The sequence below is a fragment of the Lemur catta genome, chromosome X, assembly GCF_020740605.2.
Source record: "Lemur catta isolate mLemCat1 chromosome X, mLemCat1.pri, whole genome shotgun sequence".
In the NCBI taxonomy this organism is placed as follows: domain Eukaryota; kingdom Metazoa; phylum Chordata; class Mammalia; order Primates; family Lemuridae; genus Lemur; species Lemur catta.
In genome coordinates this window covers 20,403,135-20,506,757 of record NC_059155.1, presented here as the reverse complement: position 1 = coordinate 20,506,757, position 103,623 = coordinate 20,403,135, and the positions used below count along the sequence as shown (strand labels likewise).

At 43.3% G+C, this 103,623-nt stretch overlaps 2 protein-coding genes across 4 annotated transcripts; one reads left to right on the top strand and one right to left on the bottom strand.

Moving 5' to 3' along the window:
* Window positions 1–38,321: 38,321 nt before the first annotated feature.
* Window positions 38,322–77,193, bottom strand: LONRF3 (LON peptidase N-terminal domain and ring finger 3). 3 transcript variants are annotated; one of them, XM_045538723.1, is made up of 12 exons: window positions 76,202–77,178; window positions 73,340–73,458; window positions 69,576–69,698; window positions 65,386–65,541; window positions 62,870–63,134; window positions 61,994–62,084; window positions 53,367–53,481; window positions 50,646–50,767; window positions 48,568–48,726; window positions 47,356–47,518; window positions 46,269–46,418; window positions 38,322–43,347 (listed from the first exon to the last, which is right to left on the bottom strand). In XM_045538723.1, exons 1-12 carry the CDS (start codon window positions 77,028–77,030, stop codon window positions 43,192–43,194), a joined length of 2,448 nt encoding a protein of 815 aa, XP_045394679.1. In that variant the 5' UTR covers window positions 77,031–77,178; the 3' UTR covers window positions 38,322–43,191. The 3 variants fall into 3 exon arrangements, with proteins under 3 accessions (XP_045394679.1, XP_045394680.1, XP_045394681.1); XM_045538724.1 differs by lacking the exon at window positions 65,386–65,541 and having other exon boundaries at window positions 76,202–77,193; XM_045538725.1 differs by lacking the exons at window positions 38,322–43,347; window positions 46,269–46,418; window positions 47,356–47,518; ... (1 more) ...; window positions 50,646–50,767; window positions 53,367–53,481 and adding an exon at window positions 59,790–60,982.
* A 97-nt stretch (window positions 77,194–77,290) lies between these two features.
* Window positions 77,291–84,125, top strand: LOC123628775 (teratocarcinoma-derived growth factor 1-like). The gene is made up of 2 exons (XM_045538726.1): window positions 77,291–77,746; window positions 83,064–84,125. Exon 2 carries the CDS (start codon window positions 83,083–83,085, stop codon window positions 83,632–83,634), a length of 552 nt encoding a protein of 183 aa, XP_045394682.1. The 5' UTR covers window positions 77,291–77,746; window positions 83,064–83,082; the 3' UTR covers window positions 83,635–84,125.
* Window positions 84,126–103,623: the final 19,498 nt, after the last annotated feature.

The following is a 103,623-nucleotide window of genomic DNA, read 5'->3' as shown; positions in this document are numbered from 1 at the left end:
GGTGAGACCCTTCCCTCCCCAACAGCAAGTGGCCTGGCTCCTTGCTGGCCTCCTAGTTCACTGTGCCACAGCCAGACTGGGCTGTAGGTGCTCATGGAAGAGAAACATCCACGCGGAAGTGCTATCTCCCTATAGGCAGGGTACAGAGCCCACGTCCTCAAGCCCAGCACTTCCTGCTGCTTCTGTAAGCCCCGGGAGGGGTGGGGGATCTGCAGAGGCTCTGGTCTCTTTTGGGACTTGACCTTGACTCCCACATCCCAAGGGGGTCACTGCACAGGCTCTGTGACCTTGAGCTCAGCCCTTGGGAGTGGAGTTGCATGTCAGGGCTCCATCCTCCCTGCTGAGCAGGAACTGCAGCCCTGCTAGGCCCTGGTCCTGGGTGAGTTTGTACCACGGAAGGCCGCTTTTTACATATGCGCTCGCCTAGCTTGTGGGGTTTATGCCTTTCCTTGCATGCTCAGTTGTCCTCCCTGCTTTGAAGTTTATTCATCATTCTTGGTGACTTTAACATCTACAGAGATGACCCATTCCTCGCCTTGCAATCCCACTTCCATGACCTCCTCATCTGATCTTCTTTTATGCAAACTTACATCCAATACTCACTCCCATGGTCCTATACTAGCCTTTGCATCATCAGAAATGACACCATTTTAGAAATTTCTTCTCTATTGTTACAACTTTTCAATCCCATCAGATTACTTCTCTAATCTACTGACCCCACCACTTTTTCACTTTTTATCTGCCCACTGTTTTCTTCATTTGCCTCCTGACCCAGTTTAGATTCCATTCATTATGTTTTATAATAACTCTGTGGTAGGCAGAATAATGACCTCCCCAAAGATGTCCATGTCCTAATTCCCAGAACCCCATGAATATGTTAGATTACATGGCAAAGGGGAATTAAGGTTGCAGATGGAATTAGAGTTGCTAATCAGTTGACCTTAGGATAGGGAGATTATCCTAGATTATCCAGATAGGCCCAATGCAATCACAAGTATCCTTAAAGTGGAAGAGGGAATCAGATGAGAGAACCAGAGAGATGGTGACATGAGATAGACTTGGCCTGATGTTGCTGGCTTTGAAAATAGAGAGGAGGGGGCCCATGAGCCAAGGAATATGAGTGGCCTCTAGAAGCTGGAAAAGGCAAGGAAACTGATTCTCCCCCAGAGCTTTCAGAAAAGAATGCAGTCCTGCTGACACCTTGATTTTAGCCCAGTCAGACCCATTTTGGACTTCTGCCCTCCAGAAATGTAATATAAAAGAATGTGTTGTTTTAAGCCACTAAGTTTGTGGTCATTTGTTATAGCAGCAGTAGTAAGCCAACATACACTCACTGTTAAAGTCACTCCAATCCCTTTTTCCTCTTAGCTGTCTATCATATTCACTAGGCAAAACCCCAACCATAGTTCAACCAAGTGGCATTCCTTTTCCCTGCCTTTAACTGAAGGAGCTAAATTGAAAATTGGCTGACTGGGTTCACTACAAATTGATGATCACAAGTACACTGAAGACTGCCTAGCAGGCCGGGTGTGGTGGCTCATGCCTGTAATCCTAGCACTCTGGGAGGCCAAGGCGGGAACATCACTCGAGGTCAGGAGTTCGAGACCAGCCTGAGCAAGAGTGAGACCCCGTCTCTACTAAAACTAGAAAGAAATGATCTGGACAGCTAAAAATATATATATATAGAAAAAAAATAGCCGGGCATGGTGGCTCATGCCTGTAGTCCCAGCTACTCAGATGGCTGAGGCAGAAGGATTGCTTAAGCCCAGGAGTTTGAGGTTGCTATGAGCTTGACACCCTTGCACTCTAGCCTGGGCAACAGAGCGAGACTCTGTCTCAAAAAAAAAAAAAAAAAAAAAAAAGACTGCTTGGCAACCTCACTATACTGTCTCTCCACCCCAAATCTTTGACAATTTTGCCATCGAACACCCACGCCTCTTTGTTTCTTAGCTTCTTCATTTAGTATGATTTGTTATCTACCTGACCCCAGCCACTTACTCCCAGGGCCATGCCAACGATCCCAGACATTTCTTAACGAAAATCTACATCAGTTCCAAAATCTCAATTTCAAGCATTCTACTCTCTGACCACTACCTATTATCTTTCTAGTTCGGCCTTCTTGCTCTTATTATGGTCCCCAATGACCACCATGTGGTCAAAGCCATTGGTCACTTTTCTATTCTCATTTTCCTTGATCTTTCAGCAGCAGCTGTACACATTATTCTTCCTGAAACAATCCCCTTTCAGGATTTCAGTGGCACTACAATTTTCTGGTTTTTCTCTTTGGCCACTGTCTACCTGATTCCCCTAAATTGGAGTTTCTCTGGGCTCTTTTCTGGGGCCTCACCTCTCTATTTTCCCTTTCCCTCAGTGATCTAATCCTTTTCTCATGGCCTTAAAAATAACCCAGTGATTATAATTTCCACATTGATATCTCTGTCTCAAACCCCTATTATGAGTTTACAATAAATTCTACTTGACATCTCCACTTGACTATCTCATGCATTTCTCCAACCTGGAGAAGCTAAAACATAATTCTTGATTTACTCCTCCTCCCTCACTTGCTCTTCCATCCTAGGAAATAGCATTTCTACTCACCCGGTTGCTGTAATCAGAAACCTGGTAGCCTTCTTTAATTCCTCCCTACGTCTATTCTGTCAACTTTTCTCCTAAACGATCCTCAAATCTGTCCATTTCTCACTTTTTCAACTACTACTATCCTAATATTAGGTTGGTGCAAAAGTAATTTCAGTTTTGGACTGTGCATTTTAAATCATTATAACTAGGTTCAAATACATCTTTATTAATCAAAATAGGAACCATCACAATCAGCACAGTTTTGCCAATGAGAAATAAGTTTGTTTATTCCTGTAGCATAAAAATCCATGCTTCGGGATTCGACAAACTCTTTGAAAGCATTTTCTGCATCCTGGTGGTTGTGGAAGTGTTTTCCCTGTAGAAAGTTGTCAGGATGCTTGAAGAAGTGGTAGTCAGTTGGCGAGAGGTCAGATGAATATGGTGGATGAGGCAAAACCTCGTAGCCAAATTCGTTCAACTTTTGAAGCATTGGTTGTGCAACGTGAGGTCAGGCGTTGTCATGGAGAAGAATTGGGCCCTTTATGTTGACCAATGCCGGCTGCAGGTGTTAAACTTTTCAGTGCATCTCACTGATTTGCTGAGCATACTTCTCAGATGTAATGGTTTCACCAGGATTCAGAAAGCTGTAGTGGATCAGATCGGCAGCAGACCACCAAACAGTGACCATGACCTCTTTTTGGTGCAAGTTTGGCTTTGGGAAGTGCTTTGGAGCTTCTTCTTGGTCGAACCACTGAGCTGGTCATTGCGATTATCATATAAAATCCACTTTTCATCGCATGTCACAATCTGATTAAGAAATGGTTCGTTGTTGCATACAATAAGAGAAGATGACATTTCAAAACGACGGTTGTTTTTCATTTTCAGTCAGCTCATGAGGCACCCACTTGTTGAGCTTTTTCACCTTTCCAATTTGCTTCAAATGCCGAACGACCATAGAATGATCGACCTTGAGTTCTTTGGCAGCTTCTTGTGTAGTTGTAAGAGGATCAGCTTTGATGATGGCTCTCAATTGGTCATTGTCAACTTCTGATGGCTGGCCACTGCACTCCTCAACTTCGAGGCTCTCATCTCCTTTGCAAAACTTCTTGAACCACCACTGCACTATACATTCATTAGCAGTTCCTGGGCCAAATGCGTTGTTGATGTTGCGAGGTGTCTCCGCTGCTTTACAACTCATTTTGAGCTTGAATAAGGAAATCGCTCGAATTTGCTTTTTGTCTAACATCATTTCCATAGTCTAAATTAAACATAAAATAAACAGCAAGTAATAAGTCATTAGCAAAAAAACAAAGTGAGAAATGAGCATTAAAATGATGTATAACATAACCACATTTATTTAAGAATGTATTCCAATATCAAACGGCAAATGTCAGCAATGCTAAAACCACCATTACTTTTGCACTAAAGCATTTGTGATTTTTTTCTTGTTTCTTTCTTTCTTTCCTTCTTTCTTTCTTTCTTTCTTTCTTTCTTTCTTTCTTTCTTTCTTTCTTTCTTTCTTTCCTTCCTTCCTTCCTTCCTTCCTTCCTTCCTTCCTTCCTTCCTTCCTTCCTTCCTTCCTTCTTTCTTTCTTTCTTTCTTTCTTTCTTTCTTTCTTTCTTTCTTTCTTTCTTTCTTTCTTTCTTTCCTCTCTCTCTCTCTCTCTGTCTCTCTCTCTCTCTCTCTCTCTCTCTCTCTCTGTCTCTCTTTCTTTTTACCAGCAGTTTCAAAAGCGTTTTTGAGACAGAGTCTTGCTCTGTTGCCCGGGCTAGAGTGCCATGGTGTCAGCCTAGCTCACAGCAACCTCAAACTCCTGGACTTAAGCAATCCTTCTGCCTCAACCTCCTGAGTAGCTGGGACTACAGGCATGCGCCACCATGCCTGGATAATTTTTTTCTACATATATTTTTAGCTGTCCAGATCATTTCTGTCTATTTTTAGTAGAGATGGGGTCTCGCTCTTGCTCAGACTGGTCTCAAACTCCTGACCTCGAGCGATCCTCCTGCCTCAGCCTCCCAGAGTGCTAGGATTACAACTGTGAGCCACCGAGCCCGGCCTCAAAAAGCGTTTTTGATTTGACTACTCAAGAGTGTTCGAACTGGTCTTGCCCCCTCCAATAGATTCTCTGCACAGCCATCAGAGAGATATTATTAAAATATGCTCTTTCAGTCCTGGTATAAAAACTTTCACTGGCTTCTCATGAATTAAATAAGATACAAACTTCTAATTCTACCCTATGAAACCCTGTGTAATCTAGTCTCTGTTTGTTACACTGGTCTCATAGTTTCTGGAACACATGAAGGTTTTTTCTGCACATGCAATTCCATCTGATGGACCAATCCCTTCACCCCCTACTCTCATGGAAGGTTGTACAGATTGTTCTCTAATCAAAGGTATCCAGCTGAGGTGCAGGGTGGGCTGAAATCTAGCCTACAGTCTGCTCGTTAAACTGTCCTTTCTGGTGCACAAAACCCTCATTCTACTCTTCCCATGGCTGACTTCTTCTCATTCTTCAAGTCTCAGCTTCAATATCACCTCCTCAAAGAGGCTTTCTCTGACCTCAGTCATTTTTTATCTCAACATCATGTCTTCTTCCTTCATGGAACTTATCACCATCTGTAAGTATAGATTTGCCTCACTGTGGACTCCATGAGAACAGACACCTTGCTCGTTGTGTGCAATGCTGTATCCCCAGCACATAATACACAGTCACCCACTGAGAAGTGGTAGCTAGTGAGAAAGAATAAAACTCCTGAGGAGAGTACGCAGAAAGCAAAGAGAGGGTCTAGGTTACTGCCTTGCTCCGGTGCCTCCTGTTGTACTGATTGACATCAGGAAAAAGTCTCTATGTCATAGGGAAAGCACAAGTTTGGCCAGAAATTCTAGCACATTAGAATCCCATGGGCTTAAAAAAAATAATAAATACAAGCACTTCTCCCCTCCATTTCAATGTTCTGATTCAGTGGGTCTGGGTGGCTGCTGCAGATACCCTCAGTGCACTATTGAGAGACTGCCACTGGGTGGAGCAGTGAGACTGTTTTAGAGTAGAGGTCGGGCTTTGCTGCAAGAGAAGAAAAGACAAAAATTAAGAGCATTTTTTTCCCCAATTACTCTGACCTCAGATCTTCTCATTCCAGGAGGGTGGCCCAGCCAGTGCCTCCAAGAAGATTCTAGTCCTGGTTTCTTTTTCAATTCCTTCCAGGTTCACAATAAAAGGACTTCTACCTAAAAGCTTCCCTCACATCTCCCAACCCACTGCTACAAAGCTCCACCACCATCCTCTTACGTCCTGCCCAACACTTCCTGTACTTTCCTTCTCTTATCTTTTACCTCTCTATAACTGTCTTCCTCTTCTTTTTCTGGGAATCATTCTTCCTCAGTTTGCTTACCTGTAACACGAGGATAATTGTAGCATCGTCTAAGGAAATACTGCATACCAAAATTGCATTGATCTAATGTGGCATATAATATCTTCATAGATCCTCAAAACAATGCTATTCTAATCCACACAGTAATGGTAGCTGCTGTATTCAAGAAAACAGAGTTTTATTAATACGTATTTTCAAGAATATGTATTATGTAAAGGGAATTATGCCCAAATAGTATTGGGAGAGAAGATCCACGTGTACTATCACCTTGCCTTTTGCTATCCATCACTAACCAGCCTATGAGTGGACTGGAGGGGAAGGCACAGAAGAGGTAGCAGAAAGGACTAAGAAAAAGATTCCTCCAGGGCCTTAATCAGCCTGAAATTCTTTGGAACCAGCTGACCTAATAATTCTTCAGAGGCTGTCATTTTACTGGTGCCCCAAGGATCCCTTCAGGGCAAAGCTGCAGTCCCATTATCTATGGCAGTCCAGGACTGGGAAAGAACCAGAAAAGGTTGTACCTGAGAAGACCCCAGTTCAAAGAAATGAGAAAAAAATCAGTTTGTATATATATATTTCCCCTTTTTCTATTTTCCAAGTGGTTAGTAGAAGAGCTTCTTGGATGTCATGGCAGGACGGTCAATGGAGCCATTGAAGGAGCTATTATAAATGACTCTAACCAAAAAAAAATTTAGAGACAGCTCCAGGGGCTGTTTGACAGGTCTAGTTCAGGAAGCCCCATGCCAACAACGGAACAACTCCCTCTGCAGTGCAGCCTATAGGTTCATCCTTTGGGCTGCTTCAGCTTCAAATAACCACTTGGCACTGTTTGGCAGCAGATTACCTCACCAGGCCACTGACCTACGGAGCCTTCTGGGAATGAAAAGGACACACACCCACTGCCATAAGTTCTAAAACTCTACAGTGGTTCCCACTTGAGCCACTACAGTGGCTGGAGTTGGATGGAGATGGGGAGAGATGGGCGAGGGCTGAAAGGGAAATGTCGTAGATGATAGACTATTTGAAATGCATTAAGGGCACTTTTTCTTTGAAAGTAGTGTTTTGTAAAGGGAAAAATGCTTTTGGTATGTGAGTAATATGCAGTCATTTGTCTTTGTGGTAAGCTTAGATTTTAGCCATCACATTTTTCTACCTTTGAGTCCACATCTATTAGGGAGCTCCTGATTTCTCCACCTCCTTGGGAGACACCTCACCTCCAGAGAAAAAAGACTAGGGGACACGTTCTCTAGAGTACAGTACTTTTTAATTCCAGATATTCTTGCTATGACTACAAAGAAGAATTTGTCAAACTCGGGGGCAAAAGTGCCTGGATTTGAACCTTGGCACTTCCACTTAGTACCTGTGTAATCTTGGGCAGTTATTAAGTTTCCCTGTGCTTCAGTGGGTTTTTTTAAATCTGAAAAATGGAGATAATTATAGCACTTACTACATAGGTTTGTTGTGAGTTTTCAATGAGTTAAGATATGTAAAAACTTAGAACAGAGCCTGGCACATAAGTAACATATGAGTTCTCAGCACGTAATTTCTGCCCTCAAGTAGCTTAGAGTTCATTTGGGGAGGTAAGAGTCATGCATTAAAAAGTAAATAACAGTACATGCTACCACTTATCACTAGATAGTAGTGATAGGCCTTAGGATATGGTAGTGTTAGGATATGGTAGTGAACCAGACAGTCTTGATATAACCATAAAGTGCCAAAGAAGCAGAGTAAACAATAAAAAGCACTGAAATCAGAGCAGTGCAAAAGTCCTTTGGGGTGGACCAATTAGAGATGGCTTCATGGAAGAGGTAAGACTTGGAGTAGACCCAGAAATACACCAGGGGTTGGGTACATGGAGACAGAGCAAAGTAGTAGGGGCAAGAGAACAAGGGCTTGGATGCAGAAACACTTGTAGGATGGAGGGGACTATTTGAAATGCACTTAAGGAAACCCCCTGCACATGCCCTTCTAGTAAACCACTGATATGAGAAAGAGAAAAGCATCTCTTAACATCCAGGAGCTGCACTGGTTCTATCAACTAAAACTTGGTGTTGCTAGGAGCTGGCCCCACACTAGTAACAACACCAAACTAGGTCTTTGGTATTCTAATGAACATAAACAATTCCACAGGACACCAATATCAGACAAGACAATTCTGTGACTATGATGGATCAGGACAAAAGAAAGACCATTCTGTAATGCCTGAACCCAGACAAAATACGAACATTTTCCAAACCACAGAAATGATCCAACATTCCTCTTCCAGCCAAATTGAGTGACTGCTTCTTCTTTCTTAACTAGAGCTTCGCTTCACTCTACTCTGTCCTCCCTCTAGATAAGATTTATTGAAATATCCGGTCACAGAATTGCTCCACCTTCTGACAGCACTCAACTTAGAGCGAACCATACCTTCCTTTGACCCTGCCCCAAGTCACCCAGCCAAAGCCCAATCCTATAGTAAGTCTTTTCTAACATGTTATTCTGTTTTTCTTTTCTTTTCTTTTTTTGAGACAGGGTCTCACTCTGTTGCCCGGGCTAGAGTGAGTGCCATGGCGTCAGCCTAGCTCACAGCAACCTCAAACTCCTGGGCTTAAGCGATCCTACTGCCTCAGCCTCCCGAGTAGCTGGGACTACAGGCATGCGCCACCATGCCCGGCTAATTTTTTCTACATATATTTTTAGTTGTCTAGATAATTTCTTTCTATTTTTTTTTAATAGAGACTGGGTCTCTCTCTTGCTCAGGCTGGTCTCGAACTCCTGACCTCGAGCAATCCACCCGCCTCAGCCTCCCAGAGTGCTAGGATTACAGGCGTGAGCCACCGCGCCCGGCCCTAACATGTTATTCTTGAGATGCCTCTCAATTCTCCATGGTGTGCTTGCTCCCTCACTGTAACAGATGATAAACTCAGCTTGATCAACATGTGTATGCCTGGTGGTCTTTGGCCAAAGTACATTGACCATATCACTAAAATGATTGAGGGGTACGGAGACAGCCCTCTAACTCGGGTTCATTTCAGAAATTCCCAGAAACACTTAAAGAAATGTCTGAAACAAAACAACAACAAAAAAGAAATGTCTGAAACAAAAGTAGCCCCACCTCATACAACACAGTGTGGTAAGTAAAACAACAGAGGCAATCACAGGGTACTGTAGCGACAGGAGAGAGACTTCTCTCAGCAACTTTTCTGTAACAACCATTGTCTGTCAGGAACCGGGGATACAGCAGTGAATGGGAGAGATAGACAGATGGATAGATATAGAGATATTGCCCTGTTCTTATGGATGGAGAGAAGTCCTGCAAATACGTGAAAGGTGGAAACAGCGCATATGTTCATTAACAGAGGACCCTCCTGAGAGGCAGTGTAACCTTGTGGTTGAGCTCACAGCTTGTGGAGCCAGCCTGCTTGGGTTTCTTTTCCAGCTCTGCCACTGACCAACTGCCAACAAAGCATAATCCCACAATTCACTGTGCATAGTAATTTCCTTTTTTCCTGATCACACCCCCTCCCCCAGTCAGGGAGATGACTCAGCTCCTGTCTGCTGCTGTTCCTACATCAACACTTGGACAGTGTCTTTCCATTTCCAAACAAGACATTCACCCAAGGCTGGTTTTTCCTCTGTGATCTCTGGCTAAAGGCCCAGGGAAGATAGATCCAGACTTTAGGCTGGTTAAATACAGAGCCCAACATAATTTACTTATGGGCTTAGCCTCAGGAGAATATTGCAGTTGGTGTGCGTACAAGGAGCTCTCTTGCAGCTATTTTTTAAATACTTTACAAGGACATAGACTTTACATCACCCCTTGGCCACCACCCTCCACCCATTCTCAATTTCATGTTTTTGAACATTGATTTGGTTCTAAACTGTGCTAGTCCACTGAGGGGGGTAAAGGAAACAGTATCACTAAGGCATCTGACACTGACCTTATTCTCAAGGAGTAGACAGCCCAATTGGGGAGACAACCAATCATTGACAAACAGAGCAAGAACATGGGCTCAGAAGAATGTGCTAAATTACATGGCCCTTAGAAAGGCCACTTGAACTTGTATCATAAATGCAGGAGTTTCACAGGAAGAGCTCACTGTGGGCCAAGTGAGTCTAGGAAGGTTTTGTCGAGGAAGAAGGAGAGATAAAATAAAATTTAGATCAAAGGGTTTTGGGGGGTGCATTTCATGCCTTAATTTACCTTTGGTATAATTAGATAATTTTGAGGAAATTGTGCAATATTCCTTTGAGACCACTGGAGCCAATCTAGGGTGTTTCAAACACAGTGCCAGAAATGGTCACTTTTTACTGCAGTCCCAGCTCTCATGGGAAATGGTGCCAAGTAGCTGACTGCACATTTCACCAAGTCTAAATTTTCCCACACATGGAAAAATCACAGAATCACAAGTGCATAAAGTCCTGCTACTTCTGATCTGAAGGGTCTCCAGGGAGAATTTCTGTACCACTGCTGTCCGCAAACCCCCACCTGTTACAAGTGCCAAATATTTATCTCATCAGCATGTGGTTTTGTTATTATTTTTTATTTTAGATATTCTGATATCTAATAGGTGCATAGCCATATACTTATTTATTCCCCAGCTTTATTAAAGTATAACTGACAAATAAAAATTGTATCTATAGTGTACAATGTGATGTTTCAATATATGCATATATTGTGAAATGATTAAATCAAGCTAACATATCTATCACCTCACATACTTATTATTTTGTTGTGATGAGAACATTTAAGATGTACTGTCCTAGCAATTTCAAGTATACAATACATTTACTGTATTCACTATGTTATACAATAAATCTCCAAAATTTAGTCATCTTGCATAACTGAAACTTTGTACCATTTAACCAACCTCTCCCTACTACCCCTGGCCCCAGCCCCAGCCCCAGCCCCTGGCAACCACCATTCTACTCTCTGCCTCTATGAGTTCAACTTTTTTAGATTTCGCATATGAGTGAGATCATGCAGCATATGTCTTTCTGTGGCTGGCTTATTTCACTTAACATAATGTCCTCCAGGTTCATCTATGTTGTCACAAATGACAGGATTTCCTTCTTTTTTATGGCTGAATAGTATTCTGTTGTGTGTGTGTGTATCACATTTTCTTTATCCATTTATCATTGATGGACACGTAGGTTGATTTCATATATTGGCTATTGTGAATAGTGCTGCAATGAACATGGGAGTGCAAGTATCTCTTCAACATACTGATTTCATTTCCTTTGGATATATATCCAAATGTAGGATTGCTGGATCATATATTAGTCCTATTTTTAATTTTTTTGAGGGACCTCCATACTGTTTTCCACAACGGCTATACCAATTTACATTCCCACCAACAGTGTACAAGGGTTCCCTTTTCTCCATATCTTCCTAACACTTGTTTTCTTTGATCTTTTTGATAATAGTCATTCTAAGAAATGTGAAGTGATATCTCATTGTGGTTTTATTAATAATTTGCATTTCTCTGATGATTTTGATATTGAGCATTTTTCATATACCTGTTGGCCATATTTATATCTTTTGAGATGTCTATTCAAGTTCTTTGCCCATTTTTAATTGGGTTATTTGTTTTCTTTCTATTGAGTTGTCTGGATTCCTTATATATTTTGGAGATTAACCCCTTATCAGATATATGGTTTGCATATATTTTCTCCCATCCTATAGGTTGTCCCTTCACTCTCTTAATTGTTTCCTTGGCTATACAAAAGCTTTTTAGCTTTATGCAATCCCGATTATCTATTTTTGCTTTTGTTGCCTGTGCTTTTTGGGTCATACTCCCAAAATCATTGCCCTGACCTATGTCAAGAAGATATTTGCCTATGTTTCTTCTAGTAGTTTTATAGTTTCAGGTCTTACATTTAAGTCTTTAATTCATTTTGAGTTTATTTTTGTATATGGTATGAGATAAGGGTTCAGTTTCACTCTTCTTCAAAGAAGACATGTGGATATCCAGTTTTCCCAATGCCCTTTATTGAAGAGATGGTCCTTTCTTCATTGTGTATTCTTGGCACCTTTTTCAAAGATCATTTGACTATTAATGCATGAATTTATTTCTGGGCTATCTCTTCTATTCCATTGGTCTATATGTCTGTTTTTATGCCAGTACCATGCTGTTTTGATTACTATAGATTGTAGTATATTTTGAAATCAGGTAGTGTGCTGCCTCCAGCTTTGTTCCTTTTGCTCAAGATTGCCTTGGCTATTCGGGGTCTTTTGTGGTTCCATATGAATTATTGGATTGTTTTTGTATTGCTGTGAAAAGTCATTTGAAATTTGACAAAGATTGAATTAAATCTGTAGATTGCTTTTGGTAGTGTGGACATTTTTTAACAATATTAATTCTTCCAATCCATGAAGGTCAGATATCTTTCCATTAATTTGTGTCTCCTTCAACTTTTATCAATATTTTATATTTTTCAGTGTGTTATATTCTTATTTTTGTATGTAATATCTCATATGCTTTTTTCTGTGGCTTCATTTTTAAAATATTATATGTAGGGCTCTATACAGTATAATTTTTCATGTTGTGTTTCTGATTACAGTATAATTTTCTTTAGGTATACTAATGATACATCTTTAGTGAAACAAAAATGAAATATTTTATTTGCATCATGGTTGTGGGATCAGTCTCAATCCATGTTTTTATTTTTAGTTTCTTGGCTTATGATCCTGATGAGAGAGAAAGAGAAGAGATGTGTGTTTGTCACCTTAATTATATATGTCCCATTTTTTTTCAGAATATTTCATCTGCTTTACATGTCCACCAGTTGTGAAAATAAATTCCTATTTGGCCAAAGAGTTAACAAGACTTGAGTTTTTAAATTTATTACTGAAAGGCACATTAATTTCTATTGTTAACTTTTTGCTTTTCCTGTAAGTATAGTATGTTTAAATTACTTTGTATATACAGTATGATTCTCACTTTATTTTTGAAATGGTTATGAATATATATGCATCAAAAAAAAGCTAGAAGAGAAAAGACAGTGGTGATTTCTAGGTGGTAGGATTGTGGGTAACTTTAAGTTTCTTCTTTATAACTTTGGAAATTTAATTTTCTACGAGTATATATTGCTTTTTCTTAATAGACTTTATGTTTTAGAGAAGATTTAGATTCACAGCAAAATTGAACAGAAAGTACAGAGAGTTCCCATGTACACCTTGCCCCCACACATGCACATATATAACTTTTTAAAATCAGTGAAAGCATTATCAAAGGAAATCCAATATAATGTATGTGGAAAGACATATCATATAGCAAGTATAAATAAATGTTTCTTGAATCTGAAAGATAAAACCACTTGCATATTTTATAGATTATCTTTTCTTTTGTTGTAAAAATAGCATTAATTAATTTCTCTTTTTATGCATGTAGATCCTAAGTTTGGCTATTTTATTTTATTTTATTGCATGTGATTGATTCATTTCCAATATAATCTTAGTAGTGTTTTGGTTTGGTTTTCAGTTTTTAATATTGCCCCATTTGGTTTTTTCTTCTTGTTTGTCACAGTCACATCTCATCATTGTCACTAGCATCAAAATAATGCATGAAGCAGAAAATCGAAAGTGGGTATGAAATGACTATTTGTTGATAAGGTGTTCCCACATAGAAACATTTTAGTTTAATTTTATGTGCCTAATCTACATTGAAGGAGAACGCTTTCATACTAAATGTTCAAGTCTTTTTCTTAAATCTAATTATTAAAATATCCCTTGTAGAAAGAATAGCTAAAACTTTTACTCAATCTATAAAAAGTAACAATTTCAAATATTTCAACTATAATTTCAGTAATAATTAAACTGAAACTGAAAGAACATTTCTCTATGTGAATTGGCATTTCTGTCTTTTACAATTAAAAATGCTCAATTTGAGTTGTGATACATTTAAAATTTTTGAAGCAAGTTGACTCTGAATACAACTATTAAACATAGCTTTTTCGAAAATGTTCTTTCACTTTTTGATACATCATCATCTTTTCAATTAAAAACATGCCAGCATCTTTTTAAAAAAATTGAATATCATATTTCCTTAGTTATTAATAAATCACAGACCCACATAACAAACTCAGAGTCATACTCCTGTACCAAGAATCTCAGAAACTTTAAATTGAAATTTGTACTTGCATAGGAGCAACCCACTCTAACATACAGAATAACTACGTAGAAACTGTCTATGTGCCATGATTTTTAAAACGTTTGAAATATGTGAAGTGTTGTTAGTAAAATGTTCAGTTCCATTATCTTTGTCTCATTGAATGAGTTACTAATGGAAACCAGTTCTGAAGGACCTCAGTCTCTCACTATGCATCCTTTTCAGTTGCTTAAAATTGTTTCCCATGTTTTTTTCTCCCATAGACTTGTCCCTTGATAAGTCTCTCTGGGTGACACAATCTAGGTGGGAAGTTTTCCTTGGCAATTTGCATCTATTCCTACTCCATCAAAACCAAACTTTCGGGCCGGGCGTGGTGGCTCATGCCTATAATCCTAGCACTCTGGGAGGCCGAGGCGGGTGGATTGCTCGAGGTCAGGAGTTCGAGACCAGCCTGAGCAAGAGTGAGACCCCCATCTCTACTAAAAATAGAAATAAATTATCTGGCCAACTAAAATATATATAGAAAAAAAATTAGCCGGGCATGGTGGCGCATGCCTGTAGTCCCAGCTACTCGGGAGGCTGAGGCAGGAGGATCACTCGAGCCCAGGAGTTTGAGGTTGCTGTGAGCTAGGCTGACGCCATGGCACTCACTCTAGCCCGGGCAACAAAGCGAGACTCTGTCTCAAAAAAAAACCAAAAACAAACAAACAAAAAAAAAAACAAACTTTCATTCTAACTAAAGTGCCAAGTAGTAGAGAACTAATAGCTATAGAAGTACTGAAAACCTGTTAGCATTACTAACACTGAAAGGTTACACAGCAGGTGTTCCTGCCTTTCGCTGGCTAAATTTGAGATGGTAACAAAGACAGTATTACATTTAAGCTACTTAAAGTTCATTACTGTATAGGTGCTGCAGTTTCATTTGAAGAAAACTCAAGCCTTTTGAAAAATAAAAGCCCTCCAGGGTTGTTCTCTTCTTCATAGTGGACAAAATGAATTTTTCTCACCAAGAAAGTTTTAAAAAAAGAAGTAAGGGCTATGGGGTAAATTATTACACTCTATCTCTTTGTGTCCATAGTGCAGTGAGTGGTATTTCTGGGGGAGCTTTTGTACCTTTTTTTGTTACAGAAACAAAGCTAGTTAGTTACACAATTTAACAAATCCAATTGGCATTTTGCCTCAGTGAATCATGTCATGGAATAGAGAGCTGCAATGTTTCCATTTGCCTGCCTCTAACAAAGCTTATTTGAGTAATGGATTTAGAATCTTTTTCTCCATTGTCCTCCCTATTCGACTACTGTGGGGGGGGGGCTTACCCTTAGAAGCAACTTCTACACGTGAGAGAAAAAGCTGTGGCAAACCCCTGATTCAAGCCAGGCAAGAGAGAGTCTTCTCTATAACTTTGCCTCATTTCCTAACCTTCCATAAAGTCCCTTCACTTTTTCCACGACTTCCTCTGACTTCCATCCTCTGAAGGGGATTAGAAATGGGGATCCTGTAGAAAGGCAAATTGAAACCAGAGCTGAGGTCCTCTGACTTTTCTGGAATTTGACACTTGCTTCTCCTGGCTTGTTCACCAGCTTTGCTTAGTCTAAATATTCCAGGGTCACCTGTAACCAGTGAGCAGGCCATGTTCCTTCCTCCGTGAACAGAGAGTAGATTATCTTAGAATAAGAGCTATGCCTGAACAGGGGGGCCTTGAACTTTTCTCCTGTTACACTCCTCTTTTTCTCAGTATGTTAACAAAATGATGGTTTCTTAGTTATTCATCTTTTGACAGAGTAAATTAGGCAAGGTAGTATTTCATGGGCATGAATGCTCAAAGGAAGGGGGATTTTCTTTAATTATATAATCAATCCATGTTCAAGGTAGAAAATTAGAAAATGTACATATTTAAACAATACAAAGAAAAATAGCTTATGGCCCCATCATCCAGAGATTGTCATTGTTAACCCTCTTGTGTGTTTTCTTTCAGGTTTATTTTTAGATGTATATAAACATATAAACACACACAACACATCTATTTACTTTTAAAAGGTATTCATACTCAGAAATTTTTCACATGGATCTGAAAAGTGCATCTGAAGTCTCCATTCCCTTTCCCATGGTTGTGTCATATTAGAGCATGCTAAATATGAGCTAACCACAGAAACGAGTGCTGTTAGGCCTTTCTTATCATTTGAGTGTCCATCATAGGCTGAATATTTATATAGAAAAGAGCACCAAGTTCTAATATCTGCCTCTGTGGAGCTATTAACTGGCCTATGGAGCACTGTTTGAGGAGCCAGACCTTTGGCCTTGGCATCCTAAGGGTAAGAGCCTAAAGGGCTTTTAAAGCATCACATTGAAAACTGTCATTTAAGTTTTAAAATTATCTTATTTTTAAAATATTAACACATGGACAAAAAGGCAATTACTGAGAAGTAAGACTTCCTCCTCCGTCTCCTTTAAACCATCCTCCTGAGACAAACAGGAGGTTTCTTATGTCTATGCCAAGAGATGTTCCACACTTACACAGTTCATAATATATTTTTATTAGAAATGTTGCATACTAGACATTCTGTTCTGCACTTTTCTTTTTGCTTAACGCTACATCTGGGAAATCCTTCCCTGTCAGACCACAGAAAGCTGTCTCATTTTTAAAGGCTCCATAGTATTATATTTTGCATATATATCATATTTTATATAACCACTCTCTATTAATGGACATGATTTCCAATTTTTTGCTATTACAAACAATGATACAATGAATATCGAGGGATGTGTGGGTGTAAGAAGGAATAAATTCATTATTAGTTTTAATAGATATTGCTAAATCACTCTCCAGTTTGATAGTATTGTCAATTTACACTCTCTCCAGCAATGCATGAGAGTACTTACTTTCTCACACCCTGGATCACACAATGTGTAATTAAGCTTTTTGTCTTTGCCAACATAACAGGTCAAAATTCTGAATGTTGTTTTATTTTGCATTTCATTTCTTTGGTTACTACTATTGATGAGCAGTTTCTCATGAGTTGAAGTGTCTTTTGTATTTAATATTTCCTGTGAACTTTTGATTTATTCCTTTGCAAACTCTTCTATCGAACTGATGGCTTTTTGTTGTTGCTGTATCAATTTGTAGAAATTCTTCATGTTTAATAAGAAAAGTAGCTTTTTGTCTGGGTACAAGTAACAAATATTGTTCCCAGTCTATCATTTTTATTTTTTATTTCAAGATATTAAGGGGATACAAATGTTTTTGTTACATGAATACCTTGTATAATGCTAAAGTCAGGGCTTTTAGTGTGCCCGTCACCAGAATAGTGTCCATTGTACCCGATGGGTAACTTTTTATCCATCACCCCTCTCCACCCTCCCCTCTTCTTGGTTTCCAACGTCCTTTATATCTGTTTGTGCCCATATCATTTTTATTTTCTACTTTGTCTTGGTTTATAGTGTATTTTGACATGCAGAAATTGTTTTATTTATATGAGATCAAATTAATATTTTCTTATATGACATCTAGATTTTTGTCATACTTAAAAGGTCTTCTCCATTGCAAAATAACATATAAAATTTTCTCCTGTGTTTTCTTCTAGTTCTCTGTGATTTTGGTTTTAAAATCTCTGATCCATTTGGAATTCATTGTGGTATAAAGTATGAGGCAGGGACACTTGGTTTCTTAAAGTATATGATATTTCCTGGATTGACACAAGCTACAAAAGTCTTCCAATCACTAGGCTTTAAATTCTTCTTAAAATTTCACCTAATTTTCTCTTGTTTATTCAGAAGCAAGATGAACATTCAATAGATATAAATATAATATATAATCTATAAATATCAATATTTATATTTCCAGAGGTTTTTATGGATCATAATGTATGGCTAGTCATCCAAGAAACCCACTGAGACCAGCTTGCAATGAGTAAGAACTTCCACATTTTTTTCCAACCCATGTGAAGGAAATAGGAACACAATTTATAACCAAGACTCGCAATTTCAAAATTAACCCACTCATTTTATAAAAATTAATTGGATATTTTAATAAATGGTGCTGGAACAATTGGGTATCCATATGCAAAAAAGAAGAAGAAGAAGAAGAATCTCAACACATACCTCATACCCTACACAGAAATTAACTCAAAATGAATCATAGAGCTAAATGTAAAATGCAAAAATATAAAATGTGTAGAAGAAAACAGAAGAAAACATTATGACTTTGGGTTTGGCAATGTGTTTTTAGATATAACATTAAAAGCCTAATCTGTGAAAGAAAAAATTGATATGTTTGGCTTTATTAATATTAAAAATTGCTTTGTAAAATACATTATTAAAGAAATGAAAAGACAAGCCACAGACTGGGAGAATATCAAGAGGTTAATGGGATGTTTTTAAAGCTATTTTAGAGCTATTTGGACTCAGGAGACAGTAAGTCCAATCTCAGGAGCCATTTTCAGTTCTGGATGGTAATGTCTGATGTTCAGAATGATGTTTCTGAGGACCTGCTCTTCTCAGAGCATCACAGAGCATAAGTATTAGAACTCAGGCAGGAAAGCAGGTTCGTACATTTTTAAGGGTCAGAAAATAATAAGCTATACACTGTATCAAACCCTCCATTAATCAGAAGGCTGATCCCTCAGGCATTTCAATGGTTGGTTTTGTACACTGCACAAAGATGGGGTGTATGCCTTTTGACTGAGGTTCCTCATTTTGGTCCCTTTCCCAGACACTCGTGTTGTCACCAAGTAAAGCAAGAAAGAATTTCAGGAAAATAAGGAAAGTAGGAAAGTTATAGTTACCTCAAACCATTTTAGTATTTTCTTAATTGTTATTTGTGGTAGCCTTAGGAAAGTAATTAAATGTGACTATTAGAAGCAAGTGTTGGATAACTCTTGAGTTAGAAAATCTGTGTTTTTGTCCCCTCTATTCCCAAGAACATCTGTGGCCTATATTCCATTATAACCTTCACTCTTGGTTGGTGAAAGCATTTTTAAGCCTGATCAGATGAAGCCAGTGATAAGAAAATGGGCATTTTCTATTTCTGTAACTTATTGATGAAATGTGGTGTAACTTGATTAAATGGCTAAAGATCATGTCTTCTAAATTAAGAAATCACAAGCTTCAACATATTAGCTTTCAAATTTTAGAAAAGGGACAACAGAAAGCCTAAAATAGTTCAATAAACAAGATTAATTTGCTTAAGGGCAAGTTAATACATAATCAAGAAAAAAATAACTGAAACCCATATATTTGATGAGAACAGGACACTTGAAAAGCAATATGGTTGAAAATGAAGCAAGGCAGTCTGTAAATCAGATATGGCCTCAAAGCACACTGTGCCAGTTAAAAAGACTTACATCCTGTGTAGGGGTGGAAGGAGTGGGTTGAGGAGAGCAAGGCTGGCACTTCTCGATCTCTCATTGCAGGGTACTGCTACTTCCTCCGTGCACTTCTAAATCTATGGTATATTGTATCTGTATACAACCACCTTCATCTACACCTGCAAAGGCCATGAACTCTCAAATCTTTATGCTTGTTATGTCTTGATATCCTCCCAGTATCTGGCACATAATAGATTGTCTCTCTTTCTAAATATGTATTTCTTTTTAGATATTTATGTATATGTACATGAAATATATGTATATATACACATATTTAATTTCATACATACCTTGATTAAACAGTAGTGAAAGATCAGAAATCTCAGCATTCCATGACCATATGGCTAACAAAAGGCTAAAAACTCAGCAGGAGTTCAGAGATGAATGGCTATAAAAACTATTGAGGCTGAAGGACTAAGATTAAGAACTGAAGTTTGGAAGTTTATAATAACTGAAAATCATAGCATTTCAAAGTTTGAAAGGGCTAGAGGAAAATCATATTGTGGGGCCCCTTAGTTGAAGGTGAATTCATTTCAGCTCCTAATTGTTGACCAACTAGGTGCTGCAGAAATGTAGCAAAATAGACATGAACTGTGCAAGCTCAGAGGATTCCAGCCTAATAATGGGCATAAGACAAGGACCAATAACTACAATACAAGTTAGTTTTGTATTTGACAATACAGTCATTAACAAATGAATGGAAATTAGTCTTGGAGGATGGGTGAGATTTCCACAGGAATAAATAGGAGGGAATAAGTTGAGACTGACCAAATATACAGAGGCAGGAAAGTCTGGATGATAATTGGGGAATGGAGATTACTGGCATTTGGCTGAAGCCTAGAATATATGAAGAACATCAGTAAGAGACAAGGCAAGCAGGAGGAGGCATGGAAGGCTTTTTACATTTTTTGATGTATTTATTGACATAATTCCATATAATACAGTTCACCAATTTAAAGTGCACAATTAGGCCAGGCATGGTGGCTCACACCTGTAATCCTAGCACTCTGGAAGGCCAAGGTGGGAGGATTGCTCGAGGTCAGGAGTTCGAGACCAGCCTCAGCAAGAGCGAGACCCCATCTCTACTAAAAAATAGAAAGAAATTATCTGGCCAACTAAAAAATATATATAGAAAAAAATTAGCCGGGCATGGTGGTGCATGCCTGTAGTCCCAGCTACTAGGGAGGCTGAGGCAGGAGGATCGCTTGAGCCCAGGAGTTTGAGGTTGCTGTGAGCTAGGCTGACACCACAGCACTCTAGTCTGGGCAACAGAGTGAGACTCTGCCTCAAAAAAATAAAAATAACATTAAGTACACAACTAAATGTTTTGTAGTACACTAGGGAATTTGCGCATCCTCTATAAAACATTGCTGAAAGAAATTAGAGAAGACCTAAGTAAAACATTTTTAACAAGTGTAGAATCTAATTTTACATTTTTGTCCCCCTTGAAAGAAACACGTAGGCATTAACCATCAATACCCATTTTCCTTTACCCACCCACCCCCAACCACTCCACCTCCAGGCCTAGGAAACTACTAATCTACTTCTTGTCTCTAAGGACTTACCTATTCTGGACGTTTAATATAAATGGAATCATACAATATATGGCATTTTGTGACGTAGAATTAGCCATCACAAATGATAACTTGCATTTATGTAACTTGTAACTTTTCAAAGAACACTCACATATTTTCCTGTGCTGTCTTATTTTCACTGTGTATGTTGGAAAGGTAGGTACTAAGCTTTGAGGAAACTGAACTTCTGAGATGATTACTATGACTAAAATCCAGCTCTCCAGATTACCAACTCTGTCCTTTAGTCCAAACTCTACTTCCAAGGAATAATGGCATGGTTGGACAGTGCTATGGTTTGAATGGGTCCCCCAGTGGTTCGTGTGTTGGAAACTTAATCCCTCTGAGCTCATGAATGGATTAATGGGTTAATGAGGGTTCTGCCCTCATGAATTGATCAATGTCACTATCAAGGGAATGGGTTCATTATCATGGGAGTGGCTTTATTATAAAAGCAAGCTCTCTTTGGCTCTTCTGTCATGTGCTGATGCAGCAAGAAGTCCCTCACCAGATGCCAGTGCCTTGTTCTTGGACTTCCCAGCCTCCAGAATTATGAGCTAAATAAACATCTTTTCCTTATAAATAACCCAATCTGTAGTATTTTGCTATAGCAATAGAAAACAGACTAAGACAGTCTCATGGAAGTCAAAGAGACCCAAGTAATTTGAATGGAAACTGAAGAAGGTATTTGCTAAATAACCACATAGGTCCTCATAACCTGTACATGCTTTCTCTTGTGTTTTTCTGTCCATTTGTGGCATTAAATGAGTTGCTTCAAAGCGTTACTTTATGGCTACTTGGCTTCTTAATTACAGAGGAGAAGAGTGGGAAATGCATATGAAGAAATTTTGTGGGGGGGGGGGAGAGATAGGAAAAAAATAGAAGATAGATCCATTACTCAAGTGGCTTTTATTCAAGAGGATTTATTCTGCCAAAAAATGGGAGGAGATTTATGAATAGCTGGAATTGACAAGTGGAATAAATAGATGCATCCTTTCCAAACAGCCCAGGATACCCTATCTATTCAATCAGTATGTTAATTTTTCAGTCTCTACCCACCCACTTTTACTTCCAACCTGTGCACATTTGTAAAGGCTCATCCTGTTATTATTCCTAAACATAGTGGTGAATGTTAGTGAGAGAATTCAGAAGGGAGAAAGAATCTCCCAGATATAGACTCACAAGTGTCAATGCAGGAAATTGTCTTCTCCAGATTAAAATAAACAAATGTACACAGAACTCTCACATTCTGCCTTATGGATTCTGGTTAATGTAAATATCTCCTCTAGTCTGAGTACTCTTCTTCTTGGATTGGATTGGTTAGCTTAGTAAATTAAACATTCAAAGAGCTGGATGGTGTGATGTGTAAGCTTGGATCAGGCACTTGACCTCTCCAAGCCTCCATCTCTTCATCTATCAAGTGGAGAAAATAAAAGTTCCTACCTCTTAGCATTGTTTTGTAGATTAAATACAGCAATGAACTTAAGTGTTTAGCACAGTTCCTGGCACATAGGGAGTGGTCAATGAGCATTAGCTGTTATTACTTAAGATAAAACAAATGCCATTACAGCGGAAAGTAGCTGTGCTGTCCTGGAAAGAGCACTGAAATGGGTGTCAGGAGTCCTGGATTCTAGTTCTGATTATGCCACTAAATAAACATAATGGCCTTGGGTAAATGACAAAATCTCTCTGGACCTTAGTTTATTCACTTGTTAAAAATGAGGACATTGGATTAGATAGTTTCTAAGGGCCCTTTCAATGTTAAATATCATTCCACAACAATTCTGTAGCTCCCTTATTACAGAAAAGCCCACCCTGTTTGCCTCCGACTGCCCCAAAGGTGAGGAAACTGAGATGTGTTCTCACAAGTTATTGGATTAAAAGAAAATGTCCATGACGTTACCAAACGAAAATACAGGCCCCTCACCAGTACTGCAGCGCATTTCTCCCCATAGCTGTAGTCTGTCGTGAGGGGTAGAGTAGAGCAGGAGCCCTGTAATAATCTGTTGGAAGAGGTTGGCATAGCCAGTGAGTGCATCATTAGTGTGCCCAATGAGGCTGACAAGTCCACACCTTATTATAGATGTCAAAGTGCCTCTACTCTTTGCATTTGGAACACACAGGGGTTCTTCAAAGGTGCCCACATAATAGTTATTTGATGACTGTGTCTGGAAAAAAACATCTGCACTGATCTTGCCTTAGCTTTGTTTGTATGAAAAAAAAAAAAAAAAGCTTTGTTCCTGGAAAAAAGAAAAAGCTGCCTCTGGAGCCTGGAAGCCTGTTGATTTCCTATAATAACAATCTAGGATTGAAAAGCTGTGTAGCAAATTGGTCCTTATTGATTTGGGGGGATATTAAAAGCACACCTTGCCCAGAAATTGGCTTTCCGAATCTGTCGTGAAAAAGACTTAGTCACACTTCATAGAAACTCACTTGCAGACTTTCCTTTCTCTGGAGAAAAAAAATGAATTAAAAATAAAATAAGCATAAAGAAATAAAGACATTTGCTAGGAAACATTTTGAGCCTTCAGTTTGAGGGCTGGTCAGTTCCACTGGTTGAGTATGCTGTCAGGACATCCAAAGGATGCCTATAAGGTCAAATGTGCAGGAAACCCAGGGGGCACCCCGGTGGCCAAAGGATAGGTTCTACTGACAGTGAGGAACAACATCATCTTTCTATATGGGTTGGACAAACCACTCCATTAGCATAAATACCGAGAACCCTGGGATACTGCCGCCCCCTAGCAGAAGTCTAACAAGCAGAAGGTAGTTAATGCATTCACCCACTCCTTACCAAGCACTAAGGAGGCTCAGAGAGAAGCCCGTGTGTTGTTTCATGTATAGCTTTTTGGGATATGTGCCCTTTGATGGGGTCAATGTGTGCTTAGGGTTGGTCCTTAGCTTTTAGGATGCAGAAATTAGATTGGATCACTACCTCTTCCAGGGTGATGAGGTTCTGGGGAAATGATTCTCACTAATCAAACTCATAATAAGTAGATTTTAAAACCAAAAGGCCAATTTAGTAATTTACAGTGGGAGATAACCTTCTATTTATTGACCTCTAAGCAGCAGTGATTCCCAGATGTTGGGATTTCATCAACCAGTTACATTTCCAAAATCATTTGGGGGAATAATTTAATAATGATTCATACTCTTTGAGCACTTACTATGTGACAGGGGCTTTGAGACATTCTTTACATGATTTATCTAATTTAAACTTCACAATAATCCTGTGATGCACTGTGAAGTACTATTTTATTCCCCCATTGTAGATGAAGAAATTAAGCCTCAGACAGAGGAAGTAATCTACTGATGGTAAATGGCAGATCTATATGACTCTAAAGCCATAGAAGTCATAATAATAGAAGACACAGCTCCTTCCTCAATTAACTTGGAAGAATAAGGGGAGGGAATGAGGAAGGAGGCCTATAAGCAGAAAACATAGCTTCTCTCCTCCTGCCTATGACTCAGCTGCAGCTGTGACTCATAGAGGACTGAAGGTCACTCAGCAAGCTGGAAATGACCATGGACTTTAGTATTCAAGCCAACACATGAGTGCTGTAGCTCTGGTTATTATCCCCGACTGACCTCTCTCACCACCACTCCCCCAGAGTTATGCATTCTTCAGTCCTCCGCTCCTACTTTCAGACAAATGTGATCAAAGGTGACGAATAAGGTGCCTGGGTGTGCTGTTTGGGGAATGGGGAGGGCAGAGGGGGATTCTGAGACACTAGGAAGATTGACAAAGAAGCGATTTCCAGGGTCCAGGAATTGGGCAGCATCCCAGACTGGTCTCTTGGCATTTGCATGATTACTGAGAATGGGGACTCTGGACCCTGTGATGGCATTGATGTTGCTCAGGCGACAGGCTTTCCTCCCACAGGATGCTGAGAAAATAGAATGCATCTCTTTCTTTCTCTCTCTCTCCTTCATTGGAAACAATTTTTTTTCTAAGTTAACCCCATTCTCATCAGCAGGTCCAAAATAAAGTAGTTGCCTTATATAACGCTGTGCAGTTCCCACATTAAATGAAACTGGGTTGATTAATCTATTTACATCTGGTTTGCAGAGGTGTCGCTGAGATAATGGTGAATATTCATTTCCAGCAGTCACTGTATTCATCACCAATTTTCCACCTGCCACTTGTAGGCATAATAGGGATTTACAGTGGTTGTCATAAGTTGTGGGGTAGCGGGGAATGAGGACTGGAAAGACTGTGTCTCCTGGGCAGCTTATCCCTCTTAACCTTGGTAAACCTTTAGAATCCCAAGCCAAGGATTTTTTGTACCTGCCAGCACGCCCATCCTGGTCTTCCTATGTTTTCTTGTCTACATCTTGCTTTGATCCCAAGTACAGCTGGCTATAAGGGAATAACAATGGGCCTCTTCCCACCCCCAACTCTCCCCCCAAAAGAGACCAGGGTGTCAGAGCAGCAGGGATCACCTAATCTGGATAGCACCAGACTTTTCTAACTCAAGCCTTAGGCTTTCTGTTTTATCAGGTTTTGTTCTTTCTTTATTGCGCCCCGCCCCCATCCTGAAGACTTGGGCACACCATAAACACTCTCCGCCCCTCACCCCCAGGGGGAGGCCCCCCTGACAGTAGGGCAGTGTGACACAGCCTCAGGCCTTTTCAAATACTTCCTTGCCTCTTCCTGGATGAGTGGGCTGTGACCTTCACTTATCCCAATTATATAACCATTGGTCAGCCAATTCCCACAAAGCTCTTCTCTGACCTAGTTGCACCTCTCAAGTTAATGATTTCATAGGTTACAAGAGGTGCGGCTGCCAGGTTGCTATAGAAACCTTTGCTCTACTGACCGCTTTTCCCCCTAATAAAAAGTTAAATAAAGAAAAAGTTGAATCAACTATTCAATGAGGAATTGGGGGTATATTTTAAGTATAATGTGCTCTTTCACACTGGGGAATGCTTGAAATCCTTCCAGCTCAGACAAATTCAATGTCTCCTGAGTTTTTTGTATTGTTTTGTACTTTCACATTTCCAATTAAATAATCCTACTGAGGTCTGGAAAACGAGAAAAGATAATCTGGGAATCATCCCTTAGTTGTATATGCTGTTATTAAAGGACTAACTTCATTGTCATGCCTGGACTCTACAGGCTGGAATGGAGTGGGGGAGGCCAGAGAGTTGACAAGGTATGGCAGAGGAGAGGTAGAGGCACCAGAAGTTGGGCAAGTCTGAAGTTATATTTTAAAAAGATCAGCTAAGGCCAGCCATGGTGGCTCATGCCTGTAATCCCAGCTACTGGGGAAGCTGAAGGTGGAGGGTTGCTGGAGCCCAGGAGTTCCAGACCAGCCTGGGCAACATATCAAGACCCCATCTCTAAAAAATAAGAAAAGTTAGGCAGACATGATGGCATGCTCCTGTAGTCCCTGCTACTCAGGAGGCTGAGGCAGGAGGATCTCTTGAGCCCAGGAATTTGAGGCTACAGTGAGCTGTGATCATGCCACTGCACTTTAGTCTGGGCAACAGAGCAAGACCCTGTCTCAAAAGAAAGAAAAAATTGTCTGACTACTGAGAACCCCAAAGCCATAGTCCATCCAACTCTGAATGCCCCTGACACCCAGTAATGTTTGCAGTTGAGTTACTCACAAGATACAGATGTAGACCTGCACCACAGTAGTGAGAGCAGTCAGGATTCTTAATTATAAGCCACAGAAGCCATCTCTAATGGATTTAGGGAGAAAATGAGTTTATTTACAGGTCCTATTAGCACTGTGAGCACTGAACCAGGAACTCCATCTTGAGGTAACCATTGTTGCTGCTATAGAGGCTCCGCCTCCCACCAACACTCATCAAAGGAGACTTCCCCAACTATAGGAAGTGGGCTTAGAGTCTGGAAAGCCAGAAAGAGGAAACGTATTCATTTGCTGGGGCTGCCATAACAAAATACCACAGACTAGATAGCTTAAACAGCAGAAATTTATCTTCTCACAGTACTAGAAACTAGAAGTCCAAGATGTCAAAGGTGTCCAAGGTGTCAGCAGGCCGGGTTTCTCCTGAGGCAAGAAGGATGACCACCTTCTTACCATGTCCTCACATGGCCCTTGCTCTTCTTATAAGGACGCTATTCAAATTGGATTAGGGCCCAATCTAATGGCCTCATTTTAACTTAGCCTCTTTAAAGGATCTATATCCAAATACAGTCTCATTCATTCTAAGGTACCGAGGGTTAGGGATTTAACATATGAATTTGGAGGGAACACAATTCAGTCTATAACAATGACAAATGTTTATTTCCCTGAGCTTGCCACCCTGCCTTGGGCACTGCTGGTCTCAGATGGCCAATCCCTCCACCCACCAGGCTATCCTCCCTCCCACAGTCTTATCTAACACCAGCTAGTTTTCTTCCCTGCCGGTTCTCTATTACTATCCTAGCATGCCTTGTGGCTGCACTTACCTAAATTAAAACATCTGGAGTTCTTAAACCTCCTGATCTGATATTCTTGTAGGTGACCTACTGGACCCCAAATTGGTCCATCTAATGGCAGCTAGTTCCTGCATCAGTATCAATTCATGACCTGAGAACCAGATAGGAACATTTGACTATCATGTTCCTCAAGATAAGCTCAGGAGAAAATGATTCAGAATGTGGTCCCACTGTCCTTAAAAAGATCACAGTGTATATGTTCCACCGTTAATCTAAAAAATGCTAGGTACAAATGTCATGTTTTCATTATCAGAAATACACTATTTTGTTTTTCCAATGTACTTCTAGGTCACTGAGGAGTGTAAACCCAAGACTTTCTCTCTCTAGCTCTCATTTTTCAAATTTCCATAATCCTGTTTTGTAAATTGATAGCCATTAATTTTTCCCTGATAGATGGCTGTTAGAAGTATCCTAGGTAAAATTCTGCTTGAAAAGAGTGAAATGAGGTTGTTTTGTTTATGAGCCCCTACATATACATCTCCAGGCCCAATCTGGTCACCTCTTTTCTTTAGCCAGATAGACAGAATGTTCTAGCCTTTAGCTGCACAGCTAAGGGAAGAGAGAGGTGGGGAGAGGTATAAGGCTACTCCTGGCAAGGGAGGGGTTTTGAATGGTAAAAGCCAATGGAGGATAGAAGGATAGCCAGGACCAGGCTTTTAAAAAATATATCAACGTGGCTTCCTGAGCTGTGGGGGATTTGTTTGTTTTTGTTATTTGCAAAGCAGAAATCTGTAAGAACTGTAATCAAAATGCACTGTATCTTGGGAAGCCATAAGAAACTCATTAGGTGACTAAGACAAAGCCCATTGATGGGAGATTCTGGGAGCCATCAGCTGGGCCAGGCAGAGAATGACCAGGCACATAATGTTCAAAGCTTACTGCAGCAGCAGAGCGTGGGAGAGGGAGCTGAGACCAAAAGAACACAATAGTGTAACACAAGGCTCAAGAAAATAAGAGCAGAGAGGGCAAAGGAGAAAATGAATTTATTTAAAGGCCCCGTTAGCACTGTGAGCACTGAACCAGGAATTCCATCTTGATGCAACCATCATTGCATGATAGAAATATGATTATGGATCCACAATGGGAAAGCTCAACCATGAGGAGGCCAGGACAGAAACTACCAGATGAATAAAACAGGGGTAAGAAAAGACAGAAAGTGAATGTCCAATTGGTTTCAGTCTAGATTCTAGAGTTAGGGAAAGACTATTCCCAAGGAGGGCCTGGATCAGAAGCCAGAGAGCAAATAGGATAGGATGATCTATGGATGTCTGTTACGTGGTCTAAAAGCCCTCCCAATATAGCTTCCCATATACATGACTTTTAGCAGTTTCTCAAAGGCAGAACGACATACACACACATACACATGTTTATGGATAGAGAGAGAGAGATTTTACATAGACTGTCACTGGCCCAAGAAAGATTAAATGAGTATTTATATTTGCTTGATAGCTGGGTCAATTCTAAGCTGCAGTCAAATAGCCAGCATGCCTGGGAGACCAATTCAGAAGAGGGGGGGAGTCCCAAAACTTATCAGATTGGGAAAGCTGGGCGTCTGGGACAAGTCCAAATTTAGCATGTTGTCCTGATATCTTGGTAATGTCAAATCACTATGGCTTAGAACCTCCTGTTAAGGATTATGGACTTTAGTGTGTAAAAAGTCTCATACAGGCCGGGCGTGGTGGCTCACGCCTGTAATCCTAGCACTCTGGGAGGCAGAGGCGGGTGGATTGCTCGAGCTCAGGAGTTCAAGACCAGCCTGAGCAAGAGCGAGACCCTGTCTCTACTAAAAATAGAAAGAAATTAGCTGGACAACTAAAATATATATAGAAAAAATTAGCCAGGCATGGTGGCACATGCCTGTAGTCCCAGCTACTCGGGAGGCTGAGGCAGGAGGATCGCTTGAGCCCAGGAGTTTGAGGTTGCTGTGAGCTAGGCTGACGCCACGGCACTCACTCTAGCGCATGCAACAGAGCGAGACTCTGTCTCAAAAAAAAAATGTCTTATACAAAAGGTACAGAAATGGGCTCATTGATTCAGTGGAGGTCTGTGAACTCTATGTAAAGTGCATGCAAAATTGTGTGTGTGTGTGTGCGTGTGTGCATGTGTGCACATGTATGTGGTGTCTTTTTCTGAAGAGCAGATATAGTGTTCCACGTGTGTGGTGATAACCACTGAGATACAGCAATAGAAAGATGATGAAAGAAGGTTAAACTATCTGCTCAGGTGACCAAAAAGTCAAGACTTAGAAGGCGACTAAAACGATAATGGCTGTCCTTGCCTGGAAGGACTTTCATGCTTGTGGTGCCCCTCTACAGGCTACAGTGAGAGTCAGACCTGTGCAGCCAAGTGGAGCAGACAGGACTCATGAGAGGCCCTCTGCTGCAAGAAGCCTTGTGGCAGGGGCAGCTGGGAAAGCCATTCGATCAAGGCCTTACATTCATGTAGGGCCTCCATGTTTGATGTCATCTCACAAAAAGGTCACTCTTCATACATTCACAGAGATTCATGCACAGGACTGGACAAAGACAACATTCATCATACAACTTGAAACTTGCATTTCACTTCTAGACCACACTGCATATAATGCACTACAAATTAATTTGTATATAAAATCCTGGATTTATCTTGCAAATAGTAAAATTATACCATATTAAACTGCTCTGTAATTAAATGTACAAATGTGTTACCACAAATTTTGCAACCTTATCTTTGACATTTCCTCATTTTTTTTTCTTTTTTCATACACTCATGAAAAGTTTTTTTAAACATTGTGGTAAAAGCCACATATAAAATTTGCCATCTTAGCCATCTTTAAGTGTATGGTTCAGTAGCATTAACTATAAATATATTCACATTGTTGTGCAACAGAGCTCTAGAACTTTTTCATCTTCCAAAACTGAAGTTATCCCCATTGAACAACTCCTCATTTATCTTGCAAATAGCAAATTTATATAGCATTAAGCCATTCTGTGTTTTGTGACTGTTTCCACAAACTTTCTAACCTTATCTTTGACATTTCCTCATTTGTTATTTGTTAGTTTGTTTTATTAATAATACATTGGAAAAATGATAAAATGAAAATGGCCTGGGACGTTCTCATCTTCTGCAATTTTCTCACTTAACAGTCAAGTTCAGTGATCTAACGAAGCCCCCAGGTGTGCTGGTCCATAGTGGACAGTGAGAAGGAACAGGCCGGTCAGAGAGAACAGCAATGAACCTGGGCCAAACTACAGGAAGAGCCATGAGGATGGCTTTGATGGGAGAAAGCTCCCTAACATGGCGAGGAATGAGCATTCTGGAAGCGGATGCCTGTGTTCAGATCCCTCTCCACTGCTTGATTGCTCTGTGCCTTTGAGCAAGTTCCTTAACCTCTCTGAGCCTTGGTTTTCTTCTTCTATAAAATGGGAATAACAGTGGTACTTGCCTTATAGGACTGTTGTGTTAAAGAGCACTTTGCCTGGTATATAGTAAGCTCTCAATATATATTAATATTAGCCACTGCTGCTATTATTATCATCACTGTTTACCCCTATGCAGTGGTGGTGAAAGGAAATCTCTCTAGCTGGGAGTTCTTGGGCTAGGGGCCTGTAACTCCATTTTGTCATGACCTTAGTGGGATGAATGATAAGGGACTCAACTGCTTAATTCCACCGAAATCCTAAGCAGGGTAATAGTTTCAAGTCTTGTGGTTTGAAGGGTGTAAGTTGGAGGGATGACCTTAACCAAAAGCATAGGAGATTGTTGTCTATTATTTGCATTTCAGTAGCATCTATCTCAATCATACCATCATGGATGGTGTCTCCAGAAGTTCTCTGTTAAAGTGCGATTATCTTAAAACCAAAACCAGAAATCTGGACTCCTAGCACTTTACATGTCCGTGTGAATTAGTTTCCAAGATTTCTTTTTCTTGAAAACAGCTATTGGCATTGGAGGTAAGTTTAAAAACAGAGAAAGGAAACAGACCCAAAGCCAGTGGTATGCTGGTAAAAGTGTAATAACAAGTTCTCTGTGAGGGGTGCCCACATTTCTAGTGTGGTGGAAATACTCCCACCAGGTCTGATTTCAGCTTACCAATCTGACATCCTTGAACATGGACTTGGGAAGAGATGCTCAGTTTCACACCATTCTGTAGTATTCCCAGCACATAGATGCAGCAGACCTAATAACTTCGAGAGCATAGATAACATTAAAAGTGGTACAATAATTAGGAGTGATAAGTTTTGAGTATTTATTTTGTTTTTAATGTAATTTATTTAATCGTAAGTTTATATAACTTATTTTTAAATTATGGCTGTGTTTAACAACTGGCTTGCAAAATTTTTGAAATCTTAGCTACTGATCTATTTTTTTTTTTTTTTGAGACAGAGTCTCACTCTGTTGCCCGGGCTAGAGTGCAGTGGTATCAGCCTAGCTCACAGCAACCTCAAACTCCTGGGCTCAAGCGATCCTTCTGCCTCAGCCTCCCGAGTAGCTGGGACTACAGGCATGCACCACTATGCCCGGCTAATTTTTTCTATATATATTTTTAGTTGTCCAGATAATTTATTTCTATTTTTAGTAGAGACGGGGTCTCGCTCTTGCTCAGGCTGGTCTCGAACTCCTGACCTCGAGCGATCTACCCACCTTGGCCCCCCAGATGGCTAGGATTACAGGCGTGAGCCACCGCGCCCGGCCTCAACTACTGATCTTGTGAGCCAGTATGAGCCAGCTCCAATCCTCCACGGCCAGACCCCTGGTTGGTGTTTGGTTGCTGAAGGTGAGGAGATTCATCTGGGCCCATTGCCTCCAGGTTGTATAAATCACACCCCTCTACTCTAGTCTTGCCAACTCTTTGCTTTCCTCTCTCCACACCCAGTCTCTCCATTTCCGAACGCTCCAATCACTCCTCAAAAAATGTCCATATCACCACTTCTCTTCCTCTGGTCCAAACCCTAAGGTGCTTCCTAAGCTCAGGACCAGGCATTAGGCTGTGCCAAGAGGACTCCCATGGTGGTAACCCAATGAATCCTGACTTTGCCAGCAATCTGGGCTCTTGCAGGCCAACCCACTCCCCTGCACCCAAAAGCCTGCTGCACAGATCTCCTTGAAGGCCAGCCGGTGTGGTTTTAATCAGAATAAACAAAACTGTGAGAAACTGGGCCCTGCTTCCCTATCAGGAACTGCTATGCCTTAAACCCTGTGCTTTACCAGGTTGAACTATTCACAGTGTTCCACATGACTGGTCAATTCTCTCCATGGACTGCCAGATTTTTTTCATGAGTTGTTCCTTCTGCCTGCAATGTTCTTCAGCCCCTCTCTATTCTCTCATCTACAAAACATCTCATTCTGGATTCAGCTCCTGCACTGACTCCTCCCTGAAGCCTTCCCCAAACACCTCCCCAGGCAGCAAGATTAGGTGCCTTTTCTCTGAGCTACCACCATGGTCTGTGCAATGGATGGGTCTGTGTTTTCTTCCCTAGGCTGTGAGCCTCTCAAGGGCCAAGAGAGTGTTGTATTCCTCTCTGTAGCCCAATGCCTAGCATCTCATATGTGTCCTGCAAATGTTTGTTCCATTAATAAGTGAATGAATTGGAGGTGCTAATGCCCTTGTAAGGCCTGGACTAAGAACTACCACTGTAGCTGAGCCTCTATTTTCCTGGCAGTTCCTATAGTTGAACATCCTCATATTTGAACCTTGAGGTAGGCATGAGCATTAGAATTCCCTTTTACACATTAAAAATTCCTTCATCTATGGATTTATAGCCCTGTAGAGCTGGTGGCCAACTAAAACACCCTCTCTTTCGGGCATCTGGCTTCCAGTGGGAAGGACCAGATTGATTGCCTTCTTTTCTTTGTGAAGCTGTTTCATTATGGGACTTTAAAAACATTCAGGAAACATAGAAACACACCATGTTTTTGATGAGATCATTGCACTACCAACCAGCCCCCCAATCTCTTATTAATATTTCTTGTCTTCCCATTAAGCAAGACAATATATGTCTATTGCAGGTGGAAAAATTATAGGAAATATTTTAATGATCTGCTCTTTGAAAAGCAAGGCTGAATATATTTTGATGGTCTGCCACAGAAGGCCATATTTAGTCAAATCAAAATTATGAGAGGAAGCCTGGGATTTACAAGTTGATTAATGATTATAGCTAGGCTAGCACTTGTTGAATGCTCTCTCTGAGCCAGAGCTCGATAAGCATCACCTCGTGTAATCCTTGCAACAACCCTGTGAGGTAGATACTATTATTACCATCATTTTACAGATGTGGAAACTGAGACACACAGATGGTAAGTGATTTCTTTAAGATCACATAGGTAGTAAGTAAGTGGTAGGAGCAAGATTCTAACCTAGACTCTAGAGTCTGTAATCTCAGCCACTTTAATTTGCTGACTAATATTTGATGGATGAATGAATGAGTGAATGCAGTGGAAAGCATTGTGAGTTGAATGGCCATCTGCACTGGACCACGATCCCAAAATCTGATTTTATTTTTAGCTCCTTCCATGATCACCTGAAAAACCAGGGGTGAGGGTGCCTGAGCTGGCAGGCATGACACTCAAGGACTTCTCTTGCTCAGCCTAAAGCAGCCTGCCACAGACCCATGGAACCCAAACTTCTGTGAGTGGGGTGGAGGCTTCTCCCAAGCAGCAGGTTGTGTGAGAGAAAAACTTCTAGAACAGAAAAGCAATCTAAAAAGAAGATGTAGGGTGGCAGTCAGAGAGAGAACAATCCCCGAAGGGGCCTTTCCAAATAGGCTGTAGACGCTTTAAAAAAATTCTTTGTTCTTTCCAATAAAAGCTCATCTTCAAGAAGCCACATCAGAACACTCATGAGGAGAGGAGGGGTAGCCGTGAGCTTCCCCTAGCGTGTTGAGTGTGTGCCAAATTTTAGGCTTTTGTCTCATTTTGGCCACTAACTCATAGAATGACCTTGAACACTGTTGTGACACCACAATTCTCTTATCTGCAAAATACTGGCTGAAAGCAGGAAATTTAGCTGGGCCAAATGATTTTTTAAGGCCTCTTCCAGCTCTGGGATATAGGACTCTAGAACTAGGGAGTTGCAGCTTTTAACATTTCTCCTTTATTTTGCCTTATGAATCTCCGAATCTATACTCCCATTTTTTCTTTGGTGCAAGAATATTCAAAGCAGCCAGAGAGGTGGGTAGGGAGAAGAGCGAGCTGGGCAAGCTGTGTTGACAATCATGGGGCCCCTGAGTTTGTAGTCACTAGAGAAAGAGGCTGTCATGGAGGAGGGCCCCAAAGACAGGAGAGGGGGCAGGTCTTTGAGGGACTAGAATTTGAAAGAATATGCTAGGACACAGGAATCAAGGCCCAAGAAGTAAGGAGAGTGGCAGGCTTCATGAAAGGCAGTCTAATTCATAGAGTAAGGACAACAGCTGTGGAGCACACAGCCTTGATCCCAAGCCCAGCCTCTCAGCTTCCTAGCTGCGTGACCTTGAATAAGTCACTTTATTTTTCTGAGCTGCGATATTGTAAAAGCTGGGTAATAATAGCACCTACCTCAGGACTAAATAAATAAGATAATGTTTATCATAGTGCCCAGCACATAGTTAACATTCAATAAATGGTTACTGTTGTTCTGCTGTCACCATTACTGGAAGTTCTCTACCAGGCATCTGTGAGATAAATTGTTCTCCGGGGTCTGTGGTGCTGCATCACGGGCAGCCCATAATAGTAGTTAAGGATGTGGGCTCTGGAATCAGCATGGGCTCTGGCCCAGGTTTTAATCAGTATGGCCATAGGCAAGTAACATAACCACCCTGTACCACAGTTGATTCACCTATTACATGGGACTAGAGATCTACTTCACAGATTATAGTGAAATTATGATGAGAAACAATGTTAAAAATCATAGCAAAAAGCCTGGCATGTAGTGAACACTCAGTGGACATTGCCTTGGCTTTTGGATCAGTGACCAACTCAACAAGGGGCTCCTGGTACACTCTCTGTCCTTTCTGAGATCAGTCTAAGGGTGCAAGAACATGACTTATATTTCTTGAAGCTGTGTCTGTAATCTTAGTTTGGGTGTAAGTGGCATCCCCAATCCCCATCGGGATGGAAGATCAAGTCCATGGACTATATGGGAAGAGGATGCATGAAATTCCACCGAGGAGATGAAAAGGTAGCTTTCATGATTAGCCATTTCAGTAACCCTTCTCTCCCTCCATTCCTCCATCTTTTCGTAACTTCTTCTTCCTTCTCTCCCCCCATCCTCCTCTCTCTCCAATGAGAACTCATCATTTTAGACTGCCTAAGCAGAGGAGCTTGATTCCATTTATGGACATAATGCTCCCCCAACCCTAACCATTGGTCCTCTTATGAAAGTGCTCATTTGAGCTTATAAAAGGAACCCATGGTCCTCAGAATGTAGAGTTATCTTCTAGGAGTAGCAACAGACATCCTGATGAGCTAAAGGGGCAGTGATCTCCCCTGCCCCCATGACTGTGTTGAATATCCCCACAACGCATCTACATATAAAATCCAAAAGAAGCAAGATTTTTATAGCAAAATTGGATTTAGGGCAAGTAGGCTGTTTCGGGACAATTTTCCTGCACTTGTAGTATCCAAAAGTGGTTGATACTGACTTACTGGAAGGTAAGCAGTGTTCTTCAAGGGTGTGCAATTTGGGGGCTGCACTTCAATAAATGGAGAAGGTTTTTTCAGAGCTTTGTAATGTAACAATGTCATTTGCTAATATATGTGTATAAGTCGACAGGAAATATGGATGGGAAATATGGATGGCCAGTCAATGTGAGTGTAGGTTGAAATGGAAAAATCAGTAACTAAAAACTGGAAAGGGTAGGTGGTGACATGGTTGAGATACTTGGCTCCTCCAAATCTCATGGTGTTTTTTTTTTTTTTTTTTTTTTGAAACAGAGTCTCACTCTGTTGCCCAGGCTAGAGCGAGTGCCGTGGCATCAGCCTAGCTCACAGAAACCTCAAACTCCTGGGCTCAAGCGATCCTCCTGCCTCAGCCTCCCAAGTAGCTGGGACTACAGGCATGCACCACCATGCCTGGCTAATTTTTTCTATATATTTTTAGTTGTCCAGCTAATTTATTTCTATTTTTAGTAGAGACAGGGGGTGGGGGGGGTCTCACTCTTGCTCAGGCTGGTCTGGAACTCATGACCTCGAGCAATCTTCCCGCCTAAATCTTATGTTAAAATGTGGAGTTGAATGTGGGGCCTGGTGGGAGGTGTTTGGGTCATGGAGGTGGATCCCTCATGAATGGCTTCATGCCCTCCCCACAATAATGGGAGAGTTCTCAATTCATTAGTTCATGAGAGAGCTGGTTGTTTAAAAGGGCGTGGGCACCCCTGCCTCTCTCTCTCTCTTGCTCCTTTTCTCACTGTGGAACACATCTGCTCCCCCTTCACCTTCTGCCTTGACTGGAAGCTCCCTGAAGCCCTCACCAGAAACAGATGCTGGTGCCATGCTTTTTGTACAGCCTGCAGAACCGTGAGCCAAATAAACCTCTTTTCTTTATAAATTACCCAGCCTCGGGTATTCCTTTATAGCAATGCAAACTGGAATAAGAGAGTGGGAGAAAGGAGCTCAGAGATACAGAGGCAGGGCTCCTCCAAGCCTGCACGTCTCCTCCTTAACCAGGACATACCTCTATTACTACATTAGGCTGACTACAGACAAGTCTGGCTAGGAAGTTTCTGCATTACCTGGAAGAAATCAATATGGGAATATTGACACCAGGCCCTCCTAGGAGTGAAGAAGTCATAAAACATAAGGGAAGAAGGGAAAGTTTAGACTTCTAGGGCATTTTTCCTTCCCTTCTCTTGCTCATATCTCATTTCGCCACTGGGAGTGCCTTCTAGGGAGGCATCTTTGGCCCTGGAGAACTCAAAGGAGCCAGAGTAGATCCCAGAGGAGAAGCAGAAGAAAATCTTGGCACTGGTTCTACTCAAGGCCTGGGAAAGGGAACCGAAAACAGGACCTTCTTTTTATAGATGGTCCAATGCAGTTCTCCAGAAAGTTGTGCAGCCATTCTGGGCAGAAGGACTGTCTTGGAAAGACCAGTTTGGGCCTTTGGCTTAAGTGTACTCCAGAACCAGAGAGTGGCAGACTGGGCACAGAAGGCCAAAGCCCAACAGAGTCAGTCAAGCATTCCCTCTGGGGCCTAGCTGGGCAGGAGTTCTGGTTTTTTCAATTATCCCAAAGATCCTATCACACAGAACAAAGACAGGCCCAAGTGGAATTTTCTATCATTTCATTTTTGTCCCATTTCTATGTCCTTTTTTCCTCAGTACCTCATGGTACAAGACTAAAATCAGTAAAGAATATGGGATGTTGCTGAAGCTCTCTTGCTGGGGTCAGCTTGGTCAACGTCGCTCATTGTCTCAATGAACAGGAAAACTGGTAGAATTGGCCTTTAGTCTATTGTTGATAAACTGTTCAATTAAAATAAAAACATGTAATTTGCTTTCATGAACATTTTATAATGCCAAAGAAAACAGTAGGTAGTGTGTTCTGCTTTAAGCAAACCTAATATGTAAATGTTTGGATTTACAAATAAACTAGGGGCAGATTATTGACAAAATCCTTCAACATAATTCTTTAACAAGCTTTTCTTGTGCATTTCTTAAACACTTAGTTTATGGTCAGTTTTTCAGAACACATCCGTCACATGAATCAGTTCACACCTCTCTCACTGTCCCATACAGAGGAGTTTGCTGCCTCAGTGCAGGTACTTCCTTAAAGATTCTTCTGGTCACATTAGTATTACAACCAACAGGAAGAAGAACAAAATAGATGTTCCGATAGCTTTCCTCTCTCTCTATTCAGCTTCTACCAAAGTGATACTGAAGTTAGTTGGATAATCCTTTTCCTAAGGTAGGAGTTCGGTTCTGCTAGATACAAAATGAGACAATAGGAAACATTTTTTTTTTAATGAACAAACAACTTTCACAGAGACTGTCTATATCACATTGTTATTACAACACAGATGAGCTGAAACTTTTTTTGTACAGATTTGGAAGAAGGGCAACCCTAAAAAGAAATCAAGCATATAGAGGTAGTTGAATAGCAGTATGGAGGGGAGCATTATCTTAATTTCCCTTCAGATCATTACAGTGCAAGAGTAAAATGGCCGCTTAACAAATGATTGGAAAACAAACACACATACACATTTGCCACTGTTGAGTGGCTTGCTTGATATTTTAATCCTGGCATTACCGGGAACTGCAGAAAATGATGGAACTTGTTTATCTAAGATAAGCCTACAGTGTCACATTGACCTATTTGCTCTCCTTTTATTTCGTTGTTGCTTATTGTTGTTGCTTTAACAATAGATAAATGTTAATCAACTTTTAAAATTACATATAAGCTACAGTGTTGCTTTGTAAACTTCTGTTAATCACGTTTGCTGCAAAAACATTTTAAATGGCTACAGAGTCATGAAGCAAAAGCTATAAAGTGATACCAGGAACAGAGATTACAGGCACTTCTCTCTGGAGGTTAACTTAGCATGTTTGTAAATACCCCTTTGTAAGTGAAAATTTCTTCATCTCACCTCTGGATGTGCGTAATCCAGATTATTAGATAGTTGAACAGTGTAATAAGCAGGAGCTATCATTCTAAGAGGAATTGAATGCATACATTTTACATGGCTCCTTTCCCTTCCTTCTCTCTGCACTCGGGAAGGGGCACAGATTGCAGCCCATGCAGCTGGCTGCTTTTCAGAACTGTCTTCAATCATAAATCAAAATCTCATTCCTTAGGCCCAGGACTGGGCTAAAGACCAACACTTTTCCATTAGTTGGGCTGCCTTCTATTTGCATCTTTGTCACACACCTCTGCTATGATTCTGCCTTGGTGAGCAGAAATGGATGCAAAGTCAACATGTTGGGAACTCAAGGAATGAGTCCCTGAATAAAACTCCCATCTTAGAAATGGAGTTGGCTTGGGGAACACAATCCCCGATGGATTGCAGTCCATCAACAGTATGCAATCTGTTGACAGGAAGAGACCTCTGGGTGCTGTGAACCAGCCTCAGGAGCTCTACTGCTCCAAGGGCCAGTCACAGGGGATTATCTGAGCCCAGGCCAGCTCCACAGGCAGAGCTGGAAGCGCCACATGCGCAATGACTTGGCTTGCCCCTTGCTGCCAAGGCAGCACTGGGCTAGAAGCAGTCAGCCTTAAGAAAAGGCAAACTGTTGAAATAGTCAATTCTCTGCCCCCCTAAGTCAGGGGCAAGCATTCTCTTCTCCAAGTTGTCCACAGAAAATTAGTTTGTTTTTCGTTTTCTACATTTTGCTGGTTATTTGCTAGCAGCAGTAGTACAGTACAAAGCAGAAAGGCATGATGTCTGCTTGCTACCTAGTATATGTATGTATGTGTGTGTGTGATATATATGCACACACACGTATGCACATGAACAGACAAAAAATAACCTACTAGGAAAAGACTGGGTCATCACAATAGACAGGAAAACTGACCAAATGAGTGGCACCATCTACCAAGGGGGAAGTCTTGTCCTTCTGGCCTAGATTTAACATTATGTCTTTCCTCTGTAAACTCTTCATTTCCAAGCTACAGCAAAGCCAATTTCCAAGTGATAGAAATAAATGGCCAAGTCCAAGTACGTCCCAAGGAAAGCCTGTTTAGCCTTGCATCCTGCCTCCCACCACTACTGAAACAAAAGCTTATCATAAAATGACCCAAATGTGTATCTAGGCTACTAGAGTAAAGTGAAATTCTGCCTAGCCAAGATCTACATTTGCTGGAGTTGGGTACTCACATATCAAAGTGAAGCACTGTATGATATGGAATTTTATTAAGAAATCAAACTTCCTATAGAAGGAACAAGATTGATGTTTAAAAAAAAGAATACTTTAAAAAAAGAAATCAAACTCCCTTTTCTACTTAGATTAAGTAGAGATGTGTTAGGCAACTTAATCTATGACTTCCCATTGTAAGCTTCTAAGGTTAGTGATCTGGTTGCCATGCTTGTTTAACAAAATTATGTGTAATACAAACTATTTCAAATGCTATAAATCTACAAAGTAATGGGTTGAAAATCAAGCTTGGCCACTTACTGGCTAACTATGTTACATGGGTAAAGTAACATTGTGAAGCCTCAGTTTTCTTAACTATAATATGGTTGACGTGAAAAATAAATGATTTAGTGAGCTCAGGTATGTAAGATCACCTGGCTCAATACCTGCTACGTGGTAGTTTCCCAATACATTTTTGTTGAATCTGTTACTTTGGGCAGCATAAAGGAATACCACGAACCAAGCACAAATGTCACAGATTGTGAAACCTAATTATCCTGGCATGGGAAAGATTCTCAATACATTTTGGAGAACAGGGAGTGATGAACTGGTTATTCTAATGGAGCTAGAACTTAAGGCTTCCATTCTATCAGAAATTCTAGACCTCTGAGCAACAATACTTTTTACCCCTTATTGAAAAGGGAAAATTTTTTCTGACATAAGATTGGTCCCTACCTCTGACCTTCATTTGTTCTCCAGTCTTTTCACTTTCCCAAACAGACTTAACCCCAAAAGGAATCATCAAATTGTGGTCCAAAATTCAGTGGTATGGATTCCCTCAACTAAATTTAAAGGGGTGTCAAGTGAATACTGTGTGTAAAGGCAGTATTTTATGCAAATGTAGGTCCCTGATGATATTCTGTAACTATGACTAATCTAATAATAGCTATTATTTGTTGACTGTCTCCTAGGTGCAGGACATTGTGCTAAGTGATTTACATATGTTACCTCATTTAATGTTCATAACAACCCTATAAGCCAAATTCATCATTACCCATTTCATAAATGAGGAACCTGGGGCTCAGCAAAAGTTAAATCACCTGCCAAAAGTAAAATATCTAGTGATCAGGGAAGCACATAACCCTTTTCTTTGCTGCACTTACACTAGATAATAGGAAACTATTCTACTAAGACTGTGCTATGGACACATGGTTGGGCACCAGGTGGGAGGCAGGAGCCTTTAATTTCCTGCTCCCTGAGCCTTGGAGAGTTTGCTTGGGCAGAAACTACGCCCATCCTTCCATTCGTCACCTCCCCAGTCTGGCTCCAAACATCAAACCTGGTAAAACAATGCTCTGACAACACAGCATCCATTAGGCAAGTGCATAAAAGACCATTTGGGTTCTGCTTACATGAATCTCTTTTTCATTGTCTGGATCATCTCATTCTCCCTTTCCTATTTCTGGCCACAGGTGGTGGTGGAAGTAAAACTGATTACATGAAGCATTACCCTATTACCTTACCAGAGTGGATGGGCTACGAGTGGATAATGCACCACAGCTGTCCAAAAATCACATGGGGATTAATTTGCATAAAGATATGAATGGCACAATTCACTTATTCCCTGCTCTAATCTTTTCACTCTGCCATTGTAACACTCCCATACTCATGGCACTTTTTAGGTTCTCCTGCCACTGAAGGACTCAAACTAGCACTAACAAGCCCCAAAAGGGCTTACTCTTACCTCCTCACCCTCTCATCTCCCCCCTACATTGCAACTAGGAAGAAAGGGAGTGCTTAGATTCAATGATGGATTAATTGGTTCCTTTTAAAAAGATTTGTAAAGAGTTCTACCCTATCTGGCTTCTTTATACTTTTAACAACAAACAGTCCTTCATTAAGTGTTTCCTCACATGCTAGCCCAAGTCTTGATCCTCAGAACCCTGAGAAGAGGTGCAGTACAGAGGCTAGTTGGGTATGGCTGGGATGTGCCCAGAGGAAAGCCATTCCCTCTGAAGGCTTAATTATGATCCTCACTAAAATCCCATTCCTAACTGCACTGGGGGGAAATCAGATGCGCTTATAATTAGATGGCTGAAATAAATGCCTATAGTAGATTGTATAGTAAGAGACAGTCCTCTGATTCATCTCTTCAATCCAGAAAAGTAATTCTTTCAGCCTAGTTCTGTATTACACATCGAAAATGGATTATTTTACTTTACCCTGGCACATACCATAATCTATGCCAAATCCCTTAAGTATTTTACAGTTAAATTCAAACCGAAAAAAGTGGAATCTGTGAAGACAGATGATCTTAGCATCTTTCTGAACTTCTTTCAAACATCTACTTGGATAGGTACAGAAATGGTCCAAGAACTAGGATCAATGTAGTTAAAACGATTAAAGCCAAAATTGCACATTTCTAGTAGTATTATTTCCCCCTAGGTACACGGTAAACCACATCAATAAATAAAGCAACGGACTTTTCAGCAATGTGCACTTAAATAGTTACAAACACACATGTAGAAAAAAAGGATACAGTAGTGCAAAAAATAAATTATTAAAACAGAAAGAAGTATGAACATTATTTTACACAATGCTCCATAAAATCTGAACCATTTGGAATGAGACCTCAAGTCAGTGAAATAATGCAGCAACATGATTAGTATCTTTGCTTCACATTTGAACCACATGGTCATTGATGTATGAAAGAAAATTAAAGCAAAACCACTTTAAACCTTCAGAACATTTTATGATAAAATCAAAATTTTTTTTCTGGGCTCTTAAACACCTCTGCTGTTTACGTAGTTGTGCAGCATGTCAAGAAGCATCTTAAGACAGAAAGTTTCAAACAGGTCACATTCTTTTGGTCTTTCTACTCGATTTCTCTATGTGATCAACAGCAGGCTAATGCCTCTGTTTGATACCCTCTTCTGTTAAGATGTTATTGCAATTAGATGTATTTACAAGAAGACTCCCCCATACGGCAGTGGGGAGGGTGGGAGCTCCTTTCAGCAATCCACTCTCACTAGTTTTGGTTTCGGGATATAAAGGCCAGGACTCGCCGAATACCATTCAGTCTATCCTTCAAGGACCTCATTGCTAGGAACGGGAGCTGAGCTCGGCTTTCCAAGGGAAGAACTGCTAATGTCCACCAGCACCAGGCTGGACCATTCGGATTAATCTGCAACAGAGAAACACAATGGGGTCATCCTATTCTCATGCAAGCAATACCATTCTGCAGATTTCCAAAAGCACAAGGTAAATATCCCAGGTAGAACTGCTTTTGTGTGTGGTAGACTGCTAACTGCCCCTCTATCTATTTCCTCCTAATTTTAGCTAGGCATATAACCACTCAGAAAAAAAAAAAAGACATTTCTCAGCCTCGCTTGCAGCTAGGTGAGGCCGTGAGACAAAGTTCTGGCTAATGATACATAAAGGGAAGTGATATGTGTAACTCATGGGTCATGCTCTTGGGAAGTGGCATATGCCCTCCACCTTCCTCTTTCTCTCCCTTTCCCCTAGCTAGAACGTGGGCTTGGGGAGGATCAGCCTTCTTTAGTCAAGAACATGAGGGGAACATTCTAAGGATGGTAGAACTTTGTGATGAAGGAGCCTGGGTCCCCGAATATTCCCATGGAATAGAAATGCCCTAGGCCTCCAATGACTTAGGCCTTCTATTTTGTTTAAGCTGCAGTCATTTTTTTGGTACTTGTTAAAGCTAACAAACCAATATCCTAACAGAGACACCATGCCTCCTAGCTAGTGTGATTTTAAAAGCTGGAATATCCACCACTCAGTCCCTTCTACTTGTAAGATTCTGTTGAGGTCCTTTGGACTGACGCAGTTAACATGCAGGCCTTCAAGTCCCATGATGCCTTAGGCTTTGCATGCCTCTTAACTCCCTTCAATTTCCTTGCTGTGACTGAAGACAATCGTCCAGATATACCATGTCACTATACAGGGCCACAGCTATCTTCTCCCCTGAAACCAAAGGCTATGATTTATAGTCCCAAAGAACAGCAACCCCACTTTGCAACAATTCCAATTAGAAAACACATTCACATTAGAAATGTATCTGGCCCATCCCACATAAATCCCTCCCCTAACTTCTGTTTGTAAGCAGCTTCCTCAGCACACATTCTAGACATTGGTGACTTATGTCCTACTAAGCCTGAAATGAGTTTTCTGCCCACAGCTTTCAGAAAGTTGGTTGTAGGGGTATGGAAAACCACATTCTGGTCAAACTACCTATACCTGACATTATTTGGCTCCAAACCGGTTCATCTGATTCTCCCCAAATCTCTCCACCCTCTTTCCTTCTCTGTGCTTCTAGCTTCGTTTGGATTCTTTTTTGTCCCTCACTGCTGCAGCTGGAAACATGTTCTCCCTCCTATGTTTAGTTCTAAATATTAGATTGATAGTCTGAAACTTGCCCAGGATCATCAACAAAGATGTTTAAGCTGATGATAATACTTGTGGCGATTTCTAAGAAACCTCCTCCTGAGGCTTAGAACATTCTGATTCGTGGCACCACTGGGGCTGCAGCACTGACTGGACTAAACTGCATGGCTTTAGGTTCTTGTTTGTTTTTTGCTGGTGCTGCTGCTGCTGCTAAAGCAACATGGTAACAGAACTAATAGGAAATGAAGCCCAAGATGTCAACTTTCTATGTCATGAAGCTCTTATGAACCACACTGTTGCATGTACGTTTTCTCCTGTGGAAGAAGCCGTTACCACTGCCGATCTATCTCTGTCTTTTGCCTGACTCGGGAGAATGCTGCCCTGAAGGTGAAGGGGGACATTAAGCCTGATCAGGAGCTTGCTCAGAGCTACGCTGTAGTCCTGAATCACAGTGGCCCAGAGCCAGGAGCTGGGTCACTGCGATGCACTAACTGGCCTTTCTCCCTTCAAAATTCATGATGCCTTTGCATGGGGAGAAAAGGGGCCACCTTTGTGGTTTGGAGAAAGCAAGACATTTCAGACCATTAAGGAAAAGACTGATGTTTTAGAGCCTCAGAATGAAAGAGGAAGAGGGGGCTTTAGAGACTTCCTCATCCACCTCGCTCACATCAGAGACGGGGAAAAAGTTGAGAAAGACGAAGGGATTTACCCAAGGTCATACTGCCAGAGAGGTAAGCAGGACCAGGGCAGAGAAGTTAGAATATACATATTCAGACTTTTCTTTTGTGACAGAGTTGGGGATGAACACAAGAATCAAGGCAGAGATGATATAGGATTGCCAGCTCAGAGTATGGGAAAAGATGGTGGTGAGGAAATCTGTGGTTAGGATATCCTCAGCCTTCCTAGAAAGAAAGCATTCCCAGAAATGGAATCCCTTGAAAGAATTCCCTGATTTACACCAGGTAAGCAAAGCTTGGTGAAACTTAACAATTTCCATTTTCCTGGAGAGCTTCTGATCTATAGCTTGAACTTGCAAATGAGCCTTTCCCCCAGCAAGAAGACTGATCCAGTAGAACCTAATGAACTGATTTCATTATATAACTCAGCCAAGGATAAATTTAAAGATGGGGTCAGTTTACTCAGGATCTGTTCACCCCTGATGAGGGCAATAGCAAGGGTCTAGACTTGTAGGGCTAAGCAAGGATGGACTGGGGTGTGAAAAGTTTCTGGGGTCTTGCAGTGGGAATCTCATAGGGCAGCTGGCCCTGTCTCTTAGCTCCTACAGCAATGAGGGGAGAGGATTATGAAGTTCCCTGGAAGTAGCAGCCTTTAGTTTTAGCTCCCATTATACCCTTCTCTTAAGTCCCAGCCTTTGCATTTATCTTGTCACCCTAACATTACCATGGTGTGAATCTGGACTCCCATGGAACATTCTTCTGTTGGTGGTATCTACGTTCCCATTCTCTCATCTCACTTATCTCTCAAAACTTGTCTTGCATCCAAATTCCTACTGCACTTCTGACTTGGGATCCTTTTGGTCTTACCCATGATGCTCACTGCCCACCCAAACAATACCAAATTAGATCCATCTTCCTCTCTGTGCTTGATTTGCTGGATGGCAACCACACATCCATCTAATGACAAACCCTAGGCACTCTCATCGGGTAAAGCAACCCGTCATAAACAGACATTTTTATATACCTGAGGATCAGCATCTTTCTCTGGCATTGGACCAAAGTGATTGAGTATCCGATTCTTCAGGGATGATTTGAGCGAATGAAACCATGATGACGCTTGCTCATAGACACAGTTATGTAATCCCATGAGCTCGGCACAATCCTCTCCCTGAACCTGAAAGTATCAAAGTGAAAATGAAACATTCTGTACCCTCCGCATCACTCCCAGAGTCGCTGTCTCCTGTCTTCACGGTGCTGGACACTGTAGATACTGCTGAGCATGGAGGAAGGAGAAAGGTTCAGTTTGGCAGATTAGCTGAAACAGCAAGACACACAGAAAACCAGAGATTTGAACTGGCCTGAGTGGAGGCATGTGGTTAAACTAGGTCATGCTGGTCTATGCCTCTGCCCTTCTCATTTCTACGTCCATTTTCCTGTTGCTCACTGGGAAGGGAGACAGGAATGTGCCTGTGTCTCAGTGTGTAACTATCTTGGTCAAATACATTTATTCGCTGATCAAATATTTATTAATCTACTATGTAGCAAACGTAAATACAAATGAACACAGGATTATTTACCTCTTCATTCACCCATTAACTCAGAAAACCAAGGATTAACTGGACATGTCATCTTTCTGCCTTATGGGATGATGGATTATTGGGCAGAGCTCTTAGCTAGGTTGTGCATTTAAAGATACAAATGCACGTGTGAATCTACAATTATCTCAAAAGAAAAAAAGTTAAAATATAAATAAATAAATAATATAAATAAACCGATAGATAAAATACACATGTGTAGACCCCACTCCAGATCTATTCCTTGGTATCCCTGGTGCAGACCTAACTCCTAGGCTGAATGGGCCTCAGGGTTGGTCTGGGGTAGCATTTCTTATGCATGAATGCAGCTCAGCAGCTAAACAGAGCCAGGACAATGGGCACTCTCACTGCCATTCTGCAACTGGACAGCCATCAGCAGCATTCAATGTTGCTGCAGCAATTTGGTGAAAAATCCCAAGGCATCTGACAGTTTTAAGAAATCCTTTTGCAACCATCTTTGTATTCCAAGTTACAGGGATAGCTGGCTTTGGGCTTCTTGGCACTAGCCACCCTCACCTTTTGGTCTTCAATGTATTCAATGTCAGCTGTATTGTAGCCATCTCGCTGGCCCTGATGGAGCACCTTGAAGCGCCTCTTGCCTATGCTGTCAACCACTGAGCGGCCGTCGGCAAAGAATTGAACATTTCTGATCTCTAGGATGCAGCCATATTCTGCAAACCTGCTTTTTGAGAATAGAATCAAGAAAGAAGATCCTTGATGAGTTCTCTTTCCCTGGCCTGACCCCCAGTCATTTCTGCTGTGCCCCAAGGGACTTCTGCCTATTTGCCTGTCCCCACACTTACAGCTACAACTGTAAACTGACAGTACCTGTATGGAAAAAAATCATAATGTATTATTATAACTGCTACCATTTATTGAGCACATACTATGTGCCAGTGCTACGGCTTGAATGTTTGTCCCCTCCAAAACTCATGTTGAAATTTAATTGTCATTATAGCAGTATAAGAGGAGAGGCCTTTAAGAAGTCATTAGGCCTCCACCCTCATAAGTGTATTAATGCTCTTATTGTGGGAGTAGAGTAAGTTTGTTATAAAATGGCAAGTTTGGCCCCTTTTTCTCTTTCCCTCTTGCTCTTTGTCCTTCTGCCATGTGATGCCTTCTGCCATGTTATGACACAAGGTATAGACTGGACTTCCCAGTCTCTAGAACCATGAGAAATAAATTTCTATGATTTATAAACAGTCTGTGGTATTCTGTTATAGTAGCACAAAATGGACTACGGGAACCAGGAACTGTGTTTTATGTGCATTATTAACTCACCCAACAAACCCAATGAGATAGGCATTATCATTGTACCTTCTTTACAGATAAGGAAACTGGGACACAGCAAAGTTAACTAATTTGCCCACATAAGGAAACTGGGACACAGCAAAGTTAACTAATTTGCCCAAAGTCAAACTTGTTACAAGGCTGGAGCTAGAATATGAATCTAGGCAGTTGGACTCCAGGACCCACACTCATATAAAACAAATTTTATAATATACATCACCTATCTAACAAAAGATTAATTCTGGTGTTCTTTTAAATAGGCAGCCTCTCACAGGGTTTACCTAGGCACCAGAATGACCCCGAGCCTTATAAATGCTCATGTTCCTGAACTGGCTAAATATCATGAGCTAGGCCTCCCTATCTCCTAGGAGCACCCCAAAATTAAACAAAAATCCCTCTCCACCCTATCTCCCTTTATTCACATGGCTCCTCACTTACCCTTTAACAGGATCTCCAAGGCACATGCCAAACTGTCTTGTTCCTGTCTCAATGCATCTACGAATCATCAGGCGGTAACAAGGCTCAAAGATGTGCAGGGGACAAGGAACAGTGGGATAGGCCATAGTACACACGAAAATAGGCACATTCTTATTTAAGCTGTCAGGAAGAATAAATGACATGGATCTCAAAACAGTGGGGCAGAACACAGAAAGGTTGGTCAAACGTCCCCATGTGGTACCCCCCAGGGAAGACAAACAGGCATCAAGTTTTGATGGCTGATAAAAAAATACTGAAATCCAACTGATAACTGTGGGCTGAGTCCCATTATCGGGTGCAGGGGTTAGCCTAAGGTCTAAGAGATTGAAATTGGCATCCCACACATTCCAATTTGGCTGAAGAAGTTCTCTAGTGCCTTAACATTGTGGGTGATAGCTATACCTCATATTCATTCATTCTTTCTTTCTGCTTTCTTTGTTTCTTTCTCTCTCTCTCTCTCTACTCAAAATGATCTCTTCAAGTGTTTTGCTGGCAGCATGGGGAAGGGTACTGATGGTATAAGTGGACTTAGCTCTCCAGAGGGGTGGTAGGAAATTCTCTGCAAGATCCCCATGGGCGTCTCAAATTTGCAAAGCCCCGCCCCAAAGAATCTGCATAGCAGGCCCAGCTGGGAAGAGCGGGGAGCAAGTGACAGACAAGAATAACTTAGTCCAGTGATGCTCAAACACTCCTGTGCATCAGAATCACGTGGGGGGCGTCTGAAATCTAGATGACGGGGACACGATACCCCTGGAGCCCAGGAGGCTGCCTTCCAACAAGCACCCTGAAGATTCAGACACATGGCCTGCTAGGGAACTACCAGTCAGGCCAGCTCCTTCTGGAGCCCAATCCTCTTATTTGTCTGGTAAATCCAATGCAGGAACATCTGAACCTCTACCCACCAAGAGATAAAAGACCATCTGCCCAAATCTCAAAGGAGTTAAGTTTAGGATTCCTTTAAATAGAAAGCCCCTTAGTATATTCCAGTGTTCGTTAATGACACCTTAAATGAGATTTGAGAAGGGGGCTTGGAGAGGCTCCATGCTAACTTACAGATCAGAAATAAAGATGCCCTGAGTATTTCCAATCTAAATCAATAAGAAAAAAAAAGATTTCTAGTTTCTGGGGAAAACATATCATTTAAAGTGAGAGGCACATTCAAACAAGCTGGTGGTAGAGTTTAGAAATGTTCTGTATATGGTGAGCATAAAACCATAACAGCTCTTGCCTCTGGGATGCTGTGAGGATTCTACTGGGGATGGGAAGAGGGGAATGCAGCAGCAAGACAGACAGAAGTTAGTGAGTGCCTGCTGCTTTTTCTGCTAAGTGAGCTGTTCTCCCAGCCAGGCAGAGAGCTGGGAGCCTCACTTATGTCTCCACCCTTTCCTCTCACCTCTCAGGCTACCTGTGCATGGCAAAGGAAGCATTTAACAACAAGTATTAGCGCCATTACCATTTCTTAAGTGCTTTTTACTATGCATGAGTTCCTATGATCCTCATAACAAGCCTATGAGGTAAGAAATATTATTATCCTCAAGCTACAGATCAAGGAATCTGAGGCCCAGAAAGGTTAAGTGACCTGCCTAGGGGCACGAAGTATATTCACTTTGAGGCAGAACTGGGTCTTAAGCCCAGGTCTGGCTGACACCAAGTTCCTAACTTCACAGCACCTCCTTATGTATTTGAAGACAGTCTTCCAGATGCTTCATAAGTTCCCCTGATTTAGCTACTCTAATTTAATTCTGCCAGTGACACCCTGTTGCTAGAGCCAAGACGTGTCCTGGTCAGTGCTTTGGCTTATGCTTCTTCAGTGGTGTGTGCTGGTAAATGTTTAACAACTGGCTGTCTGGATTGGGGAGGAATCCCTGGTTTGTAGTATTCGCCAATTTCCATAGCATAAGTACTCTCATTTCTCACCATGGCCAATTTCAAGCTACCAACATGACATTACTGAGTGGGGAGCCAGGAAGAAATGTGTGCATTCAGCTTTCATGAGCCGGAATGAGTGAAACTGAAAATAGAAGCATGCATGTACATACTTAGAAAGTTCTTCCATTTCCTCTTCATAAAGCCTCCTTCGTTCCTTGAGTTCTTCTGGAAGGAACTTAGCTATTAGCTCCTCCATTATTACATTTTTGCTGTATTTTCTTGATGCCAAGCACTATATGGGGAACACAGCAATTACAGAATATGCAGTCATCAGAAAAACACAAAACACTTGTGATATAATCAATAGAACAGACAAATGACCCACATATTGGAGTCATTTGGACCCACAAATTAGCAGCTGATACTATCATGATATATGAATTCTCTAGATGCTAGAGTTTAGTTGTTTTTTTTTTTTTAAAAACATGCAATTGATTACCTTTATAATTAGAAAAAAATATTTTAACAATGGGGGAAAACCTGCATTGGAGTTTTCAAAATCTCATAGCTTTCCTAAAAACTGAAATTGAGATAATGTTCCTGTCAAAAAAGGGAGGAAATCCTTTTCTTTCCATATTCTCATTATTCTGTTTATCAACTCATAGAAATGGTTTCCATCTGGGATATACTGAAAGTCAGTGGTCAAAAGGTTCAGGGAACTAAAAGGCAATTTTCAATCATCAATCTTTTCCTGCCCTGCCCCACCTCCACCACCCTAGAGCTTGGCTTCTGGATATTGCCAAGTCTACACATTTTTTTCTCTTCTAACCTTAGTTGTTTATTTTTTTATTTTTTTTATTTTTTTTGAGACAGAGTCTCACTTTGTTCCCTGGGCTGGGGTGAGTGCCGTGGCGTCAGCCTAGCTCACAACAACCTCAAAATTCCTGGGCTTAAGCGATCCTCCTGCCTCAGCCTCCCGGGTAGCTGGGACTACAGGCATGTGCCACCATGCCTGGCTAATTTACATATATCTATCTATATATATATATTTAGTTGGCCAGCTAATTTCTTTCTATTTTTAGTAGAGACGGGGTCTTGCTCCTGGCTCAGGCTGGTCTCGAACTCCTGACCTCGAGCGATCCACCCGCCTCGGCCTCCCAGAGTGCTAGGATTACAGGCGTGAGCCACCACGCCCGGCCTTTCTTCTAACCTTAGTTTTTAAAAAACACAAACAGCTAAATACTGGTGATTTTTTTTGCTTGTCTATTTGCCTTTTTAATATACCATCTAGATATTACTGATATTATGTTATAAACCATACTTTCAGAACCAGACTCAGGCTCAACTGTCACTATTACTCTCCTTCCAAACACTCCTACCCCATGCATATCCAGGAATCTGAAAGTAGTGGGTATTTAACCTGGGGGTTGAAGTGAACCAAACACTGGATGTTAAAACACCTACGGAGAATTGTTTGCTATGGAAACTACCCCTACAGGCCCAGCAGGGGGAGCTCCTGAGCACAAAAACGCTGGCTTCACGCAATTTTGGTCCTTTCCCAGTATGGGCTGTGTCTCTACTCTGCAGCGAACATGATTGGAATATTTCTCTCGCTTTAAAACGGTGTAAGTGTGACCCTGTATGAACACACAGAGACAGATAAGAATATCTTCTAGTCACTGAGTCCGGGACCCCACAGCATCTGCCTCCAGGATGCCTTTTCAGCCACTGCCATTGCCTGCTTCCAGGAGAATCAACTGTGTTGCCCAGTCCCAGTCTTCGGGGACAAGCAGTGACTCAGGAGGTAGCCAATCCAAGAAGGAGGTGACCCCTCTGCTGAGGTTAAAACAAAAACCCAGGAAGGACACACACTAAAATGTTAACAGTGGTTTTCTCTAGGTGCTGAGCATAGGGGTAGATTTTTCTTCTTTCTGCTTGAGTTTGGTAGTGTTGGCACAACACAGACGTATTGTGTAAGTATAAGGACCACGGGCTTCTCACCTACAGTCAGGCCAGCAAAGCCCACCCCTTCATCTAGGGAAAGGTATGACATTGACCCTCCCTCCATCCTGATACACACCCTCAGGGCTACCCTTGATGATTACTTCACTCCATTCCCTTAATTTAGATGTTGGGGTCATGGGAGAGCTCCCCAGGTGACTTCTCTGGACTACATTCACCTAGAGATAGTCTTGCATCTCCAACCTCTCCTCAGGAATGACAGGGTCAAGGAACATTAACACTGAATGTAAAATGTGGCACACAAATCCCTGAGGGAGGAAAAACAAGACAGATTCCTGGGTCTTCTATTGCCATGGGAAATTCCACCAGGCCCACGTGAAAAACGAAGGTGGGAGTGTGTGTGATTAATTATAGAGAACCTGGAAGCCCCAGAGCTTTTCCAATAGCCAAGTATCTGCTAGTAAGTACAGTGGCTCTTGAGGGGTTGGACAAGAACCACGTTGTAGGTCTGCGAGGTTCTTCTAGGACCCTGGCAGCTGATCTGTTCAAACCACAGAACAAACATTGATGATAAGGGGAAGGGGACATCAGAGCTCATCTAGTCCAAGCCCAAAGAGGACAAAAGAGTCACGCAAGATTAAAGTGTATCAGGTGGGATTAGAACCAGGACTCATGTTTATCATCCATTTAATACTTTTCTTTAGGCACAAATTAATCTCATTACTGACAGTTCATGAAAAGCTAGATGTTGCCTTGTTTTCCTGAAGGACTTTGTGGAGAGAGGAAGGGTGGTTCTAAGGCAGGAGAAATAGATGGTCTCGGGGGTAATTTGTCCTAGCACAGTGCAGTCTCTTGGGATACAATTGAACACTGTCTTAGTACCCAATTCCAAATAAGTTACCCCAACCAAGAAATAAATATTGGTTTACCTGTGAAAGACCATCTTTGCACAGTGGACACTTTGCGTTGTGATCTAGGCATCTTTCAAGGCATTTTAAGCAAAAGGTATGTCCACAAGGTGTTGTAACCGGCTCATAGAATAATCTGACATTTAGGAATTAAAATGGAAGAAAGCTGCAGTGAGACCAAAGATAAAAGAGCTACTCAAGGTTAAGGTTTTACAGCATTATTTGAAAAATTCTAGGAGGGAGGAGAGTTCTTGTAATCACTGTTCTTGTACTTCAGAAAAGCATTTTGGTTTCATTTCTGAGCTGGATTTAAAATAATGCATTTATTAAAGTTTAGGACATAGCTAGATCATCTTGTAACATTAGTTCTAGTTAATCTCTTCTGGGCATCCAGAATTTTTTTCCCTGTCTGGTCCAAGAAAAATAGAGATTAATGTCCACAGTGTCTGAATAAATTTCATTCTAAAAATTTTTAGCCAACCTGTTCATCTGAGTATATGTAAACACACAGACAGATAGATACACACAAACACACTTAGACATTTACCCATTTAAGCACTTTACATCATATTCCCATGGAAAAAACTTGGTTTGTTTGCTAACCTTGATTCCTCTTCTTACCTAAGCAACATTTACTGTGTGAAGGATCTCGAAATTGCACCTCTAACAGACAATATTTTGTTAATACATAGACCGATAATTTTCCTAGGGGTGGTAGCGTAATATCATTAATGTGCTTACTGATACAGATTAGACAGATATGGATATATATGGAAATGTGTACACACATATGTATACATACATATACTTCAACTACATCCTATTTTAATTGCTTTGGGAGAGCAGGATATTGTCAAAGCAATATGGGGATCATTTTTTAAAGCTGTTGTGTTTCTTCAGAGACTCGTGGACTTACTTGGCTTAAGGAAGGGCTCACCTGCAGCAGGGTCAGTGGGTAGGGGCAGCTGAAGAGGACGGTTGAGAAGTGGGGCTTGCACTCACCAAGGGTTGAGCCCAGAAAGAAGGGAAAGAAGCCTGACCAGCCTATTTTGAGCTCACAAGAGTGTTCAGTTGAGAGGAAGAGGCCGCCAGCTGCACGGCTCCCTCGTGTGGCCTGGAGGTGCACCCGCAGCCCGGCTGCCACTGCCAGGCTGAGCAGAACAATTCAAACGTCAGAGCTGAAAAGTACTCGCCAGGAAATTGAACAGGCTAACTAGAATTAAACTGAGGTCCAGAGCGGGCTGAAGTCGCTTGTGTAAGTGTACACAGCCAACTGTTGATAAATGAAAGTCTAGCCAACTTCCCTTACAGGCCTGTGCCTTTTCTGTTAGGACACTGATTCCCGGCCATTGCTGTGCATGAGAATCACCTGGGGAGCTTGATCTTTAAACAACTCTCTTGCTGTATAATTGACGTGCAATAGAGTGAACACACTTAAAGTGAACAGTGTGATAAGCTTTGACATATGTACACACCTATGAAACCATCACCACATTTAAGACAGGGAACATACCCATCACTCCCAAACGTTTCCTCCTGCCCCTTTGGAAACCCTCCCTCCTGCCCCTCCCCATCACCAAGGGAGCTTTCAAAAAACTTCAGAACCCCAGCATCGCACCTACAGAGATTCAGGGCTGTAGGCCCAGGTGACCAGGTCAGGCATCAGGATTTTTTAAAGCCCCACTCTGGGTGGTTTTAATGGGCAGCCACGTTGAGAATCACTATATTACACAATTCTACTAATCTCTGCATTGGCGAACCTTCTGTAGTGGTCTTCGAACATAACTACCAGAGTCACCTAGGAGCTTTAAAAACATACATATGGAGAAGCTCCAGTGGCTAAAATTCACGATTCAACAGGTGAAAGGGAGGGGCAGAGAGTTGATTTTTTTAATAAGCCAATGAAGGTCTGGAGTAGAGAAGAGACTTTTCATATATTCACCTTTTTGTACTTTTTAATCTTATGATTCTGTTTAAAAAGTAATTAATTTAACGGAATTAATAAATTTTAGTTATCAAATTGACAAAGACATAACTTTAAAATAAAAAACTCTTTATGATGGAGGCCCTAACCGGTGCACTAAGGCAAGAAAAAAAATATGAGGATTAGAGAGGACAAAACCAAATCTGTCATTATTCATAAATGGTATGACCATAAACTTAGAAAGTTGAAAATAATCTACAGAGTGATTATTAGAATTAATAAGAATTCATAGAATTAGCAAGATTGCTAGATAAATATGTATACACAAACAGTTGTAGTATATATGCCAGCAATAAATGTTAGAAAAATACATTTTTAAAAAGATGACATTTATAACTGCATTTAAAAATCAAGTACCCGGGAATAAATCTAACAAAAGTGGTGAGAGACCTTTATTGGAATAAACTAGAAACACCTCATTGAGAGAAATTAAAGAAGATTTAAATAATCCCAGTAAAAAATCCCAATAGATTATTTCATTTGTTTGTTTATTTTTGTGGAACTTGACAAGTTGATTTCTAAACTTTATAAGGAAAGGCAAAAGGCCAGGAGCCAAGACACATTTGAAGAGCAACGATGTGGAAGGACTTGTCCTACCAGCTATCAGAATTTATTATACAACTGTGGTGATTAAATAGTTTATGACTAGCACAAGGACAAATAGACCCATGGAATAGAACAGAAAGCCCAGAAATAGACCCAGACATGGATTATTGACTTATGACAAATGTGGCACTTCAAAGCAGAGGGGGGAAAGATTTTAATACATAAATACCATTGTCAATAAATGCTGTTAGGATAGTTGGCTATCTATAAGCGGTAATGAAATTAGACCATCTCTCACCCCATGCACATAAATCAATTCCATGTGGGCCATGAAAATGTGAAAAGCAAAACAATAAGGCTTTCAGAAGATAAAATAGGAGAATATGACCTCAAGGTTAAAAAGAATTCTTAAACAAGACACAAAGAAACACTAACTATAATTGAAAAGATTGATAATTTTGACTGTATTAAAATGAAGAACTTTTAAGTTCATCAAAAGATGTCATTAAAAGAGCAAAAAGGCAAGCCACAGAGTAGGAGAAAGTATTTGTGACACATATGACTAACAAATGACTTGTATCTAGAACATACATAGAGCTCATACAAGTCAGAAAGAAGAACCCACTAGAAAATGGGCACTTACATGCACTAGCATATGTAGACAATGTTCATAGCAATATTGTCCGTAAGATCCCCTATAGAAACAACCCAAACATCCATCTATAATAAACTGATAAATAAATTGTGGTGGATTCATATAATGGGATACTATACAATAATGAAAATGAACAAACTTCATACATGGATAAATCTTTTTTTTTTTTTTTTTTTTTTTGAGACAGAGTCTCGCTCTGTTGCCTGGGCTAGAGTGAGTGCCATGGCATCAGCCTAGCTCACAGCAACCTCAAACTCCTGGGCTCAAGCGATCCTCCTGCCTCAGCCTCCTGAGTAGCTGGGACTACAGGCATGCGCCACCATGCACAGCTAATTTTTTTCTATATATATTTTTAGTTGGCCAGATAATTTCTTTCTATTTTTAGTAGAGACGGGGGGTCTCGCTCAGGCTGGTCTCAAACTCCTGACCTCGAGCGATCCACCCGCCTCGGCCTCCCAGAGGGCTAGGATTACAGGCGTGAGCCACCGCGCTGGGCCGATGGATAAATCTTAATACTGAGTGAAAGAAACCAGACTGAAAGAATAAATTCTGGGTAATTCAATTTATACAAAGTCTTAAAATCTAGATTATACCACTTAGAGATGCATACATGGGTGGTAAAACTATAAAGAGGAACAAAATAGAAGTCAAGATAGTGGTTTCAGGGGTGCGAAGGGCAGTCCTGATTGGGAAGGGACACATGGGAAGTTTCTGGGGTCCTGGCAATGTTTTATTTCCTGAACTGAGAGGGGTTACATAGGTATCTTCTTTACAGTATTTTGTTAAGAGAATACATTTATATTTTATGCACTTTTCCACTGTGTATCTTTCACAATTTAAAATGTTTTTCAAAAGTGTGATTGGGGAACCACTGCTGTGATCTAATTATCAGAGCAGCCAAACCAGAATAACTCATTTCCTTGGTAACTTGAGTCCTATGAATGCTTTTTATACATTACTTCATCATGGTGCTAATGATGAAGATGATAGATGAATGTGTATCTGCAACTAATTTGCAAAACCATTTTTCCTGAGAGTTTCACAATTGGGCCTATTGTTCACTTAAGAATGTAACCCATCTAAAATAACAAAGATATAACCGGCTAATTAATTGCCACAAATACTGACATTTAGTGAGCAGATGAATGAAACACACACAAAAGGACACAGCAATCTCTTAGCGAGAGCTAGGATTAAAATGCCCCTGACTGAGTGGTAACAAACAAAAAGGCAGCCACAGATGCTGCATAATTATCGCTTTGCAATAGTTCAAGGTTCAGATGCTCAGAATGTATCACTTTTCAATACTCAATTCACTTCTATATTTAGGGCTACTCTGCTACTCCACACAGGCTGACCGAGTAAAGTGACTGGGAAGAGATGGAATATATTTCCCTTGCTATACTTCTGGTGTGTGCAATAATTAACTTTATATATTAAAAGGTGGTAATTATGATTCGTTCCATTGTACTGTTGAGGAAATTAAAACTCAGACAGGTTAAATAACTTGCCCAAGGTCACACAGCTAGCTGGTAAATACAAGGACTTTGGCACATGAAGTCAGATCTGACTCCCAAGCTCACCTTCCTTCTCTACTCTATGACACAGCGATGACTATGTGTGTTTCTCTATCTCAGATAGACATCAACCATCGACATGTAGATGCACACACTCATACACACACTTTTCTCCCTTCCTCTCTTTCTCTTTCCTTGAGGAGGAGCAGACTAGAATTCCTCTCCCTTTTATTTGCCACTGCAGGTAACAACTTCAGAAAACACTTCAGGAAGGCATTTATAAATCAGAGCAGGGTCAGATTTTCTCACAAGAAGGCATTTTAAATTGTTAATGGTGATGGAGTAAACAATACTAATAATAAATACTTTCAGTTAAATGTCAGCTCGGATAAAATGTTTGGCTTGTCTGGAAATAGCTATCTTTTCCCACCGGTTACATCCTCGTATTGTGTTCTTTTGCTATCAAATGAGAGCAAAGAGGGAAGAATAAGGAGGGGGAAGAAGGAGGGGATGGGAGGGAGAGAGAAGGAGGGAAGGAGAGAAGGAGGGAGAGAGGGAGAATGAGAATAAACTGACTCCTTAACACCCAGTTACTTGAGTAGCTAAAACTAGGTTAAATATAAAGCTTCTTGTTTCAATTGACAAAGAGGTCACTGGGCCATTAGGTAACTGGTTCAAATATCAAACATTCTCGCTTCACATCTCAAAATATCCTTGTCACCCCAAAGGTGCTGCTCTACAGCAGTCCCAGAGGTGGCTCCCAATGCCTAGGGTATCCATACCATGTACATATCAAGGGAGGATTTTCAGCTACTAAAGATTGAGGGGCAGAGGTTTGAGGTGTTGGAGTTAGGGGGTAACTTCCCTCAGCAGAGCTCTCCCAATCCAGCAAGGGAGACTTGGAGATTGGAACCATCCTCATTACCACACCCTCTGATCATTGTTCCATTTGTTCTTTCCACCCTTTTCCCTGTGGAACTTGTAATCTGCTCCTAATTTTCTCCCTAGAATCAGAATATATAAATTCACATTCCAACTTGTCTTTCTACCAGTGCAGCACCATGGGACTAGATTTCATTCTAGAAACTTGTACAAGTGGTACATATGCCTAGTTTCATGACCCAGCAGATTGTTTCAGACTATCTTTACTCTGAGATCCTCTCCACCAAAGAGGGGGAGACAACATGAGGCTAGAGAACATCATAATAATGCTAACAACAATAAAAAGGAGAAAAAACACTAAAGAGAGGTGGAAACAGGAACTTTTTCAAGACTGTAATAATGCAAGCTAAAGCACCCGTATGAAATAGCTACTGTCACTATCTGATAGACAAACCCTGTTGGGAGGGGAACTACATGTTTTTGACCAAGGGCTTCGGTTTTAAGAGTCTTAAGATAAGGCCGGGCGTGGTGGCTCACGCCTGTAATCCTAGCACTCTGGGAGGCCGAGGCGGGTGGATCGCTCGAAGTCAGGAGTTCGAGACCAGCCTGAGTGAGACCCCGTCTCTACTAAAAATAGAAAGAAATTAGCTGGCCAACTAAAAATATATATAGAAAAAATTAGCCGGGCATGGTGGCACATGCCTGTAGTCACAGCTGCTGGGGAGGCTGAGGCAGTAGGATCGCTTAAGCCCAGGAGTTTGAGGTTGCTGTGAGCTAGGCTGACACCACGGCATTCACTCTAGCCCGGGCAACAAAGTGAGACTCTGTCTCAAAAAAAAAAAAAAAAAAAGAGTCTTAAGATAAAAAATGCTTTCTAGATTTGGCAGGGTCTTATCACCATAAACCAGGGAGAGTCCGGCCATAACTTAACAGCCTATACAACAGCTACTCCAGGCAAAGATGAATTTTTGTTTTGAAGCCTTACTTAAAACAGGGGGGACAGGATAAGGGAAATAATGGCTTTTAAAGTCAGAGTGAGCCAACTGGAAGGGGGTCTTACCCTCTTGGTGTTTATTTCTTGGACCAAGGTTTGAACCCTTCTTCCAAGCCTCCTGTTGAGATCAGGGACAAACAAGATGAAAGGCAGAAAGCAGAGGAAGAGGAACAAAAGAACTTAAACCTCAGGATTCTTAGCTCTCAGAGAAAACACAAACAGGATGAGTCTGTATGGTTGCCTTCCTTCCCCTGGATGTTGGCGATAGTGTTAAGGAGGTTAAGTACAGCAGAGACCTGGTCTCTCTGAGCAAGCAAAGTCAAGGCTACTCCGCAGCTCACATCGTGGGCTTAGAGCCACAATGGTGTTACCTATGGAGGCCCATTTCTCTGTTTGGCAGCAGGGTTTTTCTATCTCAGACCTTTGTTGTGACGCACCTGCCACCCTGTTGTGAGCGGGTGAGGGAAGCAGTGAAGGGGAATTGCTCATATAGCCCCTCCCACCCTAGCCCAGGCCACTCAAACAAAGCCCTAATGGTACCTGTAGAATGGCGCTTCTACGTTCCATCTACTGAACCATTCATTATCAGGTCTGCCCGAGCATATGACCAAATCTGATAACTATATTTTTTAGGAGAAATTAAAAGTCTACATGTCCAATAACAGCTGCCTTACTCATTTTGATTCATACGACAAGAGAAGTCGTTCAGAATACAAATGCATGCGATCGATGGGAGAAGCATATGTGCTCATAAAGGGCAAGAAAACATCTGAGGAGTCGCTGCTGGCTGGGTCCCACTGTGTGCTGTACCAAAAGACTTTTCTTGACATTTTGTCTTTTGGGTCAACCATCTCAATTTTATACAAATATTTCAGCTTCCTTTTAATGCTCTTTTGGAAAACGGACATGGTTGAAAATCTGCTGAAAGCTGTAGACCTTGTCCTGGGAACACAAACACACACACACACACACACACACACAGACTTCAGGACGTTCATAGATCTATTAGAATCCATACATAGAACCTCTTCAGGGGTCCATGGACCCAAAACCTCTGGTCTAGAAGGAAAAAAATAATAGTTAACATTTATTGATTACTCGCTACATGCCAGCACTATTCTAAGTATTAAATAGATTTTCTCAATTAATTATAACAAACCCTTGGGGGAGGTATTACTGTTCTCTATTTTACTGATGAGTAAACACGGTTAGAGAACGTCACTTGTTCCAGGTCAAACAACCAGTAAATGACAGAGCCAGAGTTCACACCCTGGCTTTGGAGCCTCTCCTCTTAGCCACTAAGTCACAAATAAAATTATATGGCCACACACACCATGATCACAGCATCTTTCTTTTTCTGGGTGGGGGTGGGGGGCAGGGCGCAGGGAGGATGTGGATAATTTGCTTCTCCAGAGATCTGAGAAAGTAGAGATGATGCGGCAATTTTAGTTGGAGGGGAGATGCTTGGCCAACTATCTCATGCCCACTACTAACTTTTATTAATAGCACAACACAAAACAAAAGTTAGTCAGGCCCTCTACTTGGCTTCCAAAGAATAGGCCTGTGATATTGACATTAGCCCTTAAGCTTTGGGTTCTTGATCCAGTAATTGAGATTAGTTCCAGGATCACACACTTAAGTACTTAAATAGGGGCCAAGAAAGTAATGCGAATGTGAGACACAGGCTGGTATAAGGCAGTGGGGGTGGGGACATGGCCAACCAGAGAGAGCGTGTCCTGTCTCCAGACATTCACATTTAGCAAAAATAAACTTCATGAAGGCCAAACAAAAGACATATTCGGCCCATGGGCCATCAGTTTGTGACCTCTGAGTAGACCTTTCCCTTCCCACTCTCCAGGTATTTCCAAGTCAGGAGTCACAAATGCAGGGAATGTAGTCTGTGGGCTACATTGGACACAACAAGCTGGTGACAACCAAGTAGCGATTTCCATTTTGTTAGAGCCATGCTTTCATATGCTAACCAACCAAGCAGTAGGTTGTTAGCAGAAAGGTCCAGACACCAGAGAGGAGAAAACATCAGGCAGTTAGGTGAGAGTACACATCACATACCTCATACACAGGGAGCATTCAAGGTCAGATGCGTCAAAAGATGCAAGTGGAATACTAAGAACAGGTTTGGCCCCTGGATCGGCAGGAGGATCTGTGATTTACAAAGCAATAAGTTAGAGTTGGACCAACCTTGGTTTCATAGACAGTACTTCTGAGGCAAAAGAACTCAACTTATTTTTTAATTTGCCACTCTCACCACCTCCCAGAGAGTTGATTTAGTGGCCACCTGAACCATCAAGAACGACATGCCCTGAAGCAGGCTCTCAGAGGTTTCCAGCAGCTCCCAGAGAAAGAGAAGTGCAAGTCAGGGAATGGCCTGGAAGCCCGTGGACTTCATTCAAATGCAACAGGCATCTCACTCAACAGCAGAAGCAGTGGCAACTCCAAGGACTGAGCCAGGCCTTCAAAGCTGAAACTGAATCCTGGCACTGCTAACCTGTCTTGGAAAGACACTAAGCTGCAGCTACTGCTTCTTAGATGCCTACCCACAGGAACACAACTGGCAATGAGCAGGGTGAGGCCTGACCTCATTTCCCTCATCCTACATTCCTGGAATGGGGCCGGGGGTAGTGACAGCTCGGTCTGGAAGGAAATGGCATTGTCACAAGCTTGAGATGTCATTACTTGATACTATGCTTCACCTGATGCCTTGGCTTTCCACTGTAATTATTATTGAGTGCCTACAGTGTGCTAGGCCCACGCATGATCTCATAGAAACCTCACGCCAACCCCTGAGGTCACACAGCGGCTAAGTGCCAGAGCTGGGTCACATACCCAGAGCCCGACAAGCCCCCAGATGGAGGGTAAGTAACTTGCATATATTAGTGAGCCCAGACATCTTGTCCAAGCTACTTTCTCCCTGCGTAGAGGTGGTACCTTGCTTGGAGGATTTATTAGGCACCTCCGTGTCTTCTTGCGGTTCCGTTTGGCAATGTTTCCTTTTCTTTTCCTGGCATTTGCCAGTCTTGATGGAAGCAGCTTCTGGAGAGGTAGCATCCTGCTTCTCCTCCTCGCCTTCCTGGGCTTTCATGTTGTCTTGTGGCCCATCCACTGTTACTTTAGCCGGGCCCAGCAGGCTGCCGCCATCTCCCCTGGCTGCTGCTTCCTCCTGACTAGAACAATGTGGGAGCTCCTGATTTTCCTGAATGAGAAAAGGCCAAATACCAAAGTCTACTTAGGACCAATATTGTCCTCTGATATTCCTACCCAGAGGGAACAAAGAGAACACTATATAGCCCTGATCCCCACCCCTGATCACTTAGTGGACACACAGCTCAACTGAGGGGCAGACATAAGGCATATTTCCCACTTCCTGTCCACACAGCATCTGCGACAAAGGCATGCCCAGCTTGGGTGAAGTTAGGGAACTTCCATAGGCAAGGACAGAAAGATGTGTAAGGGCAGAGGCTCCTTGGGCAGTGGTTGAAAGAGGAAATGTAAGGGATAGCACCAGTCCCCTCCTAACCAGATCATTCCCCAGTAACCACTTTAGGGAAACCAAGGCATGCAATGAGGGTAGATCCTGCCACCCAGTGCTCCCTCTCACCCTCACTGCCATTCATAGCCACCTACAATCCCCAAACCCCACCTCCAGAAGGACTTCTGGTAGGGCTTTGGCGCAGGTCTATTCACAGGCCTGCCAAGTCACCTCATGCTCCAGAGCTATACGTTACACTTGTCAAATGAACAAGGGACAAACTATTCCTTTTATGAGATTTTGCATGAAAAGTCTGAAAAAGACACAAAATCATCTGGCAAAAAAAAAAAATCAATAATGTCTCTAGCCTTTTCAAGAATTTTTGCCCAGGAGAGGGATATTTGAAAATGGATCTATAAATAAATCCAATGACACCTTTATGCAAATTTACCTGGAGAACCCCTCTGTAATCTACACCCATAGTCTACAGGTCAAAATGTTCATCTTGTCATTTCCCTCCAACTCCTACCAAAAAAATTTGGTAGCTGGATGAAAAAGGGGAGCCCACAATTGGGAGAAAACAATGAGGTTAGGAGAAAAAGGATGTGAATTTTCTGTCTCTAACCTGGGAAGTTCAGGTTTTCTCCAGCACCATGGCAATACTACAACCTTGATGGTTCATGAGCCCAAAGCATTGTCCACACAGAAGGACACTGCTTTGCAAAGCAAAGTTTGAGTGGAAATCCAACCCCTGTTCCCCAGCTGGCTCACACTGGCAAGCCAGAGCTGCTATTTTTCTTCATTTTGGTTTGAGCTGCAATTAGAAGTCACTCCAGGCACTTTGGTTCAGTATTAGCATTCTCAATCATGTAATGGTGATCGCAAACAATTATTGAAATCACTAGGAGTTCTCTGATTTCAGGGGATACTCTAAGAGTGCTGTCTCCAACCCCCACGACCGGACAGGGACAGGGACAGTACGGGTCAGTGGCCTGTTAGCACAGCAGGAGGTGAGCCGCACCCATCGCTTGCATCATTGCCTGAGCTCCACCTCCCCCCTCACACACCCCTCCCTCGCCCCCTGCAGTCTGTGGAAAACTGTTTTCCATGCAACCGGTCCCCGGTGCCAAAAAGGTTGGGGACCGCTGCTCTAAGTTCTGACGTTTGCAAAAAATTCAGGTACACTTACACTTTATTCCTTCTCTAGAGTAGGCAGAGAAGCTGGGAAAATGTGAGAGCCCAGGGCTTACGTACAGGGTAAGAACATTTGGCACAGATGGAGGGGAAACTGCTCCCCATAGGTGCCGAGGCATTCAGTGCTAAACTCTGCACTCGAGTCTGAACCTCTGAGCCCCAGCTTCTGCCCACTTACCCCGTGCCAGGAAAGCCAGGGCCCAGAGCCCATCGCTCTGTGTTCTGTTCCCTTGTGTTCAAAGAAAGGCACAAATACCTCTCTTTCTCCCAAAAATGTCAACTCAGCATTCTTCCCACCATCTCTTTTCTCTTAGCGGCAACAAATAGGTAGTGGAAGCCTACTTATGTGTAAGATACCGTGCAGGAATATGAAATTACCTCCATTTGGGGATCAAATGGAGTTGTCTTTGCACAAGGATCTGTGCTGGTGCTCACAGGCCAGCAGCTTGAACAAAAAAAAGCCGGAAAGGAGGGGTTGTCAGGCTCTCTTCCCAGGCTCCACCCCGAAGCCTAGAAACCCAACCCAATTGTGTGGTCTAGGGGCAGTGGGCCAATTCCTTTCTAGTTCTATCAAATCTCTCTCTTAACTACATCTGACCAAGAACTAAAAAAAAAAAACTCTGGGACCATGCCTGAAATTTGCAATTGTATCTTAAGAAGTAACATTCTTTTTTCTTCTTTCTCAGGAACCAAAGTAGGAGAGGTAGGGCTCACTCCCCATGTTTGCCCACAAAACAGCCAAATGAAGCGTCACGAGCGAGCTGGGTGAGTTGAATTTTACCTGTGACAACTTTGGTAGATTATGGCTGGTGCCTTCAGTAGCCATTGACTCTATGTGTTCCTTTAATCTAGGGTGAGGTGCCAACAGCTTCAGGATATCGGGAGAATGTTCCTGAGAATCCCCCGGGAATGATGGTGAAAAGAAACTAAGGAGAAGCTGTGACATAAAACAGAAAACTTCACTACTTAAGTTTCTACAGGTGCTCGGGTGAAGGGGGCAGGGGCAGGAGGGGCAGGGGGCACAGCTTGCAGGGCAAAACTCCAGGGAGGATGCCTTGGACCAGTGTCCCCCAACACACCAAGGCAGGGGTCCTCATTTCAGTGTGCATCAGAAGTGCCTGGAGAGCTTATGAAACATCCAGGTTCCTAACTCCCACTTCCATCTCCCCCAGGTCTGGAGTGTGGCCCAGGAATCTGGATTTTGAGAAGGCACTACAGGTGCCTTTGTTACCTAGCTAAAGTTAAGAGCCACCACTCTGGTGCTACCATTCCACAGAAATATCTGCAGTGGGATCTTAAAACCCATCTATGAGGAAAGAGGCAGGGAGGTGAAGTCAGGAAAGAGACCTCAGTTGGGGAACCTGGAGTGTCCATAACACCCCAGTGGGCAGAAGTCTACAAATGTCTCCTAGATTCCTCACTGTTTCTTTTCTCTGCCTACCCATTTTGCTTCCACCTCCCCCCACCATCACCCCTGGATCTTTAATCTCTTCAGAGCTGGGAACCTGGGCACTAAAGTGTTAGGAACAGCAGAACCCAAACTTCTTCCCTCTTCTCCCAGCCTCACCTCCTCCATTCTGGCTTTCACTTCCCAGAGAATGTTGGGTTAAGTTCAAGTACTGGGGGCAGGCAGGTTCCAATCTATTGCTGGTTTCCCTTGCAATTGGATAAGCTGGGAGGGTAGAGTGAGAAGAACCAGAAAGGACTGGGGGTCAAAGATGCGTGTTTTAGTGCAGGCTTCACCATTAGCTGTCCACATCCTTGCTTCAATTTCCCACCGTGCCAGCAGGGATTATGAAAATATATGTGTATATATGTGTATACATACATACATACATACATATATATATATATATATATATATATGTAAATAGTGTAACATGTAATACAAGGAGGGCAGGTCACTTGGCTTCTAAAACATGCTCCAGTGTTCACCACCTAGCAGCGCCTGCAGTGTCTGCAGACCCACTACGGGATGCTCTACCCCATGGTTCAGGGTACATGGTCGGGGTATTCAGTCATCAGTGGAACTTGACAGAACACCAAACTCCAGTTTGATTTATCCTCTGGCTGTAGCAGTTTCTTTCATGATGTTCCTTCAGACACCAGCACTTGCCATGTAGCCCAACCCTGGTCAGCCTTCAAAGCCCCGCTCAGTGCTGCCTTCCCTTACTACTCCAGTCTCCCTGCTCTCTCCTGTCCCTTCATGTTCTCTACCGCACCACAATATAGCATCTTAAATGACACCATCTTATGTTACCCTGGAACTGCACCACAGACGTAAGTCTTTCTCTCCTACCAGATGACCGGCTTCTGGAGGGCACATAACAGATGCCCAACAGATATTCAACACACTAGATGGAATTGAATTGAGACACTTATCCATCCCAGGGCCCAGGGACAGGCCTAGCATTCAGGCCCAAAGTCCTCATACAGATCCTTCCAGCTCTAGGAAATCCACTTCCCACGGATGACTTGGCAAAGAAAGGAGTGAGATGGGGAGGTGCTCACAGTGCCCCAGGCCATCGATGCCAGCTGTCAGAGGTCCCTCCTCCCCAGGAACCACAGCTGGCCCTCAGAAGCCCTGCTGAGTGGCCCAACAGGACCAACCCACTTCTGAGGCAGCCTTCCTGGAATTCTCCCAAATAAAAGCATGATGCTCTTCAGTGGCAGACACACAGCATCCCGAGGTACAAGGATGAAAGGGCAGAGGACGACAGGAGGGAGAAGGAGGCTGAGGGGAGAAATCAAAGGAAATAAAGCAGAAATAACAGCAGCACTTCCCTTCTTCGCTTTACTACCTAAGATCTCTCTCTAGGCCTTCTCAGTGGCTCTGGAAAACAAAAGTTGGGGTCAACTCTCAGTGAGAATAATCATTCCACATGACTGAAAGTCAATTTCACTTCAGTGTCAGCCTTAGACAGGCCCAAATAGGTCAAGAAGGAAAAAAAAAAGAATCTAAGGTAAAAACTAACATTTTTTCAAAACCATTGGCCTGTGAGTTCTAAGGCAGCTTATTAATGCCAAGTGAACCTGGACCATCTCTGTCAAATCTTGAGCCCTGAAATTGGAATGATCAGTAAATAAGCACAACTAAGGTCTCTCAGTATTCTTAAATGGCTGCCAAGACTTCATCACACTCAATGGAAATTAGCCTCTACATTTTCACGCTAGCTTCAGAACTCCATGACGCTCATCATGAACATACGCTCACTTGTATTGCCTGGCATTCATCTTAACAAATACAAGATTGTAACCTCCTTGAAGACTGAGACTGTGACTTATGCCTCTTTGGGTCTCCTGAGCTTCACAAAATGTCTTGCCTCATCCTGTTAGGTAGTTGCTGAAATGACAACTGCTGGTCAATAAAAACGGCCTGGAAAGAGAGGTCAACCCAACTAATGATACTAGAACTTCTGATTCCAACTGGGAAATGGACAAACAGGAGTAAAGAAACCATTCATCCTTGGGCCAGAGACCTGCCTCTGTTGGCCAGCCAGCCTTTGCACACTCTTTCCTTGAAGTCAAAGCTTTTCTAACTGCCTTAGTCCATCCCAGAACTAGATAATTCCATTGCTACTTTTGACCCAGCCCCACCAGTGAGTGCTGAGACCCTGGAGAGGGCCTCGTGGGACAGCAGGATGGTGGAGCAGCTAAGACCAGGCTTTGGAAGAAGACAGAGTTGAGTTTGAATGCTTTCCCACCAATCGCTAACTGTGTGACCTCAGGAAAAGTCATCTGTCTCATCTGCACATGAGGATAAATAACCGTATGTACCCTCATAGGGATGTTGGAGGGTTTAAATTATATCTTCCATACAAAGTGCCTAGCACAGTGCCTGGTGCAGAGGAAATACTCAACAAATGTTAGCTATTTTTCCTCTCAGTATTATTATCATTACTCACACCACTGACTACACTTAAGGATTATTAATCACACCAATGACTACACTTGCGGAAGGATCCACAGCTAGGAAAAACTCTCCTTCACCCGTGTTCCTCTCAAATACACCTTGTCCACATACCCAAACAAGTTCAAAGCAACTTCTCAGAAACGAAATCCGCTGTGAAAGACAGAAAATCCAGAGCCCAGTTTCCCCTAGGTCATTGACTTTGCTAAAGCTTCCTTTCTAGAGCCTTCAGAACCAGTCCTGTCTCTTGCTCCGGCATCCACTGCTCCGATAAACCACACCAGGACAGAAGCCTTGGGGCCTGGTGGTAAATAGAGACTGGGGTACAAGAAGAGCAGAGATGACCACTGACTGTGAGCATCCAATTTTCAGGGCAATGAGCCAGACACCGGGAGAGTACATTGCAAAACAATAAACAGCAAAGCCCACCAACTGAGAATGCATGAGCCTTCACTCATGTTCTCACTATTTCATGCAATATTTTTGATAACAACCACATTCTCCTGGGACTCAAGACTTGGAATGATCGTTTGAATTATATTATAATGGTCTCTGACTTGCATCTGTGAGACAGTGTGTTTTATTTCTAGCAAAGGAGTTCTGTGTATGGCAGGGGAGTTGGGACCACCAAAGTCCTTGCCCAGGAGCTGGCTTCCCTGTGCGGCTAGCGAAACTGTGATTCAGCCAAAGAAAAGTTATACAACTACAGGCAGCCCCACACCCCAGATCAACACCCAGAATCTCCTCCGTGAGCCTCAATGCCCATGTTAATTTACTTGGTTTTGGTTTTTATCCCACTGACAATCCAGACCCTGAATCAAATAAGCAAGAACATTCCTCAGAGGCTCCTACAAAAACGCGGGAACTGCCCAATCTGATTGTACACACCAGGAGGACGGTGTTGGTGAGCCCTTGTGTCTCCCTCTCATCCCCTTAACCCAGGGAACCACCCACTCAGGACCCCAAATGCCAGGGAGGGCAGCACTCTCACTCCCCTCCCTAGAGAACACAGAGAGGTGAGGGTCCATCAGGCACATGGACCTGATGTCATTTCAACTCACCCTTTGGGCTTCAGATCTTGCTCTCTTGTTCCTTCCATCGAGGGACACACAATAGAGAAACTCTCTTAGTGCTTCCTCCACCTTGCCTAGGGTGGCTAACGCTTGGGCTTTTCTAAAGTGTGCCTGGAAGAAAACAGTAGCATTCAGCACCATTTGATTCACCTTATTAACACTGCTGCTATTAATAACAATCATTAAATACTGACTGAGCACTCACTAGTGTGTGAAATGCTCTAAAAGGACTCTCTTATCTACAGCCATAAAATGTAGGCAGTTGTTCTGAATCCCCAAAAAAGTAATGTGCCCAAAGTAACACAGCTGGTAAATTGTGGAATCAGGGTGTCAATCTGGGACTGACTAATGCCAAAGCCCGTATTCTCTTTTTGTTTTTTGAGACAGAGTCTCACTCTGTTGCCCGGGCTAGAGTGCAGTGGTATCAGCCTAGCTCACAGCAACCTCAAACTCCTGGGCTCAAGCAATCCTTCTGCCTCAGCCTCCCGAGTAGCTGGGACTACAGGCATGCGCCACCATGCCCGGCTAATTTTTTTTCTATATATTTTTAGTTGTCCAACTAATTTCTTTCCATTTTTAGTAGAGATGGGGTCTCGCTCTTGCTCAGGCTGGTCTCGAACTCCCAAGTTCAAATGATCCTCCTGCCTCAGCCTCCCAGATTGCTGGGATTACAGGTGTGAGCCACCGCGCCCGCCCAAAGCCCGTATTCTTAACCATTGTGCCATGCTACCTCGTCTCTGCCCCACTGTTGTATGGAGGTACCACCAAATACGTAGCAAGAACCCCCATTTGACCACATACTAACCAGCTTCCAGGGCCTGCCCAGATATGCCTTCCTTTGAATTAGTGTGTCAAGCAGAGACCTAGTGTGACTTGAGTGAGCACCTAAACTTACTGATCATTTTTCAGCAGGGGCCAAGAGAAGGGAAATGATCTCTCCAAGACCTCTAAGGTAGCTAGTGGCAAAGCTAGAACTAGAACTGTGGTCCTAGGACTCCCAAGATGCTTTTCCCCACAAAGTGGACTGCCCTTCCAGGGGCTAAGCAGGGGTTGGGCAAATATTTTCACTCCTAGGGATTCAACTCACTTCTCCTCCCTCACCGTGTCTTTACAAGGTATAAAGAAGTTCATGGCCCTCAGGCTCCAAGCCCAACTGCCCTGGGAGAGACACAGTAGGGAGAGCAGAAGAGCATCCTGGGGAAGAGGAAAGAAGATGAAAAGAGAAGGGGAGAGGGCTGCCTTTTGTGTGCCTTGGGACGGGTGGCCATTTGCAACTTGGCTGGAAGGGCATTTCACTTGAGTCACCCAGGCCACCCCTCAGTAGCCTGCTCCCCACTCCCTTGCCTCCATGGCTGACCCTAAGTCTAACCTAGTGAATGAAAGGATCCAGGTCGCAGCTGCTGGGCACTCCCCTGCTAACAGGCCTCTGCGGGCCCTGGAGCCCTCGGGCTGTGGCCTGGCTGTAGGGGCTGGCGGAGCTGTCTTCTTGGGCAGTGGCCCCTGCTCCAAACCTCTTGGGGACCTCTCCTCTGCCCCCACCTCCTTCTGGAGCCTAATCTTGGCTGACATGGTTGCTGATGTCCTCCCTTGTTGCTCCTCCCAGCAGCGTTTACCAGGGGGGTCCTGGAGAAAGGCTTGCATAACACTGCAGGGCAGCCACAGGGGTAAGTGTAGGGAGACTGCAGAGGCCTCTGGGATCCCACTAATCACGCCAAGCAGCAGCAGCCCATATGTCCCCCTGCTCAGGGCAGCCAGCTCACCCCACCGAGAGCTGTGCCACCGATGGGGTATGTTGAGTACCACTGAGCCCTGGCTGCATGGCTGGAATAGGGCTGCCAGGTGAACCCCCTCCTTTGGGGCATTTCACGTAGAAATTGTGGGAAAGATGCAAATCGGGGTATGAGGTGGTTTTGAATTATATGCATCAGTTCGAGTCTTGTCTCAACCTCCAAGACAAGTTCTCTTACCACTGCCCCCACCCCTTACCCCACCACTGTGGGAAGCGACAGTCCTGTTTAATATTTCCACCAAGTCTTCCTTCACGGACAAGTCACTTTTCCCATTTCATCCAAAATGCTCCATGGCTTCTCAGCGCTGCTTCCCACCATGCTGTCAAGGCCCTAGGCCCTCAGTTTAGGGTGGGAGTGCAGAGTTGCAAGGGAAGTCCTCTTACCACCAGGCAGCTCTCTGACTCCTATACTGCCATGAGACCTAAAATGCCCCCACTGAAGCTCCCTTGGGTTACGACATCAGTACTAAACTCTGAATGTGTTCCTTGGGAAAGAGAACATACTAATCCATCATCACTCTTGAACACCTTCTCATGAAAGAACATTTATGAGTTCACCTGACATTAATGGCAGAGTATATTGTGCTTTATCTGAACTTCCCAGTTCCTAAAAAATTCTGGTAATCCAATATTTTTATAAGCTTGACATCAAAAGTCATTAGGTGACAAAATCTGACCTAAACTGATGTAAAGTGTTTTAAAATATTCGTCCCACTCAGTGTGAATTTTCATGTCATTTGCTGCACAAATAGTGTGTTTGATTATGGGGGGCTGTCCAGCACACACTGAGGACATTATCTAATATATGATCTTTCCAAAATCTAAAACATTCTGGATTCTGAACACAGCATATCCCATGAGATTCAAATAAGGGATCATGGACCTGAACTTGCATAAATTGGTTTTCTGAGGAAGGCATCCTTGGGTTGTGCGGAGAGAGCACTACGCCAAGACCCACAAACTTCATAACTTGCAGAACGTCCTCTTGGCCGTGTTCACCTTTGATCCTCACTGCATCCCTGTGAGGCAATCAGGGCAGTTAGCAATAGCTTCATTTTGCAAACAAGGATACTTGGGGTTCAGAGAGTGAAGACACTTCCCCATGGTCACTTAGGTTTCAAGTAGAAGAGCAAAGGCTTAAATTTAATCTTCTAAACAAAATATTGACATGTGGCTGAGGGCCAGTCCTGAGGCCAGGCAGCGATGCAGAAAGTGACACTTTGCATCCTGGCATCCACAGAGATTCCTAGGCTGTCTTTCTTTCCACCCCACCATGTGACCTAAATGCTTGGGGATACCAGCAGGCCAAATGACTATATTAAGGACTTGAAATGGCACAACCGTTGTGTGAGTGTGAGGATCTCTTCAAAGAAAGCTGGCTAAGCTCCCAAGGAGCCTGGCTCTCAGTAGAAGTTCAGGAGGGCCAGGTCAGCAATACTTCTCCCACCCTCCTCTTTCCAATGTTCCTGGAAAATGTCGATGATGATGACTGTGGTAGAAAACATAGATAATGCTATGTGCCAGGCACTGATGTAAGCACCTTACATACATTAGCTCATGTAATTCTGACAACAACTCTATCTAGTGGGTGCTTTGAATATCCCCATTTTACAGATGAGGAGATGAGGCTCTGTGTGGTTAAGTGATTTGCCCAAGGCCACACAGCTAGTAAAAGTAGCAGAGCTGAGAAAGAAACTCAGGCAGTCTAGCTCCCAAGTCCATATTCTGGAGAGTCACAAAGCCCAGGCTTCTCTGCAGGTCGTCAGCTGAAGATTGAATTGGGGAAGAATCCAGTTCCCTTGCAGACCTGAGTCACCCCTTCCCAAGGGCCTGCCAGCTCCTTTGCAAAGCCTTCTTCCTGCTCTGCTTGAGCTCTAGAGCCCCTACTCCCAGGGAGGCAGCCTTTCCTGCCAATTCCTGTCTGCAGTCCAACCCTTTGCCATCTCTCTGATCCCACACTCACCTTAAAACCCATTGGGCGGAGCTTACATGCTATTTCTGCATCATGTAGTGCATCCTCATGAGATTCCAAGGTGAAATAAATTTGAGACCGGTTACTATAAAGCAAGTGGTCATTTGGAGCTGCCAAAACGAGAGGGGGGAAAAAGACCTTATTAATGGCCCCCGGTACAAACACATGATAAGTCCTGTGTGAGGACGGATCTTGAGCAAATGACAAGTTTGCTCAAGGACTTCTCTACTGGGGATCTAAAGGGTTAGGTTCCATTTCCAGTCCTCATGCTGCCCTGCCTTCCACACCTCCAGCACTCTGAGTCAGAGCTTCCCCAACAAAGAAGTAATATTTGGCCCCCTCTCACAAGCAGTTCATTAGGAGCCCTGTGGTGTCAGCGGTGCATTAGAGACTCTGACATAAAGGAATCTCCAGCACCCTGCTGCATGGCTACACGTGGCTCGTGCCTGGCAGACTGCTTTCAGAGTGAGGTATCACCAACAAGGAAATAGGCCAGGGAGGAAGGAGAAGAACGTGGCCAGATGTGACCCTATCTGGACCACCAGGAAGACAAATCCAGTTAGTCTTCCAGAAGGGAATGACTGGTGACATCAGCAACACCTCTCTCTACAAAGCCCAGCACATACGAAGCTTCCCTGAAGGAAATGGAAACACATAGACCAGGTCCCACCCTCTCATTACAGATGGTCAGATGTGAATGAGTCTGGACAAGGTTTCTGGGAATAAGGTGAAGCTGGCTCTCACCGGTGCTCTGAATCACTAGATGCCAGAGCTGGACAGGTGTTTAAAGATCATCTGACTCAACCAACCCGTTCTTTAGATGGGGAAATCAAGCCCAGAGAGGGCAAGGCGTCTGCTCAAGGTCACACAGCTAGCTGGTCAGAGTCACCGAGAACTAGTCAGACTTTGAAGCTTTGAAGCTGGAATGGGGGGCAGGTTGCTTTTTCTCATAGTGGGTACAGTACTTGGAATAATACAGAGACCCTGGCCATCTTCCAGAACAACGATAGTCTTTGTGGGGGAGGCTCCTTTTCCCCTTAGAAGGGTGAAGCTGGTCTTGACATTTTCACCCTGACTACTCTGGGGGGACCGACCAAAGTGCAAGGAAGACCCTCCATGGAAATGAGGTGGCAGCAGTAGGAGATGGGGCTTTCCTGGTCCCTGGGGGATGGCTGAAAGGAAGGGAACGTCCCTTGGAGATCTGGGTGTAAGTGGCCTCCACCTGTCTCATTCACATTGCCCTGCTCTTCCCCAAGGTCTGGGCTCCAGCTTCTGCTGGCAACAGGCTTTGGTGGGTTTTTCCCCAGGGGTGTGCTGAGGGCTTGCTTGGGTACCCGTTACTTGCCCTTAAGACTTTAGCGAAGAGTTTACAGTCTTTTCTGTCTTTTCTCTTCTGTAGCACACTCCAGCCGGGTGACAGCGCACAGTCTGCCTTGCCTGGGCACAGACAGGGAGTGGGTGGGGGAGCCCCCCCATCCCTCTGCTGCCAGCCTTGCCCAGTCGGCCCTCGTTCCTCCCCCTCCCCCATTACCTGTGGCAAGTTTGGGTGGAGGTTCAACACGTGGAGACTCCAGCCCACCCCCCACACACACACCGGAGTCGGGCCCAGGGCACAGTTGAATCCCAGGGCCCTGTCTGCCCGGCCCTGCTGCCTCCTCCCTGGCATGCTTCGCCAGACACCGCGCCCCGCCGGCCGAGCTCCTGGCGGTCTGCCGGGCCGGGCGATACCGGCTGGCGGCTCGGCGGCCACTTCCTGGGGCCAGGCATGGGGCGTCGGGGAGAGTGGCTCCCTGAGGGAGCTAGGGTGCCCTAGTCCAGCTGCAGGTGGGGGGCCGCGCACATTGCCCTGGACACTGCAAAGCCCACCCGGCCCTCCCAGGCAGCTCAGGAAAGCCGGACAGAGGCGCGCCCCATTGGGAGCCAGTGCACAGTCCCCGGGGACCCCCAAGCAGTTGCCCGGCTCAGTCTCTCGCCGGGCTGGCGGGGTTCAGGGGTTCGAGGTGAGGGCACAGGCTGCGGGCTGGCGGCGGGGGGAGCATCTCTTTCAGCCGAGGATCGTGTGATAGGAAGCGGTGACAATGAGTCACAGGGCAGCGGGGCGCGAGCGCTCCCCTCCCCCCGCACACGCTCGCGGGATGGTTTCCGAGGCGAGCGTGGCCCACTTCGGTTACCTCAGCCGTTACACAATCCCGCCCGCCCGCGCGGAGGAGGGGCCGCCCGGCCCGGGCCGCTCGCGGCCCTTATGCAACCAGTGCTCTCCTGACCCAATTCCACGCCGGACCCACCCCACAGGGAGCCGCGGCCCCGGAAGGGACGACTCCCGGCGGCGGGAGCAGCAGACGCAGGCGCCGACCGGACAGCTCCTATCGGCAAGAGCCCGGTGGACCCCGCGCTAGTGTGGGCAGGGTGCAAAGTTCCTCCCCTGGCAAGGAAGGTGCGGGCAGGTGTAAGAGGGGGCCGGGCGTGCGGAGGGAGAGGGAGAGACAGAGCAATAGCGACGGTGACACCGGGCAAGACAGAAACAGAGTGACAAAGATGCGAAGAGACAGAGAAAAAGAGACGGAAACAAGGTGACACAGAAACAGGGGCTGAGAGGCACAGAAACAAAAGCTAACAGGAGTCGCGGGAAAAGACAAAGAGCAAGAGAGAGAGGCACAGCCAAAGGTAGCTCAAGAGGGGAAGGCAGTCAGAGAGGGAGCCTCAGAGATCCTCCTCCCCCACCGGGCCACTGTCCCTCCGTGCCCCGCACCCTCCTCTGCCCTGGTCCAAGCCCCATCTCCTGCCAGGTTCACTCTCCCGCCCCCTCGCGTCGCCTGAGCCCCAGCCCTGGCCCCGGTGGCGCGGGGGGCTCACCCAGCCTGACTGCCTCATTGTACTTGAGCAGTGCCGCCTCCACCTGGCGCTCGCGGTACAGCCGGTTGCCCTCGTGCCGGAGTCGCGACGCCCGCGCCGGGCCGGGGAACAACTTGCCGAGGAGGCCGCTGAGCACCACGTTGACCCGCAGCGGCGGGGGCGCCTGCTGCCCAGCCCGCCGGGCCCCGCGCGCCCGCCCGGTGGCCACCATCAACGCGGAAAGCTTGACCCCGCACAGCGCACAGCGCCGGTCGGCTGCCCGCCCGCGTTCTAGGCACAGTTTACAAAAGGTGTGGCCGCACGACAAGGACACGGGGTCTGAAAGAAATCCATGACACTTCCGGCACTTAAAGCCGTCCCACACCTCGGTGGCCGCGACCGCTGCCGCCCCTGTCTCCGCCGCCGCCACCACGCAGCTTGCACCGCTGCCCCCGTCCGGGGGCGCTGGCGCCGACGCCTCGCCTTGCCGGACGTTCTCCGCCAGGCAGCGCACCAGCTGCTGCAGCTGCTCGGCCACCAACTGCTGCCGCTCTGAGAGCTGTCTGTACACCTCGAGGGCTTCCCGGAGGCGCCCCCCGGACGCCAAGGCGTCGGCCTGCGTGAGCAGGACTTTGCACTCCGGCGTTGAGGTCCTCGGAGACTGATCCTGCTCTGGCTCCCGCGTCGATAGAGGTGCGGGGCCCTCCGTAGCCGTCTCCGGGCGGGGGCCCGTGTCTACGCGGGCCGCCGATGCTGCCCGCTCCGCCGGCTCCGCGGGCTCCGCCAGCTCTAAGTGGCTGCTGAGCTCGGCGGGCAAGCTCAGCGTCTGTTCGGTCCGAACTGAATCCATAGGGACAGGGACACGCACGGGGAAGAGGCGTCTAGGGACCGGGGACAAGAAGCAAGGAGCGGTGGCTGGAGGAAAGCGGGGCTGCCACGGCTGCCGTACCGCGCCGCGCCGGGCCCGGCCGCGCCTCTGAGAGCTCCATGCCGGCCGCCCCGCGCCGCCTAATAACTGTCTTGTCTCAGCAAAGTGTTACATAAAACGGCACCACGTGACGCGCCGCCACGCTGCTCATTGGCCGGCGGCGGGGAAATTGTTACAAAACCAGACAGTTTTGTAACAGTGTTGCGCTTGCTTCTTTGGGCTTAGCTTTTCTTGGCTTCTTTCTGAGGTTGTTTGTGTTTACACTCCGCCTCATTTCCCCCTCACAACCGGGTTCCTGTCCAGAAGAAGCCGGGAATCCAATGTCTTCGCTCTGGCTTCCCCGCCTCCAAACCCCACCCCATCCCACCTCCAAATGGGCCAGCGAACAGGTTTCCTCTGCCAGCCACTCGCTAGCGCCCCTCTGCCCCTCCCAGGAGGGGCGGGTACCTTTATATGCAGGTGGTCCGAGTGGTCTTCTGGCACGAGGAAGGCGCTCGCTCCTGAGGAGACGCTGCTGTCTGCGAAGGCAAGAGGAGGGCTGAGCCGGGTACCCGCGAGTGCCGCCCCGCGCCGCGAGCCAAGAGCCCAGAGAGCCCCGCCCCGGCTCCCTGCCTTCCCTCGGGAGCCCCGCAGAAGTGGTGAGTGCGGTTTTCTGAGCGCGCTTGGTCTTCCGTGCCGGGAGCGACTCGGGGCATTGGGTCCGGCGGGCGCAGGACTTGGGCGGCGCTCGGGGGACAGTGAAGGACTAGAGGAGAGGATGCGCTTGCTGGCTCGGCCCTGGGGGCAGGCGCCCCGCCTGCCCCGCTCTTTACCTCTCTCTTCCCAACGCCAGAAGCAGCGCTGGGGCGGCCGGCGGGCGCCCAGCTGGAGACAGACACACCCGGCCGCCAGAACTCGGCCTGCTGGGGTCGGTGGGTACTCCGGGGGCGCGGGAGGATGGCGGGCGAAAGGCTCGAGCCGGGAGCGCTACTCCGGAGAAAGTCCGCGGATCCTGGCACGGCACAGCCGGCGGCTGAGCTGCCTCCAGATTCGCCGCTCCTGAGCGCTGAGTTCTGACGCTGGCGCGTCCCAGTGGGGGAGCTGTGCGAGAGTATGGCCAGGCAGGAGCCTAAGTACCTTGCTCACGATGGCTAGGGGGCTTCGACGGTGCCGCGCACACGTCCAGACAGCCAGAGTGGTGGCCGTCCACACGTGCTGTTTTGTCTGCCTCCCGCCCCCACATTTAGGACCAGAGCACAAATGAGAGACAGACTTGGAGACCTAAAGGAATAATGCACTTCCCTAGGGTCGCACTGCTGCAAGCGGGGAAGCAGAGTCTGGGCTTGCCCCTAGCTCAGTTGGCCTCCAGAGCGGGTGGGCACCGCCTGAAGCGGAGTGCCACCCCAGGGACCTGAGGACCTACAGTTGGCTCAGCTGTGGCCACTTCTTAGCTGCGTTCCCTTGGGCAAGTCCCCTAAACTCGAGAAACCATCGTTGTCGCTTCTGAACAAATGTCAGAGCTGATCTCAGTTGGTATGAAGTCACGTTTCAGAACTGGGGATGGCAGGCTCCTTCCGGGCTCTGAGTCTCTTTGGGTCATTAAACCCACCCGAGTCAACACCAAGGTCCCAGAGGCAGGTACTGCGCAGCGAGCCCTAAAGCCTCTCTCAGGTAAGACAGACAGGACATGGGGAGAGAGTCAGAGGGGAGAAGGAAAGCATCACGTGGGGGAAGAGACCAAGGAAAGAAGTAGAGAAACTCACAATGTAGCCAGGAAGGCACGAGGAACACATAGGAAAAATTGGCTTGAAGCCCTGGCTTTGTCATGATTTGTTCTGAGGGCAAGGACTGCTGTCTTGTGTCACTCGTCTCCTCCTCAGAGTACAGTGCTTGAACAGATCTTACTAAACGCAGCAGTGGACATTCTGGGCCTGGCTGGGAGTGTGCAGAGGGACAAAAGGAAACTCAGCTGGTGGGTCATACCTTTGCCTTGGGTCATTCGTAGAGGGGAGAATGGGTATGCAGCTAATCAAGGGTCAACAGACCTGTACTTTAAAAGGATGGATAAACAGCTCTGGGAGGGAAGAGTCCAGTCAAAGCCAGAGTCCTGGGTGAGGAGTGACTCACCACACACACGCATACATGCGTGCGCACACACACTCTATGCATGGAAGCTTGGCCAAAGCACTTACTTGCTCTCTACTGGAGTTTCTCATGTTATAAATTGGGGTGACCCATCAACCTGCAGTCCTTACATGGGGAGAAAAAAAAGGCACCATGGGCATTAATGGCATTGATATGGGAAAAAAGACTGCCCCTTGATATACAAAGTTGTCGAGCCTAAGAAATATTGATTTATAGAAATGCCCCATATATTTTTAGAAACAGAAATGATTTAGGGGGTCTTGCAAGGCTTTGCCCTAAAGGAAAATCGGAACGTGATAGCATATCAAAAGCTGCCTCGCCTCAGGAGGGCGTCTCAGCGGTCAATAGCAGCTGCTTTCCAAGCCCACACTGCAATCTCACCTGTTTTGAAAGACAAAGCAGGTCTTGCCTAGGGCCACGGGATGCCGGAGCCGATTAACAGAGACAGGCCACCAGAGATGAGAGCTGATTATAAGATATGCGGCCCGAGCCGGGCCCAGACGGAACCATGCGGTTAAAGTAAATAGCATAAGAGACGGCTCATGCCTAATTTCCGAAATTTGTTTTAATACACAATTACCAGAGCCACGATGTCTCTGTTTTTGCTAAACTAATAGCCTTATCGTAAAACTTAGAAGTTTGCCCTAAGAAGATTTTATAACTCATTGTTCACCTAGTTAGAGTTAGTTAAAGGATCTGTAGTAGCCTTTTAGAAGACTTTGACCCTAAACCAAACTACCTGTTAGTATGTAAATCCCATTACCCTTGGCAACCGAAAATCTGTACCTGTGCTATAAGAATACAGTCCTGGTTGCATTTCTGAGGAGAGAGATATAACCTTCTGGGCACCCTGCTGGGTCTGTCTTCTTAAATCTTTACTTTATAAACTATATCTTTGGCTCTGTGCATTATTTTTATTTCTGTTTCCTACTATTTTTTCATCCTTTGCGACGACCCCTGTCTGAGGGACCCAAACTTTTGCGGGGAGCGTAGCTAACTCCCCGCACAAAGCAGCCCCAAACCCAGCGCTAGCAGAAAGTTTGCCCGTCAGCCCTGATTTTGCACATGAGGCACTTGAGCACAAGAAAAGACAAATGTCTTGCCACAGGTCACAATGGGAGTTTGTAACACAGCCAAAATTGGAAGCTAGGGCTCATGTCTCTTTGTTTATAGAGTTTTTTCCATGTGATCATCAGAAAGCTGCCAAAGGGCACAGAACATCTCCCCAAATAAGTAAGAACTTATTTCAGATTTCCCATTTACAATATTTCCATCAGTTCCACAAATATTTATCGAACATATACTGTGTGCAAAGGGAGCTGGCATTTGTGGGGCAATAATATAGAAGGATATGACACAGTCCTTATCCTCCAGTAGCTAACTGAGGAAATAAGAGGCAAAGATTTGAAAAACAACAGGCGATATGTAAAAAGTGCCAAAATGGGGGAAACAGTGTGTGCAAGGGAGTGCTGACAGGGAACAGACTGCAGTGGAGTCCCATAGAGAAGATGCTCTAAGCTAGGTTGGAGAGAGGTGAAATAGCACCCCACTGCTCAACACAAGGGGACTCCCTTCACACTGGGGACTAGGAGGCACGGGAGAGGAGAATTCCAAGTCAGTTGGGCTGGTCAAGGCCCAGGAATTGGAATTGTATTTTTAAAGGCTACCCATGTGATTGTGATGCTTGGTTAGGTTTGGTGTTCCCCCATGTAAAGGGTGATGTAGAATAGATTGGAGGAGTGCACCCCAATCCTTCTCTCCCTACCTCATCCTCAGTTTCCCTGGGGTGGAGGCATCAATAATTCTTCTCTCTATTTTACTGAAGGGAAAACTGAGAGTCCGGAGACTTTGAATGATGTGTTCAAGGTCACTCAGTAAATAGTGGGGACCCTGGCCTCCTGCCAACCAGTACAAACAGAAAGATCACAAGATACCATCCCAAGGAAGATTTTGCTTCATTTTTCTGTGAGACAAGTCAGACCCGCTTGGTTAGCCAGGGAGTCTGTTGCCCAGAGTACAAAAAGGAGCAAGTCTCAAGCTGCCAGGTGTGTGGGACAGAGCCCAGGGTGAGGCTAGTCGCTGGGAGTCTGGAGTTCTAACTTTGCTGTGTGACTCAGCCCAAGCCACTTCCCCTCTCTCTTTCTGTCTGTTCTTCACCTATTAGTAACAATGCCCAACGTCATTGTTGGGATTAGCTACCAGTGATGGGAACTGCACAGTGCAGTTAGTCCTGATGTGATTCCCAGGAACAGAAGGGATCCACAGCCTTCTGCCAATTGGTATGGGTAAAATCTGTGCCGTCTGCCCTGGGAGTAAGCATTTTCTTCCCAGGAGGTGAGTGGGCTGGAGGTCTAAGGCTGGGCCCCACCCTCATCAGGGACACTGACCAATGTGGAGGCTCTAGAGACCTAGCCCAGAGCAGTCTGGTCTTGGGAGGAAAAAGAAAGAAAAGACAGGTTATTGGAAGGGAAAGCAGCAAACATTCATCAAGATGAAATAATCTGAAGATTCTGGCAGGATGAAGAAATGGTTAGAATCAGGGCCTGGATCTTTTGTTTTTTAATTGTGGTAAAATATATGGAACATAAAATTTACCATTTGAACCACTTTTAAGTGCATGGTTTAGTGGCATTAAGTACCTTCACATTGTTGTGCAACCTTCATCACCATCCATCTCCAGAACTTTTTTCATCTTGCAAACCCAAAACTCTACACCCCTCCAGCACTAACTCTCCATTCCCTCTTCCCCCAAGCCCCTGACAACCACCATTCTGCTTTCTGTCTCTATCAAATGCACTAGTCTAGGTAGCTCAGATACTTAGATTCATACAATATTTGTCTTTTAATGCCTGGCTTATTTCTCTTAGCATAATGTCCTCAAGGTTCATCCGTGTTGTAGCATGTGTGAGAATAATTCCTTTTTTTTTCCTTGAGACAGAGTCTTGCTCTCTCACCCAGGCTGGAGTGCAGTGGTGCAATCAGAGCTGACTGGAACCTCAAACTCCTGGGCTCAAGTGATCCTCCCACCTCAGCCTCCTGAGTAGCTGGGACTACAGGGGCATGCCACCACACCCAGCTAATTTTTCTTCTTTTTTTTAGACATGAAATCTCTCGCTTTGTTACCCTGGCTGGTCTTGAACTCTTGGCTTCAAGCAGTCCTCCACCTCAGCCTCCCAAAGTGCTGGGATTACAGTTGTAAGCCACTGTGTCTGGCTTTCTCTCTATTTTAAGGCTGAATAATATTCCATTACATGTATATACCACATTTTGTTTATCCATTCATCCATTGATGGATACTTGGGTTGCTTTCACCTTTTGGTTATTGTGAATAGTGCTGCTGTAAACATGGGTATACAAATATCTCTTTTAGCCCCTGCTTTTAATTCTTTTCGGTATATGCCCAGAAATGGAATTGATGGATCATATGGTACTTTTTAAAAAAAAAATTTTTTTGAGGAACCTCCATACTGCACCATTTTACATTCCCATCAGCAATGCACAAGGGTTCCAATTTCTCCATATCCTGGCCATCACTTATTATTTTACGTTTTTTTTTAACAGTAGCCATCCCAATGGTTGTGAGTAGTATCTCATTGTGGTTTTGATATTCATTTCCCTAATGATTAATGATGTTGAGCGAGTTTCCCGGGACACCTTGGCTCCTGCTTCTCCTAAGACCTTTTTGGGGAAAGCATATTTCTCATCTGGGATATTTTTCATTTTAAATTGTCACTTTCACTTTAGTAAATTGATGTTTTCCTTTGGCTGTTTTGACAATGACTTTCTGAATTAAGCCATGCTAATATTTTTTTTTTTCCCTAAACCGTTAAGAGCTACGGACTACAGGAAGATGGCACGCTTCTCTTCCAGTGTGATTTTGATCATGGCCTTTTGCACAGCTTTTGAACTGGGATTAGTTGCTGGGTTCGCCCACAAACTTACAGATCCATCTCAGGGAGACGTGGCCTTCAGAAATGACAGCATTCGGTCCGAGCAGGAGCCTGCAGTTCGTCTTCGGTCTTCCTTGTTCGTGCCACCCATCAGAATAAAGCCCAAGAATGAGCTAAACAGAACCTGCTGTCTGAATGGGGGAACCTGCATGCTGGGGGCCTTCTGTGCCTGCCTCCCCTTTTTCTATGGCCGGAACTGCCAGTATGATTCACGCAAAGAGAACTGTGGGACTATACCCCATGACACCTGGCTGCCCGAGAAGTGCGCCATCTGCAGATGCTGGCGCGGTGACATCCACTGCCTTCCTCAGCCGTTTCTACCTGGATGTGACGACAATGCGACGACGACGGTTCAGCCCCTTGATGCTTCCGGGACTCCAGAAATACCACTGTCTGCATGGATCACTTTTATGTTAGCTGGCGTCTGCCTTTCTCTACAAAGTTACTATTAATTGACATTTGACTTTTTCTGGAAGTACAAGTTCAGATACCATGCAAATTTCATGACCAGTAAAGACTGCTGTTCCAATGTCCTAACTGAAAGATGATCATTTGTTAGTTGCCTTAAAATAATGAATACATTTCTATAATGGTACCTAACACTTCCGAAAGTGCCAGCTACTTCTTACCTCTCCCCAGAAATTTTTTTTTCCAGAAAAAGTCAGCTATCTCTACATTGTGCCCAAGTCCTATGTTTCTTGATATATTTAACTCTAGCAAGGCCTTCTTATTAATATTTTCTTTTAAACAATTGAATTCTTCACCATCAAATTGGTTTCACTGATCATCACCTAAGAGCACATTTAGGAATAACATTGATCGGGTGTGGGGCAGATGTGGGTGGTGGAGGGGACGGGTGTACACATCCATAATGAGTGTGATGCGCACTGTCTAGGGGATGGACACCTTTGAAGCTCTGACTCGGGGTGGGGGGTGGGCAAGGGCAATATACGTAACCTAAACTTTTGTACCCCCACAATATGCTGAAATAAGAATAAAAAAAACAATTGAATTCTGTCTTCGGATTATTGAAGGCTAATCGTAATGTGGAGCTGAGGATAAAGTTTTGAGTAGAGTTGATCAAAATCAATTAAGATAGTATCTTTAAAAGAAAAGAAAGACTTTAAGAGGAGGAAATGGAGGGCGGGACCAGAGTGATGGAATGATGGAAGTCTGTCTGCACGTGTTCCAGGGAGATCGGGTAGGAAAGAGAAGCACATGGGAGAGATGGATTAGGAAAGATACAACGGGCTACTTGCTGGGTGATTAGGTGGGAGTAGGGAAGCAAGTTAAAAGGCTAAGTTGAGCAAGTTTCCCTCGTCTATAAACAGCTGTATAAGACAAGGACTTCCCTTTTTTCTCAAGGCATTGTAAGAAGAATCACATCTTCTTGGGAAAAACTTATATCTAAATTTCCCCAACAAGATTGCTTAATAAATTATGTTTTCTCTAAACTATACAATTATTTTAACTGTCGTAGGAGAGAGAAAATGTGCACAATACATTTAGTTGTAAATCAGGTGATAAAACTATATATCATAAAGCCCATTTTTTAAAATACATTGTGCATATGTGTATGCACAGTATAAATCGGAAATATAGTGAAAAAAATGATGTTGAGCATCTTTTCATGTGCTTTTTGGCCATTTCTATATATTCTTTGGAGAAATGTCTATTGAAGCCTTTGCTCATTGTTTGATCAATTTGGGTTTTTTTTTTTAATTGATACTGAGTTTTAGGAGTTCTCTATATACTCTGGATACCAATCCCTTATCAGATAAGTGATTTGCAAATACTTTCTCCCATTCTGTGGACTGCCTTTTCACTCTGTTGATAGTTTCCTTATCTGAAGACTTTGGCAGGGCATAGATCTTGAACTTGAAAAATCTGGATTCAAAATCTGGCTATGTGACATTGGACAAGCTGTTTTTCCATCTGAAAAATAGGAATGATGCTTTTAATAGACACTTTTAATAACTTATAAGATTGCTATGATGCTGAGTAAATCAGATCAAACACGTAAAATCTTACCACAGAGCCTAGCCCAGGTTAAGTGCTCACTAGGTGATAGCCTTTATTAGTATTAGGCCTAAGAAGGAACTACAATGATATACTTGAAGTGTGATATTAGTTATTATCAAATGAGTGAGTAGGCCAACAATACTAAGGTAACCCCAACAAACTCGGCTACATCACTCATCACAATATGATATAATATTTTATAATCCTTAAGACCCAATATCATATAATACTTGTATAGCAAGTTGCAGTTTACGAAGCATTTAAAAATTTATCATTCCTTCAACAAGATCCACTGGGGACATACTGATGAGTAAGACACAGTCCAGCAGAAGTGAGTGGGAGAAACGAACAAGGAAAAAGGCTGTTTCGACCAGGCTGGTGAGTGCTAAGAAGACAGAAGCATAGGGTGCTGCGGCAGGGGAGGGATGCAGAGGAAGAGCAGTTCAGACTGGGGAGGGCTTCCCAGATGGGTAGAATGGACACAGAATTCTACAATGTTACAGGGTCAGGGGAAGGAAAGGAGGAGATGGAAGGCGCTGAGTGTCCTGGGTAGAGCAAGAAGCTAGTGCGGAGGCTGGGCGTCAGAGAGGCGGGCTCGCTGGGGTATGGCTGGAGCCTAGGATTTAAGAGGGAGGAGTAGTGTGGGATGACCCTGGAGAGACCAGCAGGTACCACACCACGAAGGGTCTTATAGACCAGGATAAGGAATTGAGATTTTTATTCTGAGAATAGTGGAGAGCTATTGAAGTGTTTTGAACAGATGACCAGTATAGCCAGGTTTGCCTAGTAGAAAGATCTCCTTGGCTGTAACGTGGAGAGGGGAATGAAGAGGACTCAGAACAGTGAGAACAGAGAGAAGCGGAGGGTTCAACAGGAATTTAGGATAAGACAGAGCTGAAGTGGGGACTGTCTGAATGACCTCAGTTGACTCTCTTTGGGAGTAACTTAGGTATCAGCATTAGTGGAGGTTGAGGAAGACGAAATAATTTGTACAAGGTCTCGCGGCCAGAAAGAGTCTGATCAGGGCCCTGGCTTTCCACCTTGACATCTTTTGTTCACTTCATCAGAAAACACTGTCAGATGAGTTTCTAGATCTTCTTGTGTAAATCTCCTGTAAGGAATTCAAGTCCTGTTTTCCCCATTGACTGCTATGCAGTATATAATCATTTCAGAGGTACAGTACTTCATCTCAGTTTTCACTGCTCATCAGTGTACTAGGGTTTTCAATACTTGAGCTGCAAATCATTCTTTAACTTTCCATTCCATTTAGTGTTAATGAGCAGCAAACCCTTTCATCCCAGGGAGGCTCAAAAAAAGAGGCAGAGGCTCAGAAAAAGTGGGCCCAACTCCTAGCCTTGGCCACTAATTAGCTGTGGAATAGAACTAGTCACTTTCTTTTTATAAACTTCTATCAGAAAACACAGGAGAGGCTCATGCCTGTAATCCTAGCTCTCAGGGAGGCCAAGGTGGGAGGATTGCTTGAGGTCAGGAGTTTGAGAGTAGCCTCAGCAAGAGCGAGACCCTGTCTCTACTAAAAAATAGAAAGAAATTAGCCAGGCAATTAAAACAGAAAAAATTAGCCGGGCATGGTGGCGCATGCCTGTAGTCCCAGCTACTCAGGAGGCTGAGGCAGGAGGATTGCTTGAGCCCAGGAGTTGGAGGTTGCTGTGAGCTAGGCTGATGCCACGGCACTCTAGCCTGGGCAACAGAGTGAGACTCTGTCTCAAAAAAAAAAAAGAAAAGAAAAGAAAGAAGAAAACACAGGAGAATAGAACAAACAAATACATACTCAAGTTCAATAACTTCATAAATGTCTTTTAAAATAAGTGCACCTTCAAACTGGGATAACCACTCTTTCGTCTATCTGTTTGGTAAATTGGATTTCTGACCTCCTAAGACATTCATAGTTGATAAGGCTTTTCCCTGAAACTCTACTGTTTGCTCACCAAGGAGTACGACCCTGCCCTGTAATTGCCGAGCAGGGTGTTATCAGACTCCAGTATCAACCATGATGCATGGGTATGTTTGTTTTTTATCTGAGACACTTACACTACTAAGATGTTTTGGAAGGGGAGGAGAACTCACTGAGTCACAAAACCAGCAGGAAGAGGAAAAATGACAGAGGAAGGCGGTAGAATTACAGTTTATGAAAAATGCACCTTATGCCTTTCCTGAGACATCAATGAGATGATGAAGGAGAAGTGTCTTAGTGAATGGCAAGGCCCTGCACGTGCAGAGGGTGATAATGGCAGTATTATTCTTGCTTCAAACCCCACAAGCTAGGCGAGCCCATATGTAAAAAGGGGCCTTCAGTGGTACAAACTCACCCAGGACCAGGGCCTAGCAGGGCTGCAGTTCCTGCTCAGCAGGGAGGATGGAGCCCTGACATGCAACTCCACTCCCAAGGGCTGAGCTCCAGGTCACAGAGCCTGTGCAGTGACCCCCTTGGGATGTGGGAGTCAAGGTCAAGTCCCAAAAGAGACCAGAGCCTCTGCAGATCCCCCACCCCTCCCGGGGCTTACAGAAGCAGCAGGAAGTGCTGGGCTTGAGGACGTGGGCTCTGTACCCTGCCTGTAGGGAGATAGCACTTCCGCGTGGATGTTTCTCTTCCATGAGCACCTACAGCCCAGTCTGGCTGTGGCACAGTGAACTAGGAGGCCAGCAAGGAGCCAGGCCACTTGCTGTTGGGGAGGGAAGGGTCTCACCTGAGGGTGCAACCCCTCCTCATCCCCAGCATCACTGCAGAATCACACTCGGCCACGGGAGCAGAAACCTCATGGGGGGCCATGGAGAGGGTGCAAAGAAAGAAAGGACGATGACATGGGAAGGCCCGTGTAGACAGCCAAGCCCTGGGCAGGTAGAAGGGAAACACCATTAACGGTGAGAGTGATTCCAAAGCCCTTTGATTCATTCAACAAACAATTATCAAACACCTACCCTGTGCAGAGCCCTGTGACAGGCACCATGGGTGTTACAACCTTGAGGAAGGCCTGGACGTTCCACCTAAAGCACCTGTGCTTTCGCAGAGGAGCTAAACCATGTCCACACCTATCACTGACATTCAGGACGGCCTGGGGATGGGGAGCAGGTCCAGGAAAGGAGGCTGCCTGGAGGCGGTGAGTTTTGAGCCAGGCTGTAAAGGAGAGCTCTGGACTGGCCTCCCAGGGCTGTTGTTCTTGTTCTCTGCCATTCCCAACATTAAGTGGAAACCTCTTTAGGTTGTTGTGGCCTCTGGTCCTTTCCCTGGCCCCCCCTAACCCTGATGATGAGTCTGCAAATAGAAAGGACTTGGCCACTTCTTTTGACTGACAGATGGAGTGGGGTGGGGAAAGACAGCACCTTTCCCTGAGGAAATCTCTCATCATTGTCCAAGTGTCTGTCTTCTCATCTAGGTTGAATTAGGACAAGCCACAAGTAACTGGCACCTGTGAGTCCCAAGCCCCCAGCACAACTCGAGGCACATAGTAGATGCTCAGTACAGGCTCACTGAGTGATTGAATGGCCAGGGTCTGGAGTGTTTGTCCTGCAACTGCAAGTGGATATCCCAGTTCTTCGTGACCTATGAAGACACTTGTTGCTTCCCTGTAAAAACTGTCTACCCGGGAGGATTGAATTTTGCAATAGGCAGAGATGGTGGCGTATTGGTCATCCTCTTCACCAGAGGACTTTCATCAAATCCTCTAGGTCTCCCTTGTGGCCAGGACAACGTCAGGATTTCCTTACAGCCAAGGACGCTCTGAGGCCTCATGTGCATTTCAACATGGGCCTGGTGGAGACAATGTCCTGCCTTTACTGCCCTGCCCAGTCAGGGGATGCTTCCTATCTTCTGAAGCCCAAGTCCCGCTTCCTCTGGGAAGCCTTTCCTGAGCAAAGTCCCTATACTGTGACCCTTCCTGACTCTCTTGGCTGCACAATTGAGTGAGTCATTATATTACAGGTAAACATTCCTGAGTGATTTGAGTCACAGAGATGTTTTATGTATAGTTTCTTTTCTCCCAAATAGATGGTGTGTGACCTCCAGAGATAGTAGTGCCTGTCTGTGTCTCCATCCCCAGTAATGTCTGCCCAAAGGCATTGCACATAGGTATGCAGAAAATACTTGCTGATTGAGGGGAAGGCAGAGAACTGATCTGAACCCTTCAGGGACTCTCAAGTCACAGATATTTGCCTTGTCTATGCCTGGTTAGTTAACCTTCTGCTACCGTGTTGCCCCAGATGCTAGATAGACAAGAAGCAATGCTGGCCCAACTTCAGATTCGAAATCAGGAAATCTTGGTGATAGTCCTGACTCTGCCACTCAGCAAGCCAATTAGCTGCTCTTAGTCTCAGTTTTTCCAATTACAAAATAGGAAGACTTCCACTTTGGGCTAAGGTAGAGTAACAGGGTTTGTATTTACCCTCCTGCATGAAACAACCAAATAAAGAGAGACAACATGAAGCAAACGTTTCCTAGACACTAAATAGTAGGAAACAAAGGACAATGATCCCAGGAGATGGGAAACAAACAAGGTGAGCCCTAGGAATGTCCCAGGTTATTTTTTTAACAGCTTTGTTAAAACTATAATTCACATGCCATGCAACACACCTATTTCATATACACAAGTCAGTGGTTGTAGTATAATATATTCACAGATATTGCAACTATCACCAATTTTAGAACATTTTCATCACCTCTAAGGGAAATCTCATTCCCTTTAGCTATCACATTTCTATTCCCCATTCCCCCAGCCCCAAGCAACTACTCATCTACTTTACATCTGTATAGATTTCCCCATTCTTGACTTTCAAATAAATGGAATCATATAATATGTGGTCTTTGTAACTGGTTTCTTTCACTCAATATAAGATTTTCAAGATTCACCCATGTTGCAGCATGTATCAGTAAGTACTTCATTCCTTTATATGGCTAAATAATATTCCACTGTAGGGATATACCAACATTCATCAGTTGATGGACATTTGGGTTGTTTTCACCTTTTGGTTATTATAAATAACGCTTCTATAAGCATTCATATACAGGCCAGGCGTGGTGACTCACACCTGTAATCCTAGCACTCTGGGAGGCGGAGGCAGGAGGATCGTTTGAGGTCAGGAGGTCAAGACCCCATCTCTACCAAAAATAGAAAAAATTAGCCAGATGACTAAAAATAGAAAAAAAAAATAGCTGGGCATGATGGTGCACGCCTGTAGTCCCAGCTACTCAGGAGGCTTAGGCAGGAGGATTGCTTGAGCCCAGGAGTTTGAGGTTGCTATGAGCTAGGCTGATGCCATGGCACTCTAGCCCGGGCAACAGAGCAAGAGTCTGTCTCAAAAAAAAGTAATGTACAATTTTTGTACAAGTTTAAGTGTGGACATATATTTTCCTTACTCTTAGGTATATACCTAGGAGGGGAGTGGCTGGGTCATGTAAGAACTTTAGGTTTATACTTGTCAGGAACTACCAGACTGTTTTCCAAAGTGGCTGCATCATTTAACCTTCCCACCAACAATGTACAAGTGCTCCAGTTTCTCCATATTCTTGCCATACTTGTTATCTGACTTTTGAATTAGAGTCATACTAGCGGGTATGAAGTGGTGTCTCATTGTGGTTTTGATTTGCATCTCCCTGCTGGATGTTGAGCAACTTTTCATGTGCTTACTGTCCATTTGTATATCTTCCGTGAAGAAATGTCTATTCAAATCCTTTGCACATTTCATCGTTTTATTTTTGAGATTTTTGTACATTCTAGAAACCACTCCCTTATCATATTCCCCCCCTTCTATGGGTTGTCTTTTCGCTATCATAATGATGTCCTTAGAAGCACAATACGTTTTTAATTTTGATGAGATCCAATTTTTCTATTTTTTTTCTTTTGTCGCTTGTCCTTTTGGTGTCATAAATAACAATCCTTTGCCAAATCCGAGGTTATAAACATTTATCCTTATGTTTTCTTTTAAGAGTTTTATAGTTTTAACTCATATTTAGGTTTCTGATCCCTTTGAGTTAATTTTTATATATGGTGTGGGGCGTGGTCCAACTTCATTCTTTTACGTGTGGTCATAGAGTTGTCCCAGCATTATTTGTTGAAAAGACTTCTTTCCTCATTGAATCATCTTGGCACCCTTGCCAAAAATCAGCTGACCATAAAGACATGGTTTTATTTTTGGACTCTCCATTCTATCGATGTATGTCTATCCCTATACTACTACCACACTGTCTTGATTACCATTGCTTTATAGTAAAATCTGAAATCAGGAAGTATGAGTACTCTTTGTTCTTCTTTCTCAAGGTTGTTTTGGCTATTTTGGGTCACTTGCAATACCATTTAAATTTTAGAATCAGCTTACCACTTTCTAATGAAAAGCTAGCTGGCATTCTTACAGGGAATACATCTGTAGATGACTTTGGGAAGTATTACCATCTTAAAAATATTAAGTCTTCTGACCCATGAGTATGGCATGTGTTACCATTTACTTAGATCGTCTTTAATTTCTTTCAGTAGTGTCTTGTAGTTTTCAGAGTATGAGTTTTGCTCTCTTTAAACTTTTTCCCAAGTATTTTATTCTTGTTGATGCTGTTGGAATTGTTTTTCTTAATCTCATTTTTGTATTATTCATTGGAAGTATGTAGACATACAATTGATTTTGGTATATGATCTTAAATCTTGCAAGTCTGATTAACTTTTTTTGTGTGTGGATTCCTAAGGATTTTCTACATACTAGATCATGTCATCTGTGAATAGAGATAATTTTACTCTTTTCCTTTCTAATCCAGATGGCTTGTATTTCTTTTTCTTGCCTAAATGTCCTGGATGGAACACCAATACAACGTTGAGATGCTAAAGTCCTTGTTTTATTCCTAATCTTAAGGGTAAAGCATCCATTTATCTCACTATTAAGTATGACATGAGCTATGGATTTTTCATAGCTGTCCTTTATTGAGTTAAGGAAGTTCCTTCCTGTTCCTAATTTGTGGATTGTTTTTGTAATGAAAGAGTGTTGGGTTTTGTCAAATCCTTTTTTTGCATCGTTTGTGATGATCACGTGATTTTGTTTTTCATTCAATTGCTATATCATATGAATTGATTTTTAGATGTTAAACCAACCTTACGTTCCTGGGATAAATCCCACCTTTCATAGTGCATAGTTCTTTTTTTAATTGGTTGGATTCAATTTTTTTGTATTTTGTTTTGGATTTTTGCATCCATATTCATAAAAGATATTGGTCTATAGTTCTCTTTTCCTGTGATGTCTTTGTCTGGTTTTGGTATCAGGAATACCAGCCTTATAGAATGAGTTGGGGAGTATTTTTCTATTTTTGTAAGAGTTTGTGAAGAACTGGTGTTAGTTCTTTAAATGTTTGTTGGAACTCAGCGGTGAACCTGGAGTTTTCTTTGTGGGCAGGTTTTTTTAATTACTCATTAAATCTCTTCACTTCTGATAGGTCTATTCATATCATCTTTTTCTTCTTGAGTCAGTTTCAGTAGTTTGCATCGTTCTAAGAATTTGTCCATTCCATTTAATTATTGGCATACAAATGTGCATAGTGTTCTTTTTTTTTTTGAGACAGAGTCTCGGTCTGTTGCCCTGGCTAGAGTGCCATGGCATCAGCCTAGCTCACGGCAACCTCAAACTCCTGGGCTCAAGCGATCCTCCTGCCTCAGCCTCCTGAGTAGGTGGGACTACAGGCATGCGCCACTATACCTGGCTAATTTTTTCTGTATATTTTTAGTTGTCCAGCTAGTTTCTTTCTATTTTTAGTAGAGATGGGGTCTCGCTCTTGCTCAGGCTGGTCTCGAACTCCTGACCTCGAGGGATCCTCCCGCCTCAGCCTCCCAGAGTGCTAGGACTACAGGCGTGAGCCACCGCAGCCGACCATACATAGCATTCTTTTATAATCCATTTTATTTCTGTAGGTTGGTAGTAACGTTCCCTCTTTCATTTCTGATTCTAGTAATTGAGTCTTTTCTCTTTTTTCCTTGGTCAATCTAGCTAAAGTTGTAAAAATTATTTTGACCGTTTCAAAAAAACAGCTTTTGCTTTCATTGATTTTCTCTATTATTTTTCTCTTATGAATTCCATGAATTTCCACTCTCATCTTTATTATTTCCTTCCTGTGGCTTGCTTTAGATAAATAACATTGAGTAAAATGTTTCCTTACATTATCTGTTTTTGTTTTGGCGTATCTTACCTTCTTTGAAAGCTATCACATTCCATCATTGGGTAAGCCTATTTTAAGTTCCTTTATTGCTGTGCAATATAAATTAAGATGTCGAGTTAAAACAATTTTTGTAAAAAGAGAGATGGATATCTATCCTCTGGAACCTTGCACTAAATATGTGGTCCATGTGTCAACAGTATCAGCAACACTTGAAAGTGTTTTAGAAATGCAGAATCTCAGGCCCTTCGTGGGCCTAGTAAATCCAAATCACATTTTCACACAATCCATAGGTAACTCCTATACACATTAAATTTTAAGATGCACACTGCTCTTGAAAGCAGAATTACTAAAGGAAGCCAAAGTGATAACCCAGGTATGCCTAAAATCCTCTGTAATACTGAAGAGCCTAGGCCCAGATTTGGTTGAGAGAGCAATATGGGAAGAAGCTGAGCTTCATCTAAGGTAGGACCAGCTTAATGCACTGGCTTGGGACTGTCGCAGGTACACTACACTGAAGAGAACACCAAGGGCTAGGCTAGGGAGGAGACTAGAACTCTCAGGGGCTGAGACAGAGAAAGATCTCTTGGAAGATCAAAGATTGAGTGGTGGCAGTGGAAAAATGAATAAGGGAAAACTAATTCCAGAAGGATACAAATATTATAATGACATTTAAATGGATTTTAAAAACATTTAATATAATTTATACACATATATATACACACATGCATGGGAATGATCATACAAACGTAATACATACATATATATATATATATATACACACACACAGAGAGAGACACACACACACACACACACACACACACACACACACGTGGGAATAATAAACAGCACATTTAGGATAGTGGTTACCTCCTAGAAGGTGTATTCTTAATAGTTATCATGTTATTTAGCAAATTACCCCAAAACTCATCAGCTTAAAACATACATTTTCAGGAATCCAGACGTGGCCTAGCTGAGTCTTCTGCTTCAGGGTTTCTCACATGGTTGCAATCAAGGCATCAGCTGGGGATGCAATCTCATCTGAAGGCTCTACCAAGGAGCATCTGCTTCCAAGTTCAGTCACATGGTTGTCATCAACATTAAGTTCTCTGTGGGTTGTTGGAGTAAGGACTCAGTTCCTCACAAGCTGTTGCCTAGAGGCTTCCCTTGATTCCTTGCCATGTGGGCCTCCCCATAGAGCATCTCACAACATGGCAGCAGGCTTCATTAGAGTGAGAGTGCCAGCAGGATAGAAGTCACAACCTTTTGTAACCTAACTACAGATTTGACATTCTATCACTTTTGTCATATTCTATTCATTAGAATCAAGTCACTAAGTCCAGCCCATGCTCGGGGGGTGGGGATTACACAAGAGCATGAATAACAGAAGATAGGGTTCACTGAGGGTCATTTCTCAAAGCTGCTAGTAAAAGCAGAGGACATTATAAAAGAGGAGAATTCTAGTGTGTGAGTACTTCAACACTATCTATAATGGTGGGTGGTGGGCAACGGGGTATTAATGACAGCATTTAATATACCTTTTGCAGGTTTGAAATATTTCCTAAATAAAGAAAAAAAGAGAAAAAAATAAGTAAAATGGGCCTCATCTCTGAATCTGTTGAAGAAAAATAGGATCAAAAGGTAGTTGTTCAGAAAAGGGGATCAGAAAAGGGGAAGGGCTCAGGGGTTTGAGGGTTGGTGGCCTTGTTTCCACTTTTAGTTAAGGCTTCCTAGGTACTCTCCAGTTAGCAATAATGCTTTCTTCTCCCATATTATGCAGACATATATTTGATACTCTGTTTTACATTAGTATTATTTACATATATGTGTGCATGTGTGTCTGTGTGTTTCTATCCCCTGCCCCCATAGGGATTATTAGGTTCTAGAAGGTTCAGACCTTATAGGATTTTATTTATCTTTCTATCCTATATCACCTAGCACTGTGCTTTATACATAGTAATTGCTCAATGAATGTTTGCTAAACTTAAGTGGACTTAATGCTTCCTTGCCCCAGTTTGGTATTGGTGTTCACAGTTTAAAATGTATTGTATCTTAGTATTCATTATGAACATAACCACAGGGTGAAAAAGAAGGCAGGTATCTCTTTGTCACCATTATTAAACAGATACAGCAGGAAAAATAGTTGCCTACATAGTGTGGTGAGGTACCCCCAAATCTTCTCCCAAATAATATGTTCCCTCCCATTGGCGTGCTTTTCCTTTATTATAGAACTGTTTCTTCAGGTTAAGGCATTATTTCCAGGAACTCTCTGGGAAAATATAAACAATCTTCAAATGAAACTATATCAACTTTAGTGCACTAGAACTTAGTACCATCCTTCTTGACCTTTTGGGGGATACTGACCTCTTTGAGAATTCAAAGAAATCTGTGAATACCCCTGCTCCAAATGCATAAGAGTTTATAATTTCAAGTGAGGATTCATGAACTTTCCAGAGAAACTTCTACTCCTTTTCCTTCAAAAGATCAAATTAGAGCCTTGAGGGAACAAATGCCCTTGGATATTTTGAGGTTGAGGGACCAGAGAGGAGGGATACTGATTGGGAAGTGGGAGCATCGCCTAGAGCGGAGAGAATTAGGTAGGGCATTTCAATGCAGAAAGGACCCGGGCAGCCCCGAGATAGCATCATGACTCAAAGTGCTTGGGTTAAGGGGGCCCACGAGGAAGTAGGGAAGGAGGCAAGAAGATCACAGGATAGAGGGTTAAGATGCTTTGGGATCTTGTGAAAGAACAACATAATTAAAATTGCCAGTAAAGTCTATGCTAAGATTTTTTAAAAATCTTGATACTGGAAGTATAAAAGCAATTACAGTAGTTGTAGTTGGTAAAAATTTCATTTTCAGAACCTTTAGGAAGTTCCAGGTGAGGTTGGAAACCCTAGGCATCGTTATTCATGTCCACAAAGGGTGTTAATCATACACATACTCAGAATGCAGATTTTCCCCACCATGTTGATATGCCTTATGATTGTGCTACTCATGACCATGCAGCAGAGTAAAATCCATCACTTTAGGACAAACTGTTAGTAGCCTTTGGGGGGAAATGAAGATGACAGCTGTGTGCTCGTTGTGTACAACTCAGAGTGTTATCTTCCCCATTCCCCAAATAGTAATTACAAACTTTAAGCAGAAAATTCAGTTCAGCTAAGCAGACCTGGAACAAATGCCAAATATAGCACATAGCCCCAATTACCATTCTTTCTCTTTTTTTTAAGAAAACACGTCTGTGGCTCCATTGCAGGTCTCTTCTTAAGAACTAGCATGGTAGGCCAGGTGTGGGGGCTCATGCCTATAATCCCAGCACTTTGGGAGGTCAAGGCAGGAGGATTGCTTGAGGCTGGGAGTTTCAGACCAGCCTGGGCAACATAGCAAGATCCCATCTCTACAAAAAATAAAACAATTAGCCAGGCATGGTGGCACGTGCCTGTAGTCCCAGCAACGTGGGAGGCTGAGGCAGGAGGATCGCTTGAGCCTAGGAAGCCACAGTGAGCTATGATGGTGCCACTGCACTCCAAGCCTGGGCGGCACAGCAAGACCCTGCCTCTAAAAAATAAATAATTTATTTATTTTTTCAAAAAGGAATTGGCATGGTAACCTTACCTTCTTCTCCTGTGAAAGAGAAATCTTTCAATACATACCCCACCTCCTGCTTGCCCCTTGGGCCCAGGAACACAGAACTCGCCATTTTGGAAGGGTTGCTGGTCCATGCTGTTTCTCTTTGCAATTACTTGAATTCCCCCAAATAATCCCTTGACTTCTTTGAACTTCTCAGAAAAAAAAAACTGTAAAGATGAGAAGAGTGCAGGAAATATATATAACCACATTGTTTCATACTATGCTCAAACGTCAAGCCCATTTTCTTCACAAAATGAAGCCTTTGAGAACTCATAAAGAAAGGCCTGAAATAGGCCCTGAAAGTGTTTTAAAGTTCTTAAAAGTTCACAGAACTACAATTTACCAAATGTTCAAAAATAATTTATGATGCATCATAATCGTGAAGAAACAGTTTTCTGTCTTTATTACAAAGTTATTTTTAAAGTGTTTCTTCATGAATCATACAAAATAACTGATTGCAACATAAATTGTTATCTTCATAACTACTTCTGAGGAAGGAAAACTGTAGTTAAAAAAGAAAGCCAATATTTTAATTGAAAAGTGTTTTCTGCACAATAAAAGAAATGATACAGTAATGAAAGAAAAAAATATACTTCCCAAATGTAGATTATTGTCATTATTAAATAATGCTGTTCTTAAATTTTGATTCAATTGTAATCCATAGTATAGCTCTAAATTATCTTGGTAAAATGCCAAGCTCTTCTAGATTATTCAATTCTTTCAGGATCAGAGAAGCATTATATCTTAGTTCTTGAAACTGGAACTGATTTTTTTTAAGAGAGAGACACATTGATGACAAAGTCTATGAGTTCTCTGTCCAGAATGGTTTCTATTCAAACTGGAGCAAGGAACACTGAATGCTTTCCCAGATATTAACATCCATACCATTCCTTTGTTTAAAAAAAATGGAACTATTTTAGTCAGGTCTTTGTCTTCTCAACACTACCAAGAATATCAAGCATCTGATTGTACTGACATTCCTATTCTTAGTATACAATGTTTTGAATTGAGTGGAGGGCATCCAGGGCTTTTAGAACTATACTGAGATGCTACCAGTACTAGATGCCCTCCCAATATTATGTGTTGCTTTCAGAATGACAGTGGACATTTCTAAGGGCACCCATCAAGTTGTATTCTAACATAAATCATGTCTATGTTCTCCATAAGACTGTGAACTTCCTGAGGGTAGAAAAATGCCTTTTTTATCTTTAGTATTATCTAATACAGTGCCTTCGACATAGTAATGATGCTAAAGATAATGATGATAATAAGAAGAATAACCTTTATTGAACACTTACATGTATCAGGCCCTATATTCTAAGCACCTTACCTGATTAACTCAATCCCCACAGTGGCCCAATGAGGGAGGTACTATTTATCTACATGTCACAAAAGAGGAGATGAAGGTACCCACAGGTTGAGGAACTTGTCCAAGGCTATACAACTAAGTGAGTTGCAGAGCCAGGATTTGAACTCAAGCAGTCCAGCCCCAGAGTAATGCTCTTAACCTCTAAATGACACACTTTGCTGCCTAGAGTATGTGATTTTTGAGGCAAAACTCTGTTTGTTTATTTGACTTTCCTCTAAACACTGGTTGGACCTTCAACATGTAAATGTAGTCTTTCAAAGATGTTGCCCAGGGAAGCTGCTATTGCTCAAAACCTTTCATAATTCTTTCTTTGGAGTTGTTTTCAGAGCCAGTTGATGAATCACAGAAGAAAAAGAGTCCATATATTATGATCATAGCTCATTTCAAAATAATGACAGTTATTCAGCTTGATGGACGCCTTATTTGCCCAACTTGTTGCTGAATAACATTTGTTTTCCAAAAATCATTCTCCATTAAAAGAATAAAAATTTGCTGTTGTTGAAGATGGTCCAAGTATGGGATGAAGAGATAATTTTCAATTAACTAACAAACATTTACTGAGCAACTAGTCCTATGTGTGCTTGGCCCCAGGGATATAAAAATAAAAGAAGACATCTTTCCTACCTTCAGGGAGCAGTCAGCCAGGTAAGGGAGAGAAACGGTGCAATGTAACAAGTGTTTTGACATATGTAAGCACAGGGTGCCCTGGGAGCCCAGAAGAGGGGCATCCAGTCTTGGGGGTGAGGGCCAGCTCCCTGAAAGAAGGAGGTGATGTCTAATTTTAGTCCCCAAAGAGAAGAAGTTGTTGCCACACCGATAGAACAAAGGCATCTCAAGGTGACTATATTAAAGGGGAGATTATATCTTTGGATGGGTATACACTATCATGTTTATTTCTAAAAGATAATAATCACATTATTTTATAGTCACACAGCGTACTCAACTTGGTTTTGCCTTGAAATAGAAGCTGATAGTTCAAAAGCTGCCTGAATTTTATGTTTGAGTGTTGCTTGCTTTTGTTACTGAACCATTTACAACAATAGTTTCCACAAAGAGTGTAGCTGACAGAGTAAACAGAAAACAAACTGATATACTAAGGAGTTCACTGTTATCAGAATCTACCACAGTGAATATGCCTTGTACACAGTAGGCCCATGATGATCATGATAAGTGAAGGAAGGAATAAATCCTTAATACTGATTCTCTGTGATTTAAAGAAAGTAACTTGTTGCCTTCACTCCCTGTGTGCCAAAGCAGGACAGAATAAGCACACATGGAGAGAAAGGGCTGCTCTGGCAGAGGCTTATGCTTTTCTCAATGTATCAATTTGGTGGACAGTAACTTTGAACCATGAGGGGCAAGATATGGCAATCCAAGAAAGGGTTGCTGTATGTGTATGTTTTTGTGGCCTACTTGCCCTTAAAAACCAGAAACTCTAGGATCACACAAAACTGTCCTTCAAGGGGGAAAAGGTCTCGAGAGGCAGGTAAGTGTTGTCCAACATGGGTGGGGCTATGTGCTTAGATATAATGAGATATGGGAAGTGTCCTACCCTAGTTGCATGCCCAGGCAAGAGTTTGAAGGCTCTCTTCTCTGTGATCCTCATCCCCCAGGTGGCTTGACTCTAACTTTGTAGAACTGCTATAGAGAGCAAGAAGTAGGACACATAACAGGTAAGCTTAGAGGAGGATTAGGAGACATCTCAGGCAGAAGTTGCTACCTGGGAAGAACAGGCCTTTCTGGGATTTGCCAGTGAAATGACCTTGGGCAGGAGGATACACTGGGCACTTGGGAGAAAGGAATTACCTGGGAAGCAAAGGGCACCAAAGAGAAACTCGACCTACTTCACAAATCTGTCCAGAGCTGGGCCCAAAGAGTAAGGGGCAGAGATAGTAGGAAGGAAAAGATAAGCTTCTTGCTCTGTCGGCAATATCCTTACCATGTATTTACTCATTGAACACATGAAATGTTTACAGAACCATGATAGGGAGCTGAAGGAGCTACAGAAAACACAGTAACGCAGTTTCTGCCCTCAAGCAGTTTGCAATCCTGAGGGACTCTGTGCTGTGCAGAAGTTATGCCTTGTGGCAGAGACATCAGTCAGAGAAATAGTAGACTGCCCTTCCCCAGACCCACCACACCCGTCCCCAACACTGCCCTCAAGGGCTACCCATCCCACAAATTTTACGAAGAATGCAGGAATATTCTTTCAAAAGATTTCTCTATGTGTTCCCAGTCCATAGGGAAGTTAAAAGGTACATTTATACTCAAATTTTCAATAACTTACCTATTATATAATGAAGCGTTATTCAAATATGTTTTTTCTTCTTAGTGGTTGAACTCTTTTTTTCCAACAGATTTCACAGAGAACTCCCCCACACATAAAACATAAAAACAAAGCAACTATGACTAAGATCGAGTAGAGGTCAAAGCTTTGACTTCTCAGCTCTCTTTTCATCCATTCTCTAATGAGACCCATGAAACAGCTTTGTCTTAGCCCGTTGGGGCTGCTATGACAAAATACCATAGGCTGGGTAGCTTAGAAACAACAGAAATTTATTTCTCACAGATCTGGAGCCTGGGAAGTCCACGATCAAGGCACTGACAGATTCTGTCTGGTGAGGGTCCACTTCCTGGTTCATAGAGGGTGCCTTCTCACTGCGTCCTCACCTGGTGGAAGGGGTGAGCTAGATCTCTGGGGCCTCTTTTATAAGGACACTAATCCCATTCATGAGGGCTCTGCCCTCGGGACTTAATCCTCTCTCAAAATCCCACCTCCCAATACCATCACCTTTCTGCTTAGGATTTCAACATATGAATCGGGGGGTGGGGGCATAAACATCCAGTCCATTGTAACCTCGTTCTGCAGAATGCAGTTTAAAAACCACCAATATGAAATATCTTGTGTAAAATCATTGACTTACGTGAGCACAAAACCAGGTAGGAACCTAAAAAAAAATCCCTGCTGCTCTAACATTTAAGAATATTTACACCACAGAGTCAACCTTCAATTTTCCATCCCAAAAAGTGGAAGCAATAGCACATGAAATCCAAAAATCAATAGTATTGAGCCCTGGAAAGCACGGTATTATGTTCTAGAGCAGCACAGCGGAAATTTACGTTTCCCTTTGAGCTCAGGTTAGGCCGGTGCTTCTCAGCCTCAGCACTACTGACATTTAAGGTCTGATAACTCTTTGTTGTGTGAAGCTGTCCTGTGCATTGTAAAGATGTTTCACAGTAGCATCCCCAGCCTCTACCCACTAGATGTGATAACCCCCTCCCACAACTGTGACAACCAAAAATGTCTCCACACATTGCCTAATGTCCTTTGGAAGGCAAAAGTGCCTCTAGTCAAGAACCACTGATTAAAAATATGTGCCTGACTGAGTACACAAAAGTTTCTAGGGTTGCAGGTGGCATATATAATGCAGGTGGCATTAATTAATTAATTGATGAATCCATTCAAAAGACAGGGTCTTGCTCTGTTGCCCAGGCTTGAGTGCAGTGGCACCATTATAGCTCACTGCAGCCTCAAACTCCTGGGCCCAAGCAATCCTCCCACATCAGCCTCCTGAGCAGCTAGGACTACAGGTGCATGCCACCACACCTGGCTATTTTTTCACTATTGCCACTATGCCCAGCTATTTCTTTATTTTTCTGTAGAGAAGAGGTCTCATTATGTTGCCCAGGCTGGTCTCAAATTCCTGGCCCCAAGTGATCCTCCTGCCTCAGCCTCCCGAAGCACTGGGATTACAGGTGTGAGCCCCCACACCCAGCCAACATACACCTATGAAACAGTTCGGCCACTCTTCCCCTAGTTACTTACCCAAGAGGAAAGAAAGCATATATTTACAGAAAGTCTTGTATAAAAATGATCATAGGCTGGGTGTGGTGGCTCATGCCTCTGAGTGGCCAAGGTGAGAGGATTGGTTGAGGTCAGGAGTTCAAGATCAGCCTGAGTGAGACCCCATCTCCACAGAAAATAGAAAAGTTAGCCGGGCATGGTGGCCTGCCCCTGTAGTCCCAGCTACTCAGGAGGCCAAGGCAGGAAGATCACATGAGCCCAGGAGTTTGAGGTTGCAGTGAGCTATGATGCTGCCACTGCACTCTAGCTGGGGCAACACAGCGAGACTCAGTTTCTCAAAAAAAAAAATCATAGAAGCTTTATTTTCAATGTCTAAAAATTGGAAATCACCAAATGTCCATTAATAGGTGAATGAAGAAACAAATCATGGTATACCTGTACAGCAAGATAGTACTCAGCCAAAAAACAAATGGATGATTGATACATGTAATAACATGTGAACCTGAAAATCACTATGACCAATGAAAGAAGACAGAAAAAAGTGATGTATGATTCAAAATATATAAAATTCTAAAAAATGCAAACTAATCTAAAGTAACAGAAGCCAGACCTGTGACTGCCTAGAGACAGAGGGGAGAAGAGGGGAAGCAGGGGTTACCGAATGCACTTGGGAACTCTTGGGTATCTTCATGATCCTGATCACCGTAATGGTTTCACAGTGAACACGCAAGTCAAAATTTATCAAATTGTACACTTTAAACTATGTGCAGTTTATTGTATGTCAATTATACCTCAATAAAGCCATCAAAAAGAACTGAGCCACACAGACATGTCCAACTGATTTTTTGACAAAGGATGCAAAAGTAATTTGGTGAAATATAAGAAAAGGCTAAGGCCTGACAGATTTGGCCCATAACGACACCACGAGCCCTTTTAAGACTCAGCCAGTTTATTATTTACACGGAGAGTGAAAAGAGAAGTAGCCCAAGGTGCCTGCTCCCTGTGGCCTTGGTCTAACACACCAAAAAGGATGACATCAAAACAAAAGGGACCGCCCATCCTCTCATGTACTGAGAGGATCACAAGGAATTCTGCCAAGACCCAGATAAACTGGAGGTCAAGTCTTTGCCTGTGTGGCCTGTGTCGCCAGGTTGCCATGACAGAGCTGTTCCTCTACACATAAAAGCCTCAGACACTTGAACAGACTCCCTGGGGAGAGTCATTCCTCACATGCTCTCGTAGTTGACTGCTGGAGAGAGGGCACAGCCTGTGTGACTTCACATGGGGAAGTCCACGCCTGACCTCTCTGGACTCCGTCCAATGCATATATTTTCCTGTTGTTTTGTTTTGTAGCCTTTGCTATAAGAAAAAAAAAAACACCTCAGCAGTGAGTAGAATCTGCTATTGAGTCTTGTGACTCCTTCTAGTGAATCACTAAACCTGGGGTGGTTGGGGGACCCCAGAAACATGTTTTT

Bases quoted from the DNA above. Each gene is read 5' to 3' on its own strand.
- LOC123628775 (XM_045538726.1), top strand. From the start codon at position 83,083: ATGGCACGCTTCTCTTCCAGTGTGATTTTGATCATGGCCTTTTGCACA.
- LONRF3 (XM_045538723.1), bottom strand. From the start codon at position 77,030: ATGGATTCAGTTCGGACCGAACAGACGCTGAGCTTGCCCGCCGAGCTC. The intron at 62,085-62,869 runs GTACCACCTCTA...TGTAAATCACAG, and splicing joins TAATAAATCCTCCAAGCAAG to ATCCTCCTGCCGATCCAGGG. The intron at 46,419-47,355 runs GTGAGGGTGGCT...TGATACTTTCAG, and splicing joins AATACATTGAAGACCAAAAG to GTTCAGGGAGAGGATTGTGC.